At 43.2% G+C, this 144,179-nt stretch overlaps 1 protein-coding gene across 2 annotated transcripts; it reads left to right on the forward strand.

The window, feature by feature from the left end:
• The first annotated feature begins 8,565 nt into the window (after nt 1–8,565).
• PPM1B (protein phosphatase, Mg2+/Mn2+ dependent 1B) lies at nt 8,566–114,190 on the forward strand. 2 transcript variants are annotated; one of them, XM_065400429.1, is made up of 7 exons: nt 8,566–8,861; nt 50,720–50,864; nt 86,850–87,713; nt 89,470–89,587; nt 102,449–102,560; nt 103,827–103,884; nt 112,321–114,190. In XM_065400429.1, the coding sequence occupies exons 3-7, from the start codon at nt 86,868–86,870 to the stop codon at nt 112,348–112,350; spliced, it is 1,164 nt and encodes a 387-aa protein (XP_065256501.1). In that variant the 5' UTR covers nt 8,566–8,861; nt 50,720–50,864; nt 86,850–86,867; the 3' UTR covers nt 112,351–114,190. The 2 variants fall into 2 exon arrangements, with proteins under 2 accessions (XP_065256501.1, XP_065256500.1); XM_065400428.1 differs by lacking the exon at nt 112,321–114,190 and adding an exon at nt 110,194–111,244.
• The last annotated feature ends 29,989 nt before the right edge of the window (nt 114,191–144,179 follow it).

Genomic DNA, 144,179 nt, shown 5'->3' on the forward strand with positions numbered 1-144,179 from the left:
GACACAGCATTTTTCAGCCAGATGTGCCATCAATTGAATAATATATTAATTGTATTTAAAAGACTACCAGATGCAGCCTAAGTGAAAACAGAAAAGGACCAGCTAGGTCTGTTAGAAAGTATATTACTTAAGCCCTATGAGGGGAGAGTGGAAAAATAAACTAGGGCTGTGATGGGGCATACAAGCCCCACCTAGGCAAGGAGGAGGTTAATGGAGGTCTTTGCCACGGTAGCACTGCCCTGGGAGATTTTGACTGACCAGGGAACCAGCTTTATATTGAAGGTTATGTGATAAGTGTATAAAAGAATAAAAATTAAGACTCAGAACTTCTCTTTACCACCCCTGGATGGATGGGTTGGTGGAATGTTTTAATCAGATATTGAAGAACATGCTAAAGAAGTTCATCACCACATATCTTCATCATGTGGACCAGTTGCTTCACTCCCCTCCTGTTTGCAATATGAGAGGTGCCAAGCCATCTACAGGGTTCTCTTTTGAACTCTTATGGGAGGCAACCTCAAAGGATTTTAGGCTTGATGAGGGAGATGTGGGAGGAACAGGGTTCTCAAGCTGAAAATGTTGTCCACTATGTACTTAAACTTTGCAAGAAGCTTGAAGGTCTAAGTTCCTTTGCAAGGGAGAACTTTTTGAATGCCCAAGAGAGTGTGTCAGAGTTTAATTTGCGCCAGGGCTGAGCCCTGGCATGTCTAGGCTTGGAAGTTCATAGTCCTGGCACCTCTGGGCTTGCCGCATCAGTTATGAAAGTAAAAAACATTCTTGAGCCCCGGCATGTAATTTCTTGAATGCCTACACCTCTTTCATTACAAAGTAAGCACTGGAGTGCATACAATAAAGGACCCCATATCAGAATGTTCAAACCTGGTGAATGGATGCTCCTTTTGCTCTCTAACACAGAGTCAACACTGTTGGTCCAATGACAGTAGGGTGACCAGACAGCAAATGTGAAAAATTGGGACGGGGGTGGGGGGTAATAGGAGCCTATACAAGAAAAAGACCCAAAAATTGGGACTGTCCCTATAAAATTGGGACATCTGGTCACCCTAGATGACAGGGCCCCTATGAAGTTATACAGCAGATAGGATCAGTAGATTAAGAAATTAGAAAACCTGATAAAAGAAAGACTAAATAGATCTACCAACCTTTTAAAGCCATGGAAAGCTCAGAAGGGATTATTTATAGCCCTTTATGCTCCAGAGCCAGAACAGGGCTCTCAGATACACAACACTTGGACCACCAGGACCATATGTGTTGGGGAGAATCTGATGCCAGAAGACCCAAGCGCGACAACTGACAGCTACATTCTACACAGTCTTTTTAGCCCATCATATGCAGATGGCACCAGGACAACAAATCAGGGAACTGCCTCAACCTCTTCCCAGGAAGATGAGGGAGACCATAAATAAGGCTAAGATATTGTCATGGATATTTTTAGTAAACGTCGTGGACAGGTCATGGGTAATAAACAAAAATTCATGGAAGCCCGTGACCTGTCCCTGACTTTCACTAAAAATATCCCTGACAAAATTGGGAGGAAGGAGGGTTCAGCACCCACCACTGCTGGGGCTCTGGAATCCCCTGCTGCTGCTGTAGTGAGTGGGAACTCCAGGCTCCCCCGCACAGCGGCTGGGCAGCAGGGGGTGGGTCTCCCTGCTGCCCACTGCGGCTGGGCAGCTGCAGAGTCCTCTCCCTCCCCACCATGGCTGGGAGCTCTGGGAGGAGGGCAGTGGCTGGGAGCTCCTGCTTCCACCTGCTGCCCAGCGGCTAACAGTTGCGGGAAGGGCCACTGCCGGCAGCGGCTGAGAGCTACGGGGCCCCACTGGCTGACAGCTCCAGCCCTGGGCAGAAAATGTCACGTAAGTCGCTGGAAGTCACGGAATTCATGACTTCCATGACATAATCGTAGCCTTAATCATAAAGCAAGAGCTCCAGGCCATGCTAGAGCTTGGAGCAACTGAAGAGTATCATAGTTACTAGAGAAGCCCAACTGTTGCAGTGCACAAACAGGATGGTACAAGCTGCTTCTCTATAGACTTAGAGAAAAATCAACACTATTTCAAAATTTGATACATATCTCACACCCCAAGTAGACAAATTACTGAATTGGTTTGGCAAGGCCTGGTATGTTACCACCTTGGACTTTATGAAGGGGTATTGATAAATCCCTCTCACTCCTGAATCTAGGGGGAAAGACAGCCTTTGCAACCCCTCATGGACTATATCAGTTCCAAACCATGCAATTTGGCTTCAGTGGTGCCCTGGTGACTTTTCAGTGGCTGATGGATAGGGTCATTTTACCCCATATTGATTATATTTATAGCTGGAATTGGGAGGACCACTTGAAGCAGGTAGTGGCTGTCCTCCAGTCCCTAGGGGAGGCTGGATTAACAACAAACCCTGCAAAGTGCTATACAGGCAATGATGAAGCAACACCACAGTAGCATTTAACTTCAAAAAGGGAAACTACTGAAAAATGAGGAAGCTAGTTAAACAGAAATGAAACGGAACAGTCACAAGAGTGAAATGCCTGCAAGCTGTATGGAAACTTTTTAAAAACACCATAATAGACGCTAAATATCTATCTATCTATATCTATATCTATCTAGATATAGATAGATATAGTAAGAGGACCAAAAAAAAAAAAAAAAAAGCCACCCTGGCTAAATCAGATGGCTGAGGTTATATCTTTTTTTGGACCAACTTCTGTTCGTGAGAGAGACAAGCATTTGAGCCACACAGAGCTCTTCTTTACATCTGGGAAAGGCACTCTGAGCATCACAGCTAAATGCAAGGTGGAACAGATTGTTTAGCATACATAGCTAACACATATTCTAAGTGACCATTCAAGGTAGAAGGGCCACGTTAACACCTCTGCAGTCATAGGACAAAAAGAGGGGGTTAGTGGGTAACAGATTGTTGTAATAGGCCATAAGTCTAGTGTCTCTGTTCAGTCCATGATTTTTAGTGTCTAGTAGAGTTATGAATTTAAGCTCTCAAGCTGGTCTTTTGTAAATGTTGGGCAGGTTTCCTTTGAGGATGACTGATAGGTGGGTCAGACATAGAGCGATCGCTTTGTGAAAAGTGTTCACCCACAGGTGATAGAGTGTTTTTGTGTTTTATCATTTTCCTCTGTGAGTTGATTTGAGAGTATAGTGATTATCTGGTTTCACCTACGTAGTTGTTTTTGGGGCGTTTAGTGCACTGGATGAGGTACACCACATGTTGGACCCATGGACCTTGAAAGGTGTGTTGCGAGGAGTGTTGATCCCTGGAGCAGTGGAGTCTGCAGGTTTTGCATCTGTTGTTCTGTCAGGGTCTGGTGCTGCTTTGAATTGATGTGCCCTGGTCCGTGGGGAGCTTGCTTCTGATTTGCTTGGAAAGGTTGGGGGTGGGGGGGTTGTTTGAAGGCCAGAAGTGGGGGTTTAGGAAAGATTACTTTCAGGATGGGATCCCCATCAAGGATAAATAAATGGAGATATCCTATTTCCTAGAACTGGAAGGGACCTTGAAAGGTCATCGAGTCCAGCCCCCTGCCTTCACTAGCAGGACCAAGTACTGATTTTGCCCCAGATCCCTAAGTGGCCCCCTCAAGGATTGAACTCACAACCCTGGGTTTAGCAGGCCAATGCTCAAACCACTGAGCTATCCCTGGGTTATAGTTGTTTAATGATACCCTGTATGAGTTCCAGTGTGGGGTGGTAAGTGACAGCTGGGGGTGGTAGTTGGAGCGGGGTTTATTTCTGTATTGAAGCAGGTTCTCTCAGGGTATTTGGGTGGCCCATTCCAAGCTGTGATCTACTTCTCTGGTGGAGTGTCCTTGTTTGATTAAAGCAGTTTTAAGAGTGTTAAGGTGTATATCCCAGACTTTCTCCTTGCTTGCTGAGTGTCTGGCTGTAGATAGCAGATTTCTTGTTGTGTTTGGGGTCTGGATCTATGAAGGTAGGTGTGGTGATCTGTGAGTTTCTTGTATATGGTTGTCTATAGGGTTTTATTGTTGAAGCTGATTGTGGTGTCCAGGAAATTGATGTTAGTGTAGGAATGTTTCAGAGAGAGTTTAATGGACAGGTGGTGGTTGTTGAAGTTGTGGTGGAAATCTATGAGCTGTCCATCCAGAGGATGAAAATATCATTTATGTATCTCAGGTATATCATTGGTTTTGTGGTGCATTTGTCCAGAAATTCTTCTTGGTGGCCCATGAAGAGGGTGGCATATTGGGAAGCCATCCTAGTACCCATGGCTGTTCCCATTGTTTGGATACAATATTTGTTGTTCAGTGTAAAGTTGTTATGGGTGAAGATTAAATGGATGAGTTTGGCAATGAGTTTGGGTTGGATATCTGAGGATTGTCTATTGTCTTGTAAATATTTGAGGCAGGCAGCTATGCCATCATTGTGAGGGATGTTAGTGTATAGGGAAGTGACATCCATGGCAAGGATGATGTTCTGAGGGAGGTTTTTAATGTTGTGGAGTTTGTGGAGGAAGTCATTTGTGGTCCTGGAGGAAGCTGGCCCTTTGTGTGATGACTGGTTTGAGGATAGTTTCTATGAGTCCTGATCAAAGTTCCCTCTAAGCTGCGCAGCTGCCTATTAAGCCGTGCAGGCGCTCAAGGCTATGGTGGGGAGAGATGCCTCTCCCCAAGCCCCAGACCTACTGCAGCACCCCCCTTCCCAGCCCTGGATCTGCCGCGGATGGGAGACAGGAGCCCCTCCCCCGGCCCTGACCCAGCCTGGCCCTGCTGCGGCTGGGGGACAGGTGCCTTTCCCCCAGCTCCTCCCCAGCTGGCCCCTCCCCAGCCTAGCCCCAGACCTGCCACGGCCGGGGGACTGGTGTCCCTCCCCCTCAGCCCAGGTGCTGCTGCAGGGAGAGAGAGCTGGGGGAAAGCCCCACTGCATCCCAAATCTCTCATCCCCAGCCCCACTCCAGAGCCCTCACCCCCCTGCACTCCAACCCTCTGCCCCAGCCCTGAGCCCCCTCCCACACTACGAACCCCTCAGTCCCACCCCACCACATGAATTTTGTTATGTGCACCAATATGGAGGTGATGTGTCACACATCACCTCCATGTTGGTGCACATAACAAAATTCATTCTGCACATGGGTGGGTAAAATTAGAGGGAACACTGGTCCTGTTATTCCTTCAGTAAGAGTGTCGTGGCCAGATATGATGCATGTCTGGGTTCCCTTGTTTGTGTATCTTGGGAAGCATGTCGAAGGTCCGTGTGGTGGGTTTGTGGGGGATAAGTTTGTAGAGTTTCTCTTGGAGTTGTTTGGGAAAGGATTTGATGATATCTTTAAGTTCGTGGGTAAATTCTGATGTGGGTTCTTCTTTGAGTTCTTTATAGTAGGTGGTGTCAGAGCGTTGTCAGTTGGCCTCCTTAACTGTAGTCATCATGGTTGAGGACGACAATGGCGCCCCCTTTGTCTGTTGGTTTGATCACTATCTGGTGGTTAGATTTCAGGGACCATATGGCTGTCCTCTTGGCACTGGAGAGATTATGGTGAATGTGATGTTTGTTAAGGATTTCAAAGTCAATTTCCCCCCCTGAAGCAATCAACATAATGATCAAGAGTGTGATTTCATCCGTTCTGTGGTGTCCAGTCAGATGATCTTTTTTCTTATAATTGTTGGTGCGGATGTGGTATTGTGAGTGGTGTCATCATTGTTGTGAAAGAATTCTTTGAGGCAGCAACAGTGAAAGAATTCTTCTAGTTCTCTACATTTTAGCAGGTATCAGGTTCTGTAGTGAGTCAGAAGTTCAGTCCCTTAAGAGAGTACAGACAATTCAACTCCAGTGAGAGATAGTCTTCATTAAGTTGATGATGTTTGGGTGTCATATAGTGTCCATGTGGTGAGTACTGGTACCCTGGTTTCTCCTGGAGGTGGTGTTCTATGGGTTGTCGAGTAGTTGTCGTTGGTTCCACTTTTTGTTTTCATGTTGGATGGCTGTCATCAGGGTTTTTTTTATAGTTGTTTTTAATTTCTTGCATGATTTCCAGCTAACTTTCCCATTTTTTCCCTCCAGTGTGTAGCAGCATGTGATGATTTCTTGTTTGAGGTGGTCCCTTCTGGGGTGTGTGAGGTGCAGTGATTCCCCAGTTTCTCTGAAGTCCATCTGCAGAGCTGTTCAGCATATCTGGAGTTGTATGTAGTAGTCAGAGGATTATAGATGGTGAGACCGCTGGGGATGTTGTTTTGCTTTTTGCATTTCCCGGGGTGTAGATGTAGCTGTTAAGTTTTGCTTCCTTTTTTTTTCATGTTGTGGAGATTCCATTTCAGATGGCTAAATAAGATCATTTCTATTGTTGTATGCAGTGTAGTTGTAACCATGTTGGTCCCAGGATGTTAGAGACAAGGTGACAAGAGACAATATATCTTTTATTGGGTGTTGTGTGAAGAAGTACTTCCTTATATTTGTTTTAAATCTGCTGCATATTAATTTCATTGGGTGTCCCTTCCTTCTTGTGTTATGTGAAGGGATAAATAGCATCTTCTTCTTAAGTTTCTCCATACCATTCATGGTTTTATAGACCTTTAACATATCCCCCCTTATTGTCTCTTTTCCAAGCTGAAAAGTCACAGTCTTTTTAATGTCCCTTCATCTGGAAGCTGTTACATACCTCTAATCATTTCTGTTGCCTTTCCTTGTACCATTTTAAATATATATTATTTGATATGGGGCAACCAGAACTACATGCAGTATTCAAGGTGTGAGCATACCATGGATTGATATAGTGGCATTATGATCTTTTTGGTTGTCTTATCTATCATTTTTTCTAATGGTTCCTAACATGCTTTTAGCTTTTTTGACTGCCACTGCACATTGAAGCAGATGTTTTCAGAGAACTATCTAGTGAGTTCAAGATGTCTTTCTTGAGTGGTAAGAGTTAATTTAGACCCTGCCATTTTGTATGTGCAGTTGGGTTTATGTTTTCCAATGTGCATCACTTGGCATTTATCAACACAGAATTTCATCTGCCATTTGGTTGTTGTTAAAGTTCATACCATTCCTTTATTTTTGGACTTTCAGGCCGCGGGCCAAGTCAGGGGAAGAGGCGGACCACAAGACAACCAGAGTGGCTGTGATCATGTGGTGCCATATGTGGGGGAGGGGGTAGCTGCTACTCCACACCCAGCCACCAGGAAGCACTCCAGCAGTGAGTCCACTTTTTTACAAGCACATACTTAAATAGATTATTAGAGAATAGCCTACTCCCACAATGAAAAATCAAAGCCTTTTCCAGGGACAGTTCATGAACTTTTGCCATTGCAGCCACACTCCTTTAGATCCGAACAAAAGGAAGATGCCATGTAAACTGACTTTTATGCCCATGATCATGAGTTCTGTTTTTGACAAATGTTTAGTGCATATAGTGGTACATATAATTTGGGGGAAATGCAACTTTAAACCAATTTAATGAAAGGAGAGGGGGCACCACATTGTTGACATCAGTAAAAAGTATTAGTAAAGGAAATATTTTATGCTACTGTACTGATAACAGATTAAAGTGTAGGCACTCCAAAAATACCAACTTTGTGTGAAGTTTGGGTCAACTTTTCTTCAGTTGAAGCCAAGGGAAGTTTTGTCATTGATTTCAATGGGACCTGGATTTCACCATTTATGTAGAAAAGAACATGATGTGGGGTGGGAGAAGGGAGAATGTACCTTGTTTTCCTTTTCTGATTAAAATGGATAAATGGGGCTAATGTCAAATTATAGGCAACAATACTTCTACAAGACTACAACACTACAGTATTTTTTAGTATTTAAAAAAAATACTAGCATCAATGGGTTCTTCTGCAGAAAGAGACCTGAATACAACATAACCTTCTGGTAGCCTTGAGCCGCTAACCAGGATTATGGAAAGAATGAGGGTGTAAAGGGCAGGTGCCTCAGGACACTATGCTGATTGCATGCTGTTACCAAAGATAGGAGGCAACTTTGTATTTGAAAGGAGAGAGTTCAATTAACAGTTGCTTTGGCTGAATACTAGCTGCAGAATTATAATATTGTCTAAAAGGATGGCATTGGCGTGCTAAGGCACTGGGTGGGCATACTCCCTATCCCGGTACTGAAAACCACTGGTTGCAGCTGCTGTCAATCAAGTACCTCCCCTGTCCTCCTCCTCACTTTTGCTTTTGAAAAGCCCTGGGTTCAGCCTGCAGCAAGGCCTGGTGCGCGGGACCCAGAGATCGTGGACAGGGGCAGAGCCCAATCCTGCACTACCGGACAACGTGCAGGTCAATGATCCGCTGGGCTGCACCGCAAGAGAGGTGCACAGGGCCCCAGCCTCCTTCTTCCTTATGCCCTGGGCGTCCCCGCTGCTGCGGGCTCTCCTTCGAGGCCAGGCGCCTCCGCCCCTGCCCCCACTTGTGTTCCCGGCTGCACCCCGCCGCCGAGGTGCGAAGCACCGCAACGCATTCCCTCCTCCCCCGCGGTGGGAGGCTGAACCCCTCGCTCGCTGATTGGCTGGCGGTGATGTAATGTGACAGCACATACGGGCATTTCTCATCACCTCTCCGACCCTCCCCCCCTTGCAGCTGAGGAGGGCAGCCGCTCCACCCCCCGCGCAGCCAATCACAGGGCAGAGCGGCCTGCGGTTGGGAGGAAACGCTTGCTTGCTTTTTCAAAGCCGACTTCGCTCTCGCCGTCTTCTTCGCTTCTTCCCTTCGGAGGAGTGATTGGCAGGCATGCAGCCCAATGAGACCGGGGATATTACAGCTACGTATGTACCCGCCCATTAGCAAGGCCGCTGTGATGTCTGGAAGGGAGATGGGATGTAATTGGACTGACAGCATCAAGAGCCTATGGAGTGTGTGCGACCAACGTGCTGTGTGGAAGGAGGTTGGTGTTCGTGAAAGAAGGCTGCGTGGGGAGGGGCGGTGGGTTTAACTGACAGCGACTCCCGTCAATCATGCCCAGGCTGCAGTGCCCGGGTAAAAAAGTGCGCAAAAGTAAGGAGGACGACAGGAGAGGCACTTGATTGACGGCAGCCGCGGCCAATAGCTTTCAGTAATAGGCTCGGGGATACGCCTGTTGCCATCTGAGCGGGCGGAGAGAGGACGGGGCAACTGGTGAGTGGCAAAGGGGTTAACCAATGCCGCTTATCATATGTGCAGCAGGCAAGCGTGTTGGCCAATGGGAGTCAGGAAGAGGCGTGGCTAACTGAATGACAGACATGATAGCCAATAGAATTGGGCTGCCTAGGCTGGGTTCCGAGGCCGGGCTGCTGGGGGCGGATCATTTCACCCCCCACCCCCGCCTTTTGCCTGCTGACGTGAGCGGCGGGAGGGGGAGGGCCCAGCATCGGGCGCTGGGAGAGGGGTTCCCAACATGTCGGTGCTGCTGGTTGCGTTCGGACTACGCGAGCGGGCGGCTGTTGCGGCGGGGGGAGGCCAGCCAGGAGCGCCCGCAGCGTGAGACCCAGCCAGCCACACCCCGCACCGGGCCAGGCCGGCCCTCGGACAGCGGGGCACAAACACTGCCCGCGGCCAGGTACAGGCCAGGGCCCGACTCGGCTAGGGGGCATTGCGGAGTGGGAGGCCTCTCCGCAGCGCCGGGAGCCGTCTGTCTGCGCGTATTGGGGGGCAGGCGGGGCCTGTGCGTGTGTAGGGGGAAGGGGATGGGCAGGCGGGGCCTGTACGTGTGGGGGGACGGGCAGGCGGGGCCGAGCTCGTGTGTACGGGGGGTGGTAAAGGGCAGGCGGGGCCTGTGTGTGAAGGGGGGAGGCGGCAGGCGGGGCCTGTGTGTGTATTGTGGGAGGGGAAAGAGGAAGGGGGCAGGCCAGGTCTGTGAGTGTGTATTGTGGGGGGACTATGGGGAGCGGGCAGGCGGGGCCTGTGCGCGCATGTACTGCACGGGGTAGGGCAGAAGGCGGGGTGTGTGCTTTGTGGGAGGGGTACGGGGAAGAGGGCAGGATGTGTGTGTGTTTTAGGGGGCAGGCAGGGCCTGTGTGTGTGTGTGTATGGGGCGGGGGAGTTGGGGAAGGGGGCAGGTGGGGCCTGTGCACGCACGTGCGTGTAGTGGGGAGATGGGTGGGTGGCAGGCAGGGCCTGCACGTGTGTGCGCTGGGAGGGTGGGGGGCATGCGTGCAAGCCTGTATTGGGCGGGAGTACGGGGACAGGAGGGGTGTTTCTATGCGCACACGTGTATGTGGGGTATAGGGGGTCTGTATATCTTGGGGGATGGGTAGGGTGGCAGGTGGGCCTGTGTTCCTATATTAGGGGTGGTGTGGTAGATGGGGGGCCTGTGCAAGCATGTGTGTACATACAGTGGATGGGTAGGGTATCAGTTGGGGGGGGAGCTTGTGTGTGCCTGTACTGGGGAGGCGGGTAGAGTGGCAACTAGGGGGGCATGCCTGCGCCTGTACTGGGGGGGCGAGCATGGCGGTGGGGTCTGCCTGCGCCTGTACTTGGCGGGGGGGGGAGAGATAAGGCTGCGTCGGTACTGGGGGGGTGGCGGGTAGGCGGGAGGGCCTGCCTGTGCTTGGGCGCGGTGGGGGGGGTAGGGCGGTGGGCGGGAGAGCCCACCTGTGCCTGTACTGGAGGGGCGGCGGGCGGGAGGGCCTGATTGTGCCTGTACTGGGGTGGGGCAGAAGGGCCTGCATGTGTGTGTGAGTACTGGGGTGTGGGTAGGGCGGCAAATGGGTGGGCCTGTGTGTGCTTGTAGTTGGGGGTGGGTAGGGTGGCAGGCAGGAGGGCCAGGGAGTAGGTGGAGCTGTTTGTGCATGTGCTTGGAGGCTAGGGGGGAAGTGGCCTGTGCGTGTATGTCTGTGTACTGGGGAGGTGGCAGGCGGAGCCTGTGGGTGTTCTGGGGGGAAGGCGGGAGCGCTTGTGTGTTGGTATGTGTGGTTTTTTTGGGGGGCAGCTGGGGCCTGTTCCTCTGGTTTTTTGGGGGGAGGGGGCAGGGGGGTTTGGGCAGGGCCTGTGTCAGTGTGTTTTTGATGGCATGGGTGGGCATGTGGGAGGGCTTGCGTGCGCCTGTACTGGGGGGGGGGCGGGTAGGAAGGCCTGCGTGTGCCTGTACTGGGGGGGGGGGGTAGGGCGGCAGGTGGGAGGCCTAGTACAGGCAGGTGTGTGTATGCGCATTTGGGGACAGCAGGAGCAGGTGTTGCCTTTGTGCGCATTGGAGTGGTGGGGGAAGTGTAGGCGTGGTCTGTGCATGCATTTGCTTGTTGGGGGGGTGGAGCCTGTGTGTGTGTGTGTGTGTGTGTGTGCGCGCATGTTAGGGGAGGCTGTGATTGGGGAGGAATGTGGCACCTGTGTGTCAGTGTGTGTGTTTGGGGGGGGGGGGGGGACAGTGGGAGATGGGGCCTGTGCGTCTGTGCGTTTTGGAGGGAGGAATGGGGGGGCCCTGTGCATGCATTTTGGGTGCGGGGCTGCGATGAGAGGCGGAGCCTGTACATGTGCACATATTTTGGTGGAGTTGCAGTGGCTACAGGCAGGGTCTGTGTGTGTCCATGCATTTCAGGTGGTGGTGGTGGTGGCTGGCAGCACTTGTGCATGTGTGTACATAGTGGGGGTGGTGGCGACCAGCAGGCGGGATCTGTGCATGTGCATATTTGGGGGGAGGGGTGATGGTGGTAGGCAGACGGGGCCTGTATGTGTTTTGGGGGGGGTGGCAGGCAGTCAGAGCCTGTGTGTATGTGTGGGAGGAAGAAGGGGGATGTGATAGGGAGGCCTGAATGTTTATTGGGGGGGAGGCTGGAGGTTAGGCCTGTAAGTGTACTGGGGTGTAGATATGGGGAAAGTGGCACACCTGCCAGCCTGTGTATGTACTGGGGGTGGGAGGGTAGGAGTAAGGGTCTGTGTATACTGGGGGTTGGGGGAAAATGTCAGGCAGGCTGGTTGGCCTGTGTGTGTATGGGTGGGGGTTAAGGGGAAGGCAGTAGGCAGGCATGTCTGTTTATAGGCAGGGAAAGTGACTGACTGGTTGGTAGGCAGGCTGACTTCTGAGTGTTTTGGGGGTGGAGGAAAGTGGCTGGCATGTAGGAATGCCTGTGAGTGTATGGGGGTGAGATGGCAGGGAGGTTGGCAGGCATACCTGCAAGTGCATGGTGGGAGCAGGGGGCTGGCAGACATTGGGAGAGAGGAGGAGTAAAGTGGCAGACAGGCAGAATAAAAATAAAAGTTTTTATTTAAATTGGATTATTTTTGTTTTTAATTTTATTATTTTTACTTTTTAAAAGCAAACCTCTTTAAAATAAAATCTGAATTAATACAAAACATTAAGGCCTGAATTTTACAATCTCTTAAAACATTTAAATGAAATAAATATGCTGAATCCATGAGCTTCTATCAAAAACTTAAGGGCTTTTTTTCTGTATAAAGAAAGAATCTGGGGAAACAATTTAACTTTTGAGGTCAAGCTTTATAAATATGGCACAATAGGTCATGTAGTGTATTAAGGGCTTGTTTTGTTTAGTATGCATACATTTTATATGCTGTTTGGTGTATTTAAATTCTACTTGCCATCCTAATGCAGCTTGCATGGGCAGGCAGTTAATTGTATAGTAAATAAGTAGTATATCATTCACAGTTTTCTAACATACTAAAAGTGTACAATTAATAAGAATCTGAAAATATTAAGCTAGGTGATTGCTTAAGTAAATGTATATAGTTATAGTGTATCATCCCTAGGTAGCAAAAAGATGTACCAAATCTAGTGTAAAGGCTCTATTTAGTTGTAAATCAACATGTATTAATGCTTATGTCAACCAATGAGAATGCACCTTTCTTTAGAAACTTACTGAAGTACAAATGAAAAGGTTGATTAAAATTTATTTAAATTTAGGATTTCTACTTGGTGATTTACAGAATGATTTAAATCAGTGACTTAAATTAATCCACCCTACAGGCAGGCTTCTGTTGTATGAGGTGAAGGAAAGGAAGGTGGCAGGCAGGCTTGTGTGTATATGGGGATGGAAAGGTGGCAGGCGGGCAGGCCTTTGTGTGAATTGGGGTGTGCAAAGTGACAGGCCTGTGTAACTATTCCATGGGAGGAAGAGTAGTTGTTGGGGGGGGGGGGTACTGGTAGGTAGGCAGGCCGGCCTGTTTGTATTAGGGGGCTTGTGAGACAGGTCTTTGTGTGTATTGGGGGGCTGGAGGTAGTAGGAAGTCAGGCAGGCACGTGTCTTTATTTCTGGGGTTAGATGGCTAGGTGGCAGGAAAGCAAGGCATGTATTCTGTGGGTGGCAAGAGGTGGTGGTATGGGCCTGTGTGTGTGCTTTCTGGGGAGGAAGCAGGGAGGTGGTCAGATTGCAGCCAAGCAGGTGGGTCTACTTCTGGTGGATTGAGGTTTGTGGTGGCAGGCAGGCTAGTCTGCCTGTGTACTGGGTGGTTAGAGGAGTTGGTTGGTAGGTCAGTGTGTCTTTGGGACAAGGAGAGGATCTGGGAGACATGAATGTTTTTCAGGGTGATGCTGGGAGGTCTGTATTGTCCTGGGGAGGGGAGAGAGGAGGCCTGTTTAAATATTGAGAATAGAAGGGGCAGCTGGGATGCCTGTGTGGGTGAGAAGAATTGGGGGAGGGGGATGATGTCTGTAGAGTGGGAGTAAGAACAGGAGAAGCTGAAGGCTTATGCAGGTTGAGAAGAGAGAGGGAAGAATAGAAGAAGCTTTGGGGGAGCAGTGGTGGTTGGGAAGTGGGTGAGAGGAGAAGCTTGTTGGGTGACTGGGGTTTGTATCGGGGGAGGAGAAGTTGGGGGTGCCGTGTGTGTGTGTATTGTAGTGGGAAAGGCACATGTGTACAGTATATATGTATTGTGATGACCTATGTGTGTATGGGGGATGGAGAAGGAGTGGAGAAATTGAGTGGGTTATATGTGTGTCTGGGGGTGACAGGAGAAGCTGGGAGGCCTATATGTATTGTATTAAGGAGTGAGATAGTTGGCGGCCTGTTAAGGTTGCCAACCCTCCCGGTTTCACCAGGAGTCTTCTGGAATCACACTCTATTTCCCAGAGGCTACTTCAGCCAAACCGGGAGATTTTGGGCTCTAAAAGTCTGGCGCAGCAGCGGGGTTAAGGCAGGTTCCCTTACCTGCCTTGGCTCTGCACTGTTCCCTGAAGAAGCTGGCACCATCTCTGTGGCCCCTAGGGGGGGTGGAGGCAGGGGGGGTCTCTGCAAGTGCTGACCCTCTCCTTCACCCCTGCCCCAGCCCGCACCCCCTCCCGCACTCAAACTCCCTCCCGGAGTCTGCACCCTGCACTCCCTCCTGCACCCCTGCCCCAGCCCAGAGCCTGCACTCCCTGCCAGAGACCGCACCCCAACCCTCTGCCCCAGCCTGGTGAAAATGAATGAGGATAGGGGAGAGCGAGTGATGGAGGGAAGGGGGGATGGAGTGAGCAGGGGGTGGGGCCTCGGAGAAGGGGCAGGGCAAGGGTCTTTGGGTTTGCATGATTAGACAGTTGGCAACCCTAAGGCCTGTATATTTGTAATATGGGGGCTGAGGAGAGGTGGGGAATCCTGTGTGTGTTATGGGATTGGGTGTCAGATGGATGGCTTAAGTGGCAGGGTGGATTGATTTAAATAAAAGCTATTTTAAATCACCGATTTTCATCTTGTTTTGCATTTGTACTTTTCCTAAAGAAGGATGGATTCTCATTGGTTGGAAACCATTAAGACATGTTGATTTGCAACTAAACATAGCCTTTTCACTTAATGTCATATTTTTTTTGCTAACCAAGAGGCTATACTATATCTACATATCTATTTAATCAGTTGTATAGCTTATGTACATTTATTTAGTATGTTAGAAAATGGGTTCTTTTTGGGTAGAGATTTGCATTTAAAAATTCACAAACAGTGTTGAAATTTTTATTAAATTAAAGTATTTAAATTTGCTGGATACATAAGAAAAATAGGCGAATGCTCAGGGATAGCTCAGTGGTTTGAGCATTGGCCTGCTAAACCCAGGGTTGTGAGTTCAATCCTTGAGGGGGCCACTTAGGGCTCTAGAGCAAAATCAGAACTTAGTCCTGCTAGTGAAGGCGGGGGCTGGACTTAATGACCTTTCAAGGTCCCTTCCAGTTCTAGGAGATGGGATATCTCCATTAATTTATAAGAAAAATAGGTTTATCAAAACATGTTTTGTGTTTAAAATGGTTTTATTTATTAATCAAAAGAAGTATTATCTGCAGGTAGTGAGTTGAACTGATTGTTTCCAGTCACCATGTCCTTCAGAATTTTAGAACTGATAGGTCTCATCCTGTCAAACACTTAGGCTTGGTCTATACTACAGAGTTAGGTCAACATAAGGCAGCTTATGTTGACCTAACTATGTCAGTGTCTACACTGCCAATGTTAAGTGCCCTACTACACTGACATAACTCCACCTCCATGAGAGGCGTAGGGCTTTTGTTGGTGTAGTTAGGCCAATGGAGTGTCTAGACACTCCATTGCTTGCATCAGCTGTTGGCAGTCTTGTTGGACAGCTGGGAGTGGGGAGGCGAGAAGCCTGGCGGAGAGCTGTGCAGAGTTGAGAGCCCTGGCTGTCAGCACCCAACACTGCCTCTCTTCAGTTGGTGGAAGCGCTCCTGGTAAGGACACATACCACTGACAGAAGGAGGGTAGTGTGGACATCAGCCACCACAGTACTTACTGCAGTGGCTGTAAGTTGACCTAACATAGGTTGATTTAAGATTGTAGTGTAGAAAGGCTTTTATTCATAGATAAGAGTAAAACAAGCTTTTTTTGTTTTTCCAGTTATCAGTTGGTTTCTTAACTTTGAGTCACAGTTGTTGAACTGAATTAGTTAAATAAACTGAAATGAAAAAAATTCCCTCTGCACCTGCAGAGGAGACTACTGCTGTCAAAAGCTGGTTTAGTGCTTTAGCAAACTCAGGTTCCAGGTGCTTAGCCAAAGACTTCCACCACGTCAGTGATTGATTCTCTTTGAAACATTGATAGCAAACATGCTGCTCAATATTATTTTTGAATTTTGAATGATTTTAATAGATTATAGTGTGTTTAGACCTGCAACATAGGTTGTCATACTTTGAAAATAAAGTTTAAATTTATTTTTTAAACTTTATTTAAAAAATTTAGATTTTTAAATAAAAAAACCTTTTAATTTTTTTTGGGAGGGAAAAATCATTCATTTTTATTCACCCTATGCATGTGTGTATTGGAATAATGGGGCTGGGAGGCCTTAGTAGTTTTGTCTTCACCAGGAAAAAAGTGCAGGAAAAAGGTTAACTGGTGTTCACTAACAAGGTAAAATCTTAGCAGAGACATGGCAGTTTGTATCCTTCACAATGTTGAAGGCTGGGGTAAATCTTACGCTCTCCCATAGTCTTGACCTCAACCTGTTAACACATGTGAAGGCTACAAACTGTCGTGTCTTCGCTAGGAGTTTTACTCCTGAGGAAATTGTGCACCAAAAAATTAAATTCTGTGCCAAAAAAAAATTATTCACACAATATTTTAAAATTCTGCAAATTTTATTTGTCAATAAATAAATGTAGCTCCAGCATGGCAGTGTGGAACACAGGTCACTGGCTGCACTGAGGTGGGAGATAACTCTGAAGCCCCCACCGTCCCTGGTACAGGGACTCAACAGTGAGGCTGCACCCAACCCTGACACAGTGCATGGGCCAGACCTGGTCCAGAAACACCCCAGGTTCCTGCCCCTCTGCACCAGGTGTGGGTGGGCAGGCTCAGCCCAGCAGGATCCAAGTGTGGGGGTGATCCTGGTGTGGTGTGAGAGGTTTCTGTGTGGGGCAATCTAGGTGCAGGTGGCTCAGTGGGAGATGTGGATGCACAGGGGCTCATTGGGGGTTCCGGGTGCAGGCGCAATGGGACTCTGCAGGGGGTCCAGGGGAAGGTGGTTGGGGCTCAGCAGGGGGGATCTGGGTGTGGGGAGATGGGGCAGAGGGTTGGGATATGGGGGGGGGTGAGGGCTCTGTCTTGGGGGGGTGGGCTCCCTCAGGGCTGGGGCCAGAGGGCTCCCTCTCCCCGTCAGCAGCAGCTCTGGGGGAGAGGTGCCTATCCCCTGCCTGCAGCAGCATTGCACGCCTCAACTTGCTCCTCTCCCCAGTCCCCACCCACTCCCTACCTCTCTCCTCTCCAGGCCCCTGTAGCTGCACACCTGCATGGCCCCTTATAGCTTGCTGCACAGCCACGCAGCTTAGAGGGAACTTAGGTGGCATCATTTTGACAGCCATGTGTTTCATCAGCAGGGCTGGAACGTTTACAGCCACCACACCAACCTTTGCCCCTTGAGCAAATGGAATAACTGATAGCAATAATAGGTTGTTGTTCTCTTATGTGGACTAGCAGTAGAGGGGCATGGGACACTTTGCCCCAGTGGGTTTCACAGATATTTGCTGAAAGATGGAGATTCAGGAATCTTGGGTTGTGAAAGGAAGTGTACTGTAGTGGCCACAGACCTTTCTGCCTATTCCCCTCAAGCTTGACCCCTCCTGGTTCAATCCTTCCAACGTATCCCAGTCCAGTCTCTTCCACACACCTAGCTCTCTGTACTGGTTGCATTCTCATTGCCTAATCAGTCAGTCTCTGATCCTCAGACTTCTCAGCCCAGTCCCAGTCTGCAACGCAAATTCTAATCTTATCCATTCAGATTTCCTATCCAGTTTCCCCCTAGTATCCTTGCTTAGCCAGTCCTTGTTCCCCACTTCCAGGGTCTTCATCCAGTCTTTCCCCACCCTGGCCTCTAGTTGCCTCTTCCCCCACTTAAATTATATGTCCCCATTGGTTTCCAGTCGCTTCCTCCTTGTTCCAGATAGTTCCAGTCTTGCCTTTGGCTCCTCATCTGATCTCAGCCGCTCCCTCCCTATCTCCTTGTCTAGCTAGTCTCCCTCTTATCCCCTCTGCAGTTGTCAGGCAGTTGGAGTTAGCACAGGGGAGAGATGCTTCCTGCTCTCATTTCTGGTGTCTGGCCCAATCTGCAGAAGCCCAGAGCTGTAATTGCAGGGAAATTGCTGTTGAGCCCTGGGCTGGAGCATGCTCAGTGTGGACAGAATCTTAAGGAAATATAACTGTGAAGCTCTAGCAAATTGCCACTGAATAAGAGGCAACTGCAACTCATTTAGAGGCTTATTACTATGCCAAATTTGGGTGATGTTTTATGGGGACAATAAAATACACATCCCTGACACAAAGCAGGGGTGTGGTAGAGCAGGGGTGTGCAAACTTTTTGGGCCGAGGGCCACATCTGGGTGGGGAAATTGTATGCAGGGCTGGGGCAGGGAGTTCGGGTATGGGAGGTGTGACGGGTTGGATCACAGAAACCCCCTTGGGAGCTGCCACCCAATGTGCAAAGACTACCCCTGCTTCTGTTTTCCCTGCCAGCTCAGGACTCCAGCACCCCGTCTCGCTGAGTCAGACACTCCTGTCTGGCTCCAACACAGAACAAGGGTCCGAATCAGTTGTCCTAAAGCTGCAAGTTTACCCAAAACAGCTCACAGGAGTGCGCTTGTCTTTAGCACTCAGATGCCCAACTCCCAATGGGGTCTAAACCCAGATAAATCCGTTTTACCCTGCATAAAGCTTATGCAGGGCAAACTCATAAATTGTTCGCCCTCTATAACACTGATAGAGAGATATGCACAGTTGTTTGCTCCCCCAGGTATTAATACATACTCTGAGTAAATTACTAAATAAAAAGTGATTTTATTAAATACAGACAGTAGGATTTAAGTGGTTCAAAGTAGTAACAGACAGAACAAAGTAAGTCACAAGCAAAATAAAATAAAATGCGCAAATCTATGCCTAATCAAACTAAATACAGATAAGTTCCTCACCAGTTCCAGAATGCTCCCTTTTACAGGCTACTCTCCCTTTAGCCTGGGTCCAGCAATCTCTCACAACCCCTGTAGTCTCTGTTCAAATATCCTGGGGGGGTGGAGAGGCTCCTTCTTTAGCCAGCTGAAGACAAAATGGAGGGGTCTCCCCCAGGTATAAATAGGCTCTCTCTTGTGGGAGGAGACCCCCCTCCTCCCTCCTATGCAAAGTCCAGCTCCAAGATGGAGTTTTGGAGACACCTGGGCAAGTCACATGCCCCTGCATGACTCAGTCTTTACAGGCCGACGCCATTGTCCACATGGTATCTTGCATGTCTCCAGGAAGACTTCTTATGTGGATTGGAGCATTCCAAGATGCATTGTTCCCCAAGTGTTTCCTGATCAGGTACTTAACCTGGCGAATTCCTTCCTAAAGAAGCTGACCAAATGCCTCCCAAAGCTTACTTAGAAACCAAGCAGGCATACAGCCCATATTCTTAACCTCAAGTAGAAAATGATATATATATGTACAAATAGGATGAATAGATATAGTAGACCATAACCTTTACGGAGATATGTTACCTGGCACAGGCAGCACAAAACATATTCCAGTTATGTCATACATACATTTATAAGCACCCCCTCCCCATAAAGCCTTATGGGGTACACCGTCACAGGAGGGGGTATGGTGTGCAGGAAGGGGCTCAGGGCAAGGGATTGGGGTAGACGGGTGCGGGGTGTATGAGGGGACTCAGGGCAGGGGGTTGGAGTGCAGGAGGGGGCTCATGGCAAGGGTACAGGAGGGATACAGGGTGTAGCAGGGCGCTCAGGCAGGGGGTTGGGGTGCACAGGGGTGCAGCAGGGAGCTCAGGGCAGGGAGTTGGGGTGTACAAGGGGGCTCAGGGCAGGGAGTTGGGGTGCAAGGTGTACAAGGGGGCTCAGGGAAGGGCGTTTGGGTGCAGGAGGGGTGCGGCAGGAGGCTCAGGGCTGGGGGTTGGGGTGCACGGGTGTGGGGTACAGCAGGGGGCTCAGGGCAGGGGGTTGGGGTGCAGGAGGGGTGTGGCAGGGGGCTCAGGGCAGGGGGTTGGGGTGCAGGTAGGGGGCTTAGGGCAGGGAGTTGGGGGGCAGGAGGGGTTTGGGCTCCAGGGTGGCAGCAGCGTGCACTGGGGCCAGAGCAGGCTCCTTGCAGACCTGCCTTTTCCCCAGCCCCGCGCCACTCCAAGAAGTGCTGCGGCCCCTGGGGGCGGGGGGAGGCGTGAAGGGCTCCGTGTGCGCTGCCCTTGCTGTCTCCAGGTACCTCCCCCGAAGCTCCCATTGGCCACGGTTCCCCATTCTCGGCCAATGGGAGCTGCGGGGGGCGGTGCCTGGAGGCAAGGGCGCGGGGGACGCAGGGACGTCGGGTCGGCTGCCGCTGAGAGTGGTGTGGGGCCCGCAGCGCCATGCGGGGCAATCCCGTGGGCCGGATCCAAAGCCCCGAGGGGCCGAATGTGGCCTGCGGGGCCGTAGTTTGCCCACCCCTGTGGTAGAGCTTCTTAAAAAAAGTCATCAGAATTTAACATGGGTAAAACAATGTGTTTTTTCTTAATCCTATTCTCAAATGGCTGAACTGTTTTGGCGGAAGTTTTCAATTCTAACAAAGGCAGACACCTGACATAGAAAACTTCTGTCCAAATGTTTAATGTTTGGCAAAATTATAAGTAATCGAAAACCGGGTCTTTTTAATGGGAAGTGTGGGGCAATCTTAATAAGTTGGTGCTACCAGTCCTGCTTTAATATGATTATTGGTGAAGCTATGTGGCCATGTGTGGTGGAGTTGGGAAGCATGTTGGGGGAATTTGTGGGTTCTGAATGGGAATCCAAGAGGGTGAGTTGAGAGACCACACTCCATGCTACAGGAAGAATACAAATTTATGAAGCATTGCCAAGTGTGATTGTACAAGAAATAAAGAAAACTGAAAAACTTTGTGCAGGGAGGCAGAAAGATAGAGTAGGGGACAAGAGGTGTTGCAATTCAGGTCAATTTCAGTTCAAATTTCTTTATTGGCATGATAGGATATACAAGAACTGCCAAAGTATTGCTGCTTCAAATTCCCCAAAATCCCATTTTTGTCAGAACCCTGCTGAGCCTCTGTAGACCATTAGCAATGCTATATGCATTTTTGTCAAAGAAATTTGAACTAGATACTACATTAAGTTCTCGCTGGTATAAAGATTTAGCCATTACCAAATATTGAAACACAGTTTTCTGTTAAACTAATTGGAGGCATTAAGTCAAGAGAAGTATATCTTGTACTGGATAATACTATCTGGAATATATATAGGATGCAATATAAATTATTTAAATTAGGAACTGTTAGATTGATAAATACTGGCATTGTCAGGAAATGGGGTAGCATTTGATTCATGTGATATGGAGTTGCCCCAATACACCTCTACCCTGATATAACGCGGTAAAGCAGTGCTCCGGGCGAGTGGGGCTGCGCACTCTGGCGGATCAAAGCAAGTTTGTTATAACGCGGTAAGATTTTTTTGGCTCCCGAGGACAGCGTTATATCGGGGTAGAGGTGTATTTGATTCTGGGAAGTCAGGAGTAAAATTAACTTTTATATGCCATCTGACATTGTGCTTAAAGGAGAACATGCTATTCTCTGGTTAGTAGAGAACACTTGGAATCTTTATTTTTCCAAGAAACTGTAGCTATACAGAACTCTGATAGTGGCTTAGAGACTTACACGTTAGTATTAGAAATCAAAATCCAGGCAAGTGATTGAAGAATGGTATACAGATATATCTGCACTGTCTGAAATGGAGAAGATGTCCTTCTGTAATAAAAATGATATAGATCAGTTCACTGACATAGGGACAGACTTTATAGAAATGGTGAAATAAGTTGGTGGGTGACTTTCTTCGAGTGCTGATCCCTGGGTGTATTCCACAGTGGGTAAATATGTGCTCGATGGGTCTGACACAAGATTTTTCTAACAAGTAGTATCAGTTGGTCCACGCCAGTGCAGTTGTTTCCCTCATGCTTCATACCCCAGGTATAAGGAGTGGTGCAGACCAGCACCTTTCCAATTCCTTCTTACTGCCTCATGGCTTAAGTTGGAATCCTCTAGTGTCCAGAGCTGATCTTCTTCAGTGTTTTTCTTGTAAATGTTTAAAAGTTTTATGTGTTTAGTTTATTTAGGCTATGTGTACGCTTAAAATGTTACAGCCGCACTGCTGTAGCACTTCAGCGTAGACACTACAGCAATGGGAGGGCTTCTCTCATCACTGTAGGCACACCACCTCCCTGAGGTGGTGTGCCTTTAACTATCTCTCTCGGGGTGTGGGTGGTTCAGACCTCTTAGAGACATAGCTATACCAATGTGTCTTTTCAGTGTAGACCAGTGCTTAGTTAAATCCCCACCCTGGGGAATTCTCTGATTCCTTGGGGCAGGATATAGATTATCCTCTGCCTTCCAGGGTTTAAGAGTTGCATCTCCTGCTCCTTTTTGGTCAACGACAACCACCACTGCTGCCTCTACTGTCTTTGAGAAACGCATATCTCCACTAAGGCTATGTCTTCAGTAGCACTTTTGTCGTTAAAACTTAAGTTGCTCAGGGGGTATGAAACACCCCCTCCCCCCAGACCGACATAGTGCTGTCTATACCGGCACTTATGTCAGTGGGTAAAAGCTCTCCTGCCGACATAGCTACTGCCACTCATTGGGGGTGGTTTAATTATGCCAACAGGAGAGCTCTCTCCCATCAGCATAGAGCAGCTACACAGGAGACCTCACAGAAGCGCAGCTGCAGAGGTACAGCTGTGCCCCTGTAAGGTCTCTAGCGTAGTTATTGCCTAAGTGCAGTATTTGCTGCTTCTTTCCCAGCTGAATGTGACAGGCGTGAGAACTCAGACTTTGGAAGCACCTAATGAGGCCTCAGTCAGATACAGTTTGGTGAGATGCCTCATACTTGAGCCTGAGACATCAAGGAGTGCACCTCATAGTTTGATGTCTGACTCAGGTATGGGCATGGTTCGAGTGAAGGGCCCTTAATCTCTGTATTCTCATGAAAGTAAGAGGCACTCTTGTAAACATAAGAGTCGATCCCCTTCCTAGATCTTCTAAGAGAAGGTCTCTTCCCCCGTCCAAGTCAAGTGAGTCTTCGCGCTCTGGATTCAAGGACTTAGATCCTCCTAGGTTTTGTGACTATGATCAAAAGGTGCAGAAGAACAAGGCTCTTTCAGCCATTCTTTGCATAATCAGCACCAACCTCAGTACTAAATAAAACAAAGCACCAAGAGCCGAAGGACTGCCAATCTTTGGTACCAACAATAACCATGCAGATGGAGGCTCCATCACTGGCAATACTGCCACATCCACAGTGGAAGAAACCACTGACTGCAAAGAAACTCTTGGTAATGGCACGGGGCAACAAGATTCAGCTTCTAAGGCTCCAACATTCGACACCACTTCAGAGGATATCTTCATCCTCCCAGACTCACAAATCCCCTTGTTGTCTGCACCGACCCTTACCAGTGAGATTCTAATCCCAGGGAGAAGCTCATCTCCCATTCCATTCACTGGCAGCAGCTTCCCAATACGAGTCCTGATGGCAACGCCAATGGAACCAGATCAAACCTTTTCATCTTCTGGAGATCTGATGTTCCAGTGGATCCATCTTCCCCTCCACTAAGAGAGTTCAGTCTGGACAGAGGTTCAAGAGCCTCCTGTTTCCAGCCTTCTCCATCCAAGTGGGAAACGCCCCCTCCCCCCCTTCAGGACCAATGCTACCCAAGGTAACCTACTTTTGACACTTCATGTTGGGCTCACTGGGGGCCACATGACGTGTATGCACAAAAGCCTGAGTCTATGCAATCCCAAAGGGAATCCTATCACTCTCCCCTAAGTGATCAACCCGGGAGCCTCCTGAACCTATGGAGGAAGTCGAATTTGATCCACTTGTACCTCCAGTACTGACATGTCATCAGGTGATTGTTCCAGCTTGGCTTTCTCCTTCAGATTACCATAAACAGTTCGAATAACTAATTTGGGGTATAGCAGAAGAACTCCAAATCCCTTAGAATAGTCACGGGACTTGCAACACAGGCTCTTGGACATCTTACAACCTATACGGGTCTAGCCAAATAGTACTCCCAGTCAATGAGGCTATATGGGAACTGGCAAGAACTGTGTGGTATGTATAGCCACTTCTGCCTGTATCCCTTAGAGGATGGAAAAGTGGTACTTGGTCCTGGCTAAGGGAGCAGACATCTTGTTCTCTCACCATGCCCCAAGGTTCCTATTCATCCAGGCAGCCATAGAAACATCCAGACAGTAACAGGCCAGGCTTTTATACCTCTTGGGGAGAAAGGTATTTACTACTCCTGGGGGAATTCTGCACCAAAAAATTAAAAATTCTGCACACAATATTTTAAAATTCTGCATATTTTATTTACACAATAACACAATATAAACATGCCAATTTCAGTTACTTTGGTAATTTATTTCAAAATACCCATCAGCAAGTATGACTGTAACAATACAGAGACCCCCCACCCCGAAAAAAAAAGATACAGGTAATCTATTTTTAACAAATAGATTCCTTACTAGGCATATTAATACATAATTTTGAGTAATTCATTTATACTACAATACAAAAATGTATTTTCCTTCACCCTTCAGAAGCAGTGCAAAGGCTTGGGGGGAGTCATGGGTAACGGAGGAGCTGAGGGAGAGGGAAGGAGCCTGGGAGTGAACCTGGAGGGTTGTTGGGTGTGGGTGGGAGAAATATGGAACGAGTGTTTTTTTTTGTTTGTTTGGTTTTTTTGGTGGGTGGAGGGATTGTTGGGGAGCCTCCCCCATGCAGACCGTTGCTGACCCCAAACCTCTCCCGTTCAGTCAGGCACATCTGCCCCCATCCCTGGGTATCCCTGCAACCCCCAACCCCAGGTGGTCCCATTCAGCCCCTGGCTCAAATAGCTGTCACCCAAATAGCTCCTGAGCCCATGCCCCAGTCCATCTCACCCCCCCCCCCCTCCCCTGCCCTTCGGTACCCTAGTATGTGATTTCCCCAGCAGCCCTGGGTGCCCCACTCTGTCCTAACCTGGTTCCATGGCTGGGTGCTGTGATGACATCTAACTGGGTGCTGGCAGCTGGGTGTTCTGGTGCCACAGCAGCCTCTGGTGGGTGAAAGGCAGAACTGCAGCACTTTGATGGAATATATTTTCTGCAGGTGTGAAAAAATTCTGCGCCAGATATGAATTGTGCACAGTGGTGCATAATTCCCCTAGGAGTAATTTGCTTCCACCAGCCTTCAATTTAGAATCTCCTACTATGAGGCCCTCCTTCCAAAATGATTATTTTTAAAAACTACTCCAAGTTCATGGACTTTAAAGAGAAGTTGTCCACTGATAAGGGCTTCAAATCAGGCCCTATCTTCCTTGAAGTCAGATTGGTGGCAAGAACCTTGCTACAAGCTGCTGTTTACTCTATTGATGCTGCTTTAGAGTCCATGTCGAGAGCTATAGTGATGTCCTAGGAATCTTGGCTACGCTCTTCAGGGCTTCCCAGGGAGATATAGGACACACTGCAGGACTTGCCCTCTTGTCTTCTGGTGAAAAGGCAGATTTCGTCAAACTAGCCTTTGCATTTGCTAATGGACTCCAGGGAAATCTTCCGCTCACTGGCTATATATACACACCAGCCCTGAAGAGGAAGTACTATAAACAACCTTACAGGCTGAAGTCCTTACAGCAGTTCTACTACCAATGCTCTTACAAGCCACATCACAAAAGGCAGAGGGTACAAAAATTCAGATACACTGCAGCTACCCAACCTCCCCCTCCGACCAAAAGATGCTTTAAAGGGCTTGCAGCTCTCAAGCATCCAATCTAGTTTTGATGCCATCTCCACCTGATTCGTAGATCCACTTTGATGGGCACCTGACATGATGTCCCCACAATTGGAGGGCAGTAACAGATGGATGTTATCCACTCTGGATACACAATTGAGTTTCTCTCCCCTTCCCTCTTTAGAGTCCTCTCTCACAAGGACATCCTCCTTCATGAGGTGGAATCCTTCCTACACTGGGAAGCAATAGAGTGGGTACCCTTTCAGCATAAAGGAAAAGGGTTTTGCTCCAAATATTTTCTAGACAGGAGGGTTCAGACCAGGCCTCATCCTGAAACAACTCAATATCCTTATTCGCAAGATAAAATGCTGCATGGTTTTGTTGGTATAGATTATACCATCCCTAGAAAGACACATGGTTCACAGCTTTCAATATGAAAGACACCTACTTTTACATAGATATTCATTTTTTCCACAGGAAATCACTATCAATACAGGGTACTTCCATTCGACCTTGCAGCTTCACCCAGAGTCTTCACTAACGTTTTCTGAAGTAGCTCCATACTTCAGATGGGACAGTTCCACCTTCTTCATGTATCTAGATGACTGGCTTCTTACAGAGACGACATGTGCAAAAGTCATAGCATTGATCTCATTGCTGCTCCTTCTCCTAGCATTTCTGGGAGTCTCCGTGACCATAGAGAAGTCTATTCTGACTGTGACCCACATTATAGACTTAATAGGGCTAAGGTTTATCTCCCTATGGACAGATTCCATACGGACAGACTGATAGATCAAGTTATGCACAGCCATTGGACATCAATCTGGATATGCCTTTCCCTCTTGGGTCACATAATGTCATGTATAGAATATTTGCTAGATTCCACCTCTGCTGCCTGCAGGCTTGGCTTTGAACAGTATATGTTCGTGGTCTCCAACCTCTTTTTCACAAGATCGCTTTTTGAACGCAGGATCTACCCTGCCCCTTCCTTGAGGCCCTGCCACATTCACTCCATTCCCCCCTCCCTCTGTCACTCGCTCTTCCCCACCCCTCAGGAGGTTGGGGTGAAGGAGGGGGTGCAGGCTCTGGGAGGGAGTTTACGTGCAGGGGTCATATGGTCACACTGCACCTAATCTCATAGAATCCACTGAACATTTCATGAATTTTACTTTTTATTAGTGTCATTTGTTGTTTATAGATCCAAAATCCTTCAGGGATTGTCACAAATCAGTGTAACAGTTTCAACTGTGGGGTGTGCATTGGTTGAGCCTGGTTCAGAAGGTTGGGGTGCAGGAGTGAAGGGTGCAAGCTCTGGAAGGGAGTTTGGGTGCAGGAGGAGGCTTCAGGCTGGTGCAGAGGAGGGTGAAGGTTTGGGCTCTGGGAGACAGTTTGGTGCAGGAGGGAGCTCCAGACAGAGTGTTGGGGTATGGGAGGGGGTGTGAGGTGCAGGCTCTGGCTGGAGGTGCTTACCACAGGCGGCTCCTGGTCAGCGGTGCAGCGGGGCTCAGGCAGGCTGCTTCCCTGCCGTGGCCCATTGCCGCTCCTGGAAGCAGCTGGCTGCTGGCATGTCTCTCCTCGGGGTGCGGCCTCGGGGTGGGAGGCTGCTCCGCGTGCTGCCCCCGCACCATCCCCGCTGCTCCCACTGAGCCCCACTGCACCGGATTGAGCTTGGCTCCTTGACTGATTTGCCTGGAGGGGCACTCGGGTGAGCTCGGAGGGACTCGGGGCCATTCGGTCAGAGGCAACTTTTAGTGGCCCGGAAATCACGATCAACTGGTAGAGGCTCCAGGATCGACCAGTCGATCGTGATTGACGGGTTGGTGACCACTGGTATATATACTGAGTAAACCTATCATAAACTCTGGAATGACAATCCCCATCAGATAAGGATCTTCTGACCTAGTGGAAGGATCTGGCACAAGTGTGCGTGGGCATTCCTTTCCTATCAGCCGCATCTGACAGAAGGATAATCCGAGATGCCTCTTTGTTAGGATGGGTGGCTCACATGGATGATCATATGGCAGAGGGCACTTGGATGCCCTGTGAAACGGGTCAACGTAAACCTCCTGGAACTTGGAGCCGTCTAAGAAGCATGAAGGGCATTCTTATCATTAATCCAATCTCACCACATTCTCATAATGTCAGACAATATCACAGCTGTATTGTACATAAACAGGGAGGAGTGAGATCCATTACCTTCAGTGTAGAAGTGATCAATCTATGGAACTGGTGTATCAAGAATCACATCACCCTATCAGCAGCATACCTCCCAGCAACCCAGAATTCACTGGCAGACAGCTTTAGCAGGCATTTTGTCAAGGACCACAAGTGGGAATTGCACAGTTCAGTGTTGAACAGCATCTTTTCTCAGTTGGGAATCTCTACCTGAGACCTGTTTGCCTGTCAGAAAAATAGAAAGTGCATCATATACTGTTCCAGGGGAGCTCTTGGCCAATTCTCTAGCAGCGATGCTCACCTACTTCCTTGGGCAGACTGCCTAAACTGTGTCTTTCCTCCTTAATTTACTGTTTCCTTGAGTATTATGGAACATTCAAAATGACAGCGCACAAGTCGTTTTCATCGTGCCCACGTGGCCCTGGCAGTTCTGGTTTCCAATTCTGCATGTCAGCCCGACTGCCCATCAGCATTTCTTCCTTCCCAGACTCTTGACTCAAGAGACTGGCAAGATCAGACATCCCAACTCAGAAGCTCTTCACCTCATGGCTTGGTATTTGGATGAGCATCTGATCTAGAATGTTCCAGTTCCCAGGACATGTAAGCTGTCCTTACTAGTAATAGGAAGGACTCAAAAAACAAAAAAAATCAAAAACGTTACCTTGAAATATGGAAGCCCTTCTCTATCTGGGTCCAGCACTTCCACCTCTCCCGAGTAATCTGATACCCTGGATTACCCCTTTACCCTCAAGAAGTCAGGCCTTTCTCTTAGCTCAATACTTGTTCACCTGGCTGCAATCAGTGCATGCCACCTTCCATCAGATAGCTGACTTTACTCACCCAGTCACCTCCAGATCCTTATAGGGTTTAATTAGAATTTACCCACCAGTAATCAGTCATCTAGGGCTGTTTCTGGCATACATGAGTTCGAGGACAAACTTTCCTCCCAGAGGATCTCCAAATGGATCTCTGGCTGCGTCGTCCTTTGTTATGAACTGGCACATCATCTTCCCCCACATTGGGGTATGGGTTCACTCTGTGAGAGCACAGGCAGCCTCAGCAAAATCACTCCAAGAAGTATCTCTGCTTGACATTTGCCATCAGCAGTGTGGAGTTCCATCCACATATTCACAAGACATTATACGTTGGTCCAACTTTCCTTCACCTTTGCATCCTTTGGGACAACAGTTCTGCAAGCTGCTATACCACCTGCACCTTTTCACTCTCCTTATCTCTGTATTTCTAGTGGAACATACAGAGGCACCAGCCCTTGAAGGAAAGGGCAGTTACTTACCTTTTTGTAACTGGAGTTCATCAAGATATGTGGTCACTATCTATTCCACTACTCATCCTCTTTCCCCTCTGCTTCAGATTTTTCTCTGAATCACCATAAGAGGAGGAACTGGAGACTTGTGGGTCTGCAGCACCCCTTTTACTTTTGATATGGACTATGATGGGAACAACTACACAGGTGTGAACCAGTGAACACTACTTGCTAGTAATCTCTGGTCTTAAGCATGTGGAGTGCGTGCTTACCTGCAGTGGAATACAGATAAGGATCACACATCTCAAAGAACTCCAGTTACAAAGGGTAAGTAACTTCCCTTTCTTGTGCCCTCTCCCCTCCCTGTTTTTCCCTTTTTGTTTCTTCTCTTTTTATTGCCTTCTATATCACTTGTATTTCATGATAGTTTTATCATCTGTTTGGTAACTTCCACTGTAGTGTTTGTTTTTTATTGAATTTTTAACATAAAATATGTAAAAAGATACTCTAATATCTTGTCTGATGTATATACAGTTCACCCAGGAAGGGAAAACATACTGTTTGGAGTCTGATACCTCTTTGTCAATTGTCAGCAGTGTCTGTTCCTTGTCTTGTAGCAGGTTGCTACATATTGTGATGCCATCCACTGTTTCTGCATTAAAAATCATTTCCATGATTACTCCTGGGGGAATTCTGTGCCAAAAAATTAATAATTCTGTGTTCAAGATTTTAAAATTCTGCATATTTTATTTGTCAAAATAACACAATATAATCATGCCAGTTTCAATTACTTTGGTAATTTATTTAAAAATTCCTATCAAATATGTCTGTAACAATATAGACGACAACAAAAAATCAGGAAATTTTTTTGACAAATAGATTCCTTACTAGGCATATTAATACATAACTTTGAGTAACTCATTTAAACTACAATACAGAAATGTATTTTTTGCACCCATCATAAGCAGTGCAAAGGCTTATGTCAGGGTAAGGGAGGAGCTGAGGGAGAAGGAAGTAATTGCTGAGAGAGCCTGGGAGTGAACCTGGAGGGTTGTTGCATGTGTGTGGGAGAAATATGGAACAAGGTGGGGTTTTTTTTTTTTTTTGAGGGGGGGATGGATTGTTAGGGAGTTGGGGAGCCACCCCATGTAGACCCTTGCTGACACCTAACTTCTCCCATTCAGTTAGATGCATCTCCCCCTGCCCCCATGTGTCCCTGCACTCCCTTTGCCCCCATGTGTCCTTGCACCCCCACTCAGCCAACCCCCATCCCCATGTGGCTCTGCACTCCCTCTCGCATTCAGTCCCTGCCCCAGTCTCTCTCCCCACATTAGCCCTTTTGAATCCCAATGTGTAACACCCCTCCCCCCCAGTAATCCTGTTTGCCCTGATATGTCTGTCCCCCCCCTTCTTATATCCCATGCCTCCTTGCTTGGCCCCACGGGCAGGGCACTGTGAGGAATGCATCCTTTCCTCCCTATGGGCTGCTGACTGCTACTGTTTGTGAGCCAGCTGCCTCTGTTCTGGTGCCACAGCAGTCCCTGGTGGGCAGAAGGTGTAACTTCAGCGCCTCTCCAGCAGAATGTATTTTCTGTGGAGAAATTTTTTTGGGGGGAGGGGGGTCATGAATTCTGTGCGGATGCAGTGGTGCAGAATTCCCCAGGAGTACAAGATAGTTTGGAGATAATTGCATCAGTAAGGGTTAGGGTTGTGCCCTGTTCTGTTGGAGCCTCTTGTTGATGTAGCAAATTTAGTATAGACAACTTAGAGGAATGGATTAATTTTCTATCTTAGTTTTAGTTTTATTAGATTTTAAGACTTGCTTTATTTGAAGACAAGAACTAAGATGTTTTCATGTGATTATTCTTCCTTCTGTTACCCATTTAACATTCTCCTCCCATACCAACTTAAGGTGCTTGATGCCATTATTTTAAGTCTTTTTTGCTGTAACCGTCTTTCCTTCTCTGTACATTGGCCAAACCTTTCACTCTTGGCTTCCATTTTATAGCTTGTTCTCCCCAGTGTTGGTTCCTCCTTTGTTTTATCTGATATTTCTTGAAAGAGAATTTCTTCTAGTTTCTATGAAAATCAAATAAAGCCAACATTTTCTTAGAGGTGCCAGTGTTTGAGTGCAATATCTTTTACATGTTTAAAATGAGGTTGGTAAGCAATCTTGTAGGAAGGGAGTATTTAGGAAACTGATGAGTCTTAGATTTATGGAGATATTTTGCAATATTTTTTTTGAACTGGTGTTTTTCTTCTAATTAAATCAGGAGAAGAACTACTGAGAATCTAGTTCTGCCTAATATGCAAATCTATTTTGTTCTGGGCCCTATAGAAACTCTAAAATATTAGACTTTTCATTGTCTTCTGGGACAATGTATCAGACCAGTATTACAAAGTGTCCTTAATTGAGAAGGGGAGAATGCTTCCATTCTAACACTCATGAACATTACTGTAACTGTTTCTATTTCAAGATTTCTATTGCAAACTCACGTTTTAATGCAGTATTCCCAAGTAAAAATCAGTTATTAATTATAGTTTGAAAAGGGTTTTCTAATGTTAGTGCATTACTTTGAGAAGTTACAATTCTGTACAACTTTCTGAAACGCTAATGTAGTAGTGACAGTGTTTTTTGGGATAGAATATTTTTGGATGTATTTTGAAGATTTTGCATGGAGTTCTTTTGAATGCTGTGTAGCAATAAAATTCCACATCCTACGTATCCCACACTTTTGATTTCCAATTAGAGGGCATTCATTCTCTTCTGTGGACTTCTCTTGGTGCTCTCCCACCCTACCAGCAAAAGATTTCTGTGCCTCATGTAGCTATCCTTTGGTTCATTCTTATTTTTCATTACAGCACAACTTCTATAGCTGTCACTTATGTTAGTGCATTTCCAACATGGATTGACATTTCCACAGCCTCATGGGGTTTTCTGCAATGTCGAGAGGAATTAATATTTCCTAAATTTCCTGAGCACTTAGTGTTTGCTGACTTTCCTGTAATATATGTTAATATTTAAAAAAATCAAATCAGTAGCTATTAGCTAACAAGTCATTTCAATTGTGGAAGCTCTTGTGAAATTATTTCTTTATCCATTGGCTTAATTCTGTGGTATCATCTGGAGTTGCCAGTTTTTCTGGTTTTTAGAAAATATATTTCCTGTATGTGAACTGGAGCTCTTTCCATCACCAAAATTTTTCTGCTTGACAGGTTGTGAATACTTTTGGTACCAAACTCCCATTTAAACAATTGTGAAAGAAGTAATTACTCATAAGCTTTCCAAATTTCCATCAATGTGGAATTACTGATGTGTAAATATTTGCAGTATTGAGGCCCAAATTTTTCTTCATATAACTAGCTTCCAACAATATGGGATATTTACTTTTAAAATCTTACTTGGATTGGCATTTTTGCAGATCAGAAACTCATTTGTTTGGTGCAGTCTTCAGGGCTATCTCTTTGGGATAATGTATAAGCATTTTTTTCTTCAAAAAAACCCCCAAAACAATTATTCAAAGCTTGTACACTTTTTATATTCTACATCAAAAGTTGATTACCCTTTTTTTATGGGTGTGGCAGAAACTAGTCCCTCTAACTCTTCCATGCCTGCATTGGCTCTGCATTGCTAATACTAGTTTAAAAACTTGGTTTTGTTAAAATAGTAATTAAATGTACCAGATACTAAGGAAGCAATGCAGTGAGTAAAGAATGCTTTTTTACATAGTCCCTTTTCTGACCAAAGCTACACTTTTTATATACTAGTTGAATTCTGTTCATCAGATATTCTTCTGTTATGCCGGAGCTAGCTATTGTATGTACAAAACTCATGGCTTTGTCTATAAACTTGTTTTACTAAAGGAAAAAATGAGCTGCTTTATCAGAAACTGGTGCTCTTGGGTGTCCACTCCTTTAAACAGCTCAATTGTCAAATGATTAAAACTGATGGTTCTACTTCATTATTTTGACCTATGACAGAAGAATGAAGCCAGTCGATATTATTTCATATTCTCATTATGGTCCTTCCAATAGAACTTGGGTGTTTGCTTTACCTAAAAAATAATTAGGTACTGCATTTTTAAAATCCTATTTTAATAAGTTTTATCCTTGTGTTCAAATCATTGGCTTTGATCTTGAATTAATTGAAGAACTATTATGTTTCTCTTTATTAAAAAAAATAAAAATAAAAACAATTGAAAGTAGTTTTCCAGTGCTTTACCATGGTGACTTAACAAAAGATGAAAAAACACTACCATTCTGTATTATTGTTAATCTTTATAACTGTTATTTCATTTTATTACCACCTCTTGTGTTACTTGAGCGCTCATTTGATGTACTGATAACACTGCTCAAAACTATTCTGAATCTGTTTCCGTGTTTCAGATATTGTAACTGAATAGTTTCCTCCACCTCCTTTCCCCAATCTGCTAATCAAACACCTGAAGTCTTTCCTCCATAGAATTATAAGTGTCTGTCCTTGGAACTTCCAACCTGATTATTTGTGGTATTTTGCTTAATGTAGGCAGGTCTAAAGTGGAGTATGTATATTTTGTAGCCTTCTGTCATGGACTGAACAGTACTGGTGACTGTATTCATTAGCACTACATACAAAATATATTAATTTTCTTGTCAGGGTAAAAGGTAATGGAAAAACATTTGAAAATTAACAATATATTGAAACTGTTAAGAGTGCAGTGTGCTCTAGTGATTAGGGCACTGGACTGGGAATTGGGGATCTGGGTTCTGTACTTGATTTTTGACTTGTGTGACCTTGGGCAAATCATTGAACTTTTGCTTCCCTGTACAGAAAATGGGGATACACTTCCTTTGTAAAGTGCTCTGAGGTCTACAGATGAAGTGCTGTATTCAAACTAAACAGTTTTTTTACAAACCAAATACACAATGAGATCTGAATTTGCTCTCCGATAGGATGTTCTACTGAAAAATCTGATATCTTCTATCCTGTGTCAAAGTATAGATTTAAAAAAAACCTGTCTAAAGAGCAGTTGAAACTCCCCCCCCCCCCCCCATACTATATTTAAAATTGGAGTAACAATCCAGGTCTTTATTTTATACTTGGGTTTTGTCTCTTAAACTTTTAGAAATTAAGAATTTTGTCATGCTGTGAGTGGTACTATGCAGTTTCTATTGAATTTAAACTTTCACCGTTTTAGTGTGAATGGAAGCTTTATCTTTTTGGTTTACCTTGTGGTAGACTGCATCCCTGGGACTTCAGGAACATTCTTAATTCTAGAATTATCTTGTGTTTCAGTCTCTTATGTGAGTAAAAATATGTGATTATCAGGTTAGCATCTCCTTTTTAAAGTTGTAGAAATCTATATTAAAGTTTAATATCTAGATTCTAACTCAACCAGTGAAATGGAACTTGCCTTGCTTCCAAAAAAAAAAAATTGCATGCAAAATTCTAGCTTTATTATAGAAAGTAAAGTGCCTCAAAACAAAAGCTCTGAGTTAGTCTTTTCAACCATAATACTACTGGTGTAGATAAAACAATTACCATGGAGCGTTGACTGTTGCGTAGTGCAGTTTAATGGGTTTGAAAGAAACTAAAGAAAGGTATAGTGGACTTCTTACAGGTGCCATCATATTTAAAAATAAGTATTTATATTTTTCTGATTTTTCTTTTATCAAAAGTTCTCATTTTTTGAATAGTCTTTTAGCTTTAAAAGATCAATTAAATGTACACTGACCCCTTTCCCTGCAAATACATCACAGAAATATTCGAACTTTCAAAAGTTCTATGGGTACATTTTCCTTTCTTTCATTCCCAAACCAATCTCAGGTAGTCAGGAACAGCTGAAACAAGAAGGTCTCAGGCTTCCTAAAGCACCCTGCTGACTGGCACTATTGACTTCCAATTCCAATGTATGAAGGCTCCTGACTTAGAAAAGCTTACGATATACCAAGGTGACCTAGTTCATCCAGTTTGCAATAGATTTTCATTTGAAGATTTGTAGTAGGATTAGGCTTCCAGAAAGGTGGCTGCTAATCAGGATGTCATAGACCTACTTTAAAAATTGAGTCTTCTATAATTAGAACATAGAGGCCCCTTTTTCTATTAGTGCCTAGTTTGTTATAAAGCCATTCAGCACTCCTACTTCTGTATAGATGGGGTATATAGATGATCCTCAGTCTGAGCTTAAGTACAAGGTGATCTGTTGGCAGAAAGATCTTTTCCAAAAGGCAGACATAGTTGTCTGAACCTTCGCTATCGTGTTGCCAGGTTTCTGAAGGTTTCTTGCTGTCATTTCAGTTACCCATGCTTTCAGCCATCAACTTTGTAAGAAGAGTCAGTGAATCTGGAGTCTAAGGAATCTCCTCCATTTTCTCCCTGAAATGGACTACTCTTGGACCAGTTGAAAAATTAATATAAAAAGTTAATCCTTCTGTTCACTTAAATCAGTGTTCATGTACCCTCCCTCCTTCCTCAGACCAAAACAGGATGTTATTAAATTTTGCTGCAAAAGAATGTGGTAATGTGGAACAGCCCCTCCTTATTAAGAAAGAGGCCAAAATAATCCCCAATGGATTAGGTTATAAATTGGATTGGCCTATATCCTCAACAAAATACCTTCCTTAATAGGTGTTGAAGACCATTCTGCAAGAAGTGCCTACTTCCTTCAGCTTATTAGTAGAACCTGTTCTCTGTTCATTCCTTTCTACGCTGCTTTTTGTTTTCATTGGCAGATGAGGCCTTTGACCACAGTATTCTATGGGCTGCCAGTTGAATGATCCTGGCTAGTGAATGATCTTAATAGAAAAAGAAAAGTGTTGTGTGTGTTTTTTTTTTTTTAAACTAGGGTAATTTTTCTCATGGATGGGACAGCCACTATTCTAGATGATCCTGTTCTATGAAATTTGTTTAATTGGCTATTGATCTTTATCGGCTTTGGAAAAACTGCTTGTGAGCTGCAACAATTTCTTGTGCCACCAAAGAGGAAGGATATAAAACCAGGTTTTTGAGTGAATATAATTAGTTATAGCCAATGGGAAGGTTGACTTGTAGCTGAAGAATAACTGTCTCTTGTCTTGCTGTCTCATGGATTTAAAATTCTCCATTAAGATGAATTAACGAGTATAGGCAAAAATACTCCCTGCCCTAGTGTGGGAAGGGAGTAACAAGAGTGAAATGTAGATCATTAGTTGTACAGATAGGTTCTCTTCTTCCTTTTGTTTGCTTTATCCTCCTCCCCCCCCCCCCATCCCATTTCTTTGCAGTTACCTTTATCCTTTTGAATATTCTTTTCGGAAGTGGGAGGCATGCATCGACTTTCCCCATCCCTTATTTGGCTTAATTCCTGTCATTGCCACTTGAAAAGAAAAGCCTTAGGAAATGGGTGCTGCCATACTTTAATTGTGAAGCTGTGTGGGTAGGTGTCATGGAATATTATGCTTGCTTCATGCTGTTACCAAGGAAACAGAAGATGCAGATTCTATAAGATCTCTAGGGGTGAATGAAAAGGCAGTTTAGTCTCGGTGCATCATGTGCAGAGAGCAGAAGAAAAGTCTCGCTCCTTTGGTGAGTGGATTGAAGGGTTGAGTACTCACCCTAAAGTTTCTCAGTGCTCCTTCATGGAGAAGGAAAAAGGGGTCAACCTGCTTGACGGGGCTATTGAGTGGTGGCATCTTCAAATTTCTAAACCAACAATGGAGGTAAAATAACCCAAGGGTTATCACCGCAGATACAGAAATAGCTGAATCTTATCATTCAACCTACAATTCTTTTCTTGATCCTGAATTTTTTCTCTTCCTATCTTATTTCAAGTATTGCAACCTTGTATATTAGCTCAATAGCAGTACTGGGCTCTAAATACATTTTCTTTCCTCCACGATATACAGGCTGCATTATTTTTAAATAACTATAATGACATACAGGACACAGTGTTTGGGGAATAGGTTTGCTACACACACAACATACCTGAGAAACTCAAAATCAAGGAAATGAAAAAGTAAGCCATGAAGAGTACCACCCATAAGCATGCACCTTACACTTGATCTTAGCTCATAGAGAGCCAAGAAGCGGCTACTGTATACCACATACCTCTACAATGAAAAGCATTGGGAACCTCTGTTAGATCTGCACTTAGACTTTTAGCTCCCTTTCTTTAGTTAGGCTGATTTGGGTTCTCAGTGACCTGCATCTGCACTGAAGCTCTCCTTTATGAAACAGGTAGAACATTGGCTCCCATCCTCAGCTTCAGCACTGCTCTGGCAACTTCCTTAAGAAAAGACTCCGATACTGTTCCTGTGAAGTCAATGACTCAGTTGACACCAACTAGGTCTATTTTCCAGTGCCATTTGCATTTGACCGTGCATGCTCTGGCACAGTCCTCAGGCTCCTTTAGTGTACGTCTTACATGTTGTTTTGACTGTGCTTTCCTGATGTACATTCTGCCTCTATCAGAGCTCAGACTCCAAGCAAAAATAAGAAAACAGGCACCATAACTCTGATTCTGATGAGGCCCTGAAGAAAGAAGCAGCACCAGTGATCTGATGAAACCCTGGCGCTACCAGCACTCATGCTGCTTTTGGTACCCCACCGCTGGGCAGTAGATGTATGGGTGGGAATACAAAGGAAATCCCTGCTCCAACCCCACAGAAAGAAATGCTTTGTCCTTGCCCACTCTGGAACAGAAGTGATGACATTTGGTATCTTCCTCAGTAAACAGATGTATTGTGGTAGATCCGCACTGGCAGAATCTGTGTTGAACCACTGAGTCCTTAAAAGACTGTTTATGCTGGTGCCATTTCTGTCGGTTCAGGAGTCTCCTTGAGTGTTCTTTTTCTTGGCAGACGTGGAACCATCTGGTGTATGTGATGATAAATTCACTACATTCAAACGTTACAGCTTTCTAATGCAACATTGGGGAATGAGCTCCCCCTTGCTTGTTTTACTAAAGTATGTTGGTGGTATCTGGTTGATGTATATCATCCTTGAGTGGGAGGGACTGAAAGATTGTAATATCCAATGTATTGCTTGGAAATCTAAATTACTGATGTGTAATCTGGATTCCTGCTGATTTCAAAGACTTCAAACTTGTAAGTGGAATCTCCAGCCATGGTTGAAGACCTCTGTAGTTACTACAGTCATTGGGATTAAAGGTGGTGCACAGTGGAAGTTGAGGTGTTGTAACCGTCATGATATGTAATTGCTTGTATTCAAAACTAATATGGACTTTTTATGAAACTTAGCCTGAAATTAAATAGTTCTTTATTTTTAATAAATCTGTATAAAAAAATGTAAAAGCCTTTTGTTATAGTTGTCTATAGGCATAGTTTCTGGCTTTTTTTTTAATGAAACAATTCTAAGTCAGACTTAATTCAAAATAAAACACTTAGGTGTGCTGTGTTACAGTACTTGGGATATAGTGCTGCAAAGATTCCTGATATTTAAAAATACCATGCACTTGTAGTGGTTTTTTATCCAAGGACCTCAATACTGTACAAGCAATAATTACACCTGGTAAAATTTGTGAGGGATAATTAGCCATTTTGCAGGTGCATAAAACTTAGACACATGGTAACTTAACCAGGATAATGCCAGAGTAAGAACCCAGGATCCTTGACTCCTTCATGTGTTCTAAGTATTAGAAAATGCTGCTTCAATCAAATGAAGGCTGGTTTGCTGAAACTCTATCTTCCATTGAACGTAGAACATGCTAAATAAAAGCAGTGTCCGTTTTTTTCCTAGTGGTAGTTCCTCTGTGTGCCATAACTGTTTCCAGCAAGTAAAACTTAGCTTATTCATCCTTGCATGTATTTCTCCTTTGACTCCTGCTTTGGGCCAATACATGTGATATAGCTTTGCTTGCTTTTCTACCCTTTCCTAACTTCAGAGATTCAGCCTTGCAAGTGGTGGTAAAACTTTGTTGGTCTATAGATACCTTGAATGAGGCCCAATGTGATGGGTTCCCCCTGAAATTAGGGTACCACTGAGCCCTCTTACCCACCAGCCTAGGCTCTCTCTCACCCTGTGCTGACCAGCTGCAGACCCACTTCCGGTTCTACATTTCCTCCAGTATTCACACAGGTAGGGACACACCCAGCTGCAGTTACATGCAGGCTCTCTGACCAGCTACTACATGAACCAACAATAAAAAGGCTACAGCCAAAATAACCACCAACTTCCCACCTTAGGCCCCCTTTCCCCACTGGAGTACAAACCCAAAGTTATACCATCTTGCGCTGTACAGGGAACTGTACAGCATAAGCTCAGAGTTTACCCCCCCTCAATGTGGAGAGGAAATGCAACAGCCCCCTGAGCTAAAATTCCCAAGCACTTCACTCCAATCTTACTGGTTTAGATTAAAACATAAAATAAGTTTAAGTGATTCTAGGTGATAGCAAACAGATCAAAGCAGTGTCAAATATGAGGGGGTCACTGTGTTAGTCTGTATCCACAAAAACAACAAGGAGGCCGGTAGCACCTTAAAGACTAACAGATTTATTTGGGCATAAGCTTTTGTGGGTAAAAAACCTACTGCTTCAGATGCGTCTGAAGAAGTGGGTTTTTCCCCCACACAAGCTTATGCCCAAATAGATCAAAGCAGATCACCTAGTAAATAAACAAGAATGCAAACTAAGCCTAACATCCTAGAAAGATAGGATATGAATTATCAAATTCTCTCACTGGCTGACGATACAAGCAGGCTGGCAGATTCTCAAGATACAAGCTGCACTTGCTTTACAGTGTAGAATCTGCAGGCTTTTTCATACACAGGCTAGCACGTCCCCCAGTTCAGTCTTTGTTCATCAGTTGTTTTCAGGAGTCCTCTTGTGTGGGGATTGAAGAACAGATGATGTCACTCCCTGCCTTATATAGCTTTAGAATAGGGCGGGAACCCTTTGTCCCAAACTCAGTTTGTGGAAAAACACTGATATCCCATGAAGGAGGCCAGAGTCATGTGGTCTGGTCATAGGCCCTTGCATACCTTGCTGAGTCATAGCAGCCATTACTTACAGGCTGCCTGGAGCATTCTTAGGAAGGCTCACCCAGTGATGGATAAGCTTCTCCTTAGGCCTATTGATTTCCCTAATGGCTCATTACCCTGAATAGGCCCTTCCCTATAAGCTGTCTAGACTGAAAGCATCTTGCCTAGTGGGTCTCACCCAGGTATAACTACATTTGAAATACAGATACATAGTCAATATTCCTAACTTTAGATACAAAAATGATACATGCAGGATCTGCGAATATGATTTGCTGAATATGGATTATCCTAACTTTTCCAATGACACCTCACATGACCTGTTTTATACAAAATGCATCATTATGCCATAATCGTATATCACTGAAGAATATGGGATGCAGTGTCATAGTGGGGATCAAAGATGAAGGTGGCAGGTTGGGCATGGAGGCTGGCTTGTGAGTATTACATTCTCTTATCCCACTGCAGACACCAGGATGATCAGTCTGTCCTTACTGAACCCTCTGCTGTGAGTATGAAACTCCTGCTAGGGGTGCCAGTTCCACCAGAGCAGAAGAGTGAGAGGTCCTTTGCTTCACTGTCAGTGTTGGCTTACTCATACAGGATATCTAGTTCGAACTGGAGGAAGTCCATGCTCAATGAAATTACTAGGCTTACTTTGGTTTTCTATTAGTGTGACGGCACCTACTTCCTCAGGCCTCTCTCCAGAACCAGTAATAGGTGGAAGTAGTGTTTCAATGCTTGAGTCTTAGATTTCTCTTCTCCCTTATACCCTCATTACTTCCTGATGGAGCAAGTGATCAGTATGGTCCTATTAATCATTTTCTACATCCAAGTATTGTCCTTTTGAGGCTGAAAGTCTGTAAGAAACAAAGTTTAAAAAACAACAACTTATTTTCCTCTTCTGAAGTGTGTGAATTGTCTGTCTTCTCAGAATGTCAGAAGAAATAGGATTCTCTCATGGCAGAGTGATAGGTGACCTGCAGAAGTCACCTAACTTTCAGTTCCTCAATCCCTGGAGAATATAGTAGCCTCTAAAATGAAAGATACCTCTTGAGGAGGAGCAGGGGGAGTTTGTCTTAATTTGTTTAAAATTGTTAAATTCCATTTGTGGAACTGATCAGTCTCTCTCTCTCACACACACCCACCCACCCCCTCTTGTAAACTACAGTTTGGGATGCCATAAAGTCATACAGGTCAATCTTTAACACTGAATGGCAAGGCTCATTAAGTCTACAAACCTGTTTTATATAAGCTATTTGTGAAAGATAACCATATTCGCTTTGTCCCATAACAAGAAGGAATGTGTGGCTGTGGGGAACAGATATCCTATCTAGATCTCATGAAATACAGGAATCCCTGAAGTTTCAGAAATTTTTTGGACACAGTATTCAGGGCATCTGATTCAAGTCAGTTACATCTTCTATGTGAGAAAGGGGAAAAATCATTTTAGAATCTAAGTTCAGGAAAATTTTGGATAGTCCAGTTTACACTCTTCCTGCTGAGTCTTCAAAGAACCAAACTTTGAAGGTTCAACTTCCTACTAAAAACAGAGGCAAACTGAATTTCAAAGTCCTTTACAATATTCAACAATGCCTGTTTGTTTGCAAGTTTAACTTTTTAATTTCTCCACTTTTTCTATATATTTATGCCATGTTATCAGTACAAGTTTTCTTAAACCTTCAATATTAGCTGTGTTATGGACAAACCTCTTCAAATTTCTCCAAGAAGTCAGTTGCATGATGCCGGATAATAGTGGGTTAGTGTTGGGTCCTCTGCCTCAGTGGGGGGTCACGCCGCCTCACTATGTCAGTGGGCGTTGCCCACAGACAGGGAATTAGCAAATGACTAAACAGTCCAAGGCTCTGGCTCTTAGGCAGGACAGAGCCCCAAACATTCCAAAAGTTTCTGACCCTCAAGCAGGGCAGGACAATGAGCAGTCGGTTGGTGTTGGGCCCCAGGCAGGGTAGAACAACGGGGCAGTCTGTGAGCTCTGGCCCTTATGCAGGGGCTGAGCAAACAAGCATTCTGTGAATTCTGGCCCTTAGGGAGGGACTGAGCAAATGAGCAGTCTATGAGCTTGGGTGTTTCTAGTGGGTTCCCACAGGGATCAGTTCTTAGCTCTACACTAGTCAACATTTTTATCAATTACATGGAAGAAAATGGGATTACTCACCAAGTTTGCAGATGACATGAAGATTGGGGAGTAGTAAAAAATGAATAAAACTTGTCATTGATATAGATCAATCTGAATCACTTGGTAAGCAGGGCACAAGCAAATACACTTTTCAATTCAATGAAGTGCAAGGTCACCAAGGAATGCAATGCAGGCTATGCATACAAAATGAGGGACTATTCTTGAAATCAGTGACACCAAAAAATACTTTGGGGTCCTGGTGGTAGGTAGACAGCTGAACATGAGCTCTTACTGTGATGCTGTGGCCAAAAGGGATGTATAAATAAGGGAATACTGAGAATGAGTAGACAGGTTATATTACTGCTGTACTTGGCACTGGTATGACTACCACCTTAGGCAGGGGCAGAGCAGCAATTAGTCTCATGACCCAGTCTCTCAAGCAGGGTGGGGGACCAAATAGTCTATGGGTTCAAGCCAGGCAGAGCACCAAACAGTCCATGGGCTCAGGAGGGGCTTTCTCTGATCTCTGAGGCAGGCAGAGCAGTAGGCAGCCTATTGCCTCATGTCTTGCTTCAGGTAGATGGCAGACTCACGCAGGCCTTTTGGCCTAAGGGTGGGGTGGCAAGGGGTAGGAGGACCCAAGCCCACCCTGCTCCACGGGGTCCCAGCCCCGGGCCCTAACAGTGGCAGAGTGTTCTGCCACTTGGTCAGCAGAGATTCTGGCTGCAACACACTGACTGGGTTTCAGGGAGCACTGCAGCCAGACAGGAGTCAGCTGTCCCTGAGCCACTTGCTACTCTCCCCTTGGAGTGAACCTGGATTCATGGGGTCCTCCACTTCCCTGGGGTATATTGGCAGCGGCAGTCCCAGCCACTCCTCAATGCCTCGGTTTTGCTGGTGGCTCCAACAGCTCCAGCCAGTCTTTAGCGAGGTAAGAATCCTTCTCAGGCTCCAGCCCCTGGAGTGGGCAGAAGGCATCTGTCTCCTCTGGGCGGTTCCAGCACAGCTGAGCTGCGGGGCTCCTCCTTTATACTTCCTGTCCCGTTCCTTAACTTCCAGTGGGAGGACCAAGCCCAGTCTGACTCTGCTCACCAGGGTTCAAGGGGCGGGAGGTGGGAGGCCACTCTGCCACTACACAGACATGCAGTTTTTTAGATGTAATTTTTTATATTTTAAGCTTTCACTTTGGGTACAAAGCCATTTTTCATGTGGAGTGTACTTTTCGTAGTATTCGCTAGGAATTTGGCAAATAATCAAAGCTTTAATGTTCTTGAGACCTTTTATCCCTTCCCTCTTAATTTCTTGTCTTATTTAATGCTTCAGGCTTCTTTGCTATAACGTATAAGTAAGTTTTGGTTTAATTTGATATACCCTTAATAGGAAGCCTAAATTCTCATAATTATTACAACCTACCTTTAATCAGACCTTAAGTGGTGGTAGTGTGGTGAAACTTGTATCATTTCTCTGTGTGCTGCCTGCCTTAAATGCTATCAGTTGCACTTCTATGAATATTAGCTTAACCATGCTCACTGATGCTAGTTACTTCTCTCAGTTCTTTAAAATGTTGTAATCTGCAACTTTATTTTTCTATAACAAGTCTGATCACACACACACACACTTTAAGACCCTTGCATACAGCCAGAGCAGTATAAATGAGATTTGGCCCCTTCAATATTATCTCTGACCAAATCCTACTAAAATTAAGACAACTGATCGCTTGCCTATGAATTTAGAGGAAAGGGCAGTAATGTCATTAGTCTAAACCTCCCCCCCCCCCCCCCCCAAAACATAAAGTAGGACATTATCCTAATACTTTTCCTTCACGTAGCATGGCATTCTAGACTTCCTGGTTATAGCCTTGATATTAGCTCTTTTCTTGATTAATCCCAGAAAAACAAGGTTTTCCCATGCCAACTTCACTGTATGACACTTTCTCTATCTCTTGTACTTTTCAGTGGTGAACACAACTACAACCCACAAAGATTAAACAAACACTGACACATTCTTGCGCCTTCCTTGGCAGCTCTGCCCTGTAGTGTGAGAACTGCTGTAGAACACCCAGTATTAGCTCTCTCCCTATCTTATTGCATAAATGCAGATATTCTTGTACTTCTGCAGCATTGACCTCAAGACTTACAGCAGCCATATCTGCTACCATCCTGGACAGAGACAAAAAACAAGAGAAGGAAACCGGTCCAGACCAACTGGACCAATACCATATAGCCGTTCCCAAACACCCCTCAACTTTGTCACCTGTCAAGGAGACTCGGTCTCGGTTCGAGCACCTGATGACTTTCAGGATTTACTATCTCAATTAGCTGATACACCAGAACTTGAGACAACATTAACTGAAGCTAAAGCCTATAAGATTTTAGGTATCTTGTACTTCACTGATCCAGGTAGAATAGCCATGCCCTTATAAGGGCAACCTAAAGCCATCTGTAAAGTTCATGGCAGACTCCTGCTACTCTTGCCTCTATAGCAAAGAGAGTAGAGAAAAGATGCACAGGGCCATAAAGGAGCCTTGAGTAATCCTTTACTCACCCATTATCAGGAAGACCAGTAGCCCAAGAGGAAGCTAGTCAGTTGGCCCAGCGGGAGTGACTCCTAAGGATAAAGATCCTGAAAGGTTCACTTTCTTTGGTAAGAAAGCCCATTCTACCTTGCTTCAATTATGTATAGCAAATTACAAAACATTATTTGAAGTATGAATTGCTGACATGGGACAAGGTATTTCTCTTTCTCAACAAACTAGGGCTCAACAAACAAACGTAGCTAGGGGCTACCGTTACCACCTTGAATCTGAGAAGGTGTATATATTTGATTGTCCTTCTCAGATCGATATAGCATGAAGGCTTCCCCCTTTTCTCTTTTTCCAGAATAAGGAAATATTAGGAGTAGAAATTTCTTCCTCTGAATTCCATAGACATCTCATCTATGGCTCTAAGACAGATCAGGGAGACTCTCTCTTCTTTCAGTTGGTTCTTGTGAGAAAGGTTGAAAAGGGACAGGGAAGGAATGTGGGAAATGATAAAGGAGTGGAATTAGACAGAATACCCTTTAGAGATAAGTACCCATCTATCAGTGGTTGAGGTTATTCCTGTCTAAGCTGATAAAACAGGGAAGATGACATCTGAAGGTCAGGTTCAGGGATGACTGTCTGGTTTGTTTGTGACTCTCAACTTTCATACCAAACCTGCTGTCCAGATGACTATACAGGAGGCTTGATGCCTAGTGAAGGTGGTGGTTTCCTCTGGGAGAAACCAGCCTTCTTTCTCAGAGGGTAATAGGTAAGGAGTAGGCAAGTGCTCTGTTCTTAACCTGGGGTTGGTATAACCTTTCTAAAGACACTTCACTCTATTTTGACATTTATCTCTTGTATCAAAGCAAACTGGTCACTCAGTCTTGAGTTGTCTAAAACTCATGGGTCACATGCCAACTTGCACTTCCATGCTAGTGAGACTTCTAAGACCATTGCAAGGCTGGCTAAGATCAGTGTATGGAATGAGACTCAGACATGCTTAATGATCCTATTTCATATTCTGGCATCAATAAATTGATGGATAGACACTCAGTGCACAAAGGGGTACTTTTTTCCCACTCTTTCATCTACAAAGACAGTGATCACAGATGTTTAAGGAATAAAATGTGGTGCACTCTTAAAATACTTTCAGATACAAGGAGTTTAGCATCAAGAGGCGATTCATGACTTCATTTAAATGTTGGAACTTGGGCAATCAGAAAGCCTATCACACACATTCTCACAGACCATGTGTCTGCAATGCATTAGGTAAAGAAACTAGGCAGGGCTCACTCATTGCTCCTGTGTTGCGAGGCCATCAAGTTTTGGAATTAGTGCCTGACACATGGGATAGCTCTGATAGCCCTTCACCTACTAGGTTTCGGAAACACCCTAGCTGATCACAACAGGCAATCCGTAACCAATCACAAGTGGTCCCTCAGAACATCTGTCCTTATTCGAATGTGTCACTAGGGGGGTACTCTCATCATAGACTTATTTGCCAACAAAGAGAACACAGTGCCCAAAATTCTGGTCCAGAACACACAAGTTGAAGATCTGTAGAGGATGCTTTTCTCACATCCTGGAAACAGGACTTTCTGTTTGCTTCTCTACCCAAAATAATATGAAAAATACAGCACAGACTATACCGAACTCCTTATTGGCCCAGCCAGTTCTGACGACAGATCTAATTCACATATCAGCTCAACCCCCGATTCACACTACCAGATTTCCCGGACATATCATTGAATCAGAATAAAATTTTCTACTCAGACTTGAAGTCATTACCCCTCTCAACCTAGAAGTTGGTTGGTGAAGCGCCACAGATAGAGAATGTTCAGTGTAGGTTTGAGAGAGATTACTGCAGAGCAGACTTCCACAAAGAGAAATGGAAGAGATTCTCAATACGGACTGCTTAGAACAATATTGATCTTCTGAAGGCTTCCATTCCCAAGATTCTTGACTACACACTACAGTAAAAACTCTCACGACTCTCTAGTTCAATCAGGGTTCACCTTGCAACAATTTCAGCATGCAACCCTCCATTTGAGTCATAATCTGTGTTTTCTTACCCTACTGTTCTGAAGCTCTTTAAAAGAATTTATCCACACTTGTCCAACAGGGAGCCAGCTGACTTCTTCCTAAGATCTCACTGTCTTAAAAGGTCTTCTGGAGCCCCCATTGCAAGTGCTCTCTTCACCACCTTACTTTCAAGACAGTTTTTCTTGTGTCCATTACATCAACAAGAAGGATGTGACTCCCAAGCACTTGTGGCTGACTGTTCCCACTCTATAATCCACAGATAAAGTGGTGTTATGGTCTCCTAAATTTATTCCCAAAATTGTTTTTTAATTTTACCTAAATCAATCAATTATTTCCCCTAGTTTCTTTCCAGAACCCCACTCCACTTGAGAAATAGCATGTTCTGGATGTGGCTAAGGCCTTATATTATCTGGCTAGACACTCATCTCCCTCAAAATAGTTAAGGGACAAGCTATTCTGGCATAGAGAATATCTACATGGATTAAACAGTGTATTTCTATCTGTTATTAAATGACGAGCATACTTTGTCTTGTCTTCTCTTCCACTCATTCTACTAGAGCACAGGCTTTTCCTAGAAGGAGATGTAATCAGGACATCTTTCTTGGGGATAACAAAGTTCCAAACAGATCTTTGACCTCTAGGTTCCACATGCCCCAGAAACCCACTTTTTGGTTTGTTTTTATATATGGGTAGGTGGAGGTCATCTTTAGCTAGAACAAGTGTGGACCTAACTTAGAATGCTGCTAAGCCTATGCTAGTCCCAGACTTTCATTTTAGCATACACTGTTAAGGAGTTCACTGAAGTTAAGCAGAAACTAATCCTACAAGATAAAACATACAGCAGTGTTCATTTCCCGTCAAATTTTATGCTTAGACAATTCAAATGACTGAAGCTGGATACTTCAGTGTTGGCTCTTCTTGTCCATCTCATTGCAATTTAAAGTACAAAACCAAATTTCTTCAAACATGGCTTAAAAATAAAATTACACAGTTGAATTTTTTAAAAATTGATATAAAGCTCTTTAAAGCGTTTAGTATTCTGAGGGCTCTAGCTTTGATTGAAAGGTCTACGCATGGACTATAGCTGTGGCTATATTTCATATAAAGTTGCTAATACTGTTTAAATTGCTCTAAAGGTATAGAGTGCTTTAAATAGTTGTTTGATATGCTGGGTTTCAGTAAGTGATGTCTCAAAGTGCAGTATCCAAATATTTCCTTCTTCCTTCAGGGGAAAAAAAATGTAGCGGGGGAGTTTAAGTGGAAAAAATTAGCGCTTAGTGTAACATCAATGTTGAGAAAACAAATGCTCAAGTTAGAATTTTCTAAAATTCAGGTAATTCCATGGCATCTTTTTTGTACAGAACAAAGCATATGTTGGCACTGAGCAATTCATAAATAATGTCTGAAATTTTATATATCTTGTTAAATGTAAACCTTGGTTTATTAATGCCATAAGATAAAGGGTGGGCAACACAGCAAAGGAAAGGTATCAGCTTCCCTTTTAGGACAATGTCTTAAGATGTTATGGATAGCTTTATCCTGAAGTGAATTCTTGTTTTCAATAGATGTCCTCAGTCAATACTGATTAGTTTGGAGAACACTTTACCATTAGTTTTCCTCAGTGAACGAGATAACTCTGGAGGTTGTAGTAACCCTCTGCCTCATCCTTGTCTTGTTTAGATGCAACCGCATGTTGAATGACTTGATACTTCATGCTTATCGGGTGTTTAAATACTTGCAGGCCAACCAAATCTCCATCTACCATTCAGCCTAAAAATGAAAAACACCCAAAAACTGATAGTCAGCTCACTCCTCCCATGCAGCATTTGATTACTCATATAAGACAAGCTCTGTCACTCATGTCATTTTGCAAGAATAAAACTGGCACATGGTTGCTGTCACTCTGAGCAGGATCTGGTGACCTGTGATAGGGATGGATGTTGAGAGCTGCTAATCCTGTGTTTATGCCCCTCTGTACCTGGTCATTTGGAATATTTGGGATATTAATACATAGTTAATTTGCAGGAATTTATAAAATTAGATATCCATGAAGTCAGCAGTTGGTTGGCCTACCCTTTTGTGGAATAAGATGGAGGTTCTCTTAATAAAAGTATTTAGAGTAACCATTTATACGCCTTGATTCTTTTAATCTCTGCCTATGGATTTATACATTTTCCAGAACTGGGTTTGCATGTCTCATTGTTCTTTAAATTTTTTTTTTTTTTTTTTTTAAAGATACCTACAGTTAAGTAATACCTTGGCAGTCATTTTATGTTCTGTGGTGGTTGATTTTAATTTTCTGACAGTTTTTTTGAAGGAATTTAAAGAAAAAAAAATCTTTGAAATCTATTAGTAGTTAGGGCATATTATGTATAGCATATTTACATGACTTGTAAATGTCCCAGTATTGTTTTACTTGTTGTCTGAATGTTTTAACAGCAATTAAGTCTTACTACAATCACCAAGTATTTTTTAAGGAAAAAGAATTCTAATATGTTATTTTAGTTATTTTGGATTAATTGTATTCTGTCTGCTTATGAAACGCTTTGGTATTCTAGTCTCCATGAATATTCAAAAGTGAATTATATTTAATGTATTTGCATATAATTCTTTTAAGCCTTAAAACAGAATGCTATGAAAGACTGTATTTTATATTTCTGGTCCCACAATTTATAATGATTGATTTAGCTATGGCTGTTGAATTGTATATTGAGAACTTTTCCATGCATAGGGTTTCTGAGGATTGGGAATGACTTTTGGGTATTACTGCTTGTTGCTGTGTGAGTGTCTTTCTTGTGACTATTTCAGCAGTTAGTGCATTGAGGGTATAGCATGGGCATTGCTTTGAGAACTCTGCTTCATCCATAAGCCATAATATCCTCTCTCCTTTCCAGGAACTTCTAGTTCCAAGCAATGTAGGCAAAAATGTTTTGTTGTTTTGCTAGATTGGCCCAGGGAGTTGGAAAGTGGAGCCAGTGCTCTGTTTCTGCACTGGCACTGAACAGTGTGAGGGCTAGGCTATGGCCACACCCTCTTTACCCTGGTCATCAGAGCTGAACAGGCATTTGGGTAGTCTGTATTTGCATCCATTTTAAAGTAGTGGATATTCCAGTAAGTCTTGTACTCTGCCCTCCTCTCCCCTCCGCCCCCCGTGTCCCAGGTGAAACTCTGGCTACTTAGCCAGATTTTTTCTTGGGGCTTTTGCTCCAGTCTGGTTCCTTCCACCAGTATACCAGTCTTGGTAACTTTTGTGGAATAGAACCATGTTTGATATAAATATATTTTATATTACTCATCTCTTTTCTGTTGTGAAAACGGCATTTAAAATATTTTTGGAGTTAATTTTTTTTTAAATGTATCTATCAATTATGCAGTATTGTAGCCATGTCAGTCCTAGGATATTGGTGAGACAAGGTGGAGGTAATATCTTTTATTGTACCAACTTCTGTTTGTGAGAGAGACAAGCTTTTAAACTATACAGAGCTCTTCCTCAGGTCTAGGCTGACCTGAGGCTGAAATTACACATTTATTTGAGGGCCTATCCCCACAGTGGTAGGCACTTTACAAACCTCTAAGAGAGACAGTCTCTGTCGCAAAGAGCATATGCATTAATTATACATACTCAGCTCTCTTTCTAGTGTCTCTTCCAGCAGTAGAGGTTTGTGCTTTAAAATCAAAATCTAGCCCAGACATAGAACTCAATCCTCCTAATTCACATGGATAAAAGTAAAGAAAGAGCATTGACTGTTGAAATATGAAAGCTGCCTTTTAATTAGCTAAACATGCCCAGATACATTTGACACAAACTAATCTACCAAAAACTCATCAGCTGTATTGTGTCATTAGTGAATCTTGAATGTATAGATTAACTGGATGTACTGATATTTTTGACAACCAGGCTAGGAGTTTTAATATAACCAGTGTATCAAAAAACCAAACAAACCCTATTCTAGTCTTAAAATTCAATTAATTCTTTGTATACCTGTCTGAGTAGATAACTACTTTCTTTTTTTCCCACTCTCTCTCTCTCTCTAGGAAATTTCAAAATAAAGCAGATGTTGAATCGTGCACTGGTATCTCAAGGTTTTCCAAGTTACTCTGTTCTGTACGTGTTGGCAGGAATGTAAACCTAATGTTCTAGATTAATGCTGGAGGAATTGGCTAGAGGTGCAGTTAACAGGTAAGAACAAATTCTGCTGGTTTTGGGGAGGTAAGATGGAAAGGTAACCTGAAATCTTACCTTGGTGACTAAAGTAGCAATCTTTGTTGTTCAGCTGTTTCAACTTGAAATTGACTAAGGATTTATAATTTAGCATTTCTTGAAATTTGTTCTGAGTTTAATTGATTTTTCTCATTCTTAAATGTAGTCGTCAACATTTTAATGTACATTTAACATTCGTATCCTGGGTATATGTTGCGAACAGGTAGATCATTTCGGCTAGACGTATTTTTCTGATTAAAGGATAATTAAATTTTTGTAAAACTTTCAATGGAAAACATTTTTAGTAAGTGGAAAACTGTAATTAATCAGCACACTGGTATCACCTAATCCAGAATTGATGGGTTCTTGCTCTCCAGTAAAGATTGTCCTCTAGTGGCAACTAGTAAAAGCTCTTGAAACATCTTGGCATCACCTGGCTGAGATCAGTTTACTGTTTCCTTTCTCTTAGTGTCTCTCTTGCCTTAAATGAGGCAGTTGTGGTGGCAGTACTGTCAAAGTTTCCTTTTTGACTCAGTTACAGAACATTCTGTAACTTTTTTGTTAACTATCCTTCGTAAGTATATTGTAGATTCAACTGCTGAAAAACCTCTGCAAAGAGAAAGGTATCTGAGGTGTTGCAGACTTCCCCAGGTCATTGTTGCAGGTTCTGGTTGCTTCATTTCTATTCATTGCTCTGACTGGCAGGTTGACACCTGTTGGAGAGGGTACGGATTCCTTTTCACCAGAAAGTGATTACATTCTCAACCAGAGTGTGGCATTAACATTTTTGACCCTGTTACTCGGTCTGGTTGCTGTGTTCCATAGCATAGTATTTATCACTGTTTTTACCACAAAGTATATGTGTTAAACCAGTTAAACCATATGCTTCAGGACAGTATATTTATGCATTCTCAAATCATTTTTGGTAGCTTCCCTTTTAATATTGCAGCTGCAGTAATGTCGTCAGTGTGACTCTTAAAAAAAAAAAAAAAAAAAAAAAAAAAAGTCCTTACTTTAGTTGCTGGTATCTTTGACAATATGAGAATTACATTTGAACAATAAAAGACTCAAAATCAAATACACTTTAGCAGTCCATCCAGTGAAGGCCTATGGCATATATGATTGTATAATTCATTGCCTTTCCAGTACAAGTCCCTATCAAGTTTTTATTTAAAAAATTATGTTCTTTAAAAAGATCAAAACTGTACTTTAAAAAATAGTTAAAGGCTGTGCCCTAAATCCAGAACCCTAGCATATAACTGGGCATGAAACAAAGTATCATTAAAATGGCCATACTTAGCACAATGGAGGAATATCATCTGGACATGGTTCTTAACCACTGTAGATAAGCATTTAATCTAAGAAATACTGAAGATTGATTCTTGTACAGATAGCACTTCCAGATCATGACTAAAATATCAGTTAATTCTGTACTAATATTTATAGCCAATATTGGGGTCTTTTTATCATGCTTTGATTTTTACTACCTTTAAATGTTACTGGTAGAGCCAAAATCTGCAGGTCTTATTCATGTGACTGGTATCATTTAAGGCACCTGAGTAAAGTGAGCAGAACTTGACCTTTAATATGAGTCTGGTTAGCTTTATATGTAAGTCAGGAAAATAGGAAACAGAACAGGTGAACATTTTTCATGGGGTTAGAAGAAATAATGAATTGCAGCCTCTTCCTTGTACAACTTCACACTCCAGCAGCAGAGCCTTATTTTATCCACGTGCTACACAAATAGCCCTGCTTTTTGGATAGCTTGCAGAAGTAAATGTGGGAGGGAAGCAAGCTTGATTATTGGCTGTAGAAAATGTGATCTGGTACAGACAGATTCAAACACAAGGAATTTCTACAACTCCTTTACCTCATGTGTAAATGGCACTTTCTCTCAGCTTTCACAGTGCCTGAATCAAGAAAACCTGTCTAAAGCTGAACCTAGGTATAAGGATGATGATGGTAAAAAGAGGAAGTGCTATAAAGAACTTTCCTCCTCTGTAATGTCTAGTACTGTTGGGTATCACTGCCTTCAGATTGCCAAATCATTCCACAGCCATGGGGTCTTCATGGAACATCGAACTGTTGTTGGATGCCCAAATACTCATGGAAGCCACAAATGCTCACTTTGATGTGCACCCCTTCCTATCTGGTTCAGACCTGGCCACAGCAGTACATGCATTTGTGATTATGGGTTGATTATTGCAATTTGTATCTGAGAATGAAGCCGCGCACCTTGAAAAAGCTTCAACTATTACAAAATACAGCAGCAGCCTGACTGCTTATCAACAGAGGTCATCTCAGTGCTGCATTTTTTGTATTGGCTCCCCACTGAAAGCAGAGTTTATTTCAAGGTCCATTTCAAAGCTGTCTGTGGTATTGGACCTAGCTATCTGAGATATTATCTCCAACTCTGAAACCGTGACTACTACAAGTGGGCTATGTTGTTCCACTGGAATTGTGAAACTGTAAAATGATAGTGGTAGGTTTGGGATTACAAGCATTGATTTTTACATGGATGAATTTGTTTCCTTTTAACTCTGAAAATCAGTTTGATTTATTGGACATCTATACTGTATATTTGTTAAATCAAATACTGTTAAGGTGAAAAATACACAAGGCACTCAAACAGTCTTAACTCTGCCCTATCATGATGAAATGCAATAATAATAATAAAGGCATTTTAGTGTTTGTGGCCCTAGATGTAAATTGATTTTTAAAGGCATATTGGAGAGTTTTTTAGTAGTTTCTCTTCTGGCTTCACTACAGATCAGATTAAGGTTGTTTGGGTGCCTTAACTATGCATTTACTAGGTTAATATGTTTTTCTTTTTAGTGTAACATTTAACTTTGTTTTTGCCATAATTATAACTTCCATGTAGCGTGTTTTATCTATAAATTACTGATGCACAGTCAACCATAGTTGCATCTTAAAATTTGTCTGGGAATTTCTTTAACTTTTTTAAAAACTGGAGTCTCAAATACTAAACAGGAAACAGAGAGCTTCTATGCAATATTTCTGGTTTGGCATTCTGGAGCTCTCCATAGCAGCTCTGTTAAAATCATTGCTGAACCATGGATGACTACTGCACCCAAATCTGACCGCTCTGCACCTGATAGCTTGGTTGCTGCATGGTTGAATGCGGAGGAACAGGCATGCTCGGCCTGTGTTAAACAGGTACGGATGGGTAGCAGAAAGCCCTCCACCAGGGTGACTTACCTGGCTAAGTGAAAGTGGTTGGCATGTTGGGCGTTGGACCAAAATCTTTTGCCTGAACAGGCCTCACTCCAGTTGTTCCTAGGCTACCTTCTGCACCTCAAGCTCCATGGCCTGTCACTTTCATCAATCAGAGTCCACTTGGCAGCTGTTTCAGCCTTCCACCCTCCAGTTCAGGGCAGGTCACTCTTTGCTCCTCACATGATGGTCCGGTTTCTAAAAGGTCTCGAGTGGCTCTACCCTCAAGTCCGTGACCCTGTCCCACCTTGGGACCTGAACCTTGTGCTGTCAAGGCTCCTGGGTCCTCCCTTTGAGCAGTTGGCTTCTTGTTCCCTCCTTCTTCTCTCGTGGAAAGTCTCCTTCCTGCTGGCAATAACATCAGCCTGTAGGGTCTCCGAAATCAGAGCCCTTACATCAGAGCTGCCCTACACAGTGTTCTCTAAGGACAAGGTTCAACTGCACCCAGCCTTTTTTCCCAAGGTAGTTTCGCAGTTTCCTACTAACATGGATATATTTTTATCGGTCTTCTTTCCAAAACCTCATAAGTCAGATGAGGAGCATAGACTATATATACTCTCTGGATGTTAGGAGAATGCAAGCCTTTTATATTGACAGGACTAAACTGTTCCGTAAGTCGACGCAACACTTCATTGCAGTGGCGGACAGGATGAAGGCCTTCCTGTTTCTGCTCAGAGAATTTCTTCATGGATTACCGCCTGCATCAGGTTTTGCTACAAACAGGCAAAGATGCCACCGCCGGCAATCATAACCGCCCATTCGACCAGAGCGCAAGCCTCGTCAGCAGCCTTCCTGGCCCAGATGCTGATTCAGGACATCTGCAGGACCGCTACCTGGTCATCCCATATGTTCACGTCCCATTACGTGATTACCCAGCAAGCCCTGGACGACGCTGGCTTTAGTAGAGCAGCATTGCAAGCCGCACAGCCATGAACGCCGAGCCCACCTCTGGGGATACTGCTTGTGAGTCTTAGGCTTGGTCTACACTTACCCCCCAATTTGAACTAAGGTACGCAACTTCAGCTACGTGAATAACGTAGCTGAAGTTCGAAGTACCTTAGTTCGAACTTACCTCGGTCCACACGCGGCAGGCAGGCTCCCCCGTCGACGCCGCGGTACTCCTCTCGTCTAGCTGGAGTACCGCAGTCGACGGCGATCACTTCCTGGTTCGATTTATCGCGTCCAGACAAGACGCGATAAGTCGAACCCAGAACTTCGATTCCCAGCCGCCGAACTAGCGGCTGGGTGTAGACATACCCTTAGAATGGAATCGATGTGAGCAAGCACTCGAAGAAGAAATACTGTTACCTACCTTTTTTAACTGTTGTTCTTTGAGATGTGTTGCTCATGTCCATTCCATTAACTGTCCTCCTACCCCTTTCTCGGAGTTACTGGTATGAAGGAACAGAGAGGGCGTAGGGCTGGCGGCGCCTCATGTACTGGTGCATGAGCATGGGAATCCAGAGGGCACCAGAGCTGGCCCTACGGATACCACTAAGGCAAAAAATTCTGACAATGAAGCATGTGGGTGCGCACACACCTAAAATGGAATGGACCTGAGCAACATGTCCCGGGGGATAGCTCAGTGGTTTGAGCATTGGCCTGCTAAACCCAGGGTTGTGAGTTCAATCCTTGAGGAGGCCACTTAGGGATCTGGGGCAAAATCAGTACTTGGTCCTGCTAGTGAAGGCGGGGGCTGGACTCGATGACCTTTCAGGGTCCCTTCCAGTTCTATGAGATAGGCATATCTCCATATATTATATTATTATTATACATCTCAAAGAACAGTTATGAAAGATAGGTAATGGTTTTATTGGCTCTCAAGTTATCTATTGTCCTTATAATTAATAAGTGTGTATCTAATTGTTGTAATATCTTAGCTTAATTATAACCTAATTTCTTGAGTGCAGGCTATCTTTGAAGATTGCAGTTAATTTTAACTATGTGGAAAATAATGAAATGCCAGTGTTGTTCCATTGTTAAGGTTATTTAGGACAAAGAAAAGACTGGCATACAAGAAATTGTTTAAAGGACCATGTTTTTAATTAATTTAAAATATAAACTAATGGATTTACCTGCAGATTATCAGACAATTGATTCTTCACTTGGAGTAAAATGTTGTAAATTTGGAAGGGTATACTGTATTTTTCAGATAAAACTAAAGTTGAATCCCTGCATTACCTGCAAAATAGAATGCAACTTTAGCTATGTGATGACCAGCATTTCCGTAATATTTTTCTTATTATTGAACATGGGGATAAAACTTCTCCTTTTAGTAAAGCGCTATAGATAAGAAGTGATGTGTAAGAAGAAGGTTTAATTATTATCACCTAAAACATTGTGAATACTGCATGCCCACTTGTGTTATTTACCAGGTAACAGTACAGTAATTGGTGTGTAAAATCAAGTAATAGTTTTAAGTTCCTTGACTTGTTTTGCTCAGTTCAAATGCAAACAGTTGAATAGTATTCATTTTTCTATGTAGGACTTAAGAATAAAGTGGAATGTGTTAATTGAGTCTTTATAAACTTGTTAAAAACAAATCAAAAACTTGTGGTGTATTAGTGCAGAGCATACTGTACTAGTTCCAGGCCAGGGATTTAAATGTTCATTTAGATCCAAATGAAATGTACGTTTTCCTTCAGAAGAGTATTCTTTTCTATATTGCCTGCTACCCCCAAATAAAAATATCTAATAACCTGTACTGTATTGTGTGACAACGAGACTTCAGTTACTTTGGTTGTCACTTCCATCTTCAGTTTACAAAGCATAGAGTTTTTTCCTGTAGAAATGTCAGCCTTTTTTATAGTAGGAACACATGCACTTTGTAACTGGCACTGTTTATTTTTTTCCATAGCACTGACTTATTCAAAATTATTAGCCTATGGAGTGAACTCTTCAGAGGAAGAGAATTATTCTTTCATAGCCTGTTCCCAAAAAGATTGAGACTGGGCTACCCTAATTATATTAAAAGATGGTTTGTTGCTGTAAATCATCAGGGCATTATTTTACTTCAGAATAGTTTATTTGAAACTCACAAGTTATCTGAAACTTACTGTTTAATATATCAAAGATTTACTGTTAATACTAGCTTTTCAAACCTGTACCTGATGATTTAATTACACTTTTTGCCTTGCAGCAAAACATCCTATAAGCAGATTTTATTTTCAGCCTCTTAACTCTGAACATATTTGGAAAGCAACATGCAGGTATTTTCTTTAAACATAATGGAAAAGAATTGTTAACCTTCTTCCTCCCCCCACCCCTCCAAATACCTAAACTAAAAACCTCACCAAGAATATGCTGTAACTAAATAACGATAAATTGTTTCTCTGCCATACCATTATATAACTAGTAATTGGAGATAGGGATGGAGACTAATAATTTTGCTCTTCTTCGCTGCCTTTCAAAGATCTTGAAATATTTTACAAACATGATTTAAAGGACAGCTACAGTAGATGAAGTGTATAAACCCATCAACATTTGTGTAATACCAATGGTCCTGTATTTATCTTTGGAGTATGTCAAGTGACCAGAATGCATAATATTAAAAGAAAAAAATTCGGCCTGCATGGTGGCAGAAAGATTGGATAGCCTTACGTAAAAGAGCACATTATGAAGCATGGGAATGAAATAGAAAGATGACTTTCAGAGAAGCATACAGTTAATAGGAAATAAGTATACAATATAAGTGTTATCTGTTAAGTATTTATATAGTTTCCCTCCCCCATCACCATAATGTCTGAGCGCCTCAGTTAAAACATGAGATTATTTGGGAGCTGTGTCAATGTCAGAACTACTCAGTGGGTATCAAGGATCAGGATTTCTGGGCTCTGCTTCAGGCTGTTAATGGGAGTGGGGTCCATTGGTTACAAACAGCATAGCCAAGGACATATTTGCCATATTCATTTTGAAATACAGTGGCAATGGATGATTTGAATCTGCCATATTAAAGACAAGGTTTTATTCCCAGCTGTGCTAGAGAAGTGACCTGCAATCTGTAACTTGCAACATCTGTATAATGGAGGAAATGCTTGCTTGTCTCCTAGGTAGAGGTTTGAGCTAGGGGCTGTGAAGTGTGCAGACCTACTAAATCAGTAGAAGAGTGAGGATTAGAACTTCATGGTCTCCTTCTGGCTCCTAGCCCAGCTTTCCTTTCATTAGGTCAAGAGGTGGCAGCTTCTGCTGTCTCGTTTGGAGCTCAAGCTCATTAGGGCTAAGAAGCATATTCAATGCAAAAGGAATATTAAAAATTTTAGAAGCAAGCTTCTAACAAGATTTGAGCGTGTGCAAATGAGGATCCTCTTAAGCTTTTAAGCTAGCCAAGTATTGGTGGATCTTCATGGGGTCAACAAAAGGGACTCTGTCTGACATCAGAACTTACCCCCCCTGCCAAACCTTAAGTCCCCGCCCCAAACAGTGTAGTTGCTCTAGAGGTCTAAGAAATGGCTGGAAAAAAGTGAACATTGAACAGAAGGGAAAATAAACAGTTTTGCCATTTTTGAAGATGGCTGTATTGTTTGCTGGAACATCCTCAAAAAAAAAAAAAGTTTGGTTCAGCCTGAGAGAGGAAACATGCACAATTTCAGCCCACATTTGGCAAACTTACATTAGAAAGCTCCTGTTTTCTGTTATAAAGTGTTAAGCAACCTTAGCTATAGGCCTTGCTACCATCTTTGCCTTAAATACCTTCTTGCACAAAATCCTAAATGCCTCCATGCGATAATCTAATAAATAGTATACCTCAAAATATTCAATATTAAAAAAATAACTTTTAGAATACACAATCCTGTATGTTTAAGAAACCAAGAGACAGATAGATTTGGGGAGAGGGGGGAATCGATAGTTACTTTTGACAAAATCAGTCCTTTTTTCCTTTAAGTGGAGAATGTCAAATAATTTATTTCCTATGTACAAGTGTACTCTTATTCCTGTTTTCATCCTTTCTTAATGAGGAGTTCTCCATTTAAGAATTTAAATCCAAGCTTAATGGAAAAAAGACTCCAGAATCCTCATGAGATTTTTTTTTTTTAAATCATGACCTTTGTCTTCCAACTGTCTTACAATTCTTAAGAAGTTTAATCTTTTTGTTGCCATGCTGTATGTTTTCACAAAATTGTACAACTGGAAGGGACCTCGAGGGGTCATCTAGTCTAGTCCCCTGCACTCATGGCAGGACTGTGTATTATCTAGAGCATCCCTGGCAGGTGGTTCTTTTTAACCTTAAAAATCTCCAATGATGGAGATTCCACAACCTCCATAGGCAATTTATTCCAGTGCTTAACCACCCTGACAGTTAGGAAGTTTTTCCTAATGTCCAACCTAAACCTCCCTTGCTGTAATTTTAAGCCCATTGCATCTTGTCCTGTTCTGAGAGGTTAGGGAGAACAATTTTTCTCCCTCCTCCTTGTAACAACCTTTTATGTACTTTGAAAACTGTTCTATCCCCTCAGTCTTCTCTTCTCCAGACTAAAATAACCCAATTTTTTCAATCATCCCTTACAGGTAGGGCCCTACCAAATTCACGGTTCATTTTGGTCAATTTCACGGTCACAGGATTTTAAAAATTGTAAAATTCACTATTTCAGCTATTTAAATTGAAATTTCATGGTGCAATTGTAGTGACCCAAAATAGAGTTGTCTGGGGGTTGCGGTACTGCTACCCTTCCTTCTGCGCTGCTACTGGCAGTAGTGCTGCCTTCAAAGCTGGGCAGCTGGAGATCAGCGGCTGCTGGCCAGGAACCCAGCTCTGAAGGCTGTGATGCAGCCTTCAGAGCTAGGCCCTTGGTCAGCAACCACCACTCTCTGGCCGCCCAGCTCTGAAGGCAGCACTACTGCCAGTAGCAGCGCAGAAGGAAGGGTAGCAGTACCGCAACCCCCCTAAAATAACCTTGCAGCCCCCCTGTAATGCCCTTTTGGGTCAGGACCCCCAGTTTGAGAAATGCTGGTCCCCCCCCTGTGAAATCTGTATAGTATATGGTAAAAGCACACAAAAGACCAGATTTTACAGTCTGATGTGTTTTTCATGGTCATGAATTTAGTAGGGCCCTGCTCATAGGTCATGTTTTCTAGACCTTTAATAATTTTTGTTGCTCTTCTTTGGACACTTGTACTCTCCAGCGCGTACTTCAGGAGGTGAGGGCTGCTTTGCCGCCTGCTGCTCGGGCCTACCTCGACCGGGTCCTGCACGAGGGCATGCCCTGCCATGCCCTGGCATGGCCCTCCACCCCAGGCCATCCGGACCTTTTCATCGGGCCCCTGCCCCGTGGACCCAACCAGCCCCCCCGCCCCTTCTCCGTAAGCCGGCTGCACGATTTGCAGCCGGTTTGTTTCCAGACCGCGCCAAGGAAACACCTCTACACGCTCGTGCTCCACACCCTTCACTTCCTCACCCTCGTGTCCTGCTCCGACACAAAGTGGCGGGACCTCCTGCCACCTCTAGAGGGTGAGAAGCCCCGGTGGGCCAGCCTATACTCCACCCTGTTCCCAAGGCCCGCCGGGGATATCAGCTGGCAGCTCCTTCATGGGGCCGTGAGCACGGGCGTGTATTTGGCACGGTTTACCCCTGTCCCGGACACCTGCCCCTTCTGCGGCGTGAGGGAGACCCTGGCGCATGTTTACTTGGAGTGCGCCAGGTTGCAGGCCCTATACCGGCTCCTCACGAATATTCTGTTACGTTTCTGGCTGCACTTTTCCCCTCACCTCCTTCTCTATGCCCTCCCTATCTGTGGCCCCACAAAGTCACAGGACCTCCTGGTCAACCTCCTCTTGGCCCTGGCTAAAACGGCCATCTATCAAACCAGGGAGAGGAGGTTGGCCGATGGAGACTCCTGTGACTGTGGGGCCTGTTTCCGATCCTCTGTCCGTTCACGTATCCGGGCAGAGTTCCTCTGGGCGGCATCCACTGGCTCCCTTGATGCCTTCGAGGAGCAGTGTGTGCTGTCCGGGGTTCTCTGCTCGGTGTCCCCGTCAGGTTCTCTTCTTCTGACCCTCTGACTGCACTCCTGTCCCTGTTATTTCATTAGTTGTCCCCCAAAATCAGTTGGTTTTCTGGTCCTGTAGATCCTCCCCTTAGGCTGGGGGGGGGGGTGTCCTTTAGCAGTGGGCGGGCTTCCGCTTCCGCCCGCCCACTTCCCGGAACCCAATAGGTACAGTTGGTTGATACAATTTGTTCTTGACAAATCCATGCTGACTGTTACTTTTCATCTTATTATCTTCTAAGTATTTGCAAATTGCTTAATTATTTGCTCCCTTATCTTTCTGGGTACTGAAGTTAAGCTGACTGGTCTGTAATTCCCCAGGTTGTCCTTATTTCCCTTTTTATAGATGAGCACTCTATTTGCCATTTTTCAGTCCTCTGGAATCTCTCGTCTTCCATGACTTTTTGCCAATGATTGCTAATTTTCATAAATTATATGATTGTAAGACTGAGAAGTATTCAAGCAGAAACAGAAAACATTGGGGTAAGAGTTTATTCTTTATAAAATTAAAGACAAGCACTCAGTAGTTAGGAAAGAGCAGAAATTAAGGTTGTCTGAATCCTTTAATTTAACTGTTTATTTTATGCAATACAACTGCCTTTAATTACAAAATCACATCATTTTCTTCATGGGCCCCATTTTATTTATTGTATAACTGTTTCCAGTCTCTTTCTCCATTGAGAAAACTATATATTTTTGAATGGCCAGCTCCTGAGCACAAGAAGTTCACTAGCCATGTCAACTGTCTGGTTGACATACCTTCAATTGGGCCTGACTCAATACATCCACCATTTCCTCTGAAAAATGGCAGCTGAACAAACAAGGATGTTGCTGCACAGGGCCTATGTCAGGGGGACAACTTTGCCTTCTATTTCAATTCTCAGCTCCCCCTGTTTTTGTTTGACACTGAGATCCTCTATCCTTGGGAGGTGACTGCCTTCTTCAGCTCCCTCCTCCTAAGTTGAGTCTGAAAACCCTGTGAAGACAAAAAGGGAGTCATTGAATTAAGGTCACCGTAATAATTTAGTATTGGCCACAGAGACCATATTTCCTCAGCCTCCTCCCAGATGTCTCTAGATTCGCCCTGAATTTTACCTCAGTCTTTGGCAGACACCTTTTGCATCACAGACCTGTGTTGTGCCTCGATCCATTGTGTCTATCCCTAATGTGAAGTTTGATATTCAGTTATCCAGCAAATCTCATTTATTTTCTCTCTTTTCCTAGAAAGTATTCTGACATTAGAATTAGACAGAAAACAAAATGTCAGGTGCTTGGCTGCAGCAAAACAATGCATTTCATGGCAGAAATGTTGAATTTCATAGTATCTTGGGGAAAAATACAAAATTCTGCAGCCGTGGAATCATGGAACTCACATGTTCTTGATTTGAGATTAATGTGGCAGAGTTCACTTCTGAGCTAATTGTTTCAGGCTCTGCAGACTGTTTGGGCTTACTCAACTCATAGAATAGCAGGGTTGGAAGGGACCTCAGGAGGTCATCTAGTCCAACCCCCTGCACAAAGCAGGACCAATCCCCAGACAGATTTTTACCCCAGTTCCCTAAATGGCCCCCTCAAGGATTGAACTGACAACCCTGGGTTTAGCAGGCCAATGCTCAAACCACTGAGCTATCCCTCCCCCATGCTTTCATGATTTTTCTCTTAACTGCAGGGTCTAGAAACATAATTTAAAAAATAAAAGTTGAGATATTTTGAGTGGTAAATTCAGTGGCTGTGGAATTGCAAAACGCATGGGGTTGTCCATTTTAATGTTACTTTCCTCATTGCTTTCATCTTGGCTCTCTTCTCCTGATGAAGTTGTCTTCAGGAGCTCCCAGGGTCAGCGCACTCTTCCACATAAATCAAAATATTTTCCTTTTTATTTTTTCCTAAATCTTTCTAAATGTCTCACCCAATCCATTAAATAGTACCTAGGTAGGATGTCTCCTTGTAGAGGCATTTTTTGTAGCTTGTGGCCATAAAAAAAAAAAAAGTCAGTTTCCAAGGCTACCATTTTTTTGCAGGTAACCATCTGGAGATCCTATACTGAGATCTAGAAGGTCTCCACTGTCAGGGATTCATGCTTCTTCCATCAGTTTGATGGCAACCTGTTTGATTCTGCCTAAACAAGGCCTTTTATAAGATCTGTAAAATGTGATTTGGCATCTCTTCATATTTTCACTGAATGTTGTATATATGGGTATAGTAACCTCAGCCTTCCATAACAACTGTAAGTGGGCTGACTTGCTGAAAGACTGCTTCCAGTTGGCATATGTGTGTGGCAAAATCCAATAGTTACAAGACAGGCAGAATTTCAGTTTATATATTTTCTCAGCTTATACATTTCTCTCTAATTCTGTATCTTCACAGTTTATATATATTGAGTTTTTATTATTCAAGCCTGGATAGAAATTCCATGCTTGAATAATAAGAGTATAGCAGTAGGAATATACTACTGATCACCTGACCAGGATGGTGACGGTGACTGTGAAATGCTCAGAGAGATCTGAGCATTTCTGGCTATAAAACCAGAAAACCCAGTAATAATGTGGGATTTCAACTATACCCATATTGACTGGATAGATGTCACCTCAGGACAGAATGCAGAGATAAAATATCTAGACACTATTAATGACTACTTCATGGAGCAGCTAGTCCTGGAACCCCAATGGAGGAGGCAGTTCTTGATTTAGTCCTAAGTGGTGGAGTACAGCACCTTGTCCAAAAGATGAATATAGTGAGAACCGCTCGGTAGTAGCAACCATAATGTAATTAAATGTAACATCTGTGTAGGGCAGAAAATATGAAAGAAATCCATCACACTAGCATTTAACTTCAAAAAGAGAAATTCTACAAAAATGAGGACGCTAGTTAAATAGAAATTAAAAGGAACACTCACAAGAATGAAGTGCCTACAAGCTGCATGGAAACTTTTTAAAAACACTGTAATAGAGACTCAAACTAAATGTATACCTCAAATTAATGAAAACAGTAAGATGACCAAAAAATGCCACCATGGCTAAACAGAGTAAAAGAGGTGGTTAGAAGCCTAAGGGCATCCTTTAAAAATTGGAAGTCAAATGCTACTGAGGAAAATAGAAAGGAGCATATACTGTAGCAAGTCAAGTGGATTCTTTGCTTCAGTCTTCACGGCTGAGGATGTTAGGGAGATTCCCAAACCTGAGCTGGCTTTTGTAGGTGACAAATCTGAGGAACTGTCATGGATTGAAGTGTCACGAGAGGAGGTTTTGGAATTAATTGATAAATTTAACATTAACAAGTCACCGGGACCAGATGGCATTCACCCAAGAGTTCTGAAAGAACTCAAATGTGAAGTTGCGGAACTGTTAACTAAGGTTTGTAACCTGTCCTTTAAATCAGCTTCTGTACCCAATGACTGGAAGTTAGCTAATGTAACGCCAATATTTAAAAAGGGCTCTAGAGGTGATCCCGGCAATTACAGACCGGTAAGTCTAACGTCTGTACCAGGCAAATTAGTCAAAACAATAGTTAAGAATAAAATTGTCCGACACATAGAAAAACATAAACTGTTGAGCAATAGTCAACATGGTTTCTGTAAAGGGAAATCGTGTCTTACTAATCTATTAGAATTCTTTGAAGGGGTCAACAAACATGTGGACAAGGGGGATCCAGTGGACATAGTGTACTTAGATTTCCAGAAAGCCTTTGACAAGGTCCCTCACCAAAGGCTCTTATGTAAATTAAGCTGCCATGGGATAAAAGGGAAGGTCCTTTCATGGATTGAGAACTGGTTAAAAGACAGGGAACAAAGGGTAGGAATTAATAGTAAATTCTCAGAATGGAGAGGGGTAACTAGTGGTATTTCCCAAGGGTCAGTCCTTGGACTGATCCTATTCAACTTATTCATAAATGATCTGGAGAAAGGGGTAAACAGTGAGGTGGCAAAGTTTGCAGATGATACTAAACTGCTAAAGATAGTTAAGACCAAAGCAGACTGTGAAGAACTTCAAAAAGATCTCACAAAACTAAGTGATTGGGCAACAAAATGGCAAATGAAATTTAATGTGGATAAATGTAAAGTAATGCACATTGGAAAAAATAACCCCAACTATACATACAATATGATGGGGGCTAATTTAGCTACAACAAGTCAGGAAAAAGATCTTGGAGTCATCGTGGATAGTTCTCTGAAAATGTCCATGCAGTGTGCAGAGGCGGTCAAAAAAGCAAACAGGATGTTAGGAATCATTAAAAAGGGGATAGAGAATAAGACTGAGAATATATTATTGCCCTTATATAAATTGATGGTACGCCCTCATCTCGAATACTGCGTACAGATGTGGTCTCCTCCTCTCAAAAAAGATATACTGGCACTAGAAAAGGTTCAGAAAAGGGCAACTAAAATGATTAAGGGTTTGGAACGGGTCCCATATGAGGAGAGATTAAAGAGGCTAGGACTCTTCAGCTTGGAAAAGAGGAGACTAAGGTTGGGTCTACACTACCCGCCTGAATCGGTGGGTAGAAATCGACCTCTCGGGGATCGATTTATTGCGTCCCGTCGGGACGCGACAATCGATCCCCGAGTCGACGCTCTTACTCCACCAGCGAAGGTGGGAGTAAGCGCTGTCAACGGGAAGCCGCAGAGGTCGATTTTGCCACCGTCCCTACAGCGGGGTAAGTCGGCTGCGATATGTCGAATTAAGCTACGCTATTCGCGTAGCTGAATTTGCGTATCTTAAATCGACCCCCCCCCTGTAGTGAAGACGTAGCCTTAGGGGGGATATGATAGAGGTATATAAAATCATGAGTGATGTGGAGAAAGTGGATAAGGAAAAGTTATTTACTTATTCCCATAATACAAGAACTAGGGGTCATCAAATGAAATTAATAGGCAGCAGGTTTAAAACAAATAAAAGGAAGTTCTTTTTCACGCAGCGCACAGTCAACTTGTGGAACTCCTTACCTGAGGAGGTTGTGAAGGCTAGGACTATAACAGAGTTTAAAAAAGAACTGGATAAATTCATGGTGGTTAAGTCCATTAATGGCTATTAGCCAGGACGGGTAAGGAATGGTGTCCCTAGTCTCTGTCTGTCAGAAGGTGGAGATGGATGGCAGGAGAGAGATCACTTGATCATTGCCTGTTAGGTTCACTCCCTCTGGGGCACCTGGCATTGGCCACTGTCGGTAGACAGGATACTGGGCTAGATGGACCTTTGGTCTGACCCGGTACGGCCTTTCTTATGTTCTTAAGTGTAAAACTATAATTAGGCAGGCCAAAAAAACTTGACGAACAGCTAGCAAAAGACATGAAAACTAACAGCAAAAAAATGTTTTTAAGTACATCAGATGCAGGAATCCTGCCAAACAATTGAGACTGGATGACTGGATGGATCACTTGATAATTGCTCTGTTCTGTTCATTCCCTCTGAAGCATCTGGCACTGACCACTTGATAAGAAAACCCATTTCCGCAGGTCCTGGGAAATTTGATTGGTTAGTTTCTTTTTATTATGGAGTCTAATTTAAAGATTCAAAACAAAAACATCTCCGCGGGGGAAAATAAAAAAATTAAGACTATCTCGATCAGACAGCTTCCTGAGATGTCAGTTCTTTGGCTCAGTTGGAATGAGTTGCTCTGTGTGTTTTTACAGTATTGAGCAGCTGTGTTATAACTGAAAATCAGACACTATTTCAGATAAGAATAGAAACATGATGATGTAGACAGGCTGAGCAAAACACTGCACTGATATGTCACACTAATTTGCAAGTTACAAGTAATATGAGGCTTACAATCTCAATATCTGTGTACCCAATTTCCTTGTTTATGATATGCTAGTTAATAGCTTTTATATATGAGGGCCATTGTATTATGTCTAAAAAGAGTAACAGTAAATATGACATGCTGATCCCTGTATCACTTGTTTTTATGTAAAGTTGAATTGCATGCTGTCACTGTGCTTTATGCCAAAGACTTTTGAATTGACAGCGCATACCTGCATTTTAGAAGCTGGTGGTACTCTTGGGACTTCGGGCATGTGAGGAATTACTGGAGGCTGTTTGGAATTATGGGATAAATGTATTAGCTGCCTGTTTCTGCTCAAATAACCTGTGGTGAAATAATTAAGTGTTTGGCATTTTAAATTGTCAACTTCAGTTAAAACCCCATTAGAATGAATGGGGCAGTTTCATAGCTGTTGTTCTTTGAATGCTTGCTCATGTCCATTCTAACGTAGGTGTGTGCTCACCTGGAGCACCGCTGCCAGAAAGTTTTTCCTTCAGTGGTATCTATTGGGTTGACTCTGGTGCCCCCTGGAGTTGCACTCTCAAAGCGCCGGTATAAAGAGCCCTGCCAACCCACCGCCCCCTCAGTTCCTTCTTACCCCCTGTCCTGTGATGGTCACTGGAACTACAACTCATTCTTGCTTCTGCAAGTCCTCAGTGGACTTTTCTCTGTCCTATTGTATATAGTTGATTTTAGGAATTAAGTTTTCAGTTATTAGTATATAGTTAGGAGTTAGTGACCCTCACTAGGCAGGGTTAACTCTGCCCAGCACCGGGGCACGCCTCGGTCTCTGAGATTTAAGCCTTGTGAGTCCTGTCACAAGCTTATGCCTGTGAGTGACCCCCATTCAAGCTGCGTCAAGTGTCTGGAGGAAGCTCACATGCAGGAGCGGTGCAAGATCTGTAGGGACTTCAAGCCCCTCACCAAAAAGGTTAGAGATGCTAGACTCCAATCTATCCTCATGCAAGAAGCACTCCAACCTCCCTCGGAGCCGGGTCACTCAGAGTCGGCACCAAGTACTTCAGCCTCAGTAAGGAGCACCCCAGGTACACTTTGGCATATCCGATGTCGTTCAGCATCTCCAGCACTGAGGCAAGACACACCGACTGCATCTAAGGAACCTCAGCACCATCAAACATCTTCGTTGTCTAAGAAAGATGGGCTGATGAGAGATCCTAGTCACCATTCACCATAGGAAGACCGACAGAGGCCGATCTCCATACTGAGGTTGGTGGGGCAGAGGGATATTGCTAGGGTGTGACCTGCGTTGGGCCACCCTGTGGCACCAACAACCTGCGCCACGCCATTGATTCGGGTCCTCTAATGGGAGCCATTGAGTTCAGTGCTGATAGACTTGCCACCACGAGAGAGCACTGGAGTCCCACTAATCTGCCAGTACTGTCAATGCCAGAGCCATTCGCTGCAGTGAGGGACTTACTCATTCTACTGGTACTGCTGTCCCTGTTCTTACAGGAGCTCTCAGTGGCGGCACTGACAGGAAAGATTTCTGGGGGCTGGAGGCCTCAGATAGTTTCAAAGGGGAAACCAGCTGTGATGACACAGCCCCCGTTCCCTCCTTCCTGGCACCAGTCGGCACGGCTCTCCCCTGGTCTCGGGAGGGATCCTTGGAGGCAGAGTCTTATGTCTCGTTGAGGAGCTGGCACCACCATTCCAGCCGGCGCTATCCCGCTATGAACTCAAGCCAGGAGATCCCACCTGCAGCGTGGCCACCGGGGCAGTGGCAGTTCCTCGTACTTTCTGGAACCCTGGGCTTTTCCATCGCAGCCAGGTTCCCATTTCAGGACTGGAATGCTTCAGAGCCCAGACTGCTTCCACCACCAGAACACTGATATCTTGGCAGCAACGGGCTCTGTGAGAGTGGCGTTGCCCCTGAGTGATGCCATCAGGGATCCCATAAGAGCGTTGTGGCAGACCCCAGCATCCTTCAGCTGACAGCTAAGAAAACTGAAAGAAAATATTTTGTTCTGGCTAAGGGGTTAGCGTTCCTATACACTCACGCACCACTGGGCTCTGGTGGTGTTGATGGCAAACGGGAGGGAAAGGAAGGGCCAGCAGGGACCGACATCCAAGGCCAAGGATGCTAAAAAGTGAAACCTTTTTGGGAGGAAGTGCTATTCGAAAGGAGGTCTCCAGCTCAGGATCGCCAATCAGCAGGCACTCCTGAGCAGGTGCCATTTCAACTCCTGGGACTCTATGCTGAAATTTAAGGAGTTGCTTCCTCAGGAGTCCAGACAAGAATTTGTGGCTCTCATTGAAGAAGGCAAGTCTGTGGCAAAGGCGTCCATACAGGCAGCCCTGGATGCGGCAAACTTGGCAGCCTGATCCATGGCTTTGGCTATGACTATGCTGAGAAGCTCATGGCTTCAATCCTCGCACTTGCTATATGAGGTCCAGCAAACTTTACATGACCTCCCTTTTGAGGGTACGTTGCTCTTTCCTAAGCAGATGGACCCCAAACTGCACAGTTTGAAGGACTCAAGGGCCACAATTAAGTCCTTAGCCCTTCATACTCCGGCCCCTGCGAGGAAGCACTAAAGGCAACAACCGATGGCTCGCTTCTTCCTGCCACCTCCTCAACAGGACTATAGCAGGAGGAGGAGCAAGGGCTACAGGATGAGGGCTCCACCACAGACGTTGTCTGCGTCTGTGCCTGCACTCCCCCAGATACTCGGCGGAGTCAAAGCAGGCTTTTGGGACACTCGGGGATGATGTGCCAGGACAGTTTGTGGATCCAAATTCCCCAGTTTTTGTGGATCGGCTGTCCCACTTTTATTGGACGTGGGCCCATTATACCTCAGACTGATGACTGCTACGCATGATAGCGCTGGGATACACCCTTCAGTTTTGTTGTTCCCCTCCTTCCCAGTCCCCCTCCCTCTTCAGGAACCCTTCTCACAAGCAACTTCTAGCCCAAGAGGTGCAGTTGCTCCTAAGGGTGGACGCAGTGGAGGAGGTTCCACTGGAGCTAAGGGGCGGGGTGATCTCCTGCTATTTCTTAATCCCAAAAGTCAGTGATGGTCTCAGACCGAATCTGCACCTGTGAAACCTCAACAAATTAATGAAGAAGCTGAAGTTCCACGTGGTCTCTTTGGTCTCCATCATTCCCTCCTTGGATCCAGGGGACTGGTATGCCGCCCTTGACTTGAAGGACACTTATTTCCAGATTGCAATCTTTCAGGGACACAGAAGGGTCCTCAGATTGGTCGTGAACCATGTGCACTATCAATTTACGGTGCTCCCATTCAGTCTATCGGCAGCCTCTCGGGTGTTCACAAAGTGCATGGCAGTCATCGCAGCCTTCCTGAGGAAACAAGGGGTTCAGGTTTATCCGTACCTCAACGACCGCCTGGTCAGAGGGAGGTCCAGACTTCAGGTAGCGAAAGATGTGACATTAATACAGTTGACCTTCCAGGACTTAGGTCTTCTCATAAATGCACAGAAGTCCACTTTCTCCCTGGTCCAGAGGATAGAATTAATTGGGGCCATTCTGGACTCATTACAGGCCAGAGCTTCTGTCCAGAAGCATGCTTCCAAGCAGTAAAGAGGCTTATAGAAAGTATCAGGAATCACTCTATCGCCACTTCGAGAAATTGCTCACAGCTTCTGGGACACATGGCATCATATACCTATGTGGTTCAGCATGCGAGACTTTGTCTCAGACCTCTCCAGGCGTGGCTGGCATTGGTATACTCGCCACGCTGACACCCTCTAGACTTGGTCATTACAGTTCCCCCATCTGTGATTACTTCCCTCAAATTACTTCCCAGCTAGTGGGAGCTCACTTGGGGTCCCTAAAAACTTAGGGCCTCTGGTCCCTGGAAGAGCTCTTGTTACACATCAACATCACAGAGCTCAGGCCTGCCAGGAGTTCCAATCCCATGTAGCGGGCAGGTGCATGTCAGTCCTTACAGACAACAGCCATTTTCTAGATCAACAGGCAGGGCGAAGCATGCTCTTCTCACCTGTGCCAGGAGGCACTTCGCTTATGGGAATTTTGCATGGCCCACTTTATTCATGTCAAGGCCTCCAACTCATGGCCTGGAAGCTCCATGGCTGGACCCCTTGGAGCTAGCATGCTCTGAACCAGTTCAAGAAGTTTTTTTTTAGGAAGCAGAAAGCCATCCACTAGAGCTACATACGTGGCAAAGTGGAAAAGGTCCTTGATCTGGTCGGTGCAGAAAGGTGTCTCACCCATGGGGTCATCAGTGCCATTCTGGGCTACTTGCTACACCTGAAGCAGCAGTGGCTATCGGTGTAGTCGATTAGAGTCCACCTGGCTGCAGTTTCGGCGTTTCACCCATGGGTAAACGGCCTGTCTGTCTTTACAAACTCTATCTGTAGTTGTTGTCTCAAGGGGTTTGACAGACTGTATCCCCAGGTACAACAAGCAATCCCACCCTGGGATCTCAACCTGGTATTGTTATGGCTCCTGGGTCCCCCATTTGAGCCATTGGCAACGTGTTCTCCGCTCTACTTGTCCTGGAAGGTGGCCTTCCTTGTGGCTATTATGTCAGCCAGAAGGGTCTCTGAGATTAAGACCCTTATTTCAGAGCCTCCATATACAGTATTCTTCAAGGACAAGGCCCAGCTGCACCCTCACCCAGCCTTCCTCCCAAAGGTGGTTTCACAATTCCATAGTAACCAGGACATATTCCTTCCAGTCTTCTATCTGAAACCACATGCCAGAAACAGGAGCAGTGACTTCATTCCCTGGATGTCAGACATGCACTTGCCTTCTACGTAGAAAGGACTAAATCATTTTGGAGAACTTCTTAATTCTTTGTGGCAGTTGCAGACAGGATGAAGGGTCTCATAGCCTCAGCCCAGAGAATTTCATCGTGGATCATTTCCTGTATCCACACATGCACCTGATGAAGGTCCCCGCTCCTGCCTGAGGGTGCATTCTACAAAGGCCTAAGCATCTTCACCTGCATTCATGGCACAGGTTCCTATCCAGGACATCTGTAGAGCAGCAACATGGTCTTCAGTCCACACTTTTGTGTCTCACTATGCCGTCAGTCAGCAGGCTGGAGATGATGCTGGGTTTGGCAGAGTGGTGCTACAGTCTGCTTGTCAATGAACTCCAAACCCTCCCCCACAACTGATTGGGAGTCACCTACATTGGAATGGACATTAGCAACACACCTCGAAGAACAACAGTTACAGAAGGTTAGTAACCATTTTTTCATACTGTCTTCATATTCAGGAAGACATCGTGTTGATTACATGTTTGTAGTTATTTTCACAGCCATAGTAGAAACATTCATTTTAAAAAGTGAAAGCTTAGATTCTGGAGCACATATTTTGTGACAAGGGATTGATTTCTCTTGAAATTGCACAGCTGAGGAGTACACAGCCTTGTGTATACAATAGTAGAACACATGCCTGCTTAAATAAAACAATGTTTTTCCTCCTTGTTCATATCAAACCATTCCCTTTCACTTTTTAATAGCCACTCAAAGGAAAGGAATTTACTATGTATAAAGTTTAGACTACCTCATCAATCATTGCTCTACATCAAAGAGGATTAATCGGTGAGAGGATTTGCTGGGAATTTCTACATTGTATAACAAAACCCGATAATTAACTTTTCATAAAACACGAATTTTGCCAGTCTGATGATAGTAGAAGGTTGAAAATTGTGTTAGTGTCTTGAAGTCAAGTTGGAAAAAGAGCATTACTATTAATATTACATGCAGAAAACTGTTAAGAGACCATTAATGTTGCAAAGTCAAGCACTCAAAAATTAGGAAACTCAGAATTAATTAATTCTGCCTTGTTATATATATATATATATATTGCTTAGCACCACAAAAAAGTCTGACTCAGCCTGGGATATAATCCCTGCTCTCCTGAATCCAAGTCTAGCACTTAGTTGTAAGAGAACATTTTCTCAGCTTGCAAATGTCTCATTCATCATTCATTCTGTACACTGAATAATGGGGTTCTGCAGAGCAAATTATATGTGGTAATTACAGACTGTATCATAATGCATATGCCAAAATGGAGATATGTTAGTTACACAAGGAACTTTAATGGAGTTAGAACCATATAGATCCCACCGCATGTGTCATTAGCAGTGTTAGTAACCAGGACCTTTAAGTTCCTGGCACAAATTCTTAGAACTTGAGCTCAAATAGTAATTGGTAGCAGCAATAAGCAGTTGTCTTCTATGTGGGAGGGCCTACCATTGAAAGGGAATGCAAAACCCACTTTAATGGCTTACACAACTATTTGCTAGACAGTGGAACAGTGTTGGCAATCAGAATTCTATTTCAGGCTCCAGGGGACAATGGACTAGAGGATAGAGCAGTGGTTATAGACAGAACATCTGAATCCACAGGTTTGGCATGTTCATTCTGAAAGGCAGTTTGGTTAAATGGGCCTTTCATATTAGAGCTCTAGGTTTTTATCCAGTTGTGCCAGTACTCGTTTTGTGCAATCTGTTATCCCATCTGTAAAATGGGGGTGAATGATGATTGTTTGTGTCTTGAGAGGACTATGAATGAGCCTTGTTCAATAATAAGACATGTGAAGGGCACAATTAGTTCTTGTTAGTGGAAGAGTTGAAACTAAACTTCATGGTTGCCTCCTAGATTCTAATCCAGTGCTTTTCAGCCAAAGGTTATTTTTCAGCTACTGCTTTGCCTCTCTACAATACCGGGTCATGTAAGGAACTCCATGAGGATAGAAAACATGCTCAATGTTCAGAGAGTTCCAAGGGAGTCAGAAGTTCAAAGATTTTAGCAGCCAACCTCGAACCAGCTTTATTAAGCATGTAACAAATGGAAAATTTTCAGGGCTTTAATTGGCCAAATCCGGATAAAATTTTATGGGGCCATCTCTTGAGCCCCAAGACTTTTCCTGTGACAAATTGCAGGCTTTTGCTCCTAAGTATGGCATTTCTAGATCTCTTCAGAATGTCTGGAAATAAATTAATGTTGGAAAAACTGCCTATTTCCCCCTAAATTTATAGTTGAAAACGATTGCACCATTTTTGCTGATGGCAAAAACAAACATAGCATGGGGCATGGGTCACTTGCTGGAGGATTCTCTGCACCTTGAAGTCTTTAAACCACAAGTTGAGGACTTCAGTAGCTCAGACATAGGTCAGGGGTTTGTTACAGGAGTGGGTGGTTGAGATTCTGTTGCCTGCGTTGTGCAGGAGGTCAGACTAGAAGATCATAATGGTCCCTTCTGACCTTAAAGTCTATGAGTCATAGAAACTTTCAGCCTGAAATGTTAGTTTGACAAAGTTGTAAGCAATTGAAAACAAGGAATTTTACTGGAAAATGTTAGGAAAGCACAACTATATTATATAACTATAACTATTGCTACCTGCTCTGCCTATAATGCAGGATCAAACTAGATGGATCTTCTATGGTTTTGTCTTTACAATTAATACACACAAAACTTAGTTGTGAACCAGTTGCATACACCACATACCTGACAAACCCTCAAATGGGAAGAAATTAAAAGTTAAGTCATGTGAACAATTCATATCCACTACTTCTCTACCGACAAGTGCATAGCTTATTGTTACCACAACTACCATGCACTGGAACTTTAACTCTGTCTCCTGTTTGTCCTTCTGCACACACCCATCTACCAGATTTTCCTTCCCAATACTAGTGTAATAGTGACTGTTTGGTGGTGGCAGTGGTTGTGTTATGAAAGGGTAGTTGAGTGGGTGAATTACAGAAAGGCAATTAAAGAGATTGGTGGAAGACTGGTTTTGCTAGAGGAGCAGAGCAGGGTTGTGGCTATGTGATCTATAAGTGGGGAGATAGGAAAGTGCACATGTTGCTGGATGAAAGAGTGAAGAGTGTGTAGTGTAATATGGCTTAACTTTTAATGTCCATAATTTCATCCATTTGTGTCAGGTATGTTTAGGGGAAGCAACACTACTTGCTTACAAACAAAGGGTTTTGAGAGTGTTATTTTTTTTTAATTGTGCACAACTGCAGGTGGGGACGGGGGTATAGGAGTGCAGCTGTTGATAGAATATTTTATCCATTAGCAGCCGACCATAAATACCTCTGTTTGTAGCATAACATCTGACAGAAAAGTGACCTTCCTAATGAAGAAGGTCTTGTATATGCCTAATCCATTTATCAATTGGATTTGGGTTTGCCCTCCCAAAATCCAGCAGGCTTATGTGTGCATATAATCTTTCAGTAATACTATGAATTACAGCTACAAATTATGCTAAATCCCATATTAACAAAAGAAAATCCTGCCTGTTGGACCAGATGTGCCCAGTATCCTCCTTTATCAAGTTTTGTGTAGCTAGGCAAAGTTGTTGTTTTTTGTTTTGTGTCCCCCGCTCCCCCCCCCCCCCCCCGAGCTACTGGTCAACAGTGAAAAGTAGGACTCCAAGAAAAAAAAATTCAATCAGAACCCAAATACAAAGACTTCTTATTTAAAAAAAAGGTGAAGAGAAACCAAATAACATCTACATAGAAAATTCAAAGGGCATAGAAACTAAAGCACAACCTAAACTATGCAGTTACTACCAGTTGCAGTTGCTGCCATCATATCAAGTGTTGGTACCTTGGTCTTTGTACACATTAAGGTGATTTGCTGCATATCATGGGGAGTTTAGTCTTGTTGTAAATTGAATAATGCAGGCATAGACTTGTGAGTAATTCATTTCCTTCTAACGAAGTAGAGGTGTTATTGGAAAATACTGTTGAGAAAATGTTCTGAGTTACTGGTAGCTTGTTGCTGTTAGAGACTATGTGATGTTCCGAATGATTTACACCTCACTGAGCCACTCTCCTCATGACTTCAGTTATCAGGAGGTTAGTGCATGGAAGAGAGGTTTCTAATATCAGCCAGCCTGCCTTTAAGGATGAGCACCTCATTAGTGCTGCGTAGTCAAATCTCTATCCACTGGAATAATCATCCATTTTAGGACCTGCTGGCGTCAGAGATTCCAAGCCTAGAAGATACTGTTGTGATCATCTAGGCCAGGGGTCGGCAACGTTCGGCACGCGGCTCGCCAGAGTAAGCACCCTAGCGGGCCGGGCCAGTTTATTTACCTGCTGACGCGGCAGGTTCGGCCGATCGCGGCCCCCACTCGCCGCAGTTCGCCGTCCCGGGCCAATGGGGGCGGCGGGAAGCGGTGCGGGCCGAGGGACCTTCTCTTTGTTAGACTCGGAGCTCAATCTATTTAGCTTATCATTATAAGGGATGTTTTCTAATCGATTAATCAGTCTCATGTCTCTTCTCTGCATCTTCTCCAATTTATCAACATCCTTCTTGAATTGTGGACATCCAGAACTGGACACTGTATTCCAGCAGTGCTCACACCAGTGGCAAATACAGAGGGTAAGATAACCTCCTTACTCCTACTCAAGATTTACCTATTGTGGCAAAGCTCTGTCCTTGTCTCCGTGGTTCCTGCGCTTCCTGGCAGATTTCGCTAGCCTCAGAGGCTCACTGTGACCCTCCACGTAGCCCTTTCTCTCTAGAGGCAAGGGTCGTAGCCTACTGAGCCATTTTCATCATAAGCCAGCAAGGGATGTGAGGAGAAGCTACTCTCCCTTGCAGTCTATGTTGTCTCCCAGTCTCGGTGATTAATTCAGGGGGAGAGAAGGGGGGAGCCCAGGCCCACCCTCTACTCCAGGCTCCAGCCCAGGGACCCTAATAGTATCAGCTATGGTAGCTGACTTTTTGGAAACAGGACGCATACAGTTCCCTGGGCCACTTCTCCACAGCAGCCCCCACTTCCTCAGCGTCTACTTCACCCTTACCTCAGGGCCTCCTTCCTTGTGCCTGAGATGGTTTGTGACTACTCTGTTTCTCCAACAGTGCAGCTTCCTCCTACAGCTCCTGACACCCGCGCACACCTGACTAACTGGGAGGCTTTTAACTAGTTTCAGCCAACTCCTGATTGGCTTCAGGTGTCCCAATCAACCCACTGTCTTCTCTGCCTTCTGGAAAGATCTTAATTTTCCCCAGGTGTCTTAATTGACCTGGAGCAGCTGCCATTTGCTTATCCTGGTAGCAGGGATTTGTTTAGCCTGTGGCTAATATAATCTGTCTCCCACTACTTTACTATAGCCATCTGGTCTTGCCCTGTCACACTATATATGCGTCCCAGGATCACATTAATGCTTTTTGCCACTGAGTCATACTGGGAGCTCGTGTTCAGCTGCTTATCCATCACAACTCCCAAATCTTTTTCAGTCATTGCTTTCCAGCATAGAGTTCTCCATTCTGTAAGCATGGCCTACATTCTTTGTTCCTAGATATATACATTTACCTGTTGTTTGCTTGTGACTAGTCTTCCAAGCAATCCAGATTGCGCTGAATTGGTGACCTGTCCTCTTCACTATTCCCAATTTTTGTCTCATCTCCAAACTTGATCAGTGGTGGTTTTATGTTTTCTTCTAGATTATTGATAAAGATGTTAAATAGCGGAGGGCCAAGAACTGGTCCCAGTGGCGCCCCACCAGAAACAGACCCACTTGATGATGATTCCCCATTTACAGTTACATTTTGAGACCTATTAGTTAGCCAGTTTTTAATCCATTTAATGTGTGCCAGGTTAATTTTACTTCGTTCTAGTTCTTTTAATCAAAATATCATGCGGTACCAAGCCGTATGCCTTAGAGGAGTCTGTTCCCTTTATCAACCAGATTTATAATTTAGTCAAAAAAATTGTTTGACAGGATCTATTTTTCCATTAAATCCATGTTGATTTGCATTAATTACATTACCCTCATTTAGTTCATTATCAGTTGAATCCTGTATCAACCGCTCCATTATCTTGCCCAGGATTGATGTCAGGTTGACAGGTCCCATAATTACATGGGTCATTCCATTTACTCCATTTAAAAATTGGCACATTAGCTTTCTTACGGTCTTCTGGAATTCTACAGCATTCCAAGACTTTTTGAAAATCAGCATTAACGATTCAGCAAGCATCTCATCCAGCTTTTCTAAAACTCTTGGATGCAAGTTATCTGGGCCTGCTGATTTACAAATGTCTAGCTTTAGTAACTTCTGACAGGGCTGAATATTTAGTTGCATTCCTTGCATCTTTGTGTCTTGGGGCCATTAACATTGGTGCCCCAGCGTTCATCTAGGTCAGCACTTCAGGAACCAAGCTCCCATTGGTGGTGGAGTCCTACAGGGACTGTACATCACTGTCTGAGGCTGTTGTCACTATTGTTTCAATACATGGTAATGGAAATGCCAATGCTAGGCCTCCTTTGAAGCATTGGTGCTATGTGAAGCGAGGGGATCAGCCCCTGAGGTTGCAGATGCGAGAACTCCTTATGGTGTACCAACACGTTTGAAGTTGATGTATTAGTACTTGAGGCAGCAGGTGCAAAGTTCTTGACTCATAGACTCATAGACTTTAAGGTCAGAAGGGACCATTATGATCTTCTAGTCTGACCTCCTGCACAACGCAGGCCACAGAATCTCAACCACCCACTCCTGTAACAAACCCCTGACCTATGTCTGAGCTACTGAAGTCCTCAACTTGTGGTTTAAAGACTTCAAGGTGCAGAGAATCCTCCAGCAAGTGACCCATGCCCCATGCTATGTTTGTTTTTGCCATCAGCAAAAATGGTGCAATCGTTTTCAACTATAAATTTAGGGGGAAATAGGCAGTTTTTCCAACATTAATTTATTTCCAGACATTCTGAAGAGATCTAGAAATGCCATACTTAGGAGCAAAAGCCTGCAATTTGTCACAGGAAAAGTCTTGGGGCTCAAGAGATGGCCCCATAAAATTTTATCCGGATTTGGCCAATTAAGGCCCTGAAAATTTTCCATTTGTTACATGCTTAATAAAGCTGGTTCGAGGTTGGCTGCTAAAATCTTTGAACTTCTGACTCCCTTGGAACTCTCTGAACATTGAGCATGTTTTCTATCCTCATGGAGTTCCTTACATGACCCGGTATTGTAGAGAGGCAAAGCAGTAGCTGAAAAATAACCTTTGGCTGAGAAGCACTGGATTAGAATCTAGGAGGCAACCATGAAGTTTAGTTTCAACTCTTCCACTAACAAGAACTAATTGTGCCCTTCACATGTCTTCTTCTTCAAGTGTTGGTTCCTGTTGTATTCCACTGAGTGTTATAGGTATGTGCCATGCGTCCGGAGCCAGACAACTTGACTGTAGTATTGTCCATTGGTCCATGCATGCGCCCTTACTCCGCCTCATGGTTTCATCTGAGGCGATAAAGGGCAGGGCAGATCGACTGCACCCTCAGTTCCTTCTCACCGCCGCATGGTCTGTGTCACAGCTGCTGGTGTCCTCTCATCTTTCTCTGACACACTTTAAAACAACAACTGTTTTTAGCATTGTAGATAGTTTTGATTGTTTTTCTGTAGTTTTAGTCTTAGTATTGGTTCTTAGGACTGCCCCTCCCCTACCGGTGATACAAGCACCTTAAGGCTCCGCTGACACAGTGGCAGTATCCTCCGTTTTCCCAACAAAGGGGGCACTGGTACCCTGCTCTGTGGGGCCCTCCACAGCATCTGATGGATCTCTCCTGTTGGCCATACTGGGGGTCCTGGCTGGAGTCTTCCCCTTCAGCAAGAGAGGATTCGCCCCTCTCCCCACTTCAGCTGTCATTGAAACTGGTGCTCAGAACTGGTCTTGGAGGGGGATCCGCTCAGTCCAGGTCTGATTGTACCACCGGAACAGGAACGATTCCCATTGTTGTCTCCTGATAACACTGTGTCCTCGGCTTCCCCCTCACCTCCGGATGATTTTAGTCAGTTCCAGGACCTCTTGCGCAGGGTAGTTGAGGACCTCCATATTCCATTGAAGGGACTACAGGACAAACAACATCACCTTCTTGACATCCTGCATGCTTCGGTACCGACCAGGGTTGCACTGCCAATCAACGATGCTATTCTTCAGCTTTCTCAAATGGTCTGGTACACCCCGGCTACTTGTGCACCCACTCCCAAGGTGGCAGAGAAAGAGGTATTATGTGCCGGCTGAGAGATCTGCGTTTCTGTTCTCTGAGCACCCCCTCTGCCCCTCCCCCCCAAATTTTCTAGTGGGAGGGGATCGTCATGAGGAGGGAATTGTGGCTGAATTCGTCTGGTTTCCCCAGGGAAGTGCAGAATACTATAGAGCACCTTCCTTTCAATGAGTCCCACCTCTTCAATCAGAAGACCGATGATTCCCTCCACTCCCTCAAGGATTCCAGAGCCACTCTGTGAGCCCTAAGCATCTACATGCTAGCACCGAGGCACAAGTTGTTCCTGCACAGCGATTCAGAGCTTCTCAGTTCTTCCATCAGTGGGCCTACAAACCTCCTTGCAAGCAGCAGAAGACTCAAAGATCCCATCCTTCTGGTCCGTCGTCACAGTCTTCAGCATCACATGCTCAGCCTTCACAGAAACAATATTTCTGAGTGTGCCTAGAGAACTGCAAACACTTTGCCTCCCGCCGTACATTTGACGCACTGCCTTTGGGGGGCATCTAGCACTCTTTTTACCAGATTGGAGTGCAGACAAATGGATCCTGGCTGTACAATCCGAGTTCACCACACTTCCTCATCCCCCACCCCGATCCTGCCTCAGGAACTACTCTCATGACAATATCCTCTTCCTAGAGGTGGACTCCATACTGCAAAGGAGAGCGATAAGTCGGAGGAACGGGTTCTATCAGGGTGCAGAATTTTACTTCACTCATTTCCTACTGCCCAAGAAGAAGAGTGAGTGGAGACCAATTTTAGACCTTTGTCATCTCAATTAGTTCATATGCAAACCAGAGTTTTATATGGGCAGCTTAGCAGCCATCATCCCTTTTGCAAAAAGAAGGCACATGGTTTATGGCTCGCGATATGCAGGATGCCTGTTTTTCACATAGACATCCATCCAACCCACAGAAGTTTCTTAAGGTTCATTCTTGGCCTTTGGCATTTCCAATAGAGGGTGTTACCGTTTGGACTCACCACTGCTATTTACCAAGGTTTTCTTTGTAGTAGCGGCTCACCTCTGGTGTCAGCTGGTCCTTATATTCTGATATCTTGAAAACTGGCTCCTAGCAGCATGATCCAGTAGGGAGGCTCGAGCCTCAACCTCCATGTTGTTCATACTCCTCTCCTTCCTGGGGACGAGCATAAACAGAGAAAAATCTACTTTGGACCCCATGCAGTCCTAGAATTCCTTGTGGCCCCCTTCAATGCGGTTCAGCATGAGCCTACCTACCGAGGGAAAGATTTTAGACCCTACAGGAACTGATTGTCAAAGTGGTGCCCAATCCTTCTGTCCAGGTCAGGACTTGCCTTTTCCTCTTGGCCACATGGCGGCCTGCATGTAAGTCTCCATCTTTGCTTGTCTGCACCTTCACTGCCTTCAGCTGTGGCTCCAGAAGGTCTATTCTCCCACATGACATATCCTGTATCTTGCTGGATGTACTGTCCTCTCTCAGATGGTGGACAATCCTAGGTCAGGTCTGCACCAGGATGCCCTTCCTTCCATCCTCCCCACAGATGCATCACTTGCCAGATGGGGTACCCACATGGGCAGGCCCGTGTCACGGGACTTGGACCACTTGGGAATCCAGTATGCACAACATTCAGGAGCTTCGAGCAGTACAGAGGGCATATTGCATGTTTCTCCCATCTATTTGCTCCCATCATGTTCTCATTATGTCGGGCAACACCACCACCATTTGTTGATGTAATAAACGGGGGGAGGGACATGCGGTCACCAGCGCTTCGTGCAGAAGCATTCCGGTTGTGGGATTGGTGCAGTGCCCACAAGATCCTGTTGTCGGCAGCCTGTGTTCCAGGGACTCAGAATGTGATTATGGACTCTCTCAGCAGGAAATTTGTGACCGGCCATGAATGGGAGCTCCATGACACCGTAGTCAGCGACGTTTTGGACCAAGGAGCCCTCCATGCCAACAGCAAATGCATCACATACTGCTCCAGAAGAGGTCTTGGCACCCATTCCCAAGGTGATGCCCTTGTCATCCGCTGTTCAGACCAGATCAGTTACATCTCCCCCCCACTGCTCCTGCTGCCATGTGCCCTCTGCAGTATCAGGAGGGAAAGAGCCATGGCTATTCTGATAGCCCTATTCTGGCCTTGCCAATTCTGGTTTCCTCACCTTCTCCGCATGTCAGTGTGTCCTCCACTTCCACTGCCAGCTTTCCCAGAACTGCTCATGCAACACGGCTGCGGGATCAGGCACGCCAGCCTGCAGACAGTTCACCTCAGAGCTTGGTTTTTGGATGGGCATCTTTGCTAGAATGGGATTGTTTGTTTGCAGTATAAGACCTCCTCTTGAGCAGCAGCAAAGAGTCCATAAGGTGTTCCTATCAGGCCAAGTGGAAGCATTTCACCTCCTGAGCCAGGCAGAGGGGTCTCGCCCCAGAGGACGTGGACATTCCCCTTCTGTTGGACTACCTTCTGTTCCTGAAGATGTCAGGGCTTGCGCTCAATTCCATCAAGGTGCACATGGTGGCTATTAGTGCTTTCCGCCCCCTTGTGGAAGGACGCTCTGTGTTTACTCACCCATTGACTGCCAGGTTTTGGAAAGGCCTCCTTAGAATTTATCCACCCATTCAACCTATCACTCCTCAATAGGACCTCACCATGTCCTCTCGACATTAATGAAATCATCCTTTGAACCTCTGGCTTCATGCTCCCTGTCTCTCCTTTCCATTATGGTCACCTTCCTGGTAGCTATTACTTCTGTGAGAAGGGTAGGAGAATTGTGGGCCATGATGACTGACTCCCCTTTACCACATTCCATAAGGACAAAGTTTCCCTGTGTGTGCACCCCAAGTTTCTGCCAATGGTGGTATCCCGTTTTCATCTCAAACAACCTATACACTTACCTACTTTCTTTCCAAAGCCTCATGCCTCAGTAGACGAGTGTCATCTTCACTCCCTCGACGTCCACAGAGCGTTGGCCTTCTACCTTTGGAGGACAAGACCATTTAGAAAGTTCCCTAGGCTGTTTATCACTATAGCTGAAAGGATGAAAGGGCAGACAGTCTCCACATAGAGGACCTCTAAGTGGGTTTTGTGTCTGTTATTGGTTACCAGGACTGTCCCCATCCCTTGGAGTGAGGGCCCATGTCACGAGAGCGCACGCATCAACTACAGCCGCCCTGCATGATGTACTGCTTCCAGACATATGTAGGGCAGCCACGTGGAGTTCGGTACATAGCTTCGCTTCATGTTACACCTTGGCTCAAGACTCTGCAATGGATGCTTAGTTCCATGCAGCTGTCCTCCATTCAACCATTCCATCCTCCTTCTTGCATCCTCTGCATTCTTAAGTACTGCTTGTTATTCACTCTCAATGAAATACAATAGGAACCATCACTCAAAGAAGAAGAGGAGGTTACTTACCTGTAACTTTGAGGTTCTTTGTGATGTGTGGTCCCGATCTGTATTCTAATCCCACCCGTCTTCCCCTCTGATGCAGAACTGTTCGATTTGTGGTGGTGAAGGAACTGAGGGCGAAGTTTGGACCACCTTGCTCTTTATCGCCTCAGATGAAACCATGAGGCAGAGCAAGGGCACATGCGCAGCTCAACGGACACCACTACTTTCAAGTTGTCCGGCTCCGGACGCATGGCACGTGCCTATAACCCTCAGTGGAATACAGATAGAACCATACATCTTGAGGAACTTTAAGTTACGTGTAAGTAACCTCCTCTTCTCCTTTCTCACAGTAGTGCTTTGGGCTAGTTGCACCTGATCCCTTTGCTACACCAACGAGGTTGTGAAGCCAGCACATTAGTATACTACTGGCAGTAGTAGTCTTCTGCAGCACAATGAATCATTAGCACTAGGCCCACTTCATCACATCAGTGCTGTGCAAGACCAGCACCTGGGACTTCCAGTGTTGGTGCACTTTGGCACACCAACACTTGGTGAGAATGTGTTGGTGCCTGGGGCTGTTTGCCTGGGACACGAGCTGGGGTGGTCAGTGTTGTACATTTCCTCCCACGCTTTCAGCTCCAGCATCATGTTGGCTTTATCTGCAGGTTCCTGTTGGTGTGCAAGTGCCTTCCTGGCAAATGGCATTTCAGGCTATTGGCCCAATACCCTTTTTGCTCTCTGGTGCTCATTAGTCAGTGCTTTGGGGCCTGGTAACATCAGTGCCATTCCCATCACTCTCTGACACCTTGCTGAGTGGGCACAGTGTCAGAACCTGACTGACTTAATCGGTGTCTGCATCTGACTTCAGTGCCTCACTTCATAGGGGCTCATTGTATTTTCTTGGCATATTCTCAGTGTATTGTGTTTGCCTTCTTGAAGAATGAGAGGAGCTGGGTTCTTCTTGGAGGTTGAGAGGGTGCAATACTCAGTCCATGCAACCAAGTCATTAGTGTCCTTAGGATCCATGTAATTTCCCTTATGAGTCCAGTTTATTATATCAAGATGATTGATTGGAATTGAACCCTGGTACGTTTGGCACAAACTAGGATTTTAATTAGGCTCCTAGGCCATTACTAATATAATTGAAAGGGCATGTCACAAAGTCAATTCCATCTTGAATGTCCTATCTCTGTCAGCTTGGCCTATGGCGGAACAGATCTATAGCCACAGTGCCTTTAAGCAGATGGCCCAAATCATCCCAGCCTCTCAGAAGCAATCTACGCCAAAGGGGTTTTCATTGTAGGAAGGTGAGATGAGAGGATTGCAAATGGGCCCTTGCAAATCCTGTTCTTTTCTTTAAAAAAGAAAAAAAAAGCTACATCTCTCATTGCAAGGCTTTACAACTGCCTTTGTGTTACTGCGAAATAGGAGGAGCCAGCTGGTAGGGGTGGTGGCATCTGATAGTTTGCTCATTCTGTGGAGTGATAAGGCAAGTCTTCTCTCTCCCCAAAACCTCATAGTATTAGCTCTAGGTGAACTTTCCAAGCAAGTTTAGCCTTCCTACATTGGCAGGCTTCCGTGGGAAAGCATAATAAAGCCTTTCATTCTTCATCTGTACCTGGATTTTGGTTCAAAAAATACCACATAAAAACTGGAGTTGTATACCTAATTCTTCAGGCAGCCCATATCTCTGGCATTTTAGGCAGTTCAGTAGCTCACAGGGCCTCACTTCTCTGTTACAACTGGAGTGGTTAGAATACATAAGGTATTTATTACATAAAATTAAGATAATATCTGAGGGGGAGGGTTCTTTTTAAATTACCAGGCATGTCTTTTATAATATGGAGGACAGAACACAGAAGTTAGTCACTTAAAATATCTAGTCTGAAATTGTCACAATATTACTGAATGTCATACTTACTTTTTTAATATCAGTAGCTTCCAGTACTCTGCTTAATGAAAAAAAAATTAGCTGAGAAGTTTTTGATATGCAATATATATATGAGGATTATGTAATTAAAAGGAGAGGCCTAGGTGTATCTTAAAGGTTTAATAATACAATACTGGCAGGGTCATGTTCCTGCCTTGCACCACAAGATAATCTAGTCCTAGAATGAGAGAGGAGAACATGAATGACAAAAAAACAAACTAACAACAAAAAAAAGGTGTGCGTGGCACTTTTAACCTTTGAATTAGAGCTTGAACATGGATATTGCTTATTGTAAATTTCCCCTCCATTCACATTCCTTTCTACAGTAGATATTCTGCCATTGTGCACCTGGGCCCTCAGGGGTGATTACAGAAAACTCTGCCTTGATCTGTCTGTTTTTCAAATCTGATGGTATCTGCCTCAGGACTGTATAGACCATTTAAGAAAAGGGTGGAGCTGAATTATGTCATTTAGTCATACCAGTTTCTATCAACTCTGGCTTGACCCTTAGTTGAACTTGAAACTTTTGTGCTGAAGGGAATGGTAATGCAAAAGAGAACTGAAATGACTTGGAAAAGAAACATATAAGCCAAGATAATACAGCATAAAACTAGAACAATAATTAATGTTGTTGCTCAGTAGAGCATTAAAAATCATTGTGATAATCAGAGTGAAAGATACGACTTCTATCTAAAATAAGACCAGTAAAAGGATATTGTTTAAAAGGAATGTGTGTGAACTGCAAGTTCATTATTTGGAGTAAATTATCTGTCATGATCTTAAAAGGTTGCTGTCCTTATATCCATTTAGTTATTTTATTTTAAATAGGTCTTTAATTGGAACGGAAGAACTGTATTTGTTTTGTAGTTCTTGATTTTTCCTAGTACTGTGAATGGTGTGATTTATTTGCAGTATGATAATTTTAATTTAGGCAAATATATATTTTTGAATTTTAAATTGCATCCAAAATTAGTTTAAGAAATGTGTTTTGGAAAAGTTAAAAATTGGAACTGCTTACACAAACAGGAGGCCAGATTGTTCCCAGACTTTTGTTTAAGCAGGGACTTCTCTGAGGATTCTCTTCTGGAAATTACCCCCATCATCTTGCTGGTGGGTGAGGGAGAAGGATTTGTCCTCAAACTCCTCTTGGAAAAGTTGCCCCCAAACTCAGTGTTCCAGTAGTAGGCCGGCCTCTCCCTACCAATGTTACTTCACTTCCTCAGCGCTATCCAGGACTCCCCTACACTGGACAGCTTCTGGGGAGCTATGGAGAAAAATTAGTGAGAGGCTGTATTAGTTTTTCCTGGTAACTTTTATGGAATTGGAGGGACATGGATTGGGAAGAAAGGGATGGTACTACAGAGGCAGCACAACCGCTCCTTCCATGTGAAGGACTCCTTCATTTATAAATGTAAGTGAGCATGAAATGTTCCTAAGACAAAGATAAGCCCTCTTCCCCCCCTTGAGGGCAGTGGCGGGTAAGCTACCAAAAATGTCTAATTCGACAGGATCACATTTAAAAAAAATTGATACTGACCTTATTTTCCCCCCATAGCTAATCTGAATAAAAATGCATACTTTGTTGTACACACTTTGTTATACAGTAATTCACTGACTGTACTGTAAGAAAATTGTATATGAATTGTTTGATAGATTGCTGTACAAGATTTTTGTGGGATAATAGATTTATAAATAAGATTTTTCTTTTGTTTTCCAGATTCAATATTAAGTAAACATGGGTGCATTCTTGGATAAACCAAAAACTGATAAACATAATGCTCATGGTACAGGGAACGGCTTGCGTTATGGCCTCAGCAGTATGCAGGGATGGAGAGTGGAAATGGAAGATGCTCACACAGCTGTTGTAGGTATTCCCCATGGCCTAGAGGACTGGTCCTTTTTCGCTGTCTATGATGGTCATGCAGGATCTCGTGTGGCAAATTACTGTTCAACACATTTATTAGAACACATCACCAACAATGATGATTTTAGGGCATCAGAAAAACCAGGATCAGCTCTTGAGCCTTCAGTGGAAAATGTCAAGAGTGGAATCAGAACTGGCTTTTTGAAAATTGATGAATATATGCGCAATTTTTCTGACCTCAGAAATGGAATGGACAGGAGTGGCTCAACAGCAGTGGGAGTTATGATTTCACGTGAGCATATATACTTTATCAACTGTGGTGATTCGCGTGCTGTTCTCTATAGAAATGGACAAGTGTGTTTTTCAACACAGGATCACAAACCTTGCAACCCAAGGGAGAAGGAGCGAATCCAGAATGCAGGAGGTAGTGTAATGATTCAGCGTGTTAATGGTTCATTGGCAGTTTCTCGAGCTCTGGGCGACTATGACTACAAATGTGTTGATGGCAAAGGCCCTACAGAACAGCTTGTTTCTCCAGAGCCTGAGGTTTATGAAATTTTAAGAGCAGAAGAGGATGAATTTATCATCTTAGCTTGTGATGGAATCTGGGATGTAATGAGCAATGAAGAGCTCTGTGAATTTGTTAAGTCTAGGCTTGAAGTATCAGATGACCTGGAAAAAGTGTGCAATTGGGTGGTCGATACTTGTTTACATAAGGTATGTAACTATTTTTCCTAAAAGTTGTTATACAATTGTTGATCTTTGTTTAGATGAATACAATACCAGTTACAAAGAAGAATTTCACTTCCCTCTGGTTGTAATTCAGGTAATGCAAATAGCTTGCACTTCCTTCTTGTTGCCCAGAGAATTCTTCATGGTTGCATTGTAGCCTGCAGCACACACTGTAAGCTTCGCTTGAATGTGCTGCTGTTTTTCCAACCAACAACATCTGCAAGGCTTGTGCATGTGGCAGGACTACTATAATATACTTAATGCTTAATTGAGCCCTGAACTTGCACTGAGCTCCATATAGGCAGATTCAATATAGGGCACTGATGTCCAAATTCCATGTGAACAAGTTCATACCACTTGCAAGATTAGAGTTGAATTTGAAGTTTTAGCCTCAATGTTCTGCAACTCTGGAAGAGGAGGGAATTTTTTGAGTCCCAACGACTATCTTCTATTGACTGTGAAAGGTGAGAATCCTTTTAGGCCTGGTGCAGAAGGAAACTTTAAAAACAAAGGCCTTTCTACTATGGTATTCTCCCTACTCCAGAGTCCTATTGTGCTCCTGCAGGAGAGTGGGTGTGATGATGGATGCTAGGAACTGCTCCCTGGTGTAGGTCTGAACAAAAAAGGCTACATAAGGACTAGTAACCCTGGGTTTACCACATTCGTTTGGCTACTGGTGGTTGTCACAATATTCTCTCCAGATTTGCAGTGCAAGAATGGATAATTTCTTAAAACCCTCTTTCAAATCTTTATGCTATATAGAAGCAGCTAGGATACCTATTCTTCTTCCAGTCCTTACTAAACTCCTTTACAAGCTCCTCAGACTACAGCATCAAGAGTTTCAATTAAGCTTATACAAACATGGCAGGCAGAGGGAGGGAAGACCAAACTTTTGATTAATCAGCTCTGTGAGGGAATTAGTATACACTCTGGGAATGGGTGTACAGTAGTAAATTAAATTAGGGCTAGGATTATAGTTTTGCAAATTATTACTGAGCAAAAAGTGAGGTACAAGAGAGAGATTCTGACAGAAAGTAGCGTTGATGTGTTTGCACAGTATGTGTTGAACTGTAATATCAGCTGGAAATATGTAAAAATTTCCAAGTGGAAGATTAAATTGATATTAAAAATTTGTAGTTTTGCATAATTTGCAAGAAAATTGAGTGTTCCAGATTAACTATATATTAGTGGCTGACCTGGGGAGGTGGATAGAGAAACATAACGTTATGTTGGTTCTTGGCCATATAAGTGATCTTATTCATTTTTGGAACTTCATAGCATCAAAGTGAAATGCAATTTAGGCAGTGACACAGATAGAATTCAGATGAACGAATATATTTGGAATGAGCTGTAATGTCTCATCTGAGTATTTTCATAGAATAAAATATTAGCTTTTTTAATTTGTTATTGGTTTGGGTAACAGTTAAACAATTTCTTCATTTTAACTTGTGATCTTTTTGTTGTTACCTTTTAAACAAGTGAAGAAATGCTTAATAATTATATATTTACTATTAATTGTAAGATAATATAAAATTTCAAGACTATAAAATAATCTTTTTCTACATGAAATATATTGTAGCTAATTAACATGTTACAAATGTGCAATAAAGTAATTGTGTTAACAATGGTTCATTATAATATCTATCTTAGAACAAGCTAGAGTGATTAATAGCAAGGAAGGCAAGAGCTTTAAAACTAAGGATCCCTCTCATGTACTTTTTTTTTTCTCTCCACTATATAGGGAAGTCGTGATAACATGAGTATTGTACTAGTTTGTTTTTCAAATGCCCCTAAGGTCTCAGATGAGGCAGTGAAAAAGGATGCTGAGCTGGATAAGCACTTGGAATCACGGGTTGAAGGTAGGAAAACCACTTTGTGTATTAAAAATGCTGCTGTCTTCATAAGCTTGAAAACCATTAGGTTTTTAAGCTTAAATGATGCTGTGCCAAATTCAGACCTGATGTAAGTAGATAAAACTCTATGGATTTCCAAAATTAGAAAAAGGGTTAAAAGTTATTTGGGGTTAGCTAACCCTGACATAACCAATATCTCTTCCTTAATCTATATGTGAGTTCCCCCTTCCCCCGGAGCGCTGCTTTACCGCGTTATATCCAAATTCGTCTTATATCGGGTTGCATTATATCGGGGTAGAGGTATATTGTAATATCATGCTAACAACTTATTTTATATTTAGGGTTGCGATGGCACTTTTGATTTACTCTTTTAGACTCTATTTCTAATGTTTCATTTCAACCCATAGGTGTTTTTGTTTTTTTGTTTTTTTTCCCCTCCAAGGTTTGAAGGAAAGCTGTTGTTTTTTAGTTATTGTGAAATAAGCTTTTCGTGCACTAAAAATTGTTCAGGCCCTTTTAATGTTTAAATAATTCAACCAATTTTTTATTTTAAAACTTTGAAGTTAGCATATAAATAGTCCTCGGTGAAAAATGCATGCTTTGCTAAGACTTTAATTTAAAAAAAGGGAAGAAAAAGAGGATTTATGACTGAACGACTGAAAACAACTATGCGCGAGTGCATAATATTTTTCTGAAGGGTTTAAGTGTGCGCCAAGTGCAAATACTCTGTTATATGTGTATGTATAAGCATGTGAGTGTATGGATATCTGCATGCAGAACCCTGTCAATCAGTGTCTTTGTTAATTTCTACCAATCTAGAGACTTCAGTAAAGTTCCTCTCTCTCTGTAGATGCAGATTTCTGAAGGTGACACCGCATGTGTAAAAGTGGCTTGCTGGCTCAATTTTTTTTTCTTATCCTTCACAGTGCTCTTAATTCCAGAAATCCATTGCTTGATGCTATCTTACCAACTATTGCTTCTTTACTGAATCTTGTATTTTTGGTTAAGATTATGTAAAAAGGCTGTGGTAAGACAACTCTCACAGTATCTAGTGGCCTCTCATCTCTTTGACCCTTGTCTGTCTTGTTGCTGAGCTAAGTATGGCACAGACACTCCTGTTGGTGATAGATGAAGATCAGATGTTCATGATGATATTATCAAATGTGTCATCTGCCTTGGATACTGTTTACTACAAGTTGGCATTGACTCATTTGCAAAACCACCACAGGAATGAATTGGGGCTGCTTTTGGATGGTTTCGGTCTGACTTTGGTGAGTGCTCTGCAGGTGGTGGTATGCAATTGCTGTTCACTGAGGGCACTTTCATTTGGGTTTCTGACAGTTTCCCTTATCACCCCTCTTGCTTAATATTTGCATGACTGTTGGAAGGATTAGTGAGAAGCATGAGTTGAGTGTCTTCAGTATGTTGATGATGGAGCTTTATAGCTCCATCTTCACTGACTTGGCTAAAGCTGTCAGTTGCGTTACTCAGCGATTTGGGGGACAGTGAAGGTAGAAATCAGGGCTACCTGTCTGAGGTCCAATCCAGATAAGACTGAGATGAGATAGGTTGGTTGGGGAAAGCAACTGGGAGAGATGGTGGTGGGTTTTGTTGGTCTTTCTGTAAGTATGTGCCTTCTGTTTGTTGACCAGTTTCACAGTCTGTGGTCTGATTAGAGTTGTGGCTGCTACTGGCTGATCAGGTAGCAGCCACAGCCAATTCAGACTTTGGATGGTTGGGAGGCCTGTTCCAGTTTCTTTTAGATGCAGACTTTGCAACTCTCAGCCAGCCTTTGGATTAGACTGTGAGACTGCTTCTTAGATTTATTTGGAAACTGCAGCTAGTGCAGAATTCAGTAGCCTGCTTGTTAAGCAGTGTTTCCTGCCACAAGCTTATCAGTGCTGTGCTCTACAATCTGCACTGACTGCCTGTTAGTTTCAGGATTGATTTTAAGCTGTTGGTTCTGACCTGTAAAACCTAAATGGCCTGGGACCTACCTGCTTAAGAGATCACCTCTCTCAGCCCATTGTATATTGCTGTAGTTCAGGTTACTGGAGATGCCTGAGCTGAAGCCCTTTCAGTATGAGAGAAGGCATGATTGGCAAGATGTTTGCCACTAGAGCCCTGGACTTGTGAAATTTGTGTCCTCTCCAGACCCATGAGAACCCAAGTAATGTTAGCTTTCAGGGTGTGCTTTTCTGTTTGCAGATGGGTGTTGGGTAAAGATGGGTAATGGTGATGTAGGAGTGTGGTGGATGTTGCTTTAGTTCTTGTTTTTATTATTCTATTGCTGCATTATTTAGCTTGATCTGGGGAAACTGATGGTGGGTCTATTCAATGTATTTAAAAAATATTGTCAAGGGTGCTAGGATCATTGGATGGACATGCTTTTATTGTATGTAGAATAGTAAAAATCCAAATAAAAATAATAAATAGGGCTAGAGATAACTGTAGTGATTTTTTTACTTTAGCTGTTAAGGAGAGTGATTCTTCTCAGACTCTTGAAAATATCTAAAAGAAAAGCATACTACTAACTGTTCACAATGTATTGTATACCTACTACAGTACTGTACAGGACACAGCATTTTCTAGTGGTTAGACCACATGCTTGGCCTTACCACTGTTACCTTGTGCAAATCACCTAACTTCTTCATCCTTAAGTTTCCTTATCTGTAATGCAGAGGTACTATTACTTTTTAGGAATGTTTTGAGATTTGTTTTAAAATTCATTGAGATCCTTGAATGAAACTTGCTGTAGAAGTGCACAATAAACATTATTATTAAGCATTCACTTGCTTAGAATTATGCAAAGTTAGTTAAACCTTATTTGTGAAAATATCATTCTTTCACTTCACTTAGTATTCTTGTTGCACACAGTTATATACAGAATTATATGGCAAAATATAGCAGTGGGTCTAAACTAAACTAAACTTTTCTTATGTGCATTAGTGTCTTAGTATTTAATAATACATTCATGGTGGAATAGCTGATGATACAAGACCCCGATATTTTTAAAAATTATTTTTGGTGCCTTGAGGCCCTGAGTCAGGAAGGCACTTAAGCATGTGGTTTAGTAGTCCCATAGACTTCAGTGAGGCTACTCGTGTACTTAAGGTTGAGTTCAGGCTTTATGTTCTTTACTAACTTGGGACCTAGATTAGGTATCTTAATAGGTGGTCTGATTTTTTTTTTCAGGGGTAGTGAGTATTTGCAGCTCCCGCTGAGTTTAATGGTAGATAATGGTGACTTCTGAAATGCTAACTTTCAGCATATTTCCTTGAAAATTTTTGGCGTAAATTCTTTGGCTTTCTAGATGACCTATTTTAAGATAAAATACATTTCATGAAGTGTATGTCTGTTGAATAAGTGAACATACAAACTGTTAACAGACTCTGGGAAAGCCACCCACACCCATCATTGTCACAAATTTTCTCATGCTACTTCGCTTTTCCCAGCTTCTTTGGTGTCTGTTTCTGTTTATACTGAGGCCTGGTCTACACTGTGGGGTGGTGTCGATCTAAGTTACGCAACTTCAGCTACGTGAATAATGTAGCTGAAGTTGATGTACTTAGATCTACTTACTGTGGTGTCTTCGCTACGGTGAGTTGACTGCTGATGCTCCCCCGTCGACTCTGCCTGCGCCTCTCGCCGAGCTGGAGTACAGGAGTCGACGGAAGAGCGCTCGGGGATCTAGACTAGACGCAATAAATCGATTCCCGCTGGATTGATCGCTGCCGGCCAATCCGGCTGGTAGTGAAGACATATTCTAAGTAGCCATGAAATACATAGAACAGTAAAAACAGGGCAGCTTTTGTAAATGCAGATTACTGAAAAGTGTAAGGGGTGGCCTATCAGATAATTTCTAGTTAGTTTGAGTGGGTTGATTTTTGAAATGATCTGGGAAGTATACTACTATTATAAGCTACTGCTTTTTGTTTATGATAGTCCACCAAATCTAATTTTGGACAGAAATCTATATAATTCAGATTTTGACCTTTATTTCATATATAGGGGTCAAATATAGGGGAATATTCCTTTTGATCTAATACTATTTTGAAATAACTCAAAATGTAAATGACTGGTAAGCCAGAGTATTCAACAGAAATAAGTTACCCAGACATTCGTTAGTCATATTATTTCAGTTGTTTTTGGTTTTCCCACAGGAGTTCCCCCTGCCATTCAATGTTCTGTACGTTGGATAAAGTATAAGACCTTTAAGTGACATACACTTGACAAGGAATGAGAGTTAGTAGTCAAGAAATTTATATCAAGAATAGAAGCAAGTAAAGAAAACAGAAGACAAAGCAGAAGAACTCACAATATTTCCCCTCCCTATTTTTCTCCCAGCATATTTCATCTGTCCTCAATAAATTCATTATCTCTCTAGCCTTTTGACATATGTCTATTGTTTCCTTAATAAAGTGGCTGAATTCTGGTTTAAGAGATTGGCAGCCTATAATTTTACTATTAAATTTTTTCATCAAATATTTATAGGACAGAAGTAGACATTTTGTGGGAGCTTGAAGTAGACACTTTAGATGGTTTGTTTGCTATCTGAGTGTGGGAAAACTGTTTCTGTTGAAAAAATTGGTTGACTCCATTGCATCTGTTGTGTCCAGATAACTTATGTAATTTGTCTTTATAATTTACGTCGTGACATGTTTTACGCTTCAACGAGGAATATGTTTGGTGTCAAGTTTGGAAAAATTGGTTGAATATTAAAAAAAAAAAAGTAGCAGCTTTGTAAATGAGAAGGAGCCTCTTTTTAAGAAAACATCAGAAGAGGGCTAATTGCTCTCCACAGTTTTGCATGCATTTTTGGATAGAATGCACTCTGGAGAATAGAGTGCAAGAATTGGTAATTTGTGAAGTCATTTAGTTGATTTTGCAATCTAATACACTTTATAGTCCCAGCCTGTTAAATGGAAGAGTTATGTTGCTGGTGGGAGAGTGCCAGGCGACCCACTCTTTTTGTTTGACTTCCTGCTTCCTAGTTGATTTTTTATTAGTATTTTTTATGTAGGTATATTCTTGATGTACTCATGCTCTGTTATAATGGTCAATAAGCCTGTGTCTTCCCGTGATCACAATCACTGTGACTGTATTGATTGTTTTCAGGCCCAAATTCAGAAAGGTACTTAAACATGTGCCTAACTTTCAGCACATGACTCATCCCATTGATGCCAGTGGAACTACTCATATGCTTAAGTTAGTCATGTGCTTAAGTGCTTTGCTAGATCAGGCCTCAGAGTAGCATATAGATACATAAAGATTTGCCTATCCAAACAGAGTGAAATATAACTGACCTTATTTTAAAAGAAATTACTTAGTTGTCAACTGAAGGACATGAGTCCACTCAATAATCTAAGGTCTTTGATCTTTGAGAGGTGGTGGTGGTCCAGTGGATTGCAGTAGGAGTACTATTTTGTTCTTTGGAATGAAGAATTGGAAAGTGGTATCTTCATCGTTCAACCAGTATTTTTAATTAACAGTCCTTTTGATATGAGACACGATAGAGTAGTTGAATAAAATAAACATGTGGGATTTTAAGGAAAAGGTAGCTTCTTAAAGTTACAGCAGAGAAAAAACAAATATTTTCAATTCACTGCTTGGCACAGGATTCTCAATATCAGCAATGATAGCTGACAAGACTTTGGTCAGCTTTTACTCTGCTTCAGTGTGACAAAATTGAGTAACATCAGAGATCCTGTGAGCTGTTCGTCTGCAGGCTTAAGAGTACACAGCATCAGTTTATACTAAGTTAATATTTTCAAGATTCATTGCAACCATAAGGACTAAATATCTTTTTTGTTGTTGTTGTTTTGTTAAAAAAAAAAAAAAATTGGTCTTGCAGAATTTAATGGCATTCACCAGGGAAAGCTCCCCTCTCTTCCCAGCAGAGTGGATTTTTTTTATGCTCTCCTGATACACCAGTAATCAGAGTGTACCAAGAAAATAAAATTCTGTGTTTCCATGATGCAGACAATGAGGGGAAAAACATGCAGGACCTGGACTAGTCTTTGAGAATAGAGCATAATAAGTAATTGCAACTACAGTTAAGTTACGTGTGATATTTCACAAAAAGACTAGTGTAGGGTTTTCTTGCCATGAGGAATCAGATTTTTCAAACATTAGGTGTTAAAAATGTGCATGTAATTTCAGACTAATTTGAACTTGCAGTTGTACATGTGATTGTAATGGGCTTTTGTGTTCCATATGTATATTAAAAATTACCTCAGGGTTACTAATTCTTCCCAGCTCCATAGAGGCACTCTCCCATAGACTTCACAGAAAAGCAGAGACAGGATCATAGCCCAAGTGTATGTCAAGATATAGTCTTTATCCAAAGGATGAGGTCAGGAGCAGACAATAAAAAGGGAACTAGCAGAGAAGAAATTCAGATATCCAAGATCCAACACTGCATCTTTCTACCATTGCTTACATATCAGAAGAACTTGGTCCCATTCAGCTACTGGTCTACTGTTTCTATATGGGAGCAAAAGTGACCTCTGCTTCCCACTGAGAAGAGTTAAGGAGGGAGGAGCTAAGAAGAGAGAGTGAGTGTTTGAGGAGGGACAGAGTATGATGGAATATGCAGGAAAAGAGAATAATCTATTCTGGGGGTGAGAGGGAATGGGACGGGGAAAGAAAATATAAAGATTTAAAGAATAGGAAATACTGGCTTTGTCATTTTGCTTGTTTGGGTTTTTCTTGTTTTAAGATTTTTTTCAAAGAAAAGGAATTGAAGGAAAAGTAGAGAATGAAATAGGAACATGTAATGGAGAGGGGGAGGGAAATTAACTTTTAGGATGCCTGAATTTGTTCTCTACCAGATGGACACAAAAGAACATGATACATTTCTTCTAATCACATTGGTCATTTTATGAAATAACATTTAATAAAACTAACGTGTTTACGGGGGCAATACAATGGTAGTTGTGCTTTCAAATTTTAAAATGCTATCTGCACCCTCAAAGAAAGAACTTGGTAGAAACTGCCATTGAGTACTGGATGGCAAATATATGTTGCCAATTAAAATATTGTGTGAAAGTGCGCTCAACAGCAAAAATAAAAGCAGTATGGTTTTGTATTGTATTTAATTTCAAGCTAGCGTTATAAAGAAAAGATATGGGATAATTCTGTTCAAATAAATATAATAGATCTTAGTACGGTTAGTATGTGAAATAAGACACTAGATTGCAAAAAAACAAAAACAAACCAACAACATTGTTTCCTAAAAGGAAGACTGTTTGACTTTGCCCCTCTGTTAAGTCACCACATAAATCTTATAACACTTTTATTAGTATCTGTTTGTTCTGCCTCCATAAAGTCTCTTAAATTGCAGAAGTGGTGTAAAGTTAATTATGTCTAATAAGAATGATGTAGCATTTGTTTTACTTATGAAATACCCACGTTAAAAATATTCCAAGTGTTGTTTTTTTAAAAGAGCTCTTCCATGGTCTATTAAACTGTGATAGCTAGGAGGCTATAAAAATTTAAATTACTTTCTTTTTTATATTTGAGATATTGGCACCTTTCAATAAAAGTGCTTTAAATAAATATTGTCCTGATGTGAGTTAGAAAAATACCAGACCTTTTGACTGAGAAATATACTTCCTGAAGCAAAGCACTTAAGTCAAGCTCATAGAAATGACATTTTTTTCCACTCACTACAGAAAAGTTCTGTAGATTTTAATGGGATATTAGCTCAATTTGATAACCAAGACATTACTTTTATGTTGGTGGTGGTTTCGTGTGCTAAGGATGGTGATGTGGATATAATCTTGTGTCTTAAATCACAGTTAGTCTTTTAATATAAAACCCCAAAGTAGTGAAGAGTAAGGTTCTTGTTAGGTTTGCACACATCATTAAATTGTGTGGTATGTAATGGTCTGTAAAAATCAAGCTGTTCTAGGGCTTACTAGTAAAGTTCAGTGACCATATGTGCTTACAATTTGATTTGACTGTTTCATATGCCTTTCTCAAGTGTTCAGTGCACTGCTTAGAAATCACTTATGCTCTCAGCTGGGTCTGAGATTGTTTTTAAAGGGGGCTATATACTGTAACTCTTATAAAGCTACTTTTGTATCATGACATCTACAGTGTGTTCTACCATATTCCAAAGGTACAAGCTATGAGTAGTTCCGAAGTGTATTTGTAAGGTTGCATTTGATGGATCAAGGTCAATAATTCATTTATCCAACAATGAACATGGCTAACTATCTCAAATATTTTAGTTTCTTCATTTTAATGGGAGCTCTTCAGGTGATTCATTTACAAAACAAACCAACCAACTTTGGCAAACAAGTGATGTGCATGAGACAAATTATTCAGGGGGTGGGGGAGAAGTTAGTTATGTTTGCTAATATTAACTTTTTTAGAAATAGTAGTGTATCTGCCAAGTGTTTTTAAGAAAAGCTACAGATGGGGCCATAGAGGGAGAAAAAACAGGGACATGAGAACTTTATTTAATACATTGAGTTAGTTATTTGGAGGGACGCAGTGTGGTGTGAGGGAGATAATTATTTTGTTTAGTTAAAGAAAGGGAGTGTTTCTTCTAAATCGATAGTAGCTGTGAATAACTTTAGTTATTTTTTAGTTCACATCATATTCTGGTGGTTGAATGTTGGCTTGATTAGTGTGGTATGTTTTGTAGTCATTTGTTGATACTTTTCATGATATGGAATGGCTTTTATTCTGCTTGTGATATATGAAACAAAGGCTTTCAACTATTGGATTTATACAGTAATGGCTTGGCTCTTTCCTGTCTGACGTATCTTCTCTCTCTGTATGCCACACTGCTGCAGCTATGGTCAGCAGAGGCACTTCAGCTGGAATCCCATAGTTATAAAAGATGTTGACAGGGCATTCTCTGTGAGTGCTACAAGAATCAGGAACTTACTGCTCCTCTTAGTCTGAAATATTCTGTATTTTGTGACTTTTGGGGCATGCAGCAAAAGATATATTTGATAAGATTTTTGAAGAGAGCTGGAGATATACTTCCTGAAATGACGACGGTTGGAAATGAGTTGTTTTTGTGGCTAGGTGGCTGGCTGGCTGAGAGAATTCTCTTTTGAATGTTTATTTTACTGCTGGTGAGGATTTGTTGTAGTATTAATTATGGGTTAGGGTGCCCAGAATCTTGTATAGGTGTCTTTATTATTTAAATCAAAACAAATATTTTATTTAATTCTTAATTGATCGCATATACACTCTGGATTTAAAGAACACTTACATCTTTTTGGACCAAATTTTAGGCTTTGTTTAAAAAAAGTTTTTAAAAGTAGTATACTTGTTTTTTATTTCACATAATTGTCTTTCTTGGGTTGCATAGGTTTAAATGATTGTGTCCCAGTAAGTAAAGTGTTGATGTACGAGACAGAATAGATTCCAACTTACTCAGCCTTAGCTAGGTTGGGTCTGCAGGAATACAAAGGATCTTACTCTGAATACACCAAAAAACAAAACAAAAAAACCTTACAAGTAAGATGCCATTTTTATACAGTCACTTTTTAAAACTAGTGTGGTTGATAATGAATTACTCCTAATTCAAAACTATACTTTTCTCTTGGTCCAGTTCAAAGCCTACTAGGCAGTTTAAAGCACATTAGTTGGCAGATAATCATAACTATAACTTTTTTTAGTTCCTTCTTGAGGAATGGAAATGTGTTTTTTCCCTCAAATATGCTAATCATTTATTATACATCTATATTCAGTTTGTTTTCAGTTCATTACTGTTTGTTCCCTTTTAATATACACATAGCTAGAAATGTTAAATGCTTCAGTTTTTTTAACCTAGTATATCCTGTACATTACCAATTCATCTGGAACTTGGCATGACATGAAAATAGGCAGGAAATATCAAGTCTCTGACTTAAAAAATCTGGTGGCAGAGCATATGTATACTCTACCACACAAAAACCTGTTAAAAGAACAATGGAGCAGCAGGTCTATGGAAAAGATAATATGTGATCGTTTAATTAAATTGTACCATAATGCATACATAGAAGAAGGCCAAATTGAGGTTGCACAGGCAACCTTAATTCTGGCATTTCCTAGCTTTTGAGTGCTTGAGTGTGAAATTGAAAAACGTTTTCAGATAGTGTGTGTGTGTGTGTGTAATTTCCTACATTTTTAAAAAGCAAACTGAAAAAACAGATTCCATCATGTGACAGCATCAGGGTTGGGAATCTTTAGATTCACTGCACAGACCTTTGGCACTTGAACTGATAGCAGTAGTAGATTGTCCTCCTCTGTGGATGAACACTAGAAGGGATGGGACACTTTGCCAGAGGGTTTCACAGATGTTTGCTGATAGTAGAGGAATGGTGAAACTCAAGAATCTTGTATCGGGGGTAGCCGTGTTAGTCTGTAGCCACAAAAATCACAAGGAGTGCCACTGGACTCCTTGTTGTTTTCAGGAATCTTGGGTTCCATTCCCACTCTAGAGGGAAGTGTTCTCGGCTGGTCACAGACTCTTCTGCCCATTCCTCCAAGCATGACCCCAACCTATCTTTGGATCAGTACAGTCTCTTTCCCACCTCTGGCTCCTTGTTCCCATCTCACTTCTCCGGTTTCTCATTCCAATCCCAGTCTCCTTGCCCAACCAGGCCTGCTCTCACCCCTTGCCAACATTTTATACAAAACGTATTTCATTGGACATCATTCCACAAATAGAATTTTAGAATGTCTGTGTTCCTAAAATTCCTCAGCTAAGTGAGCTATTGCCATCTCCTTTGGTATTTAATAAGAGACAAGAGCCACAGTGGGCAAACAGGAATCAAGGAGCATTTTCCAGAAGCCCCTAAAAGTGAGGCCAACAGCAAAACCTTGCCACCTCATTATACTTGTGTAATCAGTAGTACAGTTTTTGTTTTTAGGATTTTCTAAATATCTTTGAAGATAGTAGCTTGGTATAATTTTTTTCTTGTCTACTATATAACCATTTTTTATGGTTGGAGTATTTATTTATATATGTGCTCTGTTTTTTCATACTGTCTCTTCTGTTCCCTTGAAGTGTTCCTCTGACAGTCCAGAGCCATTTCTGCCTAAATCTTGCCAATTCCTATATGGAGAGAAGTATATACAAATTTATCTTTTCTAGGCACTAGCTTTGGCCTTTTAAAATCCAGGGCTGGAATTTAAATGCCAGTTTTGCTGCCTCCAGCAGCAAACTAACACCTTCAATAGTTTTTCTCATCTAATCACTTTGAATATTTTTCTTGGGTTCTTCTTTTTTCTGCTGCCTTCACTCCTAAGTCCCATTCCACACCTGTGGGACCCAGTTTCTGGTCAGCAGTTTCTTCTTCTCCATATTAATTCACAGTGGTGGAATTCTTCAGTGAGCTGCAGCAGCAGTTGTGTATTGTCTGTTACCAGCTACAAGCATTTCCCAGCTAAAGAGTGGTTTGAGTAGGGTTTGTCAATCTGCCGAGTCTCCAGATACAGTGGCCACTTTGTCTGATCGGTCTCCCCAATGTAGCTTAGTCTGCTTCCACTAGTATTCTTTCCGCCTGCACTGATCTCCCATTCCTTGAAACAGCGGTGCTCAGTAGGGCTCCAAACTGTATCCCAGACCCCATCAGGTTCCCTCCTGTTGTTGGAACAAATTTTCAACCTGCCAGGTGCAGCAATGCCGAGTCTTTGGTGGGACAGCACTGTTCTCCAAGGTCAACAGAAAGCAGAAGATGCATGAGCTGTTTGGGTGTCCGTCCGTCCCCCTTTGTATCTCACCCTTCTGAGGACACCTACCAGCCCCTCACACTCTTTGTGGAAGCCTCACTCACCTATCTGATCTCCTATGGGACTTTTGTGGCCTCCTTCAGTGGGTTCAAGAAAATCAAGCAACATTGATCCAAGAAATCTCTTTTCAGAAGAAGGTAAAATTGCATTCTTATGTTCTTCTCCCTTCCACAAAAAGCACAAGTCTTAGGAAGATAAGACAAGGCCTAGTGCACCAGGCTACTGCTATGGAGATAGATAATGTAGGCATACCCCAAAAAGGAATTCCTTCCAACTAAAGAAATCTGAAGAGAAGCTGTCCTTTCCTATACCAGAACATTGGGAAATATTTATGGATTTCTTGTAGTTATGCGCAGAGTGCAAGTGATCAGCATACCTTGTATAAGGTCTAGAAGGACGGTTATCCAGTTTGCCGTGATACACAAGCTGTCCTCTTAATAGCAAAGCTTTTAAAAGGCTAATCTTGCTAAAAGCGCTATCTTTCACATACACAGAGCAGTCTCTTAACAGACGACAAGGCTTTCTGGATCTGCCCTAAAAATCACTATGACCTGTTTGCATCTAGGGTACATCTCTCTCCTTTATTCCAACAAGTCTCCACCCTGGTCAGATGCGAAAAAAGGAAAACCAAACCCAGCTATACCATCCACAAGGGGCTTTTATTCTCCCTGTGTTTTGTTTATGGTAATTTGCATATACCTGATAATAGATGCAAGTGGTATGACCTTGCCTTGTAGCAGCTCTGACTTTTCATATGAGCAGTCCTTAAGGTAAATTAACGGATAAACCAGAGATGTTCTGTTTTCTGAAAAGAATTCATGTAACATAGCATACATACACAGCAATTCAAAAATTTCAGATTGCCAAATGTTTTAGTAAAGTATATCTGGTTATTTTGGAAATGCATTCTGTTTACAGAGCACTTACTGCAACAGGCCTCAATCCTGACTGGGCCTACCTACCATCATACAAATAATGTTGCTTATGTACAATGGGGAAGTAAGAATTTTTATTTGAAATTTAAATCTTTTTCCATACTAAAGTAATAGTACCTTGGATTTTATTTTATTGTTTGCAGCTGATTCATTTTAAACTAATAATTAGGACTTTTTTGTTTTAAACCAGAAATTATGGAGAAGTCGGGTGAGGAAGGAATGCCTGATCTTGCCCATGTAATGCGCATTTTATCTGCAGAGAATATCCCAAATTTACCACCTGGGGGTGGTCTAGCGGGCAAGTAAGTACAGTGCTGGAATGATTTATGGCTTTTAGTAATTATAATTTTGAATATAAATACAAGTACAACATGTTTCTTCATTAACTGAAGACTTGATTATCTTTAGTAGAGAAGATGTACAAACTTAAGTTACTAAACATTTAACATTGCTCAGTTTTTCATATATTAAACTAGTTCACTGTCTGCACTACAGAAAATACAGGCAATACTTTCTATTCTGCCACTACCAGCCCCCCACTCCATCCCAAATAGGGAAAAAATAAAGACTATTTTGATACATAAGATATTGGTTTACCATCCCATACAATTACATTTAAAGATATAAAATTTGGCATATTTGGATTTTTAGTTCTTTATATTTGTTCACTATCCACAGAAAGTGATAAAATAGAAAATTGAGCAATTTTCATGCTACTCTGAATTTTTGGCTTCAGGGCCCAATGTGTACTTGGGTCAGTGCCAGCGTAGCTTGCCTCTTCGAAGAAAAATTGCACCCATTTTGTTTAACGTCAGCCTGAAAGTTTGAAAGGTAGAAAGCACTTTTCAGTATTAAAATTGTGAAATGTTTTTTAAAATGACATTTTAGGAAAAATTGAGGTAAGCCTATGGTGGGACACCAGTTTTTTTTTGCAAGCCTATAGATGGGACACCAGGTTTTTTGCTAATGATTTGTTTCTGTCACTGGCAGTATGAGCCCAAGAGAGAATTTAAGTGAACTGTTGTTCTGGTTGTTTAAGCCATTATTAAGCCAAGGTACAGACCTGTTTAAAATCTTCTACATTGGGATTCCCATACATGGTATCATTTCCCAGCATAAGCCTCAAAAATACCAATTTTAAAATATATATTTTCACATTTCACGGTTTGTTTATGGTAAGAATTGCCGCTCACCTTAGGAATTCTTAGACTGCTGGGCTAAGCTGAAAGTATGGATGTATTCCAGAACTACTGTAATAAAACTTGGGACATTCTGCATGTACATGGTGGGAATTTATGAAATGTTCAAGCAACTCTGAAGATGTAGTGGGATAAAAACCTGAGAGGAGAGGAGGGCTGGGAAGCAAAAATTCAGAAGAGGAAAACGTTGGTCGCATACAAACCTAAACCTTGAAAAATCCTTCGTTACCATTAACTGAACTCTTTATATGCAGGGTAGACAAACAGAAGTTTAGACATGAAATATCTCTCTTCATTTGTGTGGTAGGATGTTCAAATTTATATGGCATTTCTCTGCTATATTACAGGTTTCTTTTTCTTCATTTTTAGGCGTAATATTATAGAAGCTGTGTATAACAGGCTGAATCCACACAGAGAGAATGATGGGGTAAGTTTTACTTTGGGATCTTAGCCTTCACTAATAATGAGGAAACCATAATACTTCAATGCAGGTGGGGTACAGAACAAAATTTGATATATATATTTACATGTACATTACTGTTCAAGAACTTTATTGTTAAAGGGACAGTGATGTTGTGTGTGATACCCAGTTCTGAAGAATTAATTTTTAATATAAATGGCTGCTTCTGCTTTTCATTCAAGACCATGGAGCCACAATATGGGGACTTACTTTAGGAGCTGTTGGTAGTTTAAATATACTCTGGCTTTGAAGTAAGTAATGAGATTGTAATTTTGTTACGTGTCCTGTACTTGAAAATCTAGTGTCAAATTCTGTGTCCTTGTAAGAATCATATTCACACAGAAAATTTCTGTTGAGTGTGCACTAAGTGAAAAGGGTCTTGGTAGTGATACTGGCTATGCTTTTTTAGCATGTTGCACAGGTGATTCCAGTGAAGATTAGTGTATTTCAGTTTTGAAGATCTTTTGTGAAATGGCTTAGAACTAGTATAATTTACACTTGAATGAAAGTAACAAGTTCTTTGTTCATTCCTGATTTAATTTTTTTAATGAATTATTTACACTTATCTGTTCAACTCCTGGACACTTGAGCTTTCAAATCTTTAAACATTCAATTAGACCAAAAAAAGTACAACACTATGAAATATAGTGGGTTGCTATAACTGTTTAAATTACTACGTTACTGGATTGAGTAAGGAGTAAATGTGAAATTTACAATTTACACTTTTTTAACATCTGTTTTACAAAGTAATTGTAACAGTCATTCCATGTCAGTCAGCTCCATAGTGACAGATTGGTTTAGAGACTTCATGTATAGGAGACTAAAACATTTTTTTTGACTTGTTTAGATAGTAACTTTTAAAAGGCTGATAATTTCTCATTGCTTAGCGAAATGTTGCACCTTTACCCGTAGGGTTCACTCCCTAAGCTAATTTGTAAAGCTACTACCCTGTTCTCTAAATGATCCCCAGGAACCATGCATGCTGAGATGCCTAAAAAAATTCAGTCAGCAAGTGAAGGCTCTGGTGAGAGGGTGGGTAGGGTTGTCAGATTTTATTTATTTATTTTAACTACTTTGAAATTATTCTGAATCTAGTTGTGCATATAACTAGCCTCTGTAATTATATGATCTTACTGTTATCACTGTCTTTCTCGCCTCACTCCATCTGCTTCCCTTCTGTTGGCTGTTAGCTTGATATGTTGTGTTGTCTTAAGAGTGCATGTGCAATTGCAATGTTGGCAGCTGTATGCCAGCAATAAAGTTACTGTAAAACTTTCTAGTGTAGATGTGGCCTTAGATTGCAAGCTCTTCAGGGCAGGAACTGTCTTTCTATGTGTCTTTATAGAGCCTAGCACAGTTGGGGGCCTTGATTCTGATTTGGGCCTTTGTGTGCTATCACAATACAGATAAATAGCTAATGGTTTCATTGTCACGTCTGTCTTTTTAAAAATTAAAATTTGTAGTTTATATTATTATTTTTTGTCTTAGATCATAAAGGTTAGTTAAATTTTACATCCTTAACCCCTTCAAACTGTGCCACAGTTCCTCCCAAAATAAACCAGCATGCTTCCAAGTGTCTCAGCTGTCTTCATATCCTCAAACATCTGCTGTTTCCTCAGTCCTGCAAGTAACTCTGCATCCTCCCAACCCACCATGACTCCTAACAGTTGGAATACTATATGTTCTCTCTGCCTCAGCATCTTTTTACCCATTTCCAAAAATGGAAATGTTTAGGATTAGTTAAAGTACCCAATTTAGAACATTTGCAATGAAAAAAAACCCCTGGCTCCTCTGTCAGATAATTATAAATGCCTGATGGTGCTGCAGCATATTTGTGACAAAGAAAGACTTTCAAAGGAAAACACAAAGGACCAAATTGTTATAATTTGTGTAGCTCCACAAAGGCAAAAACCAGAGTAAACAAATATATTAAGCATTCTCTCAGCTACTGATGAATCTCAGGAAATGTCTTGGACCTGCTTCATCAGTTCTTAAATATTATCTATTTGTATTTTATTAAACTAATTGTTTAATTCTTACACAAATGCAAATCTGGTGGGCAGAGTAAAAACAAAGGGAGGGCAGGCTTACTATTAAAGGTTATATTTACATTGAATACTGTATTATGCAAAAAGTATGGACAATACAGTGCAATGCACTTTTTGAGCTATATAAATATAGTTTTCTTTTCTGCTAGAATTAAATAAAATCCCTATATTAAGGGAAATCTCGGTGATCTTTGAGTATTGGAGGACCAAGAGGTCACTTACACCTGGGACTGCAGTTTAATGCATCAGCCACACTAGGTAAAGGATCTAGTTTGATTCTCTGATAGGAATAGCTACGTCATTTGACAACAGCATTATTTCCCTTCTCTGTCCTTGGCTCATATGTCCCAGAAGGACTTGAAGGGAGGAGAAAATTCAGTGCTGCCATTGGACAACAGAGCTGACATCTCTTTATAGTACCCCAGTAGATGAAAGGTACTTTCCTTTCTCCTTAAGAGAGGCTGAGTCTACTAGTTCATGTGCTGTGCTGAACCTGATAGTCTAGGTCAGTGTTTCGCAACCTTTTTGATACCAGGGACTGGCTTGCTGCATTCCTAAACTGTGTCAGGCAGGGACCAACTCTGGTCCATGGACCGGTCGTTGAGAAACACTGCTCTAGGTCACTGCTAAACTCACTCCCCAAGCCCCTGGACTTTCCTTCAGTCTCCTGAGCTTGATGCTTAGAGAAGAAAACTGAAGAAGGAATAATTCCATTATTAGTTAAAATGCTTCTGTTCTTCTCTATGTTGTGATAGCATAACTGGAGTGCCCCTACAAACCTGCATTCAATCAGATACCAAAGGAAAGGGCTGGATACATACAACACACCCAGTTGGTGGTGGCTTGTAAAGTGTGTTTCAAAATGAAATATTACAATGCTCCTAGTATAAGTCATGTTATAGCAAAAGCAGAGCTTTATATTAAAAATTATGGGCCAGATCCACAGCTAGTATTAATTTGCACAGTCTGGAGCTGCACTGATTTTACATTGCTGAGAGTCTGACCCTATTTTGGTGAACTGTATTCTTACATAGACTAAGAAAAATGTTTACATCTGTTTAATATTTTTCTATATGCAATATTGCTGTAACAATCTTTGAAACTCCTTACTTATGACAACATTCAGAAATCTTCAATCATTCATTTAGTGATGTGTAATATATTTATCAACATTCCATATAATTAATTTATACAGTATTGATAAAGTGATTATATAGAGATATGATTTGCATTGCATGTTTTTAATGTACAGTCAACAAAATATATGGTGTGGGATAAAACCTGAACTGATGAAATTATAAAGTAAAAGGTATTTATATGAATTTTTGTATTTGAGCAGATGTCTAGGTTGTAACAATATACTGTAGTGTGAACAGCTTAAATAAAAAAAGTAATCTTCATTTGATGACAAATGAACTTTATAGCTCAATGAATCAAGAATTTTCGGAAAGCATCTTTTATCGATTATTTTTTTCAGAATACAAATGTAGTTATATTTTTCACAACTATAAAGGCTTTTATTTAAATTGTAGTCAAGCTCAAGAATTTTGTCCTCGGGTCTAGTGCACTTTCTTGTGGTAACTATTTAATTTCTCAAATATATTTCTGTTAAATAATAACTTAGGAGCAAATCCTTAACACAGTGCACAGCCTATATACGCTTACACTGTACTGGAAGAGATCTGTGGAGGAAGGAATCCTCCCTATAATGTTGCAGCGATGTTTTGTGGGTGGTATTGGAGCCTCCGAGATGCTTGGTCACTGGACTCCTGTGCACTCTTACTTGGTGTGGAGTGGAGTAGTTGGGACCCCTGGCTCATCTGGGGATTGGCCCTGCTTTGAGCAGGGGGTTGGACTAGATGACCTCCTGAGGTCCCTTCCAACCCTGATATTCTGTGATTCTATGATCACTGATCCCTAGGGGCATGCTTGGTTACCAGGAACCTTTGTGTAGTAATTTCACCATTTCTGTTGTAGACAAGGATCTCCATAGATAGGAAGGTGAAGACAAGATCTGCTCCTTAATAGCACTATAAATGTATGTGGTGCTGTACAGTATTCAGTGCCCAACATGTAATAGACCCTTGCACCAAAAGGTTTGCAATCTAAACGAATAGTATAATGTATTTTTGCTAACTTGCATTTGATTTTCTCAATGCTGTAGCTGAAGGATTTAAAATGGAAACAACTTATAAAAATTATTTTAAGAGGGTTACAATACTATCAGAAAAAATCATTAGAGGCTAGCTAAAATGTAATAGGAAGAGTTGTTATTTTATTAATTTAAAAAAGAGGTTGGATTGCTCTCAGATATTGGGTGGTTTTTTGTTGGGTTTTTTAAGTGGCTGTATTTTTCAGTAGTTCTTTATACTTACACTGTGTACTGATTAGGGCCTAGTCTAAGTAGGTTGATGTAGCTACAGCATTCTGGGGTGTGAAAAATCCACACCTGAGCGCCATAGCTATCCCTGGTGTAGGTGCAGCTAGATTGATTGAAGAATGCGTCTGTCAGCCTAGCTTACCATCGTTTGGGTAGGTGGTATTCCTAATGAAAAAACCCCTTCCATCACTGTAGGCTTCATTTACATTATGGGGTTATGCTAACATTGCTATTGCACTGTAGCTGTGTTACTATAGTCCCTTATTGTAGCCATGGCTTGAGCCATTGCAGCTCCCCTTGAATGTAGAAATGTGAACTGTCAATACTAGCCGCCTGGGAAAAGTGTTTCCAATTTCACAGGACAGGAAATCTCAGTGGAGTTTCAAATATTAACACTTTATGTTCTCTGAAATAAAGAAATTTTTACAGTTTTATATTCAATAACAAATTTTGAAAATGACACCCACACTTTAAAACCAAGTTATTCTGATTATTGGAATTGAAGGGTAGAGAAAAGATATGTTATGGTAGCCAGTATTTTCACGAACCCCCTAGAATTAGATATCATTTGACATTTGTAAGGTTAGGATTCCAAGTTTTCAGATAGCTTACAATGTTGGTTACAGCTCTGAAAGCTCTCAAGAATAGGGGCCACTAAAATCAGATCAGAATTGAAGGAGGCAGTGGGAAAGCATAAATGGCAATCAGGATGATTTGCCTATAATATCTTTTGTAGCGAGAATCACCAGCCTTCCAGTGATATCTAGCTACTATTTCTAGCATGATAGTTAGTGAGGCATCAATAATTAAAATATCTTCTGGCCCCTCAAAGCAACAGAGCTGTTTTGGCACTGATCCAGAACTTAAAATAGCCAGTTCGGACCTCAGAGCCATGCAACTTTTTCTCCTGGCAAAAGCACACTAATCACCATCACAGAATAACAAGAGGGTTTTTTGGTTTGCTTTACCCATTTGATTGAAGTAGTCTACAATGCTTTTGCAGCTTGGGGGGGGGGGGGGGGGGGGAGGATTCCTTCCCACATCATAGGCCACAATTCAAGATGGGTGCCTAAATTTAGGTTGCTGGATTTGGCTTTAGCTAGATATTCTGGATAGTCATGTTCCTGACAGCAACTTGGGAAGAAAAATTGCTAGATCATTGGCGTTTTTGTGAAACAGTATCTTTTGTGATGCTGATTGGCAATAGCTTGGCCCTCTATCCGCTGCATTGTACACATGAAGAAAATCAGATTTCAAGTGTCAAAGGATTTATCAATTAAGTGAATTCTGATACTACAGCATCCATTGTTGGCAGTAAACATTTTTTAATTAAGCTGTTCACATAGGGTGTATATTGCTACTGAATCAGTAGTACTTTACATTTTAAAATATTGACTCAGTAGTTAGTGTAAATTTAAATGGCCACGTTCTTCACTCTTTGGCTTCCCCTGAAGTCAATGACTGCCAGACAGCTATGTGCATCAAAGGACATAGTTTGAACTAAAGGCCGATTTATTCTGGGGTCATCTTTTTGATATTGTTCTTTGTGCCTCACATAAAGTAGATTGAAATGTTCGTCAGTACTGTAAGTCTTAATAGAGACAATTTAAATACAAGGCATTTTCTTAAATGCCCATTCTAAAATAAACAAACATGAATCAAATAACTTAATTTTAGGATGCATGTTGCTAACTTAAGGTATTTTTATATATGCATAGGAGGGCATAAAGCTCAGATCTTTTCCTCAATCAGAAATGACTTTTTATATAATGTATTTTAAAATATATGTATCATTCTAAAATATCCTAGTTTAACTACTGATTTTGGGGTCTTGAATCTTAAAAAAAGGACCCTGGCGAACCCGAGGAAAGTGGAACACAGGGGAAATTGGTGGAAGCTCTCAGGCAAATGAGAATTAATCATAGGGGCAACTACCGCCACCTTCTGGAGGAGATGCTGACTAGTTACAGGCTAGCTAAAATACAGGGAGAAGAGTGCACTGCTGAACCAGCTACAGCATCTACTTCTGATAATCTTGCTGGACCCAGTGACCCAGTGGCAGACACCCAAACAGAATCTGAGAATCATCTTGCTGAAATGCAGAGCTCTAATGAAGATTCAGGGAGAAATGAGATGAGTGATAAACAGGTGTAATGTCTTTGTGTTGCACACAGCCGATTTGATAGCCTGACCTAGCTGTTCTAATGTATGCATATGTCAGCACATTGTTGCATCAGTTCTAGAAAGTTAGTTTGTTTGTACCTACATTTATATGTACAGACTTTTTATATGAAAAGTCATCCTTTTTTGAGTAATTTAAAAGTTACTATTTACTGTAGTTTGGATTAATAAACAAAATGTAATTAAATTTTATATTCTGTGTAGCAGGAAGCAGGACATCTACATTACTGGTAGTTGGTAGTCTTAAGGATTTACTTTTTTAAAACCCTGTGACGCCAGTGATAGGAATTTTTGACAGATGCAAAAGCAAGTTTTTCTTTGTGTTGTAAGCGCATTCCTAGTGAATGCTGAATTTTAATACTTTACATTACATATATTAATTGGCATCTTAATCAAATACACCTTTTGTTCACATTTCTGAATTGAATTGTTTCACAGCATAATATCCTACCTATTGCATGTTTGTTTGAATAGTATATAGTTCACATTATCAGAGTTACAAAAATAATTATTCACTTGTTTTAGGATTTGTTATGCCACTCTTTTTTCCCCTCAATGTATGGTCCTTTCAATTTAGACTGTATCCTCTGTTCAGTGTGAATATCTTACTTATTTTCTAGAGAACTGTATCCTTCACTATTCCATAGGTTATAGCATAATGTATATCAGACAATAATATGTACTTAGAATTAGTGTTTAGTGTGAAGCTCTAAAAATTTGTTTAAATCCAAATAAAAAATATGATGTGGAATAATATCTGTATGCATATTGATTTTATTTAAGTAATTTTGTTGATATTATGCTACCTCAAGCTTTTTGGAAGTTCATTTGAAATACTAATTATCTAGTCATGGTTTGGAAATATTTGTAGCTACTGTTAATAACAGACAACAAGGATCGTGACACTGTTTATTAAACTAGCTATTCCTACAAATATTCTGGGAGTTTTTATTATCGTAACTCTAATCTGTGTTCTAGCAATATTTCATAGTTTAAAATTAAATACTACAATAAAATTGAGGCAAACATGCTGTTGTATTTTAGGTTATATTCTACATTTTGTGTTATATTCCTCTTCATTGTGTGTACACACATGCACATACACACATTCAAGTAGATTAGTGTATTACTATGTTACTGTGAATCTAACTGCCTGTAGTTTATTTCTGAAATGCCATTGTCAAAAGTATGCCATTGTCAGCAGTGACAAAGGTATTTTGACACAGTTCCTATTATATTTTTTGCAGTTGTTGAAGCACTTGCACAAAATTGTAGCTTTTATCATCCAACAAAGATATAAATAAAAGTTCACTACCTCTTGTGAGTAAGATCCTGTGGGAACCTCTTGCTAAATATGGATTATCTTTCAAGAGTTCAGAAATCTTCCTTAGCATTTCACAGATTTTTATAGATTTTTTTTTTTTTAAGTAGTGGTTAGCTGATGGATTGATGGAATAATACGCTGGGTGATTTGTTTAGGTTTTTATTTATATTCATTGCAGTGCATTATTTGTATTGCATTAATATGTTCTGTAAGAGAAAAGCATAGCTAAGCTTTTAATCAGTTAGTCATGCTGCTTCCAGAGATGAATTCCAGAGATTCTACGGACAGAGATATATATGGAAAAAGTGATTTTGTGTGTGTGTGTGTAAATTAGTAAAGAAAACGTGGCCATTCCTTTCATTTATTACTTCCTCATGTTACACTTTATTATGTTGTTAGAATTCAATTAATTATGGATGTAGTTTTTTGTATTGGTGAGTATTAATATTTTTCCTCTTCTTTTCCTGTAGGGTGCTGGAGATCTAGAAGATCCGTGGTAGCCTTACAAATCTACTAAAATGCTTTTGATTCTGAAAAAAATGGGGGAAAAAACTTAATCAGTTTTCTTCAATACAAGGGAAAAATTCTTGTGGATTTCCAACATTTTGTGAAATGGGCAGAAAGATATTAGAGTTTTCCATCACTTGTTTATTTTTGTGTTTTCTGATATTGCCACTCTTAGCATTGCCTGTATTACAGTATCTTTACCAGCCTCAGGCATACGGACTCCATCTTTGTTGAACTTTTAGCCCTAAAAACCAAGGAAAAAGTGATTCTTTCAGCAAATCAATATATGTACCTGAGGTGCATGGGATTGTAGTTGTACTCTGAAGATACATTATGGTTTAACGAAACTTAACATTTAAGCATGAAAGAGTACAAATAATTGTATGAGACGTTACTTATTTCACTTTACCAAGTTGGAAGGCTTTTGCAGCTCTGTGGCTTGGAAGTAATTTCAGTTGGGCAATATGCTATAGGATTTGTATTCCCGCCCCCCCCCCCCCCCGCCCCCAGTTTTACCTGTATTATCAGACTGTTAGGTTTCCCTACAGTGTCCAAATTGTGATACATTGCCTACTGCTTGCTTGATGATAAATGTATTTGGCAATAATAGAAGAAGATTTTAGGCGTCTAAAACCAATAAGAATTTTACGCACGTGTACAACACATCCTTAAACTCTTGCTAGAAAAAAAACCTTTTAAAACCAAACTGATTAATTTATGGTTAGATGTAACTTAATTTGACATCTCACTCACTGCTGCAGGTTTTTTTAAAAATGCTGAAAATTTGCCTTTACTATAATGTAAAATGTGATTTTTGTTCTACATGTGGTTTTCTATAGTTTCCTCTAATTTTTCAGCTTAAGATACAGACAGAAGTCTTGTGTAATATGGATATAATTTTTAATTGTTTGCATTATTTTCAAAGCTCAAATTTATCACTTTGAGATTACTATAAATACAGTTAAAATTATCTATTTTAAATCTAAGAAAATATTAGAGATATTTTCATGGGTTCAATGACCTTTCATTTTATAAGCAATGGGCATGGTACAGAGTGGCTGTCATGTAAGGTACTTGAAGATTCTTAGTTTAATTCTATTTTTGCAATAACTTTGATTTTTTTTCTGAATTATTTTGAGTTGTGCATGTATTGAGTCCAGTAGATGCTAAAAATGGAGAAGAATAAAGTATTTATCTAAAAAAAAAAAAAAAAAAAAAGCTATTGGGGAGGGGAAACAATGAATGTATCCATCTGTACATGCTTTACATGCTGTGGATGCCTTGTAAACATTTTCCTATTTGTTTAAACTGTGTTTCAGCGAGGATGTAATTGCCCTTGTGTGTAGTTTAAGCTAATGACAGTCATCAACTGGTTTTGTGTGAAATGGAATTCATGCTATTTTTCTGTAACTTTATCCCCATGCTGAGTCTGTAAAAACACACACACTCACTTACTGGTGCCTATGGGCAGCTTTCCCAATCATTTTGATTCATTGTGTATCTGATTTTTTTTTTTGTTTTGTTTTGTTTTTTGTTCTAGAGAGGATTATTGCCACAATATATTTTATTTATTCATTAGATTTTAGCCTTGTAAGTTAAATTGTTCTAAATGACGATGTTAACAGATTTTTGTCCCTTTGCTGGGTTTTTGGGGTTGTTAAAAGATTGGGAATGAAGAATGCAAAATGGTTTATTGTTCAGACTGTCCGCTCTGGTCCAACCCTGTACTGATAGTACCTTCCCAGTATGATATTGTGATGTTTCATACAATACAGTGAACATAACCAACTTGTTATCTTCAATAAAGGATTGCTAAAACAGTGTGATACACTGCTATTTTGTGAAGAAGGGATTTATGCTGAAAAGGTAGAAAGTTTGATTATCTTTGCTTTTGTGTAATTTTAAATATTCATTTTTGTTTTTGCTGCCTATATATGTGTATTGACAATGCCAAGACTTCAGGGTTTGGTCCTTTGGTGACATACAAAACCAAAAATCTCTGAATAGGCACGTCTGTCCCAAACAGTGGGATGAATTTGGCCTTGTAACTGCCATCAACCTTTCACCTTAGTTTAGTTGTAATTTATCCATTATTCTAGAGGTTGGAAAGTGTGAAATCAAGTCTGATAAGAACTACAGATGGAGTTAAAAAAATAAAAGTGATCAGGATTTGAATTTTAGCCATAAATTCATGGACGATCCCTAGCTACATCTGCAAAAATAAAATTGAGACAAACTGTCCAATTGTAACAGCTTGACAATCTCAGGGTAAATCTGCAACTTCCAATAGTGGCTTTATACTTTCTGGTGAAGTACTAGGTAACAGTTACTCTCTAACAAAGATGTTACAGATAAATAGTAATTAATTTTGGCCCCTATTAAATATTTACACTGTAGTGGAATGTTGTGGGAGAGGGTGAGAATAACAAGTTGACAGTTTTGTTATTTCAGAAACAAAGCTTGTTGTAATTCCATAGATGAAGTTTTAGTCTGGAATACAGATACCTGCATCTCATCGTTGTCCAAATTAGAAGCCATTTTATCTTCCGGCTGTCACACAAATCAGGGCCATTTTTCTCAGAAGAGATCTTAATCCTTTCCAGCAGTTTCCCAGGTTGAGATTCCAAAACAGGCATTTCACAGAAATTTCAAACCCTGAACTTAGGAAAAAGTGCAGCCATAATGTTCATGAATGGCTCTTAGCAGGACCCGGATACTGGGCCAGAAAACATTTAGTTGCTTTTATAAGCTTTGTTTTATTTTATTTTGGTCAGATCTGTTTGTAGAAGAATGCAATCTTTGTCCTGAACACCTGATTAACTAGCAGTTTTAGTTCCTCTTTATAGTGCAGTAGGAATATTTGCATTTCTTCTAATAGGCCTTGTTTCTGCAGTGACTTATATTTATACTTCACCATGTACTGTGAATAGCCTTATTGAAGTCAATGGGACTACTCCGTTTATGTAAAGTGAAACGTGTGTACAAGTCTTTGCAGGACAGGGCCTTAGTCCATACAATTACCTCACAAATGTAAAATAGGTCGTTCTTTCCCTTAGATAAAGATGTTTATGCATCTGCTTTTTCAGGAATTATGCCATTAGAAGTTCGTCTGCTTTTGGTTGTTGGGTTTAGTGTGTGCTTGCTGATTGGTGGCAGACTAGATGATCTGGGGTCCTGTCTGGCCTTAAACTCTGACTGTGACGTGGACACCAGATATGTTTTATCACCAGGGCTGTCGAATAATTGCAGTTAACTCATGCGGTTAACTCAAAAATGTAATCGCAATTAATCGCACTGTTAAACAGTAGACTACCAATTGAAATTTATTAAACATTTTTGGATGAATTTCTACATTTTCAAATATATTGATTTCTATTACAACACAGAATACCAAGTTTTGTACAGTGCTCACTTTATATTTTTTTATTACAAATATTTGCACTGTAAAAATGATAAACAAAAGAAATAGTATTTTTCAATTCATCTCATACAAGTACTGTAGTACAATCTCTTTATCATGAAAGTGCAATTTATAAATGTAGATTTTTTTTGTTACATAACTGCACTCAAAAACAAAACAATGTGAAACTTTAGAGACTACAAGTCCACTCGGTCCTACTTCTTGTTCAGCCAATCTCTAAGACAAACAAGTTTGTTAACATTTACAGGAGATACTGCTGCCTACTTCTTATTTACAATGTCACCCAACAGTGAGAACAGGCGGTCACATGGCACTTTTGTAGCGGACGTAGCAAGGTATTTATGTGCCAGATATGCTAAATATTTGTATGCCCCTTCATGCTTCGGCCACCATTCCAGAGGACATGCTTCCATGCTCATTTAAAAAAAAAAAAAAAGCATTAATTAAATTTCTGACCGAACTCCTTGGGAGAGAATTGTATGTCTCCTGTTCTGTTTTCCCCGCGTTCTGTTTTCCCCGCATTCTGTCATATAGCAGTCTTGGATGATGACCCAGCACATGTTTGTTTTAGGAATACTTTCACTGCAGATTTGACAAAATGCAAAGAAGGTATCAATGTGAGATTTCTAAAGATAGCTATAGCACTCAACCCAAGGTTTAAGAATCTGAAGTGCCATCCAAAATCAGGGATGAGGTGTGTAGCATGCTTTCAGAAGTATTAAAGGAGCAACACTCCGATGCATAAACTACAGAACCCAAACCACCACAAAAGAAAATCAACCTTCTTTGGCATCTGACTCAGATGATGAAAATGAACATGCATCGGTCCACTCTACTTTGGATTGTTACCGAGCAGAACCCATCAGCATGGATGCATGTCCTCTGGAATGGTTTGAAGCATGAAGGGATATCTGAATTGTTAGCGCATCTGGCACAGAAATGTCTTGTGAAACCGGCTACAAAAGTCCCATGCGAACGCCTGTTCTCACTTTCAGGTGACATTTTAAACAAGAAGCGGGAAGGATTATCTCCTGCAAATTGTAACCAAACTTGTTTGTCTGAGCGATTGGCTGAAGTAGGACTGAGTGGACTTGTAGGCTCTAAAGTTGTACATTGTTTTGTTTTTGAATGCAGTTATTTTTTTTTGTACATAATTCTACATTTGTACGTTCAACTTTCATGATAAAGAGATTGCACTACAGTATTTGTATTAGGTGAATTGGAAAATACTATTTTGTTTTTTACAGTACAAATATTCGTAATCAAAAATATAAAGTGAGCACTGTACACTTTGTATTCTATGTTGTAATTGAAATCAATATATATTTGAAAATGTAGAAAACATCCAAAAATATTTAAATAAATGGTATTCTATTGTTTAATGGCACAATTAATAGTGTGATTAATCGAGATTAATTTTTTTATCGTGCGATTAATCACTATTTTTAAATCGCTTTACAGCCTATTTATCACACTTCAGCATACCCAGACTTATTCTGTAAGTGAACATGCTGCTAAAGTGGTGGTGATCTCAAAATAACTTGGTTTTCTTTTAATAGTATTATAGTAGTTGGAAAACATGCTCATCTTTGACTTCCACATTGGTGTGAAAAAAAGCTGGAGGTCTGACATTGCTTACGCTAATCACTAATTTGTTCATTTATTCAATCTATAACTGCCATGGGCAGCTAACTAACAAATCTGGTTTTTATTATATTCTTCTAACAATACCATAATGGAAATTTCCTGAGACAAGGATGAAGAGAATTGTTCATAGAATTCTGGTGGGGCGAAGTTTCTTTCCCACCTAAGAAATTTGTGTTCATACTAAAGAAGTACAACTCACTTTGCTTGCTTCATATGTGAATGTTTTCAGATAGCTTGTAGCTTGTCACGGAGTGCATTGGAGAGTGTATTGTCTGGATCTGATAGTTTTGATTTAACTATGAAAATAAAATAATCAGGTATCTCGGTTAAGCATATAAAATGAAATATGGAATAAAACAATAAAAAACTAATGCAAATGTTGCTACACTGTGGCCCTATTCCTGGAAAGGCTTACTATATGTTTACATTTAAGTGTACAAGTATTCCTCTTGACTTTAGTGGAGCTACTCATGTGCTTAAGCATGCATCAGCATTTGCAGGATTGGGCCAAAGTGCATATTAACTTTGTGGTAACTTTGGTTATCAGGAATCTTGACACAAACACTATTGCTAAATTTTGAAGAATTTGTGGTTATTGCTGCTATTGGATTGCAATAACATCATGCTCTGATCTGTCCATATCGATGCATACAAGTAGTCCCTGTGCTGTGGAGCTCACAGTATAAGAAAAGCAGCATATGAAGGGAAGGAGAAAATGACACACTCAAAGTATTTAAATCATCAATACTCTAAATGCTGCCCCGCCTTGCCAGTTGGCTAACTTCTTGTGGACACCATGCATGAAGTAACTTTTGAGGGGAAAACTTCAATTGAAAGCCTTCTCATGCCAATAGCCCCAGTCACAGTATGAAGTAAGAAAAATGTGTTGGATCCTCAAAGGTCAAATCCTGCAATTTCAGTAATTAAAAATTCATAACGAAGTCAATGGGAATTTTGGATCCGTATGGATTGTGGATTCAGCCACAGGTAATGCTTTTGAAAGAGCTTGTTATGTCCACTTTAAACTGTGACATTTACTATTTAGTTAATGGGAAATGTACTCCAAATTTTAGTTTTACATTTGTTCATTTAAAAACAGAAAATGGGAGAGAACTTTGAAGTTTTAACAGACAGAAAATGAATCAACTTTACAAGTCCTACATTTCCTTCTTAGGTTTCAGGTCGTCCTGGACTGAAATGACATGAAGAATGAAAGTGCCAACAACAAAACTAGATATAAAAAACTCAACTTGTGTCATTATTTCTAAAATGAGTTCTGTTACCCATCTACAAACATGCGGACATAATTACAATGCAGTATTTTAAACAAAAAAAGGACAATCCCTCAAAACAAACTACCTCCAACCCAGCCTCTGGGCAGGTGTTTGCCTGAAACTGCCCTCTGTTATTACTAGAGGACATCATGCTTGATTAAAAGTTTAGCCTTGTGTGCAGCGGCAGTCAAAAAAGCTAATAGAATGTTGGGAATCATTAAGAAAGGGATAGATAAGACAGAAAATATCATATTGCCTCTATATAAATCCCTGCTACGCCCACATCTTGAATACTGCGTGCAGATGTTGCCCCATCTTAAAAAAGATATATTGAAATTGGAAAAGGCTCAGAAAAGGGCAATTAAAATGATTAGGGGTATGGAATGGCTTCCGTATGAGGAGAGATTAATAAGACTGGGACTTTTCAACTTGGAAAAGAGACAACTAAGGGGGGATATGATTGAGGTCTATAAAATCATGATTGGTGTGGAGAAAGTAAATAAGGGAGTGTTATTTACTCATAACACATGAACTAGGGGTCACCTAGTTAATATGCAGCAGGTGTAAAACAAACAAAAGGAAGTGTTTTTTCACACACAGTTAACCTGTGTAACTCTTTGCCAGACAATGTGAAGGCCAAGACTATAACAGGGTTCAAAAAAGAACTGGATAAATTCATGGAGAATAGGTCCATCAATGGCTACTAGCCAGGATGGACAGGGATGGTGTCCCTAGCCTCTTTGCCAAAAGCTGGGAATGGGCGACAGGGCATGGATCACTTGATTACGTATTCTGTTCATTCCCTCGGGGGCATCTGGCATTTGCCACTGTTGGAAAACAGGATACTGGGCTAAATGAACCTTTGGTGTGACCCAATCTGGCCGTTCTTATGTTGATTGTATGCAGATAGAGCGGTGCCTATCTAAAAATAATAAACATTTACCAAGTTATGCTGGTATCTGAGATACTGCAATTATTTATTTCCTACTCAAATTATTAGAGGGAAGTAACTGCAGTATCTACACTTGTGTGGTAATGGTAGGTAAACACTAATTTTTTTTTTTTTTAAGTTAATCACTGTCAAGTGCTGCTTCTCAAGATGAACTAAAGGGGAACCATAGCCACATTACTACCACAAGCCACATTCTTCTTAGAGTAGATATAGATGTGTGTGTGCTCCGCAAGCCAGAGATGGAGACTTTTTCCTAGCAGTGCCCGTAGAGGGGCAGTACTCACGCCTCATGCCTGTAGCCCCTCCCCTGGCTATATGAGGTGGGACCGCCACAAACTCCACTCAGTTCCTTCTAACCACCCATCTGCTGTAGTCGGAGCCCTGTATGGTTGTTGCTTCACAACCTCACAATTTACGTCCTGAGCCTAGTTTTATTGTACATAGTTAATAGTATTAGAGTAAAAGTTATAGGATATAGTATAGTAGTAGCGGAAGTGCTCCCCGATGATACCTTCTCCAAAGTTCAAGCATTGCCCTTTGTGAGGTGTGGCAATTCCCAACAGTGACCCCCCCACACACACACACACAGTGCCTGCTCTGCCTTGGCGAAGCCCACCTTAAAGAGTGCTGTCAGATCTGTAGGTTGTTCAAAAAGAGGGCTCAGGTGGCATGGGACTTTTGCCTTAAGCAGCATCTTCCTGAGCAGGCCATGAGGCCTGACCCAGTACCGAGGCCTTCCTTGGGCCGCAGATAACCTCTCGGGGTCTGAAAGTGCTGCTGCCTCCCATTTCTGGGTGGGACCTTCTCCAAAGAAGTACAGGAATTGTTCTCTGTTGTCAGTGCCAAAGAAGAGGTCATGTAAGACTGATAGTGAGTGCTCCAGGTCCCAGGGCAACTTTGGTGCTGGCTCCAACACACGGGCGCCTCTAACCCTTCCTCGGGAAAGGGTAGGAAGGGCAGACACTCTGTACTGTCGACTCTGGTTTTGGCTTCCTGGCATCCATCGAGTCTGGTACTGACAGTATCTGTGATGTCAGCATACCATGTTGCAGCAGACCTCTATTCTGCCTTTCAGTTCCATCTTCGCTGCTGGTCCAAGACTTTGCAAGACTGGCACTGCACCAGGCAGCACCCCTCCCAAGGGTTGGTATGGACACAGAACTGGAGACAGTACAAGGTTCTTTGGTGCTAGGCCCTCCCTCGGCACTGATGCAATCGACACCGCAGATGGTTTAGTGGAGGTTGTTGCTACCCTCAACATTTAGGCATGCGGAGGCTCCAGTACTGTGGCACCAGAATTTTGGCACCCCTGGTGCTGACTACCTCGAGAGCACCGATTCTGACCTTGTTCTGGGCCCACAAATAAGTCGGATCACCAGTTGGCTCTGTCTGCAGTCACTCCTCCCATGTCTCTGAGGTCCCAAGACACCTCAGCTTCAGAGTCGTGATCCTCATCCTCCCACTCCACTTCACTGGAAGAGGTCCAAAGGCCACCGGTATGGCTACCAGGATTGGCATGCATCCCAAGGCCGGGATGGAGGCCCCTGGCATGACACCTATTGGCCACCACTGCCTTACCCATACCAGTGGCCCCCTTGGTCTCATTGGGAAGCTCCTTGCTCCCAGAGGTTTTGCTCATCATCCAAGTCAAAAGCATGATCACCTGCTCATGCGGTATTGGTGGCTGCGGATCAGATGCAAGTCCAGACACCTGCGGTTTCCTTTCCTATGGAGCTGCTGGAGTTTTCCTGTCCAGAGATGCTGCCTCAGGAGCAGGCTCTGCCTTTGGCCCAGCCAACAGCTTCGTCTTCATCCCAGGACGATGTGGTGTTGCCTGGTTCATCCTCCTCTTCTTCCCAGATGACTTCAAGGTGTACCAGGACCTTTTATGTTGGGTGGCCTTGTCTCTTGATATTCAGATGAAATTTCTCCAGGAGAATACCTATAAATTTGTAGACATTCTCCAGCCCTCTCTCCTTGAAGAGTTTCCCTTCTAATTAATGAGTTGCTCCTTGGGGTGTGTCAGTGGTCAACCACTTGGAGAAGCGCTATTTTGTACCTGTACAGGGATATCAGGGGTTTTATTTCCATCCAGCCCCAAACTCCCTGGTGGTCCTGGCAGCATCAAGTTCAGCAGATCAAGTTCAAGTCCTCGCCCAAGGACAGAGACTCAAAGTGCTTGGAGTTTTTGGGCAGAAAGATGTATACCTCCTCTTGACTCCAGATGAGGATCACGAATCAGCAATTACTATAAGGGCAGCTTCCTGGCTCCAGAACTCAGGGATCGCACTGGATGTCCAGCAAGCAATTGATGACATGTTGTTCGATGGCCAAATCTTGTTTTCGGACAAGACTGATGAAACCTTGCATTCCTTTAATGATTCGAAAGCTACGCTCTACTACGAGGCACAGCAAAAACAGCCATACAGGCCGCAACACCTTTTGGTGCATCCCTTCCCCGAGACAGCAAGACTACCCCAAGAAGAGAGAGAGGTCTCGCAAGAGGAAGCATTCAAGCTTGTGGCCTGGCTGTGCTGTGGACTTTCCTTTGGCACCTGCTAAGCACCCATTTTGACTTGGTAATCCAGAGCACTGTTCCACTTGTTGTTCTTCCTCCCTTGTCTCTCTCCCTCCCCTCCCCTCCCCATTCCTTTGGGGACAGGCTAGCCTGCTTTTCCAATGCCTGAGTCTCTATTGTGTCCCACAGCTGGGTCCTACACACTGTCAAATTGGGTTATGCCCAATGCCCCTTCCCCACTCCCATCTCTGTCCCTCTTCAGAGACCCCTCTCACGAGACACTACTCTTCAAGCAGATCAGCTCTCTGGTGCATTGGGAGTGGTGAAGGAGGTTCTGAGTGAACACTGAGATAGTGGCTTCTACTCCCGGTATTTCCTGATACGAAAATCCAAGGGCAGGATGAGGCCCATCCTTGACCTCCGCAGACTCAGCAAATACATCAAATACGTGAGGCTCCACATGATCAATCTTATCAGCTGTCCTCCCTGCTTTGTCTCAGAATGACTGGTTCACTGCTCTGAACCTTCACGACGCTTACTTCCGTTTGGCCATTCTACAAAGTCACAGGAAGTTTCTTCACTTCATGGTAAGAGACCGCCACTTTCACAACATGATTCTCCAATTTGGCCTCTCTTCTCTCTCCCCCCCGCCCGAGTTTTCACCAAATGCATGGCAGTGGTCATGGTGTACCTCAGGAGGCAGGGAATCCATATCTTCCCCATGTCAACGATTGGTTGCTGAAGGGCGTCTCCAGAGAGAAGGTTGTCACCTATATCGACACCATGCTACGTTTACTCATAAGAACATAAGAATGGCCATACTGGGTCAGACCAAAGATCCATCTAGCCGAGTATCCTGTTTTCCGACAGTGGCCAATGCCGGGTGCCCCAGAGGGAATGGACAGAACAAGTAATCATCAAGTGATCCATCTCCTGTTGCCCATTCCCAGCTTCTGGCAAACAGAGGCTAGGGACACCACCTCTGCTAATAGCCATTGATGGACCTATCCTCCATGAATTTATCTAGTTCTTTTTGCAACCCTGTTATAGTCTTGGCCTTCACAACATCCTCTGGCAAGGAGTTCCACAGGTTGACTGCATTGTGTGAAGAAATACTTCCTTTGTTTGTTTTAAGCCTGCTGCTTATTAATTTCATTTGGTGACCCCTAGTTCTTGTGTTATGAGAAGGAGTAAGTAACACTTCCTTCTTTAAAATCATGATTGATGTGGAGAAAATATAGACTTCAATCATATTCCCCCTTAGTAGTCTCTTTTCCAAGCTGAAAAGTCCCCTTCTTATTAATTTTCCTCATACTGAAGCCATTCCATCATCTAATAATTTTTGTTGCCCTTTTCTGAACCTTTTCCAATTCCAATATTTCTTTTTTGAGATGAGGCGACCACATCTGCACGCAGTATTCATGATGTGGGCATACCATGTATTTGTATAGAGACAATATGATATTTTCTGTCTTATCTATCCTGTCGGAGAATAACAGAGTTCTCACTTTTTGTTTGGGTTCAGCAAGTCAGATACTTTATTTTTTCTCTATCAATTGCATAGAGGGAGAGAGCTAAACAGGTCTCTCAACAGGTAAACAATTACAGCAAGCATTTATACCTTTTGTTACAGACAATAATGAGCAACAGCTGCATTTTGTTTATACATAGGTCATTCTGATATCTTGTTTTGCTCACTAATGTAGACTCTTAGTCTACATTCCATATTATCTACACATTATCTACACAAGGTCGCAACAACTTCTCACACAGTTCTTTCCCACTCACCTCACACATTCCTCGCTTCTACAAATCTCGCGTTATTAGGGTTACGGTTAGCCTGACTCTTGCTAACAAACTGTCATGCATTGCAATCCCCTTCCTGTCAGTTCTTTCTCTGCTTCCACAATCCCTTTTTTAATGACTCCCAACATTCTGTTCACTTTTTTGACCGCCACTGCACATTGAGTGGATGTTTTCAGAGAACTAGCCACAATGACTCCAAGATCTCTTTCTTGAGTGGTAACCGCTAATTTAGACCCCATCATTTTAGATGTATAGTTGGGATTATGTTTTCCAATGTGCATTACTTTGCATTTATCAACAGTGAATTTCATCTGCCATTTTGTTGCCCAGTCATCCAGTTTTGAGAGATCCTTTTGTAGCTCTTGGCAGTCTGCCTGGGACTTACAAAAGTATTCAAGTTATCATCTGCCAATTTTGGGTCACCTCACTCTTTACCCCTTTTTGCAGATCATTTATGAATATGTTCAATAGGACTGGTCCCAGAACAGACCCCTGGGGGAGACCATTATTTACCTCTCTCCATTCTGAAAACTGTTTCTTTCCTATCTTTTAGCCAGTTACCAATCCATGAGAGGACTTTCTTATCCCATGACAACTTACTTTGCTTAAGAGCCTTTGGTGAGGGACCTTATCAAAGGCTTTCTGAAAATCTAAGTACACTATATCCACTGGCTCCCCCTTGTCCACCTGCTTGTTGACCCCCTCAAAGAAATCTAGTAGATTAGTGAGGCATGATTTCCCTTTACAAAAACCAGACTATTTCCCAACAAATTGTGTTCATCTGTGTGTCTGACAATTTTGTTCTTTACTATAATTTCAACCAGTTTGCCCGGTACTGAACTCAGGCTTACTGGCCTGTAATTGCCGGGATCACCTCTGGAGCACTTTTAAAAAATTGGTGTCACATCAGCTATCCTCCAGTCATTTAGTACAGAAGCTGATGTAAATGATAGGTTACAGACTACGGTTAGTAGTTCCGCAATTTCACATTTGAGTTCCTGCAGAACTCTTGGGTGATTACCATCTGGTCCTGGTGATTTACTACTATTTAGTTTATCAATTTGTTCCAAAATCACCTCTGACACCTCAATCTGAGTCAGTTCCTCAGATTTGTCACCTAAAAAGAATGGCTCAGGTTTGGGAATCTCCCTCACATCCTCAGCCATGAAGACCAATGCAAAGAATTCATTTAGTTTCTCCACAATGGCCTTATTGTCCTTGACTGCTCCTTTAGCATCTCGATTGTCCAGTGGCCCCATTGGTTGTTTAGCAGGCTTCCTGCTTCTGATGTATTTACTTTTCGAGTCTTTGACTAGCTGTTCTTCAAATTCTTTTTTGGCCTTCCTAATTACAATTTTTACACTTCATTTGCCAGAGTTTATGCTCCTTTCTATTTTCCTCACTAGTATTTAACCTCCATTTGCCTTTTTGCCTCTCACTGCTTCTTTACTTTGTTGTTTAGCCACGGTGACACTTTTTTGGTTCTCTGTTTTTTTAATTTGGGGTATACATTTAAGTTGAGCCTCTGTTATTATGTCTTTGAAAAGTTTACATGCAGCTTGCAGGGATTTCACTTTTGGCACTGTACCTTTTAATTTCCGTTTAACTAACCTCCTCATTTTTGTGTAGTTCCTATTTCTGAAATTAAATGCAACAGTGTTGGGCTGCTGTGGGGTTTTCCCCACCACAGGGATGTTAAATTTATATTATGGTCACTATTACCAAGCAGTCCAGTTATATTCATCTCTTGGACCAGATCCTGTGCTCCACTTCAAGAATTGCCTCTCCTCTTGTGGGTTCCAGGACTAGCTGCTCCAAGAAGCAGTAATTAAAGGTGTCAAGAAACTTTATCACTGCATCCTGTCCTGAGGTGACATGGTGGTGGTACCCAGTCAATATGATGGTAGTTGAAATTCCATATTATTATTGAGTTTTTCATTTTAATAGCCTCTCTAATCTCCCTGAGCATTTCACAGTCACTATCACCATCCTGGTCAGGCGGTCAGTAATATATCCCTACTGCTATATTCTTATTATTAGAGCATTAAATTACTATCCATAGAGATTTTATGTTACAGTTTGGTTCCTTTAAGATTTTTGGTTCATTTGATTCTATGCTTTCTTTCACATATAGTGCCACTTCCCCACCACCATGACCTGTTCTGTCCTGATATATTTTGTACCCTGGTATTACTGTGTCCCATTGATTGTCCTCATTCCACCAAGTTTCTGTGATACCTATATCAATATCAATATTATATCAATATCCTCATTTAATATGAGGCACTCTAGTTCACCCATCTTATTATTTAGACTTCTAGCATTGGTATATAAGCACTTTAAAAACTTGTCACTTTTTAGCTGTCTGCCATTACATGATGTAATTGAATAGGACTTTTTTTCATTTGACTGGTATCAGAGGGGTAGCCGTGTTAGTCTGGATCTGGCACCTTATAGCCTAACAGACGTATTGGAGCATAAGCTTTCGTGGGTGAATACCCACTTCGTCAGACGCACTCTTTGTCGCTTTCATTTGACTGTTTCTCATCAGATCGTACCTGTATTTTATCATCTTCCATCCTCTCCTCCTTACTAGGACATAGAGAATCTCCATTAATAGATCCTCTCCTAAGGGTTGTCTCTGAACCACGTGCTCCTCTGCACCTGTTGGCTTTCCCAAACTCAACCACTTGGGACTCATCCTAAACACTGTGAAGTCGACCTTGCCTTCCACTCAGCAATTAGAGTTCATTGGGGCCCTGTTAGATTCCACGAAGTCGATAGTGTTCCTGCCGACTGATTGCTTCCAGGCAATTTGACAGCTGTGCCTCAATTTGCAATCACAACAGTCCACAAAAATCCATGTGTATTGAGCCTGTTGTCCACTTGCACCCAGTGGTCCAACTCACCTGATTGCATCTTCACCCTCTTCAGATGTGGCTCAGAATGGTTTACTGCCCTGCCCTGCATTCTCTAGACAGGTTGGTTTGCCTTCTTCCATCAATCCTGGAGTCCTTGCACTGGTGGGAATTCCCATGCAATGTATGCCAAGGAGTATTCATCGCATGGCCCTCTCTGACCAAGTCACTGGTCACCAACACATCCCTTCTGGGTTGGGGAGCCATCTGGACTTGTTGAGGTGGCAGGGCCTGTGGTCGGAATGGGAAGCCTCACTCCACATCAACATGCTGGACCTTTGAGCTATCCACAATGCATGTTGTGCCTTCCAGGTCCATACCAGACATTCAGTGGTTCACATACTCACCAACAATACCACCATCATGTACTAAGTGAACAAACAAGGAGGAGCTCACTCCAGACCACTCTGCCTGGAGGTGATCAACCTGTGGCAGTTCTGCATCAAAGAGGCCATCACCCCGATAGCTGTCCACTTTACCGTGGGTCCAGAACTGTCTCACAGGTCATCTCATCAGAGTTTTCTCCCCAAGCCATGAATAGGCCCTAAGGGCAGAGATCCCTTGGATGGTTTTTGCAACATGGGGGATCCCTGTGATCAACCTCTTTGTGATGAGGGAAAACAGGAAATGTTTATTTGTGCTCTTGGAAGGGTCTCAGCCCAGGCACTCTCTCCAGCGCTTTCCACTGCAAGTGGCAGTCGACTCTGCTGTACGCATTCCCTCCTATCCTGATCGTTCCCCATGTTGTCGCCAAGCTTAAGGTGGATTGAGCCAGGCTGATCCTGATCTTCCCCACCCCCACCTCGTGGCCGAGGCAGTGCTATTCTCAGACCTCCTCGCTCTCAGTTCAGCCTCCCATGCCGCTTCCTCCCCTTCCCGAGCTCCTCACACAGGACCACAGCTGCACCCTGCATCTGGCGATCGGCTCCCTGCACTTACAGCATGGCTACAGCATGACTGAATGAGGAGGAAGAGCATTGCTCAGAGGGTGTCCAACAGATGCTATTTAACAGTAGGAAACCTTCCATTGGAACAGCCTACTTGGTGAAGTTGAAGAAGTTTTCCATATGGTCCTTGGCTGGGGGACCCCTCCAGTGGAGACTTCCCTCCAGTGGAGACTTCCATCCAGGATATCTTGGAGTACTTGCTACACCTTCAGGAATCTGGCTTAGCACTCAGATCTCTGAGCGTGCATTTGGCAGTGATATCAGGGTTTCATCCACATATCGAAGGAAAATCGGTTTTCTCCAATGCCATGCTGATGAGATTTCTGAAAGAACATCTCCGCCTGCATCCTCCAGTCCAAGACCCGGTCCCCTTATGGAACCTGAACACGGTTTCAACAGCTTTAATGGGGCCTCCATTTGAGCCTCTTCCTGTCCACTGTCCCCCGTTTCAGAAAGCTGCATTCTTCTTAAAAGTGCTTGCTCATGTTCATTCTATGTTAGGTGTGTGCGCACCCATGTGCACGGCTGCCGGAGATTTTTACCTTAGTGGAATCCGTAGGGTCGGCTCTGGTGCCCCCCTGGAGTCCCCTGCTCTTGCGCCAGTATTTGAGGCACCGCCAGCCCTGTGCCCTCTCAGTTCCTTCTTACTGCCCATTATGGTTGCTGGAATGTGATTCTTGTATATAGTTATTCATAGAGTTAGTTAGAGTTAGCTGAGATAGAGTGAGATAGTTGTCCCAGGGACAGGCATGCCCCTGTCCCTGGGCTTCAAACTGTGTTCTGCTTGTCACAAGCCTATGACGGTCAGAGACTCCCATGGAAACTGTCTGAAGTGTCTGAGGGAGATGCATGTTAAAGAATTTGTAAGAACTTCAGGCCAAGAACACAAAAGGCCAGGGACATCCTTGTGAAAGCTCTCTTGATGGAGGCGGCTCTTAGACCAGCCTCGGAACCATTCCATTCTATCTCTGCACTGAGCACGTCTGTGTCAGTACGGAGTGCTCCACTGGCACCAGGCTTACCCCAGCACCATTCGCCTTCACCGGTGCCAAGAAAGCAGCATAGGAAACAGCAAGGGCACTCCCCGGTGCTGATCAAGGACAAGAAAGGGGTGGCAAGCAAAGAACTTGTGCTGGGCCACCTGCTGTCTCTGGAGTGGCAAGGGGCAGCTTCTCCACCAAGGGTCCTGTTCCCTCCTAGGGAGCTACCTCTGACTCCCCTTGGAGCAGACGAAAGGCCGAAGGGCAGTGCCGTGAATTTGTAATGGCTTTGGCCCACTACAAATTGGAGGAATCTCCTATGTCTGTGGAAAATAGAAATATGGAAATAGGTGTCCTTTAAGTCAAGGGCAGCAGACCAATATCCTGGATCCTGCTTTGAGCAGGGGGTTGGACTAGATGACCTCCTGAGGTCCCTTCCAACCCTGATATTCTATGATTCTATGATTCTAAGGGATGATGGGGGCCAAGGAGACCATGTGGAACTTCAACTTCTTGAGATATTTGTTGAGGCGACGCAACTCTAGGATGAGGCCGCCTTTGGCCTGCAGGAGTAGGAAATCTTACGAATAAAACCCCTTTTCCCTCATATCTTGGGGAACTTCCTCTATAGCCCCTACCCATAGGAGAGTTTCCACCTCCTGGATGAGTTGTTGCTCATGAGAAGGGTCCCAGAGGAGGGAGGGGGAAGGAGGGTGAGAGGAAGGGAGGATGGAGGAAAACTGCAGGGTGTAACCAGCTGAAATGGTGTTGAGCACCCAATAGTCTGAGGTATCCTGATGCAGTGTGGAAAGGAGACAAATGGTTCAGGAACAAACAAGGGGTATGGATCCTGAGGCCGGACTGGAACATTGTCCTTGGGTGAACCCTCAAAATGCCTGCTAAGGGCCACCTGGGTGTTGCGCGAGGCTCAACTGGGCAGCCAAGGAGGATGAGGCGGGACGGCTACATTTAAAGCCTCTGTCCTTTCTCTTGTAGGAGCTCTGACGCGGAGAATCTAGGCAGTGGAAGTGGCTTGGAATGTTTTCTGGAGGCCTGAGGCGTGTACAGGTGCAAGGAGCGAAGTATGGCATGGGAATCTTTCAGGCCAATAGTCTGTTATAGAGCATTGCCCTTGAATGGAAGGTCCTGGATAGACTGCTGCACTTCTTGGGACAGCCCGGAGGATTGCAGCCACGAGCTAGGTCTCATGGACACAGCAGAGGCCATCTATCTGGCTGCCAAATCAGCCACATCCAACACCATCTGTAGAGAGGCTCTGGTCATTGTTTTGCCCTCCTCCAGGATGGACACAAACTTCTGTCTGAGTTTTTGTGGCAGGGAGTCCTTAAATTTACCCATAGAGTCCGATATGTTATAGTTATATCTCCCCAGCAACACCTGCTGATTCGCCTCAACAAATATCTCAAGTTGAAGTTCCACGTGGTCTCCTTGGCCCCCATCATCCCTTCACTGGATCCAGGAGATTGGTCTGCTGCCCTTGACTTAAAGGACACCTATTTCCATATTTCTATTTTCCACAGACATAGGAGATTCCTCCAATTTGTAGCGGGCCAAAGCCATTACAAATTCACGGCACTGCCCTTTGGCCTTTCATCTGCTCCAAGGGTCTTCACAAAGCATATGGCACTAGAGGCCACTTACCTGAGACGTTGAGGGGTGCAGATCTACCCATACCTTGATGACTAGCTTGTCAGAGGCAGAGCACAAGTCTAGGTTCTAAGCAGCCTCAATCTGATGCAGGCCACCTGTGGGGATCCTGGGCCTGCTTATAAACTAGCAGAAATCAATTCTGAACCCTGTTCAGTGGAGAGAGTTCATAGGAGCAGTACTCGATTCGACCCATGCCAGGGCCTTGCTGCCAGAGTCCTGGTTCTGAGCCACATCGGACCTCATCACGCATATCCAGAGCCCATCTCCTCCCGACCAACCGTGTATGCCTCAAGCTGCTGGGCCATATGGCAGCATGTACTCACGTGGGCTGTCATGCGCATCTACGCCTCGGACCCCTGCAGACGTGGCTGGTGTGAGTTTACGCTCCCGGCAGGAACAATTTGGACCCGGTGGTCACAGTCCCATCACACATCCTGTCATTCCAGCACCAATAGAGGGTCTGTCCACCAAGCCAGGAAGGAATTCCCTTCGTGGTCCCATCTCCATCGGTGACGTTGGTCTCTGGTGCTTCGGATCTGGGGTGGGTAGCCCACCTCGACGACCTCAGTACCCAAGGTCTCTGGTCGCAGAAAGATCATTCCCTCCATATAAATGTCAGGGAACTCAAGGCCATATGCTTGGCTTGCTAGGAGTTTCTTTCCTGCCTGATGGGCAGAGTGGTTCAAATCCTGATGGACAATACTGCCGCGATGTTCTACATCAATAAGCAAGGCAGAGCTTGCTCGTCAGCCCTGTGCCAAGAGACTCCCCGGTTATGGGACTTCTGTGTACAGTATGCCATTCATTTTATGGCTTCGCACCTCCCAGGGGCCAGGAATGCACTGGCAGATCTCCTCAGTAGGTTCTCCTTGTCTCACCACGAGTGGTCACTCCACCCAGAGGTGGTCAGCATGATCTTGCAGAGGTGGGGGACTCCCCAAGGGGACCTGTTTGTGTCCAAGCAGAACAGAAAGTGTCAGCAGTTCTGCTCGATCCACGGGGTCTCCAGAGGTTCCCTATCTGACGCCTTCTTACTTCCGTGGACGGAGACACTACTATACATCTTCCCGCCGATACCACTGGTTCACAAGGTCCTCTTGAAGATCAAGCGGGACAGGGCGAAGGTAATCCTGATAGCTCAGGTGTGGCCATGTGAACACTGGTTTGGCACGCTGTTAGAGCTTTCGATAGTGATCCCGTTAGAGCTTCTCTGGCCAGACTTATTCTCACAGAACCAGGACCGTCTGCTGCACCTGAACCAAGTGTCCCTGATGGCATGGCTCCTGCATGGTTGAATGCGGAGGAACAAGCATGCTTGGTGCAAGTTCAGCAAGTCCTGATGGGTAGCAGAAAGCCCTCCACCAGGGCGACCTACCTAGCCAAATGGAAGCACTTTATATTCTGGGCCTCAAACCAGAACCTTTCTCCTTCCCGGGCCTTACTACAATCCAGCTTGGACTACCTGCTACATCTCAAGCACGAAGGCCTGGCCCTCTTGTCAATTAAGGTTCACCTGGCAGCCATCTCGACCTTCCACCCTCCAGTCCAGGGTAAATCAGTCTTCTCTCATGACATGACAGTCAGGTTCCTAAAAGGTCTGGAGAGGATTTACCCTCCAGTTCATGACCCTATCCCACCTTGGGACCTGAAAAGCTCACGGGGCCCCCCTTCGAGCCGTTAGCTTCTTGTCCTCTTCTGCGCCTCTCATGGAAGGTCTCCTTCCTCGTGGCAATTACTTCAGCCCGAAGGGTCTCTGAGCCCTAGTCAACACTACAAGTTTAGGTCGACTTTAGCAGGGTTAAATCGAATTAAGCCTGGACACGTCCACACGACGAAGCCCTTTCTTTCGACTTAAAGGGCCCTTTAAACCGGTTTCTTTACTCCACCTCCGACAAGGGGATTAGGGCTAAAATCGGCCTTTGCGGGTCGGATTTGGGGTAGTGTGGACGGAATTCGACGTTATTGGCCTCCGGAAGCTATCCCCCAGTGCTTCATTGTGACCGCTCTGGACAGCACTCTCAACTCAGATGCACTGACCAGGTAGACAGGAAAAGCCCCGCGAACTTTTGATTTTCATTTCCTGTTTGCCCAGCGTGGAGAACACAGGTGACCACGCAGAGCTCATCAGCACAGGTAACCATGATGGAGTCCCAGGATCGCAAAAGAGCTCCAGCATGGACAGAACGGGAGGTACGGGATCTGCTCACCATATGGGGAGACGAATCAGTGCTAGCTGAACTCCGTAGCAATAAACGAAATGGCAAAATATTAGAAAAGGTCTCAAAGGCCATGAAGGACAGAGGCCATAACAGGGACGCACAGCAGTGCCGCGTGAAAATTAAGGAGCTAAGGCAAGCATACCACAAAGCCAGAGAGGCAAACGGAAGGTCCGGGGCAGAGCCGCAAACATGCCGCTTCTACGCGGAGCTGCATGCCATTCTAGGGGGTGCAGCCACCACTACCCCAACCGTGTGCTTTGACTCCATCAATGGAGAAACACGCAACAGGGAAGCGGGTTCGGGGTACGCAGAAGATGATGATGATGAAGACAATGAAGATAGCTCACAGCAAGGAAGCGGAGAAACTGGTTTCCCCAACAGCCAGGATATGTTTATCACCCTGGACCTGGAACCAGTAACCCCCGAACTCACCCAAGGCGTGCTCCCAGACCCTGAGGGCACACAAGGGACCTCTGGTGAGTGTACCTTTGTAAATATCACACATGGTTTAAAAGCAAGCGTGTTTAATGATTAATGACTAATTTGCCCTGGCAATCGCGGCCAGTACAGCTACTGGAAAAGTCTGTTAACGTGTATGGGGATGGAGCGGAAATCCTCCAGGGACATCTCCAGAAAGCTCTCCTTTATGAACTCCCAAAGCCTTTGCAAAAGGTTTCTGGGGAGGGCTGCCTTATCCCGTCCGCCATGGTAGGACACTTTACCACGCCAGGCCAGTAGCACGTAGTCTGGAATCATTGCATAACAAAGCATGGCAGCGTATGGTCCCGGTGTTTGCTGGCATGCAGACAACATCCATTCCTTCTCTCTCTTTGTTATCCTCAGGAGAGTGATATCATTCACGGTCACCTGGTTGAAATGGGGTGATTTTATTAAGGGGGCATTCAGAGGTGCCCGTTCCTGCTCTGCTGAACAGAAATGTTCCCCGCTGTTAGCCATGCGGTGGGGGGAGGGGTGAAGTGATCGTCCCAGAGAATTGGGGGTGTGTGTGTGGGGGGGGGGTAGTTGGGTTTGTGCTGCATGTTAACCCGGAAACCGCAGCCCCTCCTTTCACATTGCAAACCCATTTTAAATGGCCAACCCAACGGGTCCTTGGTATGGGAAATGAGGGCGCTACTGTTTGAAACCATTCCCACATGTTATGAGGGTTAAAAAAGCCAAAAGACTGTGGCTTACCATGGCTGCCTGCAAGCCGAAATCTGTTGCCTGGCACAGCGTGAGTGAACTCTCACACCAAACCGGCAGGCCCTCAATATAAGAGGAAAAATGCGACCTTGTAACGAAAGCACATGTGCTGTGTAATGTGAACAGCAAAATTTAACGTGAAAGAGTGTACCCATTGTTCTCTAAAATGTGTCTTTTTTTAACCACCTCTCCCTTGTCCTCCACCAGCTGCAAATGTTTCTCCTTCGCAGAGGCTAGCAAAGATTAGAAGGCGAAAACGGCGGACTCGGGATGACATGTTCACGGAGCTCCAGATGTCCTCCCACGCTGAAAGAGCACAGCAGAATGCTTGGAGGCAGTCAATGTCAGACTACAGAAAAGCACAATATGAACAAGAGGAGAGGTGGCGGGCTGAATCGCGGGATGAACAGAGCAAGTGGCGGGCTGAAGAGGATAGGTGGCGTCAGCTTGCAGACAAAAGGCAAGAGTCGATGCTCCGGCTGCTGGAGCATCAAACTGAAATGCTCCAGCGTATGGTTGAGCTGCAGGAAAGGCAGCAGGAGCAGAGACCACCTCTACAGCCCCTGTGTAACCAACAGCCCTCCTCCCCAAGTCCCACTGCCTCCTCACCCAGACGCCCAAGAACGTGGTGGGGGGGCCTCTGGCCACCCAGTCACTCCACCCCAGATGATTGCCCGAGCATCGGAAGGCTGGCCTTCAATAAGTGTTAAAGTTTTAAAGTTTTAAACTGCAGTGTGTCCTTTTCCTTCCCTCCTCCCCCATCCCTCTCGGGCTACCTTGGCAATTATCCCCCTAGTTGTGTGATGAATTAATAAAGAATGCATGAATGTGAAGTAACAATGACTTTATTGCCTCTGCAAGCGGTGCTCGAAGGGGGGAGGGGAGGGTGCGGTGGTTGGTTTACAGGGAAGTAGAGTGAACCGGGAGGGGGGGGGCGGAGGGTTCATCAAGGAGAAACAAACAGAAGTTTCACACCGTAGCCTGGCCAGTCACAAAACTGGTTTTCAAAGCTTCTCTGATGCGCACCGCGCCCTGCTGTACTCTTCTAACCGCCCTGGTGTCTGGCTGCACATAATCAGCGGCCAGGCGATTTGCCTCAACCTCCCACCCCGCCATAAATGTCTCCCCCTTACTCTCACAGATATTGTGGAGCGCACAGCAAGCAGCAATAACAATGGGGATATTCTTTTCGCTGAGGTCTGAGCGAGTCAGTAAGCTGTGCCAGCGCGCTTTTAAACGTCCAAATGCACATTCCACCACCATTCGGCACTTGCTCAGCCTGTAGTTGAACAGGTCCTGACTACTGTCCAGGCTGCCTGTGTACGGCTTCATGAGCCATGGCATTAAGGGGTAGGCTGGGTCCCCAAGAATCACGATAGGCATTTCAACATCCCCAAACGGTTATTTTCTGGTCCGGGAAGAAAGTCCCTTCCTCCAGCTTTCGAAACAGACCAGAGTGCCTGAAGACGTGAGCATCATGTATCTTTCCCGGCCATCCCATGTTGATGTTGGTGAAACGTCCCTTGTGATCCACCTGGGCTTGCAGCAGCATTGAAAAGTACCCCTTGCGGTTTATGTACTCGGTGGCTTGGTGCTCCGGTGACAAGATAGGGATATGGGTTCCGTCTATCGCCCCACCACAGTTTGGGAATCCCATTGCAGCAAAGCCATCCACTATGGCCTGCACATTTCCCAGAGTCACTACCCTTGATATCAGCAGGTCTTTGATTGCCCTGGCAACTTGGATTACAGCTGCCCCCACAGTAGATTTGCCCACTCCAAATTGATTCCCGACTGACTTGTAGCTGTCTGGCGTTGCAAGCTTCCACAGGGCTATCGCCACTCGCTTCTCAACTGTGAGGGCTGCTCTCATCCTGGTATTCTGGCGCTTCAGGGCAGGGGAAAGCAAGTCACAAAGTTCCATGAAAGTGCCCTTACGCATGCGAAAGTTTCGCAGCCACTGGGAATCGTCCCAGACCTGCAACACGATGCGGTCCCACCAGTCTGTGCTTGTTTCCCGGGCCCAGAATCGGCGTTCCACGCCATGAACCTGCCCCAGTAACACCATGATTTGCACATTGCTGGGGCCCGTACCTTGTGTGAGGGCTGTGTCCATGTCAATTTCCTCATCACTCTCATTGCCGCGCTGCAATCGCCTCCTCGGCTGGTCCTGGTTTTGCTTTGGCATGTCCTGGCTCTGCATATCCTCCAGGACAATGCGCGTGGTGTTCATAGTGCTCATAATTGCCGCGGTGATCTGAGCGGGCTCCATGATCCCAGTGCTATGGCGTCTGGTCTGAAAAAAGGCGCGAAACTGACGGAGGGAGGGAGGGGCGAGTGACGACATGGCGTACAGGTACAGGGAATTAAAATCAACAAAGGTGGCTGTGCATCAGGGAGAAACACAAACAACTGTCACACAGAATGGCCCCCCCAACGATTGAACTCAAAACCCTGGGTTTAGCAGGCCGTTGATTTCACGGAGGAGGGGGAAGCAAATGAATACATCTATTTTTTACATCTTAAGCTGGCAGCAGACGGTGCAGCATGACTGATAGCCCTCGGCATCTTCTGGGTGCTTGGCAGAAGATACTGTACTACGACTGCTAGCCATCATCGTCAAGACGGTTCAATCGGACTGCCGGCAGGACTGAGTCTCCAGGAGACAAAGCATGTCTGCTCAGGTGCCTCTGATTGAACTGGAATACAACGATGACGGACACCAGTCGTAATACACCATCTACTGCCAAAAGGCAAGGGGCTGCTGCTGTGTAGCAATGCAGCCCCACGTCTGCCAGCACCCAGATAGCCGAGGAAGGCTACCAGTCATACTGCACCGTCTACTGCCAAAAGGCAATTAGCTGCTGCTGTGTAGCATTGCAGTACCACGTCTGCCGGCACCCAGATGACATATGGTGACGGTGAGCTGAGCTGAGCGGGCTCCATGCTTGCCGTGGTATGTTGTCTGCACAGGTAACCCAGGTAAAAAGGCGCGAATCGATTGTCTGCCGTTGCTCTGACGGAGAGGGAGGGGCCCGCGACACTGTTTTGCATCATCAGGCATTGGGATCTCAACCCAGAATTCCAATGGGCGGCGGAGACTGCGGGAACTGTGGGATAGCTACCCACAGTGCAACGCTCCGGAAGTCGACGCTAGCCTCGGTACTGTGGACGCGGTCCGCCGGCTTCATGCACTTAGAGCATTTTATGTGGGGGGACACACAATCGACTGTATAAAACCGATATCTATAAAACCGGCATCTATAAATTCGACCTAATTTCGTAGTGTAGACATACCCTACGATTAGAGTGCTGACTAATCAGAAATCTTACCAAAGGTGGTATTGCAGTTCCACAATACTCAGGACATATTTCTTCTGGTGTTCTTTCCAAAATCTCACAAACCAAGCAAGGGGAACGTAGGTTACGTATTCTGGATGTTAGATGGGCCTTGGCCTTCTGCATCAAAAGAACTAGACAACACTTCGTCACAGTGGTGGAGAGGATAAAAGGTCTGCCAGTTTTCTCTCAGAGGATCTCCTTATGGATAACCACCTGTATCAGGTTCTGCTATGAACAAAGGTGTTGCCACACCACTTATAGACAGTGTCTGCTTCTGCGGATTTTTCATGTTTATTTCCTTCCTTATTTCAACATTTGTAACTTTGTATTTCTTGCTTAACAAATAAATATATCAGCAATAATATGAAGAGCATCAGTCATCTCATAAGAGAGAGATTGAGACCATTCCCCACAGGGAAGAAAGAAAAATACACAAGAACTTAGACACCTTCCTGGCCAGGGAATCTTAGTGCAGCTATCTTAGCTAGTTGAGCCAGCTTGGTTAAATTGGCCCAGTGCCTTGAACTGTTTATGTATAAAAGGTGTTTTGGAACTATTTGAACAGTGGAAGAGGGGATCCTAATAAGGAAAATTTGAGAACCCTTGTGCATGTGGACGTAACTACAAAAATATTAAATGGAAAGTTGTATATGTTTCATTGTGACTTGTGAAGCACAGGATTATGTTACACAACAGTGACTCTAGATTCCCTTCTCCTTCCCCCCTCAGTTCTGGACTGGTTGAAAGACTTTGGTGTAGCAGCTATGGGCAAAACTGCTTATATATAACAAACAGAGGCTGAGACTTAATTCTCAAGGGTATTATTTAGTTATAGGCATGTCTGTCACTCATCGTTGTAGTATCTGAGTGTTTGAATACTGTGGAAAAAGATGAACAAAAATAAATATGTACTACATTAATACTAATTAAACATGGGCAGAATAATCCCTGTTGTAATTCCATTGCCTTCAGTGGAGTTCCACGAAGGATGAATTTGACAAGATAACAAGTGTGAAAAATTGGGAGAGGGGGAGGGGAGTATAGTGTATATAAGACAAAGCCCCTAATATCGTGATGGTCCCGATAGTATCTGGACATCTGGTCACCCTAGCCAATGATGTCCAAAAATGATAGACTTTATGTAGCAACACAGGGTGGGTGAAGTCTGGCCTGAAGAAGAGCTCTGTATAAGATTGAAAGCTTGTCTCTCTCACCAATCCTGGGACCAATACAGCTACAACAACACTGCATACAGATTTTTTTAGGCAAATAATCTTTCCTGCTACCCCTGAAAAAACATCTGAATGGGCAATTAAATCCTGCCTGGAAATGAAAGTCTGACATTCCCACTGAGGAGGCTGATGACTTCTTGAACTTTCACCAAACAGAACTCTCATGTCCATAAGTGGTTGCAGGATTTGGACCCTTAAACTGTGTATATGAAATGTCTCACAGATTACTTTTGCCTGCAATATTTAGAATAATCAGCAGCAACCATTTGATTAGTAGTGCTGGAAGGGAGTTTAGTTTTGTCTTTTTTCCCCCTTTTCATCAGTATTTCCCAGTTAAATTAAACTGTGTTGATAAGGTAGCTTGGAATGCTACTGCAAAGTCTGTCTGAGAGATCATATTGTTAAGTGTTTGGGGAGTAGTGAGAATGAATAAATGTCATCTCAGATTACTAACCTATAATGAGTGCATTCTTTGTCTCTTCTCTTTATTTTCTGGAGGGCAGGGGGGCTTGGAATGTTATTTTAATATACACTTGCTGAGGTTTATTTAATGTTTTCCCCCCATTAGACTATAAGACTAATAATAATAATTAATAATAATAAAACTCAGTGCTCTACCTCTGGGTCTGCTCCCAAGTACTACTTATATTGCTCTCTGTCTATTTATACTGTATTCATCACTGTGGTATGAGTGTTCATACCTACGTGTGATATCTGAGTACTCTCTAGAGGACACAAGTTTGACATTACACCATTGCACTTTACAGACAGTAACTTCGATGTAATGGAGTAATTATGAAGGATGGGTTTTTTAGAGTGGATGATACTTTGTGCTTTTGTAATCACAAAGCACTGCAGGCAGTAACTAATACAACATTCATATGAGCTAGGTTAGTAAGTATTATCCCTATTTCCCAGATGGAGAGACTGAGACCTGGGATAATTAAAGACACTTTTATGAGGCCGCTATAAAACTTGGGACTCTGTCACTCCTAATCCCATGTGTAGTCCACTGGAATGTTTTACATTTCAAGAAGATAAAGGATGCAAGGACATCACCCAAACTGAACATACTAAATTCAGGGCATTTAAGTATTTACATCAGAAATAAATAGATTCAGATAAATTTTTCTGGTGTTTGCGCTTTTACTATTTATAACACAAAGGAATAATGTAGGGATATTAAAGAAGGTACTAACAGTGATTCCCCCAAGTGACAGTGACCCCCTCATAATTTGTCCCCCACACTTTAAAATCCAACAGTTTCACCAAGTACAAAAATCTCTTGGGTCTTCTGTTAAAACTTGTAAGCTACTGTCTGTAGAAACCATTGATTGTATCTGTCCTGTAAAAGATACTTTATCACTATGTAAAACTTACAAACAAGTTAATTGACTTTGTTCTTGAAGTAATTGATACAATGTAAACAAATGCTATAAACCGTTAAGTGACTTTCACTTCATTGTAACAGCAACTAGGCTCCTAGGAACAGACCCCCACCCTCTGTGATTAAAGGGCCGGGAGTCTCAAATGAATTAGCACACACCCCGAAAGTGGTGGAGACAGCAAATTAAAATATGGTTAAGATATGGAATGTATGTTGATGAATGCTTGATGTACATGAATGGTTAGGGTGGTGCCAGCCTAGAAAGGGAGTATCCATTGGCCGAAGAATGTGTCAAGTGGATGACCAGACAACCCCCGGAGGGTAAACTGGGATCCACCCCATCACCTGGAAGGATGAGAAACACAAACTTTAAACAGTTTGGAGCCACCAGGAATGTGCCATCTGCTGATTGAGTCAGCAACAGCAGAATGAAACAGCTCCCATAGACTAACATAGGAATTAATTCCTATAAGAATGGACTCTCAAGACTGAGGATTTTGAGTCTCTGGTTCTGCTGCCAGCCTCCAGGAGCATCAGGTGCACCTGACACAGACTCGGCTCCATCCTCATGACCAAGATACCTGGCCAGTAACTTGGCATGAGCAACTTCTAGGCTGGTAACTATAACACCTATACAGAACTTGAATGAATGATTGTGTGAATGAATCTATATATATATATGTGTGTGTGTGTGTGTGTGTGTGTGTATAAGGAATAAGTAGTGATAGGAATAAGTAGTCAAACAACGTTGTTTACTTTTATCTTTTGCTTTATCATTATATTTACAATAAATGTGGCATCTTTGCCTTATCCCTCTTAATAAGCTCCTGCTGGTTTTTATTTTATTCTATTGGTATAACAATAAGGCATGTAAACATGCCAGAGGAATTGTAATCAAAGGAATAGTTCTATACAGATCAATAACAGTACAGCAAAAAGGCAGCCAAAGCAATGCAAGATTAGGGAATTGTCATGAATCCGATTAACGCAGTTAGGGCTTTTCAATACATAATTAAAAGACCAGGATATCATGGCAATATAGAAGATTCTGTTGAGAGGTTTTTCCATTCTATGTTGTGTGGGTATGCACACTGCATGCACCATTGCCAGAGATTTTTCCCTCAGTGGTATCCATTGGGCCAGAACTAGTGCCCTCTGGAAGTGCACTTGTGCGCCAGTGTAAGGAGAGCTGCCAGCCCTGCACCCTCTCAGTTCCTTCTTACCGCCTGTGATGGTTGCTGCAACAACCCTTTCCAGTGGTTTTTAGACTCCTTCGTTCATAGTAATCATAGTTCATTGTCTATAGTTAGTGTAAATAGATAGTTCCTATCATTGAGGGACTTCTTTGCCCCAGAGGCCGGGCATGGCCCGGGCTTTAAGCCTTGTGCCTCCTGTGGCAAACCTATGCTTGTGACTGACCCACACTCCAGCTGCTTAAAGTGCTTGGGGGAAACCCATGTGAGGGACAAGTGCTGTCCCAGATCTGTTGGGACTTCAGACCCTGCACTAAAAAGGACAGGGACATCAGGCTGTAAGCTATCCTTGTGGAAGCCACCCTCAGACCAGTCTCAGAACTGAGCCACTCCGATTCGGCGCCGAGTACTTCAGTGTCAGTGCGAAGCACTCCCCCAGCGCTGAGCTCTTCCTGCATCGTTCACCATTTCCAGTGCTGAGGAAGAAGCACAAGAAGCAGCGCACTGACAGAGGTGTGCTCACCGCTGCAGAAGAGAGACAAGTGGAGAGAAGGCAGCGTAGTGAGACCCGTGCTGGGCCACTCTTCTGCTCCCTGGCCCATGTTGTCACCATCAACTTCGCCTAGGGCATTGATCTTCTGCTGACACCAGGAAACCACCTAGGTGCCAGCAGCCTGACAGTGCCATTTACCCTGGAGTCTTTCCAAGCTGCTATGGATCTTCTTTCTCTGCTGGTCCTGCCAACCCCAATGGGACATCTGCCAGCTCCGGCATCTGGACGCAGGAGGGAACAAGACATGCCATTTTCCTATCAGTCTTCATCCCAAAACCTCTCAAACTCAAAGGAATGACAGCTTCACTCATTAGACATTAGGTGGGCCCTCGCCTTTTATACTGAGAGGACTAAACCCTTCCACAAATCTACACAACTCTTTGTAGCAATAGCAGACAGAATGAGAGAACTACCTGTGTCAACCCAAGGGATCTTGTCCTGGATAACCACCTGTATTCAAGCTTGCTACGAACAGGCGAATGTCCCAGCTCCGGCCATCTTAATCACTCATTCCACAAGAGCCCAGGCTTCATCAGCAGTGTTCCTTGTGCATGTCCCAATTCAGGGCATCCGCAGAGCTGTGATCTGGTCATCGGTGCATACCTTCACGTCTACACCACTACACAAACACCTAACAGGCCCAAGGCAATGCCAGTTTCATAAGAGAAGTGTTGCAGTCAGCATGTCCATGAACTCTAAGGGTATGTCTACACTACGAAATTAGGTCGAATTTATAGAAGCTGGTTTTATAGAAATCAGTTTTATACAGTCGATTGTGTGTGTCCCCACATAAAATGCTCTAAGTGCATTAAGTCGGTGGACCGCATCCACAGTACCGAGGCTAGCATCGACTTCCAGAGCGTTGCACTGTGGGTAGCTATCCCACAGTTCCCGCAATCTCCGCCACCCATTGGAATTCTGGGTTGAGATCCCAATGCCTGATGATGCAAAAACAGTGTCACGGGGGGTTCTGGGTACATGTCATCAGGCCCCTCCCTCTCCGTCAGAGCAACGGCAGACAATCGATTCACGCCTTTTTACCTGGGTTACCTGTGCAGACAACATACCACGGCAAGCATGGAGCCCGCTCAGCTCAGCTCAGCTCACCGTCACCATATGTCATCTGGGTGCCGGCAGACATGGTACTTCATTGCTACACAGCAGCAGCTAATTGCCTTTTGGCAGTAGACGGTGCAGTATGACTGGTAGTCGTCATCGGCTATCTGGGTGCTGGCAGACGTGGGGCTGCATTGCTATACAGTAGCAGCTCCTTGCCTTTTGGCAGTGGATGGTGTATTACAACGGGTATCCCTCGTCATCGTACTCCTCAGTGAGTTCAGTCAGAGGCACCTGGGCAGACATGTTTTGTCTCCTGGAGACTCAGTCCTGCCGGAAGTCCTATTGAACCGTCTTGACGATGATGGCTAGCAGTCGTAATACAGCATCTTCTGCCAAGCACCCAGAAGATGCAGATGGCTATCAGTCATGCTGCACCGTCTGCTGCCAGCCTAGATGTAAAAAATAGATGGACCAGATTTGTTTTGTATTCATTTGCTTCCCCCTCCCTCCGTGAAATCAACGGCCTGCTAAACCCAGGCTTTTGAGTTCAATCTTTGGGGGGGGCATTCTGTGTGACAGTTGTTTGTGTTTCTCCCTGATGCACAGTCACCTTCGTTGATTTTAATTCCCTGTAAGCCATGTCATCACTCGCCCCTCCCTCCCTCCATCAGACAATAGTTTCGCGCCTTTTTTCAGCCCAGACGCCATAGCACTGGGATCATGGAGCCCGCTCAGATCACCGCGGCAATTATGAGCACTATGAACATCACGCCCATTGTCCTGGAGTATATGCAGAGCCAGAACATGCCAAAGCAAAACCAGGCGAGGAGGCGATTGCAACAATTGCAGCGCAGCGACGAGAGTGATGAGGAAATTGACATGGACATAGACCTCTCACAAAGTACAGGCCCCATGCAAATCATGGTGTTACTGGGGGAGGTTCATGGCGTGGAATGCCGATTCTGGGCCCGGGAAACAAGCACAGACTGGTGGGACCGCATCGTGTTGCAGGTGTGGAACGATTCCCAGTGGCTGCGAAACTTTCGCATGCGTAAGGGCACTTTCATGGAACTTTGTGACTTGCTTTCCCCTGCCCTGAAGCGCCAGAATACCAGGATGAGAGCAGCCCTCACAGTTGAGACGCGAGTGGCGATAGCCCTGTGGAAGCTTGCAATGCCAGACAGCTACCGGTCAGTCGGGAATCAATTTGGAGTGGGCAAATCTACTGTGGGGGCTGCTGTGATCCAAGTAGCCAACGCAATCAAAGACCTGCTGATATCAAGGGTAGTGACTCTGAGAAACGTGCAGGTCATAGTGAATGGCTTTGCTGCAATGGGATTCCCAAACTGTGGTGGGGCGATAGACGGAACCCATATCCCTATCTTGTCACCGGAGCACCAAGCCACCGAGTACATGAACCGCAAGGGGTACTTTTCAATGCTGCTGCAAGCCCTGGTGGATCACAAGGAACGTTTCACTAACATCAAAGTGGGATGGCCG

This window comes from Emys orbicularis, chromosome 3 (assembly GCF_028017835.1).
Source record: "Emys orbicularis isolate rEmyOrb1 chromosome 3, rEmyOrb1.hap1, whole genome shotgun sequence".
Lineage (NCBI taxonomy): Eukaryota > Metazoa > Chordata > Testudines > Emydidae > Emys > Emys orbicularis.

Excerpts from the sequence above, each read along its gene's own strand:
- PPM1B (XM_065400428.1), top strand. The coding sequence starts at position 86,868 with ATGGGTGCATTCTTGGATAAACCAAAAACTGATAAACATAATGCTCAT. Across the intron at positions 87,714-89,469 it reads TCGATACTTGTTTACATAAG|GGAAGTCGTGATAACATGAG; the intron begins GTATGTAACTAT and ends TCCACTATATAG. Across the intron at positions 89,588-102,448 it reads CTTGGAATCACGGGTTGAAG|AAATTATGGAGAAGTCGGGT; the intron begins GTAGGAAAACCA and ends GTTTTAAACCAG.